This window comes from Micromys minutus (genome assembly GCF_963924665.1).
Source record: "Micromys minutus genome assembly, chromosome: 20".
In the NCBI taxonomy this organism is placed as follows: Eukaryota; Metazoa; Chordata; class Mammalia; order Rodentia; family Muridae; genus Micromys; species Micromys minutus.
The window spans coordinates 29,521,676-29,665,854 of NC_137955.1; positions in this window are offsets into that span (position 1 = coordinate 29,521,676).

The following is a 144,179-nucleotide window of genomic DNA, read 5'->3' on the forward strand; positions in this document are numbered from 1 at the left end:
CTGATTGGGATCATATTACAAAGCAAGCTACAGGTTTTTAAACTTACAAGGGTAAAGAGTAATCATTCTTTTACTAAAAGTTAGAAAAGAAGGCATACAGAGAAAATATATGAACAGAGAGAGTCCGACAGGGAATACATTACATATGGTATGTCCATGGCTGGCATCTGGAGCGTATGGTGTTGTGAAGTAAGTAAGGAGTGGCTTTTGGAGCCTTAGCCCTATTAGCCCTACAGCCTCTCCAGGTATAGCATACATGGTTTCTCTCTTGGGCGGGTTCTCTTGACTCTTGCATCTTTCCATGGCAAGTCTTTGATGCTCTTGGCATCTTTAGCATTAGGGAAGTTAGTTCCCTAGGTCTTCATTGTGTCTTATGATTCACTGTCAATTACTTCATGCATGGCCTTCTCAGGGGCTTCCTATAGAGACTGGCACACACAGCCCAGGCTCGTGAACTTTCTTTTGAACTCTGGATAAACATCTTAATTATAACACAGCTCTTTCATTTTGTATATCTGCAAAAACACCCTAAGGTAGACAACTCCAATGTTTGAAACTTCTCAAACAGTAGTCAGCAAGCTCTTACCAACCCTGGACCACCCACACTCTCTCTGTCTTTGTGTGTGTGTGTGTGTGTGTGTGTGTGTGTGTGTGTGTGTTTGTGTATGCGTGCTTGTGTGTGTGTATGTATGTATGTATGTATGTTTGACTAGTAAATACTTCTTGAATATGACCAATGGGCTTATCTTTAGGCCTGAAAATAGGAGGCACTTCTTGCCTCATAAGTCTGTGTATATTCAATTTTATAGTAAATCCATGTAGATTTGAAAAATAGATATGTTGAAATTATACCAGTAAACATCTTCAAATGGAACAAACCAGAAAGGCCTGGAAGGTTCTGGGACTGGCAGTGCTGTAGCACTTGAAATATAAATAAACATTCATGATCAATATCCAGAAGTCTCATGATTGTTCTTATAGATAGCAGCACTCAAACTTGTTTCACAATTAACTAAGAACATCACAAGCCTGTTGGCTGTATAGGTAGTTGGGGTATGATCGGATTGGAGGTTCCGATTGTACTGTCTCCTTGAACTACCCACCATCTCAGCTGTCTAGTAACTTTTTACACTGAGTCCATTGTCTCCAGAATATTCCCATTATCTTATGTGAGGTGACATAGAGATGTCAAGAAACCTTGTCTAGGCAGGAAGTTTTACATCTTGATAAACTTTATTTAGGATCACCTGAGGAGTTTTAAATGAGCAAAAACCATTTCTAGGCCCACAGATCAAATATGATAATTTCTGGCTAAAGCTCAAATTCTGACACTTAAAAAAAACACCTCTGCAGTTGATTTGGATGCAGATATGCACATGAATATTGGTGCTCTGCTGGAATTTGCAGTAGGACTAGAGGATGCTGGACAGGGAGCAACCAAGTGAATTACCTGTGAGGAAGATGGCATGGAATTTCAGGGATGTGATTGGGGTTGGAAGATGCGCCAAGCAGGAACTGAACAGTTTCAGGGACCTTCTGAAGGTCTCACTTCTTCCTATTTTGATGTTTGTAATTATGCATAGTTCAGCTTTATCTCCCTGTGTGACACTTACATTTCCTATGTCGCAGTTCTTTGTAACTTCAGAGGGGCAGGGCTTGCACAGAGATATGCTTGCTCTGTTGTCCTCAAAGAAAAACTCACACTAAAAGGCCTTGGTTTGGGAATTTCCATTGGGAGGTTGATGCTCAGACTAGCCATGATCTGAACTAGTGTGTGTGTGCTTGTGTGTGTGTGTGTGTCTGTGTGTGTGTGTATGTGTGTGTGTGTGTTTGGGATTTCATATACTATTTAAAATATTAGTAAATAAGTATTCAAATTTTTAGAAAATGATAAACCATACAGAAGAGAATCAGGATGGTATCGACATAAGATGAACAATTTCCATGGGAATTCTATAGTGAAAACCAACTACACTCACCTAAACTTAGAAATCCTCAGTATGTTGGAAGTCATTTCATCCAATGTAAATTACCATATGCTTGAGAAGTGACTATTTTTAAATGATAAATATTTGACAAATAGACTCACTAATAAACACAGCAGTTAGCTATCAGCATATCTTTTATGTGTGTGTGTGTATGAGAAATAACTAGAATGGCTGTATGTGTATATTGGTATGTGTATTTGTATATGTATATAACATATGTATGTATTAGATAAGCTTGATTCTTCAGATGATTGAACTAAGTTTGATTATAAAACAGCAAAACTCACGTGTTTTAAGTATATATACATCATGGCCATATGTTCCTTGGAAACTTGAAGACTATAGAGGTTTGGAGTGTATGGGGCACACTTGTGATATACAATGGAAACTGCTCACAAGCATCTTCATTAAAGAATATCATATGAAAATGAAACTGTAGCTAATAGAGATAATTTTCAGAGTGTTACTTACCAAGCTTTTTATATAAACACACATCTGAGTGCTTATGGAGAAGAATAAATCCATAGCTACTGAGCTCCAAGTGCCAGTGTATATGAGAAATTGTCACTTCCAGATCTAGCATGGTATTTGGCACATGGGATGACATATGTCATCTTCCCTGCAAGCAGTTTCTTATGCATATGGTCCCTCTAGCTAGAGGATTCTATCTACAGTGTATTTTATCAATAGTGAAGACTCCCAGACTGAAAATAATCTTGCATTAAATAAAATCTACTTTTATTTGACCAAGAAGGTGGTGCTTGTTTTACTGCTAAATTGTTTTTCTTAATTTCCATTACAGAAAAGGCTTTTAAGTGATGTTCTAGAGTTGTTCCATGACTATGTTAAATGTTAATTGTAATTAGAGCTTAAAACTAAATAGAACAGATTTTCCTGTAGATACAGGGTATCATATATCTGGTTGGGCTTAGAGAGATCTTTCTTTTTAGAAAACTGGAGCTCATTTATAATTTTGATAGGCCATGCTGATGACTAGTCATACCTTAGAAATGTAACTTTCTAACAGAAGCCTCAGCATAAATGTCTTGATTATATTTGACCATTGCAATAATGTGAAATTATGTTAAGTGACTAATATGTAAATGGAATATGTTAAGTAAAGCAAAGTTCATTCTATTTTAATAGGTTTTTAAATGAAAAGAGTATGGCACATCATTTGTGAGTTCTATTTTGATTGTTTGCTTTTTAAAAAAATGCAAGAAAGTAATTTTAGACACTAAAATAGACCATGATTTCAATGTATTTAAAAATGATTTTTAGAAAAGTACATTTTGCTCAATGTGGCAAATAAATTTCTATAGGCATTAATTAAAAAAACAACACACAGCCAACCTTCAGCTACTATTTTTCAAAATTGCAAGGGACCAAGCAGTTATTTTGAATATTAAATAAATGGAATTTGAAGATGTTCAGAAGTTCTGGAAGTGAGACATAGCATTTTACTTGAAGGAGTTCTTCTCCATACTTTTGAAGAACTCTTCATTCCAACCCTTGCTGGCAGGGTTAAGCAATTTTGCCAGTGCTCAATGGATGTGGAGCCAGAGAGTCTGGATGTTAGTGAATTGCAGTGGAATTATGGTGTCGTACTTTGCATAGGGTACCATATTTGGTGCATAGCTTTTGCAAGTAGAAGCATTTAGTTACATCTCATTGTTCTTGGCAGGGTGACAGGAACTGTCATATGAGCCTGTCTCAGATATTCTGGCTCTCCTCCCTTTGGGCATGTGGTAGAATCACCTCACTCACTTTAAACTTGGACAGGACTGTGTGACTTGCTACGAGTAATGAGATGTTTGGAGCTGATGTGTTTCTCTGACTGGAAGCTTTGAAAACCAGAGTGTCTTGCTAGGTTGTTTTTTCTCTTCATGTGATGGCTGATTCTCCATTGAAATAGTCTTGACCAGCTTGGCTCCCAAAGAGGAGGCAAAGAGAAGGCCAAGGATGACCACTAGATATGACAAAAAAGTTCTGTTGTTGCAACTCATGAAACTTTGGGAAAGGAACCCAAGTATGCATCTATGGCATCTGTGATTCTTAGACAGATTCCTATACTGGTAGGAGCACTACTACATGGGAAACAACAGCCTGAGCTGCAAACCCAGACTGTGCCTGATTTCTCCAGTCCACCCCCCATCTCTCTCTCTCTCTTTCTGTCTCTCTGTCTCTGTCTCTGTCTCTTTCTCTCTCACATAAACACACACACACATAAAAGTTTGTTTATTATTACAGCACATTGTCTATCCTAATTTACCTTATTATTAGAAGCAGTATCAGATTCCCTCTGGCAACAGAAAATACAATCAGTTGGAAGAATTATATAACAGACCATTTGTTAGAGAGCTGTCTCTTTATCTCTAACACACATGCATCCATGAAAACACTGATCAGGTAAACCAAGGTGTGAATTTTTATTTGATTTAGAGCTTATCCCTTGTTCTATATAATTTTATTTTATTGCATGGGGACAGGAACAATCTTCTGTACTTGGAGAGGCAGTAAATATTCTCGGGTTTGTAGGCCATATGGCCTCTTTCACAACTATTTAAGTCTGCCTTTGTAACCCCAAATGAGTCCCAGACAATACGTAAACAAAGGGACATGGCCACATTCCAGCAACACTTTATTTATAAAGTGGTTGTAGGCTGATATGGATTGCTGACTGTAGTTGACCAATTTCTGTTATTAGAGCATGCATTCACAAGACCTAGTAGTATTAACCTCACAGTACTGGCTCCTTTTGCATGTTCTTATACATCCCATACACATATAATCATCAATGGAGATATTATATTTACTATTATAAGAGAGATATGCACAGTTTCCGACTTACTAATATGATTTTTAACTCATTTAAATACTTTTCCTTAATAACGAGACTGAAGCAAACTGAGGCAAGGGGTTTGTCTGAAGGTAACTTGCCAAAGAGGTAGGCTACATCCTTTGTCACCCACACACATACCAAGTCTCCTGTCTATTGTCACACACTGACTTCCAAATGAATCAAACAAGTTCAGATAGATTAGACCAAGAGTTAAGCTGGTTGACAATTTAAAGACTTTATTTAGACTTTATCCTGGACTTCACATAAAAACTTTGCAGAATGATTGTAGAATGATTATGTTAAACTGAATGTATGTGTCTTCACACATAGAGTTTTTAATTTTCAGTTTAGTTTTTTATTTATTTATTTATTTTTGTTAGGGAAAGAAAGGAAGATGCAGAGCCCTGCTATTAACCTAATTTATGATGTTTACTTATTCCTACCTATCTGACTAATTCTCCCTTTGTTCTCTTTATAATTTTCTGTTTCTATCTACTACCTCTTTTCCCCCAAGAGCCACAGACACAAGCTGATTAATACCAGCTCCTTTTAGCTGCTGTGATCAGTGGGAGCAATCTCTGAGAGCGCATTGATACCTAAATCAACATAATCTATCTAAATCACCTTGGTTAATCTGCTGTATTTTTCTTATTTTTTTTTCCTGAGCTGATATGTCCACTGTAACCGTGTATTCAGAAAAAGAAGTACCCAGGACATAAAGATAGGAAAATTCTGTTCTGTAAAAATAATGAGGCTTCACGATTAGCTTTAGACAATCCATCAAAGTTTATTTTTTCCCAGTTTTCCTTCCTTTAAAAAATGTGAATTAGATTATACTAAAGTTTCTACATACAAAACCAATTGGATAGCTATTCTTCTTAATTATTTCTTTCACTATTTTTGATTCTTTGTATCCAACATCGGGACAGAAAGGAGACCACAAATTTGGCAACATTTTTATGTGTTATCTTGCAGTTTTAAACATCATGTGATCTATTTTATTGCAGACCTCATGTTAGGGAAAGAACATTGTGTTACCCCTTTCACGATGACATGCCAAACCCTAATCTCTAGTGTGGCAGGGTTACAAGATTAGGTCTTTTGGAGTGATTGAGTCCTGAGACTGGAGCCCTTAGAAAAATGGTTAAAGTCTTCATAGAAATGCTGATAAGCAGATACTAGCCCCCCAAATCTCTGAATACCCATGAAATAATTCACAGACCTTATGAAGCTCAAAAAGAAGGAAGGCCAGAATGTAGATGCCTCAGTCCCTCTTAGAAGGGAAAACAAAACACTCACAGGAGGAAATACAAGGTCAGATAGAAGAGCAGGGATTAAAGAAAAGATCATTCAGAGACTGCCTCACCTGGGGATCTACCCCATATGCAGCCAACAAACCCAAGCACTATTGCTGATGCCAAGAAGTGCTTACTGGCAGTAACCAGATATGGATGCCTCAGCAGAAGCTCTGCCAGAGTCATATAGATACAGTTGAGGATGCTTGCAACTAACCATTGGACTGAACATGGGGGTCCCAATGAAAGAGCTAGAGAAAGGACTGAAGGAGCTGAAAGGGCCTGCAACCTCATGGGAAGAACAACATTATCAACCAACCAAACCCTTCACCACTCCCATAGACTAAAACACCAACCAATGAGTACACATTGAGAGACCCATGGCTCCAGTTGCATATGTAGCAGAGAATAGCAGTGTCTGGCATCAATGGGAGAAGAGGCCTTTGGTCCAATGAAGGCCTGTTTTCCCAGTGTAGGGGAATGCCAAGGTAGAGAGGGTGATTGGGAGAGGGAGCACCTTCATGGAAGCAAGTGGAGGGTGAGGGGGAATGGGATTGAGGGGAAATGGGATAACATTTGAAATGTAAATACAGAGAGTAACCAATAAAATAATAACAAAAAATAAAATAAATACTCAAAAAAGAAAAGAAATGGTTCCTGTGACCTTCTTCCAATCATGTGAGGGCATAATGAAAATTGGGCAAATGACAATTTGGAGGATGTAACATGCTGACACTTTGACTTCAGATGTCCAGTCTCAGTGCTGGGAAGTTAGGTCCTATCCGGGGTACTTTGTGACAGCATCTTGACACATCCATGAAAGGTAGACTGTTGATAGCAGCCAAACTTGGATTATTTATGTAGTACTTGGATTCTCTATACACAGTCTTAAGACTGAATCTGTGGTCTGAATGACTACCTCCCAAAGATGTCTATGTTTGAATCAGTGTAACTTGTTAATATGCCATTTTACATCTCAAAAGGGATCTTTAGGGGTATAGCTATGGAACGTAGGAGGGAAAGATTCTTCTGAACTGTGCATGTGGACATGTCGTCACCCTCAGGGTCATTGTACATACAAGGCCAAAGAGTTAGAATCCAGAAGACAAAGGAGATGTGACTCTAAAGCCAGAGGTTAGAGTAATATTCAATCAGGACAGCAGTAGAAACCGTGAAGCAAGGGAAGTGGGTAAGAGCCAGAAGTTGGGAAAATCAAGGAACTGATTCTTCCCTGAAACACAAGAAGGGGCCTAACATGAGTCTGTAAATGCCTTCTGTTTAATTTTTCATCTCCAGAACAGTAAAGATACTTTTTTTTTGTGCTTTAAACTGCTAAGTTCGTGGTAGTTTGCTATAGCAGTAATAAGAAACCGAGGTTGCCTCCCAGGGTTCTCAAGGAAGCTTGGTAAGTATAAATTTATAACGAAAACCCACAGAAAAATAGCCCAGCTTTTGATTCAAAACAGCAGCCATCTGCCTTAATGAAACATAAATGTGTATCGGATCATTTACTGTCTCCTCCGTTAGGATAATGATGACTGCTTAGGAACGAGCCTGGTCCTAGCCACCTCTTTATTTCATTAGCGCGGCGGTTTATTTTTGTCTTCTTGTATTTTCTTCTTGCTTTCTCTGAAGTTCAACACTGCAGGGAGATCGGAAGCTGCCCTGTTGCCTGAGCTCCTGTAGCTTGGAGAGAGGGGAGGAGTGGGCATGTGGACTTTCACTTCCAATTAAGCACAGAAAGTGTCCCTACTTTTTCCAGGGCCACTGCTCCTGTTGCCTGAGGTGGGGCCAGGGGCTGATGCGCAGGCAGGGAACCAAAACCCTCCTGATATAGGTTAATTGGAAGTGAGACTGAGGAAAGAAGGAGCCTACCCTTCCTCTTTCCTCTGTGGACTGGGGACTCCGGTTGTTAGAAACAGAACAAAACACCATGCACAGTCTAGCATATTTTCAAACATATGGCCAGGGTCAAGATACAAAGAATTCTGACGATATTATATGCCTGATTTTAATAACGAAACTCGAGTGGTCTCAGAGAGGGAATACAGCACCACCACACTGCCGTTGTCTAGTGAGCCCACAGGTCTTGTGGTTGTAGTGATGTGCCCGTAGCTGGTCTCATTTACCATAAAACCCAGAATGAAGGATTTCTTTTTTTTTTTTTTCTTTCTGAAACACTGACTGCTGCTGAGTTTATAATGGAGACACAAAAGGATGTTCCATTTTGCGCATGGTCTTCCCACCGCCCACTGGTGGTTTCGGTTCCTCACTCAATTCGAGGAAACATTCACTTTGGAATGTCATTATACGCCTTACTGTTCATCAGAAAGTGGTTTATCTAAGTATCATCTCAGGAAGATTAGGAGCGTGAGCTCCTGGCGCTTGGAGGTCTGTTGGTTCTCTACAGTGCAAGGCAGGATCCCACACTCTTCCTCAAACAGCTTCAGACTTTGCAGGGGAGGGAGGAGGGGGGTGGGTCACGGCTTGGAAAGCTGAGACCAAAAAGTAGCAAATGGCTTGAGATGTAGCGAATAATGAGGAGATAAAGAGGAGCAGAAGAAGGCAGGGGGAAGTTACGACTAATGTTCCCAGGTGAGTTGGTATCATACAGAGGTCACTGGAGAACTGAGGACTCTGAATAGAGGAAGCGGCTTGGGGAAGGCGCGAGACCAAGGGATCTTGGTAATAGCAGTTATGAACATGTTGAGTCTCAGACAATGACAGGAATCCCGCGTTATGTTCCTAAACACATGCAGCCGGAACACAGTTTAAGGGCAGCTCACTACAGTGTTTCTCTTTACTTCAGGATTCTAAGGAGAAACACCTTCTGCTTCCAGGTGGGGCTCTGCTTTTCCTCCACGGTGCCAGTCACCAGCTGGTGACGTGTGCTTTGGTGGTAACAGCAGGCTCTTCTCTAACAGGCACAGACTTCTCCTGAAGGCACAGAATCCTGTCACTTCGAGCTTAGCATTTGCTCCAAATAGACCAAAAAAAAAAAAAAAAAAAAAAAAAAGTTTCAGCAATTGGACATTTTGCAGTATTCACAAAACCCATGTTAGAGCTGTTCTCTAACTATGTAGTTGTCCTGTCCTGTCCAAACTTAGTATCTCAAGATCCTCATCCCTCAGCATAATCTGCCAATAAAGTTTAATTTTGAAATGATCACGATTTCGGTCTTGTCTTTAATTTATTTCTCAATTGTTTTGAACTAGGTCCCATGAGAAATAAAATATTCTACTGATTCCCCCACCCGCCTGAAATGTAAAACCGATGATCTCCATTTCATAGTCTCTGTCTCTGTCTCTGTCTCTGTCTCTGTCTCTCTCTCTCTCTCTTACTCTCTCTCTCTCTCTCTCTCTCTCTCTCTCTCTCTCTCTCTCTCTCTCTCTGTGAGGGAAGACAAAGTGGGTGACATCAGATTCTGTTTGGAGGTTTGGCTTCCTAATTATCTTGTAGGACTCAGAAACCTTTTAGAAGAACAATCTAATTTTGGAAGTTAACTTCTTTCCAAGAATAAAAACGTGCCTCGAAGCTGGGCGCTCTTATTATGACAGAGAAGAGTAAATGCGCAGGATGCACATGGGCCAGCAGCCAGGACAACTTCTGTCCTTGTCTTTAATATGCATGCTCATAGAATATGTACAGACCCACCTTCTTCTCAGTTCTGAGCACTGGATTGACTTCCAATCTTCCCAACCAAATACAGTGCTGTGAATAAAAAATAAAATAAACACACACACACACACACACACTCTCTCTCTCACACACACACACACTCACACACACACACATACTCATACATACTCACACACACACACACTCAATCACACACACACACACACACACAAACACACACACACACACACACACACACACACTCACACCCCAAAAAGGAGGACATACTGTTCCCAGGTATGGTAGAGGAGAAGGTTCATTGTAGATATAAGGGAGAGCCTATCTAACAGCAGGGATATCTAGGAGAGTCCAGAATAAACACGATCCTAAGGCTAGGCTGTGTGAGGAGATGGGGAGAGGGGAGAAAGGAGAGCTAGGAGGGAAAATTGTAGATAAAAATAAAGGTAACCCAAACGACTAGATTATACATGCAAGGGCATCTGGGAAAAGGGCAGCCTGGGCCCTGGGCTGGAGAGTTCAGGGTAGGAAGCAGGGTGTGCAAGCCATACTGTATAACAGGAGGGAACTGAGGGTTGCTGGGAGAAACTGGAGACTAGGTCCACTTTGAGACATTAAGTAGGCACCTCAGACATTTGTTCAGGGTTTGAGGGTTAACAGTCTGGGGTTCACTATGGTAAAAATCCTTTTTCTAATGAACCCCTTTGCATTCAATGCATTTTTAGCTATATTATCCCAAAGCCCTCACACTCATATATGATTTTTAGAGTCAAACATTAGTGTTTGCATTCTGTATATAATACCCAAGTAATTATTCCAGAATTTATATACTTTTATTTGGTTCTATGAGCTCTGCTTCCATGTCACCCAAAGCTATCTTGATAAAGCCATCAATTTAGTGTTTATTTATTTATACCTTAACTTGCCAACACCCCTGTAGACGGTTACCTCTCCATCCTCTCTGATGCTCTAAGAATAACTGTGGACTTAAGGGTCTTTATCTTTCCTCTTGTCTTCATATTCCTTACTTTTGAATCCCCAAAGAGCCAGTGGTTCATCTCATAAGCATCTAATATTTTCTTGTATTAATATCACATTCACTGTATTAATAGCCACAGATGGGTCATGTTCTCTAGCGCCAACATAAGCATTTTATTTCCTCAAGTAAGGCATTTGTCTCAAATATAAAATGCTTATTATAGTTTTATTTTTAAAATCCTTTGTAAAAAAAAAACTCAGCATTTTTTGGCATGGTATGTTCTCCTTCATTTTCTGTCACAAACTTGATTTGTTATTTTTCCACCCAGCACGTCATAGGAGAGATGCTGGAGATTGGCAGATATTAACAGCCTTTCAGAAGTACGTTAACATTTTTGATTTCCTCAACTTGATATCCTTTTTTGTCTCTATTTCCATGTTAAAATATATTTTCTATTCCTTAAGATAATTCAAGTGGCAGTCTATCAGTAAGTCATTGTCTTTTCTCCAATAACTAATTCTAGGTTTTGTCCTTTCTACCGTTATTATTCTTCCCATCACTTCCTCCTCTCTCTATCCCACGTTCCTGCCCTTCCCCACTCCTTACTTTTTTCTTCCTCTTTCTTTCCCTCTCTTCTCTTATCCCACCCCTTCTCCTCTAATACACTTGAAGAAAGTATGGGATTCTCATCAAGTATTCAGGTTCAAGTCTTGGAGGGATGTGAAGAAACATCTATCTGGTCTGCACATCTACGGTATCAATGACAAACCAAAGAAATGATTCCACACAAGTCTAGCTTAGTGATCCAGTAGTTTTGTTGGTGTGTGTGTGTGTGTGTGTGTGTGTGTGTGTGTGTGTGTGTAGCTACTCAAAACTGCCTGGATGACTCAGTGGCAGCAGCATTATCATAGAGCTTACCCTATCAAGGACAATGCCTCAAAAAAGTTGCAGACTGTAAGATCTGAAAGGGTTTGCAGCCCCATGGGAAGAACAACATTATCAACCAACCAAAACCCTCTAGAGCTTCCAGGGACTAAAAACACCAACCAATGAGTACACATGCTCTAGGTGCATATTCAGTAGAGTATAGCATTTTCTGATATCATTGGGAAGAGAGAGAGGGCTTTGGTCCAGCGAAGGCTTGTTTCCCCAGTGTAGGGGAATGCCAAGGCACTGAGATAGAGAGGGTGATTGGGAGAAGGAACACCTTCGTGGAAGCAGGGGGAAATGGAAGTGGGGGAAAGAGGATAACATTTGAAATGTAAATGCAGGGAATATGCAAGAAAGAAAAAAGAAAAAAATAGTTATAGACTTTCAGATGACTTGCAGGCGTCTGGAGAGATCGGTTTCTCTCCCTCAGAAGTCTGCAGGGTTTCTCCTACCATTACAGAAGCGAATTAACAGGGAAGAAATTTCTGGTTCATTCTCAGCCTGCTTTCTCCATATCCCACAGACAGAATGGGTGACAGGCTCACGAACAGACTGACTGTAGAGCTCTGGAACACAACCAACGGCGATAACCTTTATGACTTGTGGGCTTCAGGGCCACAAGCTCCGTGTCCAACAACCTGGAAGAAAGTAAGTCACCTTTGCCCTGAGAATTCTCACTCAACATTTGATCAATGGCTTTCCTTTTCGGATGCACACAGAGTGCCTTCATTTTAACTTCCTGAACTACGGACTGTCTACGTTTTCATATACTTTGGCAAATCTTCGAGAGCCTCATACAGGGTTGCTGCTGCTATTGCTGTCCGTTTTCTTGCCCCTGCTTGCTGTGGCTCAGGCCCACTGGTGAACAAAGACACGCTCTTTTATTCTTCTGCATTTTTAATTTAATTTTCTGTGTATTTACATTTCAAATATTATGCCCTGTCCCTGCTTGTCCTGCTCCATTTTCCTCCCCTGCTTCTAAAAGGATGCTCCCCCTCCCACCCACCCACTCCCACCTCGCACCCTGGCCCTACACTGGGGCAAAAAGCCATCACAGGACAAGAGCTTATCCTTCTATTGATGCCAAAAAATGCTATCGTCTACTACATATGTAGCTGGAGCCATGGGTCCCTCCATGTGTGCTTTTTGAGTGGTGGTTTAGTCCCTGGGAGCTCTGGTTGGTTAATATTGTTGTTCTTCCTATGTGGATGCAAACCCGTTCAGCTCCTTCAAGTCCTTTCTCTAACTCCTCCATTGTGGTCCCTGTGCTCAGTCTGATGGTTGGCTGCAAGCATCCTCATCTGTATTTGTCAGGTTCTGGCAGAGCCTCTCAGGAGACAGCTATATCACACTCCTGTCAGCAAGCCCTTCTTGGCATCAGCAATAGTGACTGGGTTTGGTGGCTATATATGGGATATATCTTCAGGTGGGGCAGTCTCTGGATGCAATGTTAAATCACACTCTTTAATTGCTGTGTTTGCCATTGTAGCTGGCTCCATAGTCCTGACATGCTCTGGGCCAGCACTGTGGTCTCTTGTCTTTTTATTGGCACAACTGCTACTTAAAGAGCCCTGGCCTGTGTGAATGCTCTTTATTCTCCATACATTTTTGGTATGTTGTATCTGGAGGCCTAATTGGTTACCCTTAGGGCAGTCCCAATAATGTCTTGTCTGAGCTACCGTTCATGCTTTAAAGTCTTCCAGAAGCCCCATAGCATACCATTTGACTTTATGCTAACATTTTCCTCCTAGATTCTCTAGTTCAATTCAAATCATGCCACATTTGTCTTTTAGTGATTTGGACAGACCTCTTTGTCTGCGTTTCTCTTTCCTCATCTCCTCTTGATTATGTTTGCATTTCATGAACCCTATTCACAGGCTGATCAAAGTCATTCAGAGATGTCGAGTCTTCTACCTAATAAAGATCACTTTGCACTATTGAGCTCAGCAAAGCTACCGAAAGCTCCATACTACCCCTAGGGTCCTTGCTGAGTCAACAGAAACTCAGATACCATGAATATAGTCCCATCTAGCCTGGGAAAATGAGCACCAAACACCACCTCTCATATCCCCTGACATGTCTATCCTTCCTGCATTGTTCACCTGGCAGTAACAGTGCTGTTGATGGATCATCTAAGCTGATTCATTAGGTACGCATTTCCCTCCTATTGCCTTAAGTTAAGCAGACTTTGGCTCAAACAGGAAAGGTGGAGTTGCGTTACTCAGTTTCTCTTCCACAGCACTCAGACTAGTTCCATTTGACCATGTTCAACAGCATGGGAAGGCAGGACATGATAAACCTTTCATCTCTTGATTAATAGTCTTTTTCAGCTCGACTGGTTCAGAAGCAGCCAGCTTTCTGACTCTAATGGTTTCCTATTCTGGGCAATTATCAAGGTCCCTATCTACACATGGAATCTTGGATCTTTTCTTTCCTCTGTGTGAAAGGTCAGGTCTGAGGGCATCTTCTATCACTTCCTTCTTCACTATCTGACTCTTCTCACATGGCCTTAACAAGATGTAATTTGTTCTCTCTTCCCTTCTTGATCCCTGCCTCCCCCGTCAGCCATAAGGAACAGCAAGCCTGCATCTCCATCTCTCTTGTTTATTCGACGTACTTTCTAAACAGAGGCTAACAGGGAGGACTCTCCCTGTACGGTTTTCTCATTATTCCTCCATCTCAGGGCAAGTCTTTTGGGGAAGGTATCTGACCCTCAGGTGTATGACCTAGCACCGAGGACAAAGACTACACACCCAATACCATAGTCTGTCTACAATCCCGCCATACATTCTACTCACAGGGAACGCAGTGCATTTTGTTATCTGTCAGCTGTGTCAGGGGCATCCCCATGTTCATGTTGACATGTAACCTCTTATCAAGTGGGAAATGGCAACAAGGGATTCTCCTCAAAGATGCTCTACATTTAGAGACATGGCCTGGTTTGCATGTGCTCATTTCAGGAGGCACAGGACTGTGATTATAGAAGGGAGACACAACATCTCATACCAAATGGGCAAAGGTAGCCGAATCAGCATTGCTTTCATAGATGCTCCACCGTTATAGAGACTGGATTCGGTCAGGTATTCCTCCCTCCTCTAGAACTCTGTGTCCCAATCTTATAAAAAACAATTCATCAGCGAAGATTCCCAAGGCTCCCAAGTGAAAAGTGTGAGGATTGAATTGCCAGCAAAACAATCTCAGGTGTATTGGTGCAGTTCTGGTGTGAGCTTCATTGGTCCCAGGGTACAGTGACTGAGTAGACATGCCTGGGACTCAAAATAACCAGTTCTTATAGTCCCAGGCTAAGGAAAGGGTGACCTATCAGGCAAGAGATGACTCTTTTTCATATAAGATACTGGCTCTGGTGCCTGGTGGTTGTGGTGTTGGGGCATTGAGGTTTGGAGGGTGGCTAGGCTATCGGGAACTCAGTTTTGGTGCCAACCAAACAAAGGGCATTACAGTGCAGGTAGTCCTATACTGAGTAGGATAATAGGTCTTCTCAGGCCTAAACATGCTGGTCTTTGTCTAAGCTCCACCCCACAGTTAACTGGTAATAGCCAGGTATGCCTGACTCACTGTAATAGGAACTGTTTGCCGTCTCCTCTCTCTTGCTCTCTTGCCTTCTTGCTCCAGCTCCGTCCTGTAGTCTGCTCCCCCTCTTTCCCCATTCCCCTCCCTCCTCTCTCTCCATGTCCTCATGGCAGACCTCTACTTCTGTACACACATTCTCTCTCTTTCTCTGCCTTTCTCTGTCTGTTGAGAATCATGTTATCTCTCATGCAAAGGGTTCTATAGTCAATAAATGGAAATGCTATGTGCAGTGACAGCAGGCAAGCAATGTGTTTTCCATCTTTGATGTATGTAGGAAACACGTGGCTCTTTATTTTGTGCCAATGTTCCTGAAATGGTCCAGGGCAACATTCTGTTAAATACACAGACCATCAAAGCTTAAGGTCTAATCTCAAGTCCAAGAATACTTCCCTGTTCTTGGTGTGATGGAGTTTTAAATATGTATATATATGTATGTATATGTGTGTGTATAATATATGTATGTGTATATAACTTATCTGTGAGTAATATATATATATTTATATATATAAAGTAATATATATATAAAGTTATATATATATATATAAAGTTGTGCTTCTATTGTTGCTTAGGCCAATGATTCTTTTGAAAAAAAAAGAAATTGAAGAGGGAACAAAACTATGATAATAGTCAGCCAATAGTTGTTAGTACCTACAACAGGATGATGTCTGTTCTTCAGAACACACACCATCTCACTTGCTCCATTCTACAGTTCTCCATCTGTAAAACCAAATGGATAATGCTGCTGAGACTTCATTGTACCATAATGAGGAACATGACCAACCACTAAACACCATGTTAGCATTTCGTGTTTCTTTTTATGCATTAAAGCATGCCTCAGAAATGATTTTCATGATTTGGGGTCATTTTCCTTTGACCTGTAGAGCTACTGACAATGAGTCTCAGTCTCTGAACTATATCTGAATAGAACCGTCCGTCCTCCAGCACCCCTTTTCCCTTCTTCGAGCAGCTGATCCACCGGCAAACACTAATGAATTAATAGGGGCTCTTTCCTGACAGTCTGCTCCACGGGAGGCCTGTAAGAATTCATCAGCTCTCTCTGGTCAAGCGCAGAATTCTTGTGTCTCAGTAACTCAGGCAAAAACCCTCTTTTAGCCAGAGGGAGAGAAAGACAGAACACACTTCTGTAGCAACCCCTTTAATCTTCTCCCATGTTTGCTGCTCACTAGATGGTTGTCTGAGAGTGACAATGTGTGGATACTTTAGTTACCGCCAGGTGAGACTCAATCTCATTGCATCAGGACCTCAGGGACTACTTAGCAGTGTTGCTCAAATCCCTTCTTCGTTCACTTCTATCTGTTAAACTGAGGCCGGGAGATTACAGTTAAGCCGGGCCATGCATGCTGCTCTAATGGTGGTCATTAACTGCCTTTTCCAGAAGGTCCCGACTCTCCCTGACAGATATTAAGCCTAAATTGTTCACCTCCCCCACTTCTTGTAGACTGCCCAATATGCTTGCTGTGGTCCATTTTCAGCAGAATGACATTAAGCAGATCTGATGCTAACATTCTGGCGGTGGCCCCGACGAGAAAACTGGCAGATCTGGGGAGGGCCGTGGAGGGAGCAGCAACTACACCGGAAAGCACAGTGCTCTGAGGGCAGCCAGCTATTCTAGTAGCTTGTCAGATACAGGTAGGAATTCCAGTTTAGTGCTCAGTTCCTGCTGGCCTCAAGAAGATTAGCAGGGCAGCAACTGACACCTCAAACTACTTCCTTTAAGTCATGGAAACAGAAAGCAAGCAACAAAAATACAGCAGCCTCACACCTGCCTTAAGGTCATTCTCGTGAATGTCAATCACGCTGAGATCAGTGGGCTTCCAGAGGCAGGCATCACAAGCGACTTACAACTCACTCACGCGCTGCTTTAAAGTTGCCTTCTCCCTTTAAAGTTTTGTGCTAATGGCCACTTGATCTCAGAGCTTCCTTTGCTTCACTCTCCTAGCTAAGCCATCCACCTGGCTAGAGCCAATCTTGATTTTCTGGTTTTGGCAACTAGAAATGCCAAAGCCAGAAGGATTTTTTTTTTTTAAAGAGACTCAAGGATGCTCATTGAGATGCAGAGATGCACAGCCAGGCTTTCAATGGTGTTGCATGTCTCTTTATATGTTTTAGTGTCAGGTATGTGCAAGGGACTGGGCTTTTTGATACTGGGGACCCAAGAAACAGCACTCAGATTCCTGACATCAATCAACTTCCACCGAGGGCCCGGAGATAGCTCAACGGGTAAAGTGCTTCTTGGGCAAGCAAGAAGATCTGGGCCGAGTCCCCAGAATTCTTGTAAAAGCCAGCTGAGGCAATTAGTCTCATGCTTGGAATCCCAAACCTGGAAAGACTACGGCAGGAGGATCTTGGTACTTGCTGCTATACCATGCCAGTCCATCGGAATCAGTGAACTCCAGATTTGGTGAGAGGAAAAAAAAATGTGATGGAAAGTAGTTGAACAATACTTCCACATGCATGGGAACACACACTTGCACAACATACACATGTGCGCGCATACACACACACACACACACACACACACACACACACACACACAGAGTTTACATTGACATTATTGACTTAGTAATTTTAGTAATATTGACACTATCGGGGTTCCATCATTTCTAGAGAGGTTGCAACGTTTTGAGAGTCAGTTTATAACCATTACTTATAGAGATGCTCAGTTCAAATCAACATATCTCCTTGTGAAAAGACTGACAATGAAAAATGGAGACTGCGGGGTTCATTTAACAGGTCCGTGCTCCCTAGTGGCTTAGGAGCACAGACAAGGCGCTGAGGCTTGGGTAAAAGAGTGGGGCTGTCATGGTGGTCCTTTATAACATAGCATGTAACTTGTAGACCTCCAGATCTCTAGAGCTTAAAATATACATATTTATTTTCCTGTGGAAACAGCTACTGCAAAAAAAATATTTCAGCCACTCCAGATATATGAAATAACAATGTTTTGCTTTGCTTTCAAAATAATTTAGGTATGTTTTCATACAATGAAGATGGGACCTTCCACACTGAGAAAGAATTATAATTTGAGAGGAAGCAAATTAATTTTTGCCTAAGGTTTTTATTGCTCCATTCACTCTCGCCCTTTGATTGTAGTGGTATTCAGAAAGAAAAGGCCCTGTGCGCCTGCTCCAAGCCCCTGAAATGATCCTTTCCCTGCACTTCAAAGTAGAGAAATCGTTCCATTCTTCTTTCCCACTTCAAACCACGCTGTCTGGTAGTCCGGCTTTGAACTCCAGGTGAGAATAGAATTAGGCTTCAGGTACTTTGGGGGAGGTTTATAAAATAAGCAATGAACATTTCTCTGTAAAGACTTTTTGTTGCCATTCCAGATGATATGCCTGGTGGGCTATAATAAGCATGCTTTAAAAATGGTCCCTCTTGGATCTCTACTGTCCCACTTTCTGGTTTTGAACAACTGCCCAGGAAACTATTATCTGCAAAGCGGGGTCTGGTCTATGTGAAGAGGGACACAGGACGAGGTTCCCCTCCGTCTTCTCCAAAGGTAGGATTAGAATCGAAGAAGAGAAAAGTAAAGAAACACTCGAGGGCATTTTCTTTTAAAACTTTATAAATTCACCTCAGCACATAGAGGATGCCATTCTCTTTCGTGGTGGAAATACTGGTTTCTGTCCACCTCACCCACTCTGGTCCAGGCAGCATGTGCTGCGATCCTTGACGATCAACTTAGAGGTTGATGTCAAATCGTCACAACCAATTCACCAGAGTATGTGAAGGAGACGCAGGGTGGGAAGAACTTTCACAAGCCTTTTTCAGAGCTTTAGACTTCCTGAACTTGGCTTCTAAGCATCCATGAAAACAGGTTCAAAAGCAAGCCTTTAAATACCGTCCCTCTCATCCTTCGAGAGCATTCTCATAGGTGCTATGCCTCTCTCTCTAATTAGAAGCAGGCCCTTCTCTTACCCTGTACACTGAACACATCATGGCGTTATACTTTCTGGGTGTTTCTATCCTGACCCAAGTCCTCTCAGATCTCATGGTTTAACTGCACAGGGTACTGTGAGGCTGGCAATAGTTTCCCAGCTTCTGCATCTTTATTGTGTGTGTGTGTGTGTGTGTGTGTGTGTGTGTGTGTGTGTGTAAGCTGCAGCATTTCTTCCCTGCTTCATGTCCAGTGACATCATTTTGGGACTTCAAATGGCTGCAAGTAATTGTGCTTTTCTGGAGAGGCGGCTGTTGAATATTCACCACCGTGTGCCTGCATCTCTCAATGCCTCTCCTCTGAGAAGAGCCTCTTGGTTGAGATTTGCCTTTTCTTGAGCACATCATAAACAGAAATGATGACTGTGGTCTTCTAAGACAAACATTTTATGTATCGTCTGCTTTCTTTCTATTGTTTATACCTGAGGGGGCTGCACAGTCTGCGGGAGGAGGTTTACAGGTAGGTGCCTGTCAGTCCAGCTCTAGATGACCTACTGCCCTCTTTTGGCCTCCTTGGGTACCCACGTTCCAGTGCACATACCCAACACACACACATATTGTAAAACATAAAAATGAATGTTAAATTCATAATTCCATGCTATGCTGTGTGAGGCCTTTCTTAACAGCTAGTCACCTCCGTATTAGTTTCACTATTGAATTTCACACATGTCGAAAGCAATTGTGTTACACGTCATATAGACCTGCTTGTGTCTCTTCTCTGTGGTTTTATTTATGTTACGCCTGGTGTTTAAAAATATTTCTCTTTTCTGTGAAAACGTGTCCTTGAAAACTTACCAGTTAGCTCATGGCTTGGTAGGAAGCAAATACTCACCATCCTTCAACACAGGAATGGAAACTTAGAATTGATTTGGTCTGTGAATTTCTCTTATTTCTTTATCACATGGAGAACCGAAGTCCATGTGTATCTTTTCTAATCCCCTATGCATTCATGGACCTGTATGACAATTTAATATCTACCATTTATATAGGGTTCTCTCTTTTACAGTATAGATGACTGCTATTTTTATTGTGTCTGAACTTGGGTGTACTTGGGGATAACACATTGAACAACAACATTTTGTAGTACCTGTTCTCATGTATTTTTATTGCCGTGGTCAGACAAGCTTCTGCTATCAAAATGAACTCATAGCTGAGTTTGGTAGCTATAGATTGTTAAAGTATATTTTTCAAACACAGAAAGTCAGTATCTGCTGAGAGTAGTTCTCAGACTATAATGGATTTTGGGGTATAGTTTGCATATGTAGGTTAAGGAAATTGCTTCTGGAGTTATGATTAAAAGGAGAGGAGAAAAAGAAGATGGGTGACGTTTTCTCTAAGGTCCACTGGCCACAATGCTCTTGGGATCCTCATCTACTGTTGTGGAACATTTGGAAATACGTGTTTGAATATCATTGTTGAGTGAACCCTAGCGATCTCTACCACAGGAACAAAAGATTATAGAATGTAAAGAAGATGCTTTTATGGATTTGCAGAGTGTGAGGAGAGGAAACATTATGGTAAAAAGAGATTCATAATAAATTTGACCTATACATAAAATTAGATATTAAAAGAGAAGAATCCAATCATTTTTTCGCCTAAAATATGATTAAACTATAGCATAATTCTAGAATATTTTACAATTTCTCTATAACTTTCATATTCACATTCTATTTACTCTATTTGATTTTTGAAAAAAATGGAGTATAATGGAAACTCAATTATTTAGTTTAGTTTAGAATTCTCATTAAAATCTCTGCAGGGGCTCCTGGTTACTAATCAAAGACTATTAGAATGGCTTAAAAGATATTAGGGGCTGGAAGTTCAGAAAAAAAATTTAGCCATTTTGTGAAAGTGTAGATTAGTCAGGGAAAGTTCTAGATCTTTTGCATAAGTAGACCAAATGTGCCTTTCACAAGACACAGAGAAAGCCTGCCTGTGTCTTGGTGGAGCCTTGACTTCATTTCCACAGATCAAGTTGTTTAAGATTCATCTGCCTGAACTGGAACATTTTTACAATGGTAGAGAAGGATGCCATGTCATGATTACACTGTGTGTCTCCACTCTGGGAATAATTCCATATGTACTGTTTACCTTGAGACTTTCACCTACCTCATTAAATCATATCTGCATATAAAATAGTAGAGGTGAATTGACTTCTGACTGAGAAGGTGAATTATTAGCATTAGAGCAGACTGCAATGTGTCAGTGTTCTTTCTCTGTCATGTATCTTCTGCTCCCACTAGCTTTTTGATGTTGATAAAAATCAAACTGTGCACCGGTTTAAATTATTATTGAAGATTCACAGGAAAAACTGACTTCCTTAGGATCAAAAGTTGGATTCAGATAAATATATCTTTGAATTGTTGGCTTTATAAAAGTCATATGGCAGAACAGCCTCCCAATGGAGGGAAAAGGGTAGATTCCAATTTTGCCTTAAATGAAGGCTTTCTTTATCCTATACTTTTAGGAAACAGGTTATAAAATTGGTACTGTGCCTGATTTGTGAATCTCATGACAAAATCTGTCTGGTCAGAGAAAGTGCTTTTTCACCATCAACTATGGATCAAGTGTGATACATTTAGCAGAACATTGACCTCCAAGTTTGCATTCTCTCTGAGAAGTTACCAAAAGTTTAGCCATTCCCACCATAAGAAAAACAACAGTTATAAAAGATTAAGGAGACCTTTGTGTCCTGAAAGGTTACCGGTGTCATGGGAGTCTATGAAGAACAATTGTATTAGTCCCATCTGAGAGCAGAAAAATAATATTTCAAGTGTTACATAACCCAGTTATTTTAAACATTCAACATGTTTTTTTTTTAATCACCAGGCCATGAGACCATTAGACATAATGAACAGAATGTCTTTGAGTAGAGAAGGCATCTTAGAGAAATCCTCAAATGCTAGTGTCCACCAGAGTCACCAGGAAGTCTTGTTAAAGCAGATGGCTGGACATTGCCCTAGTTTTCCTGATTTGGCAGATATACCCCAGGTCCTCAGAATTTGCATTTCTAACAGGTTTCCAGATGATGCAGACACCTTGGTCCAGGACTGCATTCCAAGAAGCACAGTCTTGGAGCACAGGACTGAGATTCACATGGAAGAGAACTGTACCCAGGCCTTTGACATTTGCCCTCAGAGAACATCCTAAAGGTAACTAGTATTTATTACAGAGGTATTTCGTATGCTGCTGAGTGATTACATAAATGAATCTAATTCATTTTTACCATTGGTTATAGTAATTGTATGAGTTTTCTATTATTTTATATTCTCACTGAATATAAAAGCTATAGAGGGATCCATTATGGGGAAGAAAACACTCAGAAGAATTTACTAGGTTTGCTGGCTTTGTATCCTGACTTTTATTTTTAGGGCAACTGATTGAAAATAATTCCACTTAAAAATAGAGAAGAGCTCACTTGGATATTTATAACTTGACAGGTTAAAACTAGCACAACATTTGAATGGGAAATTGTAAGTCTTAAAATCTACACGAGCAATTTCTCAAAACCCAATTCACAAGAAATTTCATTTAAGAAACCTGCCATTCTGGACAGAAACCTTAAACAACACCGAGCTCTTCCTAGAAGGGTTAAATGCTAAATGATCTGAAAAACAAAAACAAAAATTTAACTTAGTAAGAGGAAAGCCACGTTTTCCTGATTTTAACCTGCAAAATCTTCAATGTCTTCTGGCATCAACTGGAAGCAGATGGAGGAGAGATAAGAAACCATCTTGGCCAGACTTTGTCTGCTACATTTAACGCCTTCTCACATGCTCTTGTTTGCAGGGCCCAAGTCTAGGCATCCAAAGGAAAGAGGGTCTACCCATCCTCATTGTAGGCTGGGGATTCAGCTATATATAAAGAGTGGGCACTTGTACTTATGGGTTCTGATCTACTAATCACATAAAACTTTATGGAACTTATGGAGTGCCTTTGGGGCATTGTTTTAAAGATGGGAAGGTGAGTCCTGGATGCTTTAGAAAGAGGTATTAGAAAGGCCTGGTGACTATAATAATGGGGTCTTCATTCATATTCTGTTGATGTGAAGAGACACCATGGCCAAGGCAATTTATAAAGGAAAACATTTAGTTGGGGGCTTGTTCACAGTGTCAGAGGGTTCATCTGTGATCTTCCTGGTAGAAACCATGATGGCAGGCAGATAGGCATGGTGCTGAAGGGGCTGCTGAGAACTCACGACTAATCCTCATGTGGCAGGCAGAGTTGGGGGTGGGTGAGACTGGATGTTGAGGGTTTCAGAACACCAGTGACCCACCTCCTCCCACAGTGCCTTACCTCCTAATACTAAACAGTCCACCATGTGGGAAATTACGTTCACATATATGAGCCCACGGAATCCTTCTCATTCATACCACAACGGATGGAACACCCCAGAAAAGCTAATCTAGAGAGAAAAGAAGGAAAGGTATTTAGATCCTCTGCTATTGATGGGAAATTTATAAGCCTCATCAGAGTCTACAAATAACCCTGTGATGTGGATACAGCATACAACTTGATACCGGAGGGCAGTGAGGCTCTCTGTAAGGACAGAGGAAGTAATATGACAGATCTGACAGGGAAGGGTTTCAGACCACTGGACTGATGAACAATTGCCAACCCAGCATCTCAGGAAAAAGTGGGCGTGACCAAGAGTAAGTTAGGAGTCAGAACGTTCAGGGATGAGATCCTGAAATATGAGGGACTTTAGAGATAGATTTTTTTTTTCACTTAAACCTGGCAAAGGACTCACTCCACTATTTCTACTGTTTTGTGGATTTCTTGGAAACTCTCCTTCTGTCATCCCTCTGCCTCCGCCTTATGTTTTGTATCAACACACCGGGATCCTTAATTATTCCCAAGGCTAAAACCGAAATGATTTCTCCATCTGCTTCTGCTTGGAGCTAAGCCTCCAAGAAGCCAGCAAGAGCTGTGACTCTCTTCTCCCCTGTCACAGTTTTCTTTGGACGTGGCTGCTTTCAGACAGGCTTTTAAAGATGTTCTCTGCCTTCTCACAAAGTCTCATTCTTAGTTCATGTTGCAGAGTGCTAATCCTAGGTAGCATGGCTAGATTTTGGGGCAAGCCGAACAGGGTTATAAAACAGGTGAGCGCTTCCTAATTCGCTGTTTCCTTCTCTTGTCCTTTTCTGCCTTTGACCCGCTTAAACATAAGTGTGTGTTTCTTGGTTCTTATTATTTCACTCATTATGTGTAACTGTGCCCTGTGGAACAAAACTCACTGACATGTTTTGTGGGGGAACATCTCCCTTAAAATACTAACCTCCCTACTCAAGACGGCTTTTTATGGAGAGCAGTTTCATAATACTGATCTTAAAATTGGATGCTACCATCTTGTGTAGCATGGATGGTTGCCTAAGCACGTCAGTAATTTCTGTAACTAGCTGGATACTCAGCTACATATGGAGGAAGTTTCAGCAGTTTGTTCTGGGGGAGGGCACTAAAGGATGAGATTTCAACACTTACTGGCAAGGTACACATGCTTCTCAATTACCTGTGCTAATGGGAGCCATAGCAAGGGTCATGGAGAGACTGAAGGGGTCTATGGGGAAATTCAAATCCGCCCTTTATGATTCCCGCCATTGAGGGCAAACATTCTTTTACGAGAATGAAATTTTAGATTATTTGTAGATTTCAATCATAAAAACATTCTCACTCTTATTTTCCCTCAATGGCTGAAAGTTTACTGTTTAAAATAAACAGATCAGGAGCTGTTATACTTAGAAAATGAAGATATTTTAATCACATTGTCTATGAATATAATAATGTTCAAACAATGGCCTCTTTTTTCCCCACTGAGTTGGATAAATGTTGATGTTTTGTATACACAGTAAACCAAACACTTTCACTAAAATTGCTAGGGGTTTTATTCGTGAAAGATCTGTGATATTGTCCAGAACTGGACTGAATTAGTCACTGTCTCTCAGACACTTGTGAAAAAATCAGAATCTAGTCAGCAGTTATTTAAAGTAGTAGGTGTTTACCAATAGATGGCCACTTTCTCGGTTCCTGTTAAGAGTTTCCAGTAATTTTTCAAAATACAGATAAAGCCCCTCTATGCTGCTCTTTTTTTCTACTTTTAATACACAAACATGACTTTAATGGTATATCATTTCATTTTTCATCATAATGAAAATTCTCATGGTAGGCTAGTTAACAAAAGAAACTAGCTCACTGAACACTTATTCATAGAGAATATAGTCCAGAGGAGGCTGAGTAGCATGAAACAGAGTCTGGTGGAAAAGTACTTGATAATATCACTTTATGGTAAGTGTGTGTGTGTTGGTGTGTATGTGTGTGTATGTGTGTGTGTATGTATGTATGTGTATGTGTATGTGTATGTGTATATGTGTGTGTATGTGTATGTGTGTATGTGTGTGTGTATGTGTGTGTGCATGTATGTATGTGTATGTGTGGGTGTGTGTATGTGTGTATGTGTATGTGTGTATGTGTGTGTGTGTATGTGTGTGTGTATGTGTGGGTGTGCTTGCTCCTGTGGTGTACACACATGTTAGCACTCACATTTCTAAGTCACTGAAATAATCCTGGGAGGTTGATTCTAATAATCTTATCTATTGTTAATCACTTTCTAACGGATGCATTTTAAACATACAATCAGATTGAATTTTCAAATTCCTAATGCTAATAAAATATGTTTCTGGGACCTGAATTTTGTGTGAGTTTGGGCTAGAGGGCACACTATATTTATACCACTGCAACTGGTTATCGCCAGCACTTTGAGATATGAGCCATGAAAACCTTTTAGATATTAACAATTTAAAATGAGTCCATAGCACTCAAACCAGAAGACAGAGAAGGTGACACCACGTCTGCTCGCTCTGCCGCTCATCTTCAACAAAACTCTAGTGGAACATAGCTACACTAGAGACAGAATTGCTTTTAGTCTCAAGGGTAGAGGTTCAAAGGCTTCCCTTCATGCAATGTGGCAAGAAGGTAGCCTCACACAACTTTAATCCCAAGTCTGAAGGTGCCTAGCACATATTGGTCTCCTCCCTCTGTGAGTTAATCTGTAATTAGGCACCGCCCCCCAAAGCTAATGTCATCTCCCAAGTGTCTCTTCCTATAATTCTAGCAAGATGTCTCATTTGCTGTATCTTCTTTTGTCAGCCACAGCAATAATTGTTTTCTTTTCCAGGCTAGGATGGAAAGCTGAAGAAGAGAAAATGAGTCTAGCTCCGATTCCTTTGGGTAGAACCACCACTCTCTAGTGCTTTGGATCAGTTTTAGTTAAGATTTCTTGAACGATACGATGATACCTTTGTTTCCTTTTAGATTTGTTTAAACCCAATGGATAGCATAATTTATCCTGTCTTATCATTTGGATTTGAAGCATCTTCCAAAGGCCCTTTGCCAAAGGCTCAGTCACCAGTGTGTGGGACTGTTAGGTAAAGGTGAAACATTTAGGAGATGAAGTCGGAGAAAGGAATGAGGAGGCCATGGGAGGATGCTCTTGAGGGAAGGATGCTGCTTCACCTCTCTGTCTCTCCCTTCTGGCTACCTTTCATCAAATAAGTGCTTTGCTTTACTACAACATCTGCCATGATGACTACCTTGCCACAGATCCAAGTCTGTGAATGGAAGTGTCTGAAAGAATGAGGAAATGCACTCAGATATTATGTCACATAGACAGGAAGTAGACACACTGGAGAATTTTTTTTCCTTATAGAAACACTTAAAAATAACAAAAGCTATTTAGAATTGCAACTCTGGGCAAAGGAATGTTCTGGACAGCTGCTTTATAAACACATCTTTGGTATTTCATTTTTACATAAATGTTATGTAACTGAGGTCAACTGTCTATTACCAGAAAATGACTGCTTGGTACTTGGGCTGTGATTGTAAGCACACAGTGGGTTTCAAAGATTTATATCCCAAACCCTTATTAAGGCTTTCTTTAAAAAGTAACTACATGGCTAAGTACTATTTTTGATGTATTGGGTTAAGCAGAATACTATGTCAATTTTGCCCATTTCTATTTTAATTTAATAAAATGTGGCCTCTAGAAAATGTAAAATTAAGTATGTAATTTATGGCTTTCCTTGTAGTTCTGGGGCTAGCAAAGATAGTAATGGACACCCGGGAACATAGCTACACAATTCATGAATCTTTGGAAAGATTTGTTGAAGGGCAGGTAAATCTGGATGAAGCAGAGAAGGTGTCAGGAAGAGGTTCACCTCAGGGATATCTCAAAGAAAAAAGACCTACTCAAGAGGAATAGAATGTGTGTTCTGAGTAGGAAAATGATCTATACAGAACCAAGGTTTGATGTAGGCATGCTGTATGAATTGGAAGATTATAGTTTACATGATTGATATGAGTATAATTTTTGAAGAACTTATCTGAGAGTGTTTTTAGTATTATAGTAATATATTAACATTATAGAGTTTCTTCTGTAGTGTAGAAAGAATCAGTAATATCAAAGTGGATGAAAAATGTGTCTAAGCCAACTTTAGGAATTTTAGAGTCAAGGGAGGAAAGAAAATCAAATCAGGCTTATAGACTAACTATACGAATTGTTTTGTGTGCCCATTTACTTGACACCTGTCACATAATAAGGTCCTTCTCCAGTAGGAGCTAGGGAAGAAGGGTGCTAGCATTTTTCTTGCCTCCCACTATGCCTAGGTAAGAACTTGGAAAGCAGTAACATAAGAAGAACATGGACAAAACCCTAAAACCCTAAGCATGTATTCCAAAAGGACTGCTTTAGATGCTATAAACTGAGATGTTTAAAGTGTGTTTCAGAGTTCACTGTGGTGGGCCAGAGCTGAATTATATCACATGGAAGAAAGAGGCTGCGTTTTCTATGAACATCTGAGTATAATTTAAGGTTGCAGCATAGCTTCCTTGACATTATTTTACCTCTACTAGGCAAAAATGAAAGGCACTACATATAGATAGATATAGATTGCATATTGTTATATACTTAAAAGTAAATGTTCTATTTGAAGACATCAATTAACTAAATTCACAATAGAGACAATGTTCATTAGGACTGAAAACCTGAACGAAAAAGTAAGTGTATAGGTTGAGGATTCCATCATCATCTTAAGTACATTTTCATCTTTTCAGATGTTGTATTTTTTGATACTCAGTTTTTGCAAAGATGCTGCCTTAAGTGTGCTGTGGTAGGGGAAGAAGATGGGAACCATAGATGGTTATTTCTTTACTCCTGCGTTGACTCACAGTTTTCGTTTCTGTTTGCTCCAAAGAGGAGAATGTTGTCAGCAAACAGTACTGCTAAGGTGTCAAGGGAAGGGTGGGGGCAATGGCAGCATCTTTCCACTTCCCACTTTGATGACCTCCACTGGCTCATAGGGAGAGTGATGGAGTGTCTTCGGCTCCCTCTAGCTGAGGGCTGCTTTCTATTGGCCTTTTCCTTTGATGTAAAGATCAATCCCAGTATCCATCCATTAATTTATTTTAACTTCAGTTAATCCAAATTGGCTTTTCAATGAAAAGAGCCCTGACTGACTTTCCGGATGCTCAGGACAGTGAAAACAAAACAAAAAACAAAAGGAACACATTTGCTAGAATCTAGGGAACACACACTCACATACAGAGGTAGGCACCTGTGTTCTTAGGAGGTTGCTATTATTATTATTATTTTTAAAGAGTTGACTCAAGTGTTGAAATTGCTGAGAATAAATGACAGTTGAATCATCATCCCCGAATGAGGTGTGGATGTCACTTTCTTTAAAGCCTGCGGCCCATCACAGAAGAGGAGCAGAGAGATCTAAGATCATGAAGACGCAGAGGAGCGATATAAAAATCTGCCTTCTGAGTATGGTATGGCCAACATCAACACAACACAGAAGACGTGGCTTCACCCTCTCAGAGAGGGGTACACCTAGACCTTAAATCATTCAGAACTCAAGAGCTAAGAAGATAGCCTTGTGGCAATTTTTGGTAGTTAAAAATCATTATTTTTAATCTTTACAAACCAAAAAAAAAAAATCTTTGACAATTTCCATGTTACATTTTTTTTTACACATACTGTATGATCTTTGTAAATAGTAAGATTTTAATGCATACTATCAAATCTTTAAAAAATCAAGTACTGACAAAAATATATTCATATATATTTACACTAAAATGGTTTTAATAATAGTGCATGTTGCTCTGTTTCATTTTTTAAAATAAAGTTGTAAGAAAAAAAATCTATGTAACTCCACCCCCAAAACAAAAGAAGATGTGGCTTCTTTCACCACACTCACGCATACAGGCATGCACATATGCACACATGTGCAATTGGGGTATTGGGGTAGAAGGGATACTAGCTAGTCACAAGGGAGTCATGAAGAGTAGAAAAAGGTTGAGAGCGGTAAGGGGGGAATGTGAGTTCAGTATGTTCTATACATTATAGAGTTCAGTATATTCTATACATTATAGAATTGTAATAATCATTGCCATCTTTTAAGCAGTTTTATTTGTACACCATCTCCAGTTTTCAATATGTTAGTGACTGCTCCAGTTTGACCATGTTGTCCACAGGCTTACATGTTTGATTGTTAACTGTCACTGATGCCTTGGGAAGTTGTAGAACATTTTAAAAGTAGCACTTAGCTGGTGGAAGCGTGGAAGTGTTGCTATTGGTGGAGGAAGGTGATGCTTGACCTTTATACTTATGTCCTGGATCTAGCCTGAGCTTTCTGCTTCCTTATCAGCTGATGTGTGAAGAGTTCCAGCTGTGAGTTCCCATTCCTCTGAACCACACCACACCTTTGCTGCTTTATAACGCATCGTTTTAAATGGAGAGCCAAACAAATTCCCCTTCCCTCTTTAAATTTCTTATCAGGATATTTGGTCACAGAGACAAGAAGAGTAACGATGCAGCAGTTGAGGTTCAAGTTACTAAGTAAATGTGAACACAACATAAATACAATCTTAGCTTCCTTATTAACTTTACATCCAAGGGCTGCCAATGAGCCTTACTGACAATCAGCTTCATGGTGCATCTTCCTCTCCTCAATGGAGCTTAATTCTGTACAAAAATATCTTAGCATCTGTGTTTCATGCCACACCGTCTCTTCTACTTGGTCCCCCTGTGTGCAGAAAATGAGGATAGGTATTCAGTGACTTGAATTGAGCTTAGAGTTTGTTAAACAGCAGAGGGTTTGCCTAATGTGTGTAATGAGATGGGTCCAGTCCCAGCACTAGGAACAGAGATCTTTATGGATGATATAACTGTGGATTGTAAAGAGAAATTTCAGATGTGGTCCACTAGTTCAACAGCAAAACATGTCAGAAAACATGCCACTAGTTGGAGGTATAAAAAAAAAAAAATCCAAGCTTAAAAATTTTGTTTTTAAGCTACAAAGGCCAAATACTGTAAACACTTGAAAACATTGATTTTCAGAATGCAATATTCTGGGGAAAAAAAATCACAGTTATTTTTATTGGTGTTATCTTTTACTTAATCATCTAAAAGAATGCACTACCAATATTTGCATGACTACCAAACTGCAGACTGGGGAAGATGCCAGAAGTAAGCAAACAGAGGAGAGTGGGAAACATGACCTTTCTGTTCGTTGTTTGTGTTCCTGCTCACACTGTGTGCGTATCCTGAGGGTCCAGGCCTCACTTTCTAGCCATTCCCTCTGATGGGGATCATCCATCTGTGGGTGCTGTATTACAGAAATCATCCTTTTTAACATTAATATCTAGACACCTAGAAAACTCACAGTAGTACACAATTGGTGACAGGTACTTGTTGTTATTTAGAAAGATCCCCACTGTTCCACAGCTATATTGTCAAAGAATCTGGGCTCCCAAATTACACACATTGTTCCCGGCAAAATTCCACATTCTGTGATTTTGTTTTTAATTTTTTATTCATGTGGTGTTTGAATGAGGATGGCCACCCTAGAGTAGGATGTCTGAACGCTTGGTCTCCAGTTTAGTGGCTCTTTGGGGAGGATTAGAAATTGTGACTTTTATTGGAGTTAAGTACATCACTGGGGGGTGGGCTTTGAGATTTCAAAAGCCTCCCACTATTCTGAGTTAATCTTCTCTTCCTTCTTGTGGATCAGTCCTGAGCTCTCAGCTGCTCCTGCCAAGGTTCCTTTGCTCAGCCTTCATGAACTCTAACCCCCACGGAACTATAATCCCAATTAAATGCTTTCTTTTATAAGTTTCCTTGGTCATGGTGTTTGCCACAGCAGTAGCAAAGTAACTAAGACACTTTCTTCTTTTTTTGTTGTTGTTGTTTTTTGTTTTGTTTTTTAACAGTATATAAAATAACCAGTTTCACTCTGGCATTTCACACAGGTGTATTTTTACACCTAGTTTATATTCACTAAGTCCACTGATCTTTTCCCTCACATTGTTGGTCTCCTTCTTCCCAAATACTCTCCATTTCCCTCTGTCTGTAATCCACACATCAGAACAGATCTTACCCCCTTTCCATCATCCTTTATTCTGCTTTTTGAAGTGCTTGTGCATCCTTGATATTTGAGATGGTACTGGAAAAGTATTAACTACAGTGACTTTTATGATCAGAATGTGTTAATATCTCCAGGAATTTATTAAATCAAGCAAACACACATCTAATAGTTATTTAATTATGCACCCAGAAGAGCCGAGTATTGAGGCAAGGTTGGTCTGAAAATTGTGTGTTCTAGTTAGTTTTTATTGTCAACTTGATACAAATTAGAGTTATCTGGGAAGAAGAATCTCAGCTGAGGAAATGCCTTCATCAGATGGCCTATAGGAAAGTCTGTAGGGTATCTTGTTGACGGATGATTAATGTGAGATAGCCCAGTTCACTGTGGCAGTACCTCTCATGAGCTGGTGGTCCTGGGTAATATAAAAAAGCAGGCTGAACAAGCCATTGGAAGCAAACCAGCAAACCAGTAAGCAATGTTCCTCCAGGGATCCTGCCTCCAAGGTCCTGCTTTGAGCTCTTGCCTTATCTTCCCTCAATTGACTGTGACAGGTAAGTCAAATAATCCATTTCCTCCCCAAGTTGCTTTTGGTATTGTTCTTAGAACAACAATTGAAAACAAACTAAGACATCATGTCAATAAAAATACTAAATGCTCAAAACTAGATTTTCATTATTATTATTATTATTTTAACTGAAGTATCTGGAAGTAAATAAAAGAAAATTAAATTTACTTTAAAAATGGATCAACGGAAATATTAGCTATTTTACCCATTTTATATTTGCATTTTAAAAGGTAAATACTTCTCATAAGACTAATAGATGACTGATAAGGTATTAATACATACATATAATTAAATTGCCATGAGTTGTTGAAGTTTTGCCACAAAATAATCAAAGGTAGATGGGGTTATGAAGAAATGGAACAAGTCAGATAGTTATGGTCCTTAGTTATACTGGTTTGATGAAAAATTGTTTTCTAAATGTTATTTATTAAATATTCTCTGTATTTACATTTTAGATGTTATTTTTCCCCCTAATCCCCATACCCCCTCCCCCTTCCATTGTCTCTATGAAGGTGCTCCCTCTCCCAACCACCGTCTCCCACCTCAGTGCCTTGGCATTTTCCTATACTGGGAAAATGAGCGTTCGCTGGACCAAAGGCCTCTTCCCCCAATGATGCCAGAGAATGCTATCCTCTGCTGCATATGCACCTGGGGCTATGGGTCTCTCCATGTGTGCTCATTGGTTGGTGTTTTAGTTCATGGGAGCTGGGGTGGGTTTGGTTGGTTGATCATTTTGTTCTTCCCATGGGGTCACAGACCCTTTCAGCTCCTTCAGTCCTTTCTCTAGCTCCTTCTTTGTGGTCCTTGTGTTCAGTCTGATGGTCAGCTGCAAGCATCCTCCTCTGTCTCAGTATGTCTCTGGCAGAGCCTCTGAGGAGGCATCCATATCAGATTCCTGCTAGTAAGCACTGCTTGGCATCAGTAATAGTGCATGGGTTTAGTGGCTGTGTATAGGATGTATCCCTAGGTGAGGCAGTCTCTGGATGATCTTTTCTCCAATCCCTGTTCCTCTATTTGTTCCTGTATTTCCTCCCATGAGTGTTGGTGAAAACTTTGGATGTCCAGAGGGAAGGTGAAGGAAAAGGTTCTAATCACTTGTCAATCATTTCATCACCATAGTACAGACCCTCGGGGAGAGTAGTGTAGTGTGAGGGCCCTGAGGACTGAGCTTCTCTCACTCATCTACCAGGAAGAACACACTGGTTTTACATTCGTACCTAGACAGATCTAAGCTATGTTCCATGAACTGGAAGATTCAGAAAGAGAAATGATTCAACAACTGAACCCTAAAGGAGAGAAGAATTCACTGAAACTCTATTTTCTTTTTTTTTCTTTTTTTTAAACTTTATTTTAAAAAACAGAGATAAAAGAACAAATTTTAAGCATTTTTGCATAAATGTATATGGATATATTTTTGTCAGTGCTTGGCTTTTTTTTTTTTTTTTTTTTTTTTTTAAGGTTTGATACTCTGCATTAAGGTCTTACTAGTTACAATGAGCAAAAAGTTGAAACTCTATTTTCATGGAATTATTTCGGTATGGATGTAGATACTGAGTGTTAGACTGGTTCCTAAAGTGTCTTCCCTTCAGCACTGAGAACAGAATGATGACACAGTCACGTATTTAGATTTTAAACTAATGGAAGCATATGATTTTAATTCTGATAATAGAACATTTTTTTTATTATGAAAACCTGAAAGTGACCAAAAAACTGTTAAGCTTGGAAAGTACCCTTGACTTATTTCCAAGATCCCAAATAAGGTGCATGGAAAAGTTTTTTGTATTTTTTTTTTTTTTACAAAACTAGAAACTACACTTGTATTTAGTGTTATTAACAATTGATATTCAGTTATTCATTTAGTAAACATAAACATGGTGCCTGGTGTGGAAAAGGCATTCTGTCCGTTTTTCTCTCAAAACCTTCAAAGTATAGTGGATTTAAATAAATAAATAAGTTAAAAATTTGGAGTGTCCTAATGTATTCTTTTTTACCATTGTGCCCCCAGAGCATACAGGGGCATACAGTAATCCAGCCTAACAGAATCGATGCTGTAAACCAGGGACACCCAAATGTTATGGGTGGACCCTGCAATAAGGATTCAAGCAAGTATTTGAAGAGTGGCTTGTGAAAGACGAATGGGAGATTAAGCATGAAGAGAGTTGGGGAAGCATCGGACACAACTGCAATTCACTTGGAGCGAGGATGGGAGTGGATTTATGACTTTGGGATTAGACTATGTGAATACAGATGATCCGGATACTCATAAGTGACAGTGAGCCTTCATCCCACCAGAAGCACGTGAGACTTGGTTCTATGGAGTATGGGGTCTAAGTGGACTCTCGAGAAAGAGTCAGAGTACAGTTGTGACTTTTGGGAGCATGGGCCGGGGTAGCAAATTGAGGTTTGGAGAAGGGCAGAAAAATTTTCAGCAGGTTAAGAGGCAATAGATCAATGAACTGATATGTTAAATTTCCAGGGGCAAAAGGGTTGTTTTGAATGAAACGATGAGGTGACTGATTATATTCTGCATTCAGGGACAGAGGACTGAATATAACCCTGTAGATTTTATGGGGTAAATTTCCATCCCTCCTATCCTCTGGAAAAATTTCTTATACAGGAGAGGCCCCTTCATGCATCCTTAAGCACAGCTACATAAAATAAATTGGATTAAATGAAATCTATTTTACCATTCAACCTCATATTTGTTGGTGTTAAAAAATGAATTTGACAAGACCCTTTCAACTAAGCACTGATGATTCACAAATCTTCAAGCAGTAACCTCAGGACCTCTGGTAAATTTCTCACCATTCTTTAGCGCCTGTCAAAATCCAGGCTAATGTCAAAAGCTTTCTAGGGTTTGAGAAGGTAGCAGACTCCTTCAGTGCTGTGTGATGAACACTTCACAGATGCCATGCTATCTGACAAACTAATTGTATAGACCTATTCAAGATTAGCAATTTTTTTTCAGGTAAGGTTGCAAATGCTTGTCTCTTTGACATAGCAGATGATACACATATTCCTAATATCTCATATTGATCATGTTTTTGATAAACAATGAGTGATTTGAAATGACTTTCCCATACTCATTCTATGAATATTTCTTCTTGCACCATGTTCACACAATGTAATGGGAGTGCTGTAGTTAACAGTCTACTTCCGTGTTCTTTATCTGTTCACCCAAGATCCACAATTATAAGTTAGTTGGGCTTTGTCTTGAACTATCTCATTTTATTTGTAATAACTATAGTAGTTTTGGAAATTAATTGCATTTTAGTTACAAAATTTATACATGTAAAAGGGGCCTATCTTTAAAAAAAAATCTGGATGCTTTTGACAAATTCAGTAGACATGGGCTGAAGAGATAGATCATTGGTTAAGAGCACGGACTACTCTTCCAGAGGACCTGAGTTCAGTTCCCAGCACTCACGTGGCAGCTCACAACTGTCTGTAACACCAAGATTTGACAACCTTTCACGATATACATGTAGGAATAGCACCAATGTACAGAAAATAAATTATTAGACACAAACTGTCCAAATAAGTACAAACCAACTAGTTTCACCCAATGCTCATCCATGTTATGTGCTGACGAGCAACTGTAAGCTACTGAATTGCAGAGTATCTCTCATTCTGGTTCAATGTTTAGGTCATGAAACAGTGCTTTATGTGGAATATGTTGACCTTGGACTTACAATGTACCTGAGCCTGGCCCTGAATACCCTCTGATCTTTTTCAGTATTGCTGGAATTGTCACTATGCATGCTATTCCCAGGCTATCTTTTGGTTTTGAGATGTAGTCAGCATAAGAAATATGTTTGTTGAACTGATTGGTCATTTATGGAGATCTATTCTTCTGAGAAAAAGAAAAAACAAACAAACAAACAAACAAAACCCCCGAAACCTCCTTGGTTCCGTCAGGTCGGCCCCCTGGATTATGAGCTTGTATGGATTTTGTTTCATAGGTTTGATAGGATATTCCAGGGTAGATCCATGGATGTGCACTGTTCAGAGCCCTTTTTGTGACTATGTGAGGTTGTGTAACCAGCTTCTATTCAACAGAGTAAGGCAAGAGCTATAGATCAGTGTTTCCATATTTAGATCTGTCTTTCTGTCATATATCTATCATCATCTATTTTTCTGTCACCTACCTACACATCTATCTATTATCTGCGCACCTACCTACCTATTACCTATCTATCCATCCATTTATCCGTCTCATCTATTACGTTTCTGCATACATATGAAGCCTTGCTTTGTTTGATTCACAGAGAGATTTTTTTTTTTTTTTCTGATAACCTTGGAAGGAGGTTGTATGATACAAATTGCTGATGGACAGCATCACATGACAGGGAAATATGGATGGCCTTTGAAATGTGAGGGCCTCAGCAAAATAGCTGCAAGGAACTGAGTTCTGTCAACAAACATACAAAGTTGGAAGAGAAACTCAGGCTAAGTGACACCTTGATTGCAGCCTTCAGAGACCCTGAGCAGTAGAACTAGGGAAGCTGTGCCCAGACACTTGAACCAAAGAAACGACGAGATAATAAATATGTGTTATTTAAAGCCACTAGGTCCCTGGTAATTTGCTGCACAGCAATAGAAAACAAATGGATCCTGGCTCTTCTCTTTCGGTGTTATTTTTGACTTTCTCTTTCTACAGATGAATGGCGGAAAGGTATATGTGTGGATTTACAAGTTTCATCAAAAGTAACTTTGTTTACAATCTCAATAGTCTCTGCATTGCCCATAAATATGTTTATTTGTATCTTCTTTTTCTCCATTTCCTGGCAGGTCTCTCTCCACGTTCATTACCATTTATGTCAACATATTTTCTTCTGTATGATTTTTGAGGAATTAAAAAATCTGGAAGCCGGATGTGGTCGAGTATATGGATCTCTGAGTTCAAGGCCAGCCTGATCTACATAGTAAATTCCAGGACAGACACAGAGAGACCACGACTTTAAAAAATCCGGAAAATTTATAGGAGAAATGAAAATGCATGTTCTTACTGGACTTCTTAGATTATGGGAGAGAAATGTAAATATTTAGAAACTAGAGGTTGTCACTGTCATAAACAGCTACAGACTTTTGTCCTCTTTGAAATAAATCTGTTCTCCTGTTCACTGTGCTCTCTTTCCCACTCATGTTTTTTCTTTCATTTCCCAACTTTCCTTAGTTTACTTATACTCCAGTTTATCAACCAGACTTGGTTAACAGAGACACCCAGTGTCTAATAATAATATACAGGTCCTTTTCCTACTGGAGTACAATCTACAAAGTAACAATTCTGCTTTAATGTCTGATTTGAATGTGTGTTTGGCAGCTCTTCAGGGTGTCTTAGAACCTTTGGAAATGGAGAAAGCAACAAGACTAGTTTCTACATTCTGTTGATGTATTGAGTGATCAATGAGGGGTCTTTCCATAGAGTGAGGCTTCTTCAGGTAGAGTACCATTGGGACCACACTGCTTCCCAACTATAACACCTAAGCTCCGGTCGTCATCTTAGACTTTGATTGTTGTTCTGGAAAAAGCCCACTTAATTGGTTTTAACTGGCTTCTGAAAGAAACAGGCTTGCCTGTGAAAAGATGTTGTCAACATGGCTACCTTCATTACTAGTGTGAGTGTGAAAGAGTCACTCTGTGTCTCGTACTGGTGCTCCTGACAGCCAAATAATACTCTTATGTCATTGTCATGCCAACCAAAGTTAAATGATTTTTACTTAATGATGAGAAATAATTCGCAGCTCTACCCATCTGGAGGGGGAGTGAAAATAGCTCACTTACGTTCAGTCATCAAATTCTGCACTTGCCAATCATGAAGGCAACTTTCTTACACAGCACAGCGACAATTAGGAGAACACACGGATTTCTACCCGGAGAACCCAGAAAAATTATCTCTTGGGCTGAACAAAGCCTGTGAATACAGACTTTTAACACAAAAATTTGGAGGGAGACTCCTTTGTCTGTGTGAGAAAATACCAAGTATGTATCGCAGCGAGATACACACTAATCAAGTAATTAACCTGGAAATAGTGTGATAGTGTGATTTGATTTTGGAAGACAATTTTTATCACCCCATGCATCATAGACAGACATTTGTTTTACAAGATTAAAAATAATATGTGTTAACTCTTTAATGGTTTGAAGAGTGCGTGTCATCTAAGTGTCTGACAGATTGCTGCGTAACTGGAGCTGAGGAACTGGCATGCAGAAATAGACTGTCACTCAAGCAGGTGTCATCTTTGCAAAAGCCCGGAACATGTCTTTTTTATTATTGAAGAACATTGTCATGTTGGCAGATTCAGGGACAGAGTCTGAATTAAAAAATAAAAAATAAAAATCATGGGAGTAGAAGTAGTCATTCCCCGACTCTACCTGATGCACTTCCTCCCCAGACTGAAGGCTTGCAGATTATTTCTGGTCATTAGACCCAATTAAAAATTAGGAACAGAATATTGATCTCCACCCACCACCAACGGCATGCATGTAAGATGGCTCACGGGCGTTAAGCTTCTTAATCATTTACAGCTTGTAGAGGGTATATTTCTTTCAAACTACTGTTTTGAAGGAAAAGCACATAGCTAGGTTCCCCTAGAGGAGAAAACAAATTACCCTTTCCTTTTTTCTTACATCTTATTCTCCCTCAGTGCACCTGGCCAGTCTTCGCCTGCCAACGCTCTCAAGCACCCGGATAGAAAGGAAGTTCACGTGGCCCCCCACAAAAGGGGGACCCTCATGCCTGACCTAATAGAGTGTGCTTTAGAGTGGAACAGTCCACATTCTCAACATCTGTCTTTCAGGGTCCAGTAGTCTGCATATATTCTTTTTATTTTTGCATCATAAAGCAGATAAATATTTTCCCATATTTACCCATAATATCATCCACAGATTGCTTTTTATCAGTGTGTCTGGTTTTGTGAATACTACTCTGGTACTGTACTGTGGCTTCATAAAGCATTTATACTGGATATCTATCGGGTAACATATGTGGAGCAGAAATAACATGCCTTAACGGCACATGTGGTTTTTTCTTTTAATTTTATTTATTTTTTTATTTCCAAGATGTTCAGTGATTTGAAAAAGAAGATATTACAAGAGAGCAACGTGATGGGCGATGTTACGTGTGTTCAAAAGAATGAAGCGAATATGCGAATTATTTTTTTCGGCATGAAAGTCCCCCTGATTGATTCATGAAAGTTATTTAGAACTGTTGATTCACATCCACCAAGATAAGTAGAATATCTGGTGCTTTAAAATATTTCTTTTTCTATTCTTTCCCTCTTGACCAGAGAACTGAACAATGCAGAAACCGAGGCGATCCGGCTACTAACCAGGCCTCCGGAGGCTAAGCTTGAGACTGTTCATTTATAGCACAGTCCTTTGCAAGTTAAGCAGGGAGGCTCACCAAGTTAGGAGTCTATTTTTATTTGAATAATTTCACGACGTCGCCACAGCTAATTTCTGCAATGTCCCTAAGACTGTAAGCAGAAACTTTATACTCTCTTGTCTCTTGTGATCAAAAACTTGCACATCAGACTTGCAAATCACCTTCTCACCGCATCAGCGGAGCTGCCAGATAAGAAAGTCTTATAAGAAAGGGAACAACCAGGGTGCATTCATTAGTGTCATTGTGCTCTAATTGAAGAAGTGACTTCTTTTGTATCTGGAGATGGAAAGTCGGTGAGCTGGTGGCTGGGCTTTTTTGACGGCACTTCTGGCCGAGTCGTGAGCTAGTACACACACGTTTAAGAATGGCTATGAAGACGGAAGATGCTATAAAACGTAGAATCTCCTCTTTGTAATCATAATGCGCTGGTAATGCAATTGATTGCCTTTTGCTTCGGGAATTGCCTGGACGTTCCCTTCAAAGGAGCATTTTCTGATTACTCAGTGCACTGTTTTGCATGTGGTGTCCTTAGTTCTGAAGACATGGTAACCTATTAATATTCGTTATATGGATCCTAAATGCACATGTCAAACCCATACTAGTTGCTGCAGGAACAGCTGTACTGGCACCGGGCTTGTTCCATTGGAGGCAATTATAGCCCTGACCTCTCCAGGGCGGAAGGAGGTGCTAATTCTAGAGCCTCATCAGCCTCTAAATGAGCAACCTTTGCCTCAAGCCAGGAAGGCATTTTGGAAAGAGTGAAGGGATCCCAAAGATATATTTACAGAACTGTAGACTCTGTTGTGTTCTGTCATTTCAAACTTGAAAGTTAGGGCATTTTACTATATAATTTTGTGTTTTTACACTTCAGAGTTTCAATTTTTCTATCTGAAGATTAGGATAAATCATTCTTTCTTGGCTTTGAGAGGACAGAATGGGATTTGTTGTATATGTATATGTATATGTATATGTATATGTATATGTATATGTATATGTATATGTATATGTGTATGTGTATGTGTATGTGTATGTGTATATGATGTATATGTATATGTATATGTACATGTATACGTATATGTATATGTATATATATAGTGCATGGGGAACTACATAGCATGCAATAGAAGTACTGGTTATTCTTTTTATAAGAAATTATCACTTTCTATCTGCTGCTGCTTTAGTGATAAAGGCTATCGCACTAGCTTCTAGACTCCCCATCCCTATATGTGGGGAAATTAAAGTGGAATGTGTCAAGGATGCTACGCAATGAAAAATGAGAAAAATATAGTGGAAGGGAGGATTGGCAAGATGATTACATGGTGTCTGCCAACTATGAACCTCTATGACCCTTTGATTTCATTTACAATTACATTTAATTGTAAAGCATTTTTTTGGGAGGGAGTGCTGATGACCTTGCCAAATATGCACACCAAAGAGCGTATGTCAAAATGATGTTTGAAATATTGTATACATGTGGTAAAAATGCTTTATTCATGTACTATTTAGAGATGAACTCTGACAGGTGAGTCATTCAAGGTCATACTTGGCTAACATACTCGAGTCTCTTAAAAGTTGTTACCTATTCAAGGAGACCCAACGACCTTAGGAAATAAGCCTGTCAGTTACAAAGGCAAAAATGAAAACTCTAATGTCTCATTTTGTCATGTTGTCGCTCATAATATATAGATTCATTAAATGTCTTTGAAAGCACAAATGAATATTCATTTTTAAACTATAAAAAAAGCTGAAGGCAATAACCGTTGGTTTAATATAATATGTTCTGTGCTTGGATGTGTTTCAGTATTCCGAAGGAAAACCACTAGCATCCTCCCTCTGCACATCGATATTTTCTTCCCCATCATTGGCATGACAGAGTACCTGCTGACCTGCCAATGTAAGCCTACTCACTGGGCAGAACAATGAAAGCAGGCGAGAACCAGTCTCTAGGAGAACTGCATTTCCTGCTATCCAGTTTGGTGTGTGTGCGTCATAGGGGCTCTCTGAAAAACTGCCCAAGGGCTCAAGGGATCCAAGTCAAAGAGATTCACAAAATGGATGCAATATAAATCTAGCTGTGCAGGATTGATGTTAAGGCTCCTTAAACGCTTGCTAAGTCCATTCACGAGCAGGGATGGTACAGTTATCTCCTTTTTAGTAGCCTGCCGTTTTATTACTCTTTAAAGAAATCATTAAAGATATTTGAAGTTGTCAGAACCAGAGGGCTGGTGTTTGGAGGGATTCCAGGAAAGAAATGCCCAGCTATGAAATGCTCCCAAGATGATTTAGGAATAACAAAAGTCTAACCAGTAAGATAGGCTAATGGGGAGTGAGTGTTTCAGGGGAGGGGCGTCTTTTAACTTTAACTCACTGGCTCATCCATTTCTTCATTCTCATATACATTTATAGGGCCTCATATGAGTCAGGTACAATTCTTTGGTGCTTAGATTTCAAAGGGGAAGGCGACAGCGACATACTGGCTTGCATTTGTAAGACTTACAATCAACCTCCATCCTGTGGATAAAGATAGTTCTGCAGATAGCTCTCCAGTATCTATCTTCCCATGCTGCACTTTGGTCAGATTAATGGCGTTAAATATTATATATTATAAAATGCATCTGTTTGGGAAAGAGATGCATCTGCTCGAAAGAACATCCTCAGCATCAAAAGCACACCCTGACATGGAGAGGAACTGCTTGACAAGTCATCCAGACCAATCCAGAGACATTAAGATGCTCATCAAACCCCAATCATGGCCTTGGATATGGGATGGGGAGACTTAAGATCACTGTTTATATGCTTATTGACTGATTAAGAGAAAAATGATTTTATTTTGCAATTCTGGAGAGTGGCTTTGTATATTGTCAGGATAGTACAGGCTCTAGTTTTTTGTTAAGGTATTGATGTTGGTGCTTCTAGGTTCCAGAATTGCACTTGGACAAACCCAGTGGATAAATGGTATCCTTTAAGCTTGTAGATAAGGAGTATATATCTTCACTTTCAATTCTTATATCAAAAGCTAAATTCCATCATTGGGCACCTCTGCAAACTCGAAAATGCCAGCACATATCAAATGCACACACCCATCTGGGAGAGTCTTAATTAGAAATGGTGGGAGAGGCCTGTAGACAAGAAAAACAAAGATGCAAGGAGGTGCTTGTGAGGTTCTTTCTGTCCTGTTCTCTTGTTGAGAGTAAATAGGTTAAATGCTGCTAAAAGATTGCAGTAGCATTTTGTTATTCTAGATTCTTTTGTACAGCACAGTTTCTGACGAATCACCAAATGAATTGCAAAGGGAGGCTTCTGGCCCATTTCACTGGCCATAAGAGGATGAATTCTATCACTCTTGTTCAAGAGTGCTTCTCTTCACGAGTTAAGATAGCCAAGCTTCCCCTTAAGAACTCAGTCTCCAGCTCACACAGCCCAGGGAAGGAGTACATTCTAATTATTTTCTCCATTTCTCTTTTCTCCCCCGCACCTCTTCACAAGGCAAACTTGCCTCTTTGGTGAGAGCTCTTTTCCCACAGTTTGACAATTCGTCACCCATCTCTGATCATCTCGCTCCCTTTTGCTTTTAAGCCCATTGTTCAGACATTTATCTTCACAGTGGTGAACGGAGAGCACATCTTTAAGTATGGCATCGATATGTCCCGACCTAGATGCAAGCCTCTTAAGCCAGTTTTCCTCAATCCTGTTACTACACATTAACTCTGGACAGGATTATCTACCAGCCTGCCTGTCAAGATGTTCAAGGGAAAGGGGAAAAAAAAGAAAGAGCAAAGAGCCTTTCTACTTGTCAGTCTGCTGTGAGGCCAGTGGGATGGAAATTTGTTCTGACCTTACTTTATTCATGTGCCTATGAGCTACAGTTACTGCTGTATTCTGTACAGCTGCAGAAAATTAAAAGGGACCAGAAACACATGCATCCCGCTCCTAATGTCCTTGGAGTTTCAGAAAAGTAGACAGAAATGTAATCTTTATTTATCTGCATATGTAATTTATAGCATATTTTAATCAATAGTTCAAGTTAAGATGAAACAGCATTGAGCTTTAATAAGTTGTGATTTAGATTGGATTGGTTTGGAGCTAATGAAATAATTAGCACCATTTCAATGTGATTAATTTATGGCTGTATATTAAGTGTTCAATTAGATTAAAAAATTTGAGCGCTCCAAATGCTTGCTGAAGAAGGCAATGACTCAGCAGGGGCAAAGTTTAATTGAAACTTTGAGTCTTCCAAGTCATTGGAACAAGCTTGCTGAAATGGCCCCACCTCCTCAAGCTGAGCCTGGGTGGGGATGGCTTCAGAAGGGCACCCTAGGAGCAAACTTAGGTAGACAGGATGGAGACTTCATGAGGTGAGAAACAGCTTTTAAGGATGCAGTTCATCAGCACCCCACAGACAGATATAAAAGAAAAGATGTTCAGGAGCTTTTGAGTTACAGGTAGTGGGACTTAAATACCATTGCCACCTCTGAAGCCCTTCTAGTTTGTCCTATGCAATTGAAAAAAAAAAAAAAAAAACTTCTCTGGCAGTCTTTGGCTGCTCCTTGCTCCCTCAATACAGCCAAAGATGGTTGAGTTTTATTTTAGATGACTCACTATGACAATTCTGATTCAGTTTTGTAATTTGTTTTGAAAGTAGTCTGTGTGATTTTAAGCTTCTTCAATTCTATCTTAAAAGTATACTCTATGTCACACTTTAGATTATAATTTCCCTGAGAAAAAGAACATATCTTTTCATTGAACTATGTAAAGTACCTGCAAAACCCTACAAGAAGTCTGAAGGTTTTCATCCCTTACAAGCTAATTAGCTAGGCTGACAGATTCATGGATGTTGGCAGAAGGCGAGAAACTCCTGGGTCGGAGACAAAGAACTTTGTTCTTCACAGCAATGGTTGTACCCAGTTCTATAGATCACCCAACACCTGTTTCTTAGCCCCCAGTCACCACAGGGCTATGTAAGTAGCCCGGGTTACAGCTGCATGTCTGGTGGGTTGCTTTACGTGAGAGGAAACCTGAGCCAGGGAAGCTGAAGTATCTATAGTAGGTAGAAAGGCTGACACCTGCTTTTTGTTCCACTGGGAGAAATTATTTTTTCTCTTAAGACTCACTGTTATACAAACATGTTACATGAAATTAACTGGTACAAAGGCAGTTGGTACTTCTGCCGACAAAACTTCCGGAAACATAAGAGACCCATGGAGAATTGACAACCGCCTTCACCTAATAGCGTCTTGGGCAGGAAATGGACAGTCTCTTACAAAGAAGCCAAGAGGGAGAGTAACTTGATACCTTCAAAAACGAATTTTATCTGTGTTTCATGAGGTTTCTTATTAGGTAAAATAGGAATCAATAAGGAGAAAGCAAATAAAATCAAATTTGAATCACTTATATATTTATTTTCCATTACAAAGTACTTTATCACCATGATAAAATATTTAATAGTAGGGATATTACAGTAATTTTCAACCCCCCCTAGCCCCATACCACCTACCTATGGCTAACTACTATCAGCACTTAGTTACATGAAAAGATTTCTGCTGTGGAGACACAGTTCAGTTGGTAGACTGCTCATTTATTAGCATCCCGGGGTCCTCAGGTTAATCACTAGTAGCATGTAAACCAACCTTGGTGGCACATGTGGAGTCATAGTACTTGGGAGGCAGAGTCAGAAGATTCAAGTTTAAGGTCAATATGATGAGTTCCAGGCCAGTCTGGCCTACAGGAAAGTTCAGGCCAGTGAGACAAATAGCTTAGTGGGCAAAGGTTTCTGGCACCAAGCCTGATAACCTGAGTTCGATCCTTGAGACCCATATAGTTGAAGCAGAGAACTGACTCCTTCCTGTAAGTAGTCCTCTGGCTTCTACATTCATGCCATACCATGCCATATGTGTGTGTGTGTGTGTGTGTGTGTGTGTGTATGTATATATATATATATATATATATATATATAATTAAATATATATTTATATACATAAATAAAAATATGATTAAGATGAAATAGGACTAACAGCAATATCTAATGAGGCTGTGTTTTCAGAAAAGAGCTCTGTTACTGATAGACCAAAAACAGACAAATAGCTCATTACAGCCCCTTCCAATATATACTTTCCATCACTCTGGGAATAATCACGCTGTAGACCCTTAATTCAGCCAATTATTCAATGCTATTATTGCTCGCTTGAAGCATAGCCATCAGCAGGCAACAGTTCTATTCATGGCACCCCAACATCTGGGCCCCAGAAGTCCACACTGGAGGGCTCGGCGTCTTTTATTAACATTCTTATGTTGGGATAGAATCAACTTACCAAATGCTGAGAGGAATGAGAGCACTCCCCCAGTTTGTCCAGTCCTGCAGATGGAATATGACATTTCCACTTTTGCTAATGCTCCAGGTTTGACAAAGATTGGTGGCTAGTGTCATGAATCAGAGAGCATTATCATATTCTTTGCCCTGAAAGGAGATTGTATATTGATTCTTTTTATATGGCACTTTTCCCAGGAAGGAGAATGGAAGATTTTGAGTATAAGCCGTAGCTGCTCTTGAGGGGTAGGAATGCCAGATAAGCAAAATAGAAAGGGGTTTTGTTAAATACCAGTCTTCCAAAATTAGTTCAAGCTATGGAGTTTTCTGGCAAAATTAACATGCAAGTTAACTGAACATTATCATATGTAAAAAGAAGGCCCACTTTCTCTTCACAAATAGGATATTTCCTCACAGTGCTGAATTGTGCAGTGCTAAGTGTACGGGGATGGGTTTGGCAGAGAACTGTAGCTGGGTGCAGGGAAAGTGCTGATTGTGTTTGACACTGTCTGACACTTGGCAAACACCCAATACACATTTGTTGAATATGTTTTACTGAGGGGCTGGGGCAGGAGATGAGTTCTACCACTCTTGGTACTCCCTTTCTTCCCTCTAATAAATGAAGAGCAAGAAGTTGGAAATACCTTGCTGGTGCCTTAATAGATCATTAGATTGTACCATTGTGTCTCATCTGTGAAACAGAATATATCTGGTGGAAACTAGGACAAAATCACGCCATAATGGGGCCTTTGGAATCCTAGAGGCTTATGCACAAGGTTTTTCTCATGAGACTATTTTCAATTTGATCTTGAAAACACTGCTTTGGTGCATTGGCTACTTTGCTTAAAACTTACGAGATTATGCTTCCCAGTGAGTGCACACTTGAACTGAGTAGCAGCTGCTCCTGGAATCTCTGTGGGGGGAGAGCTGAATGCAACTACTTCTCGTACCCTGTCCTGAGCACCACAGAATGAGCCACTTGAATCTTATAATTGGTTTAGTCATTAATCTGCAATGATCTTTTCTTTGTTTACACACACACACACACACACACACACACACAGAGAGAGAGAGAGAGAGAGAGAGAGAGAGAGAGAGAGAGAGAGAGAGAGAGAGAACACACAGAGAGAGACACAGAGAGAGAGATACATGCACACACAGGTGCACACACAGGTACACAGATACATACACACTGATACATACATACATACAAACACACACTGCTACACACAGATACACACACAGACACACAGAGAAAGTTGGTGATATATAGAGACACACAGATACATACATACAGAGATACCTACCCACAGATATACACACACAGACACACAGACATGCATACATAGATATATACACACAGAGACACAGAGATACATATAGAATCACATACACATAGACAAACAGACATGCAAACACATACAGGATCATACATAGAATCACAGATACATATACAGATAAACTATATATATGTGCACAGAAACACATATACACAGAGACACATACACACACATTTAAAGTTTAAAATTTGATTCTTTGAGGTCCCCTGTTTTTTCATGTTAGGATACTGTACACAAATCTATACTCATTCACTTTGATACCTCAATGATTGATTTTAACATGGATAACATTAGTATTGATGATGACATTGGTGTTAACAGTGACATTGTTGTAATGTCAACATGTAGGGCCCAGCATAATGGTGGTGAGCTCTATTTCTGTCTATTTTTCTTCAGAATAGAACCATATTATGTGTGTGTGTGTGTGTGTGTGTGTGTGTGTGTGTGTGTGTGTGTGTGTATGTGTGTGTGTATGTGTGTGTGGTTGGCAATTTAAGTAATTACCTCAAAGTAGGCTGTGACAGCACAGGATTTAAACAATGTGCAAGAAAAGTATTTTCTTTTAAAGATCCAATGTCTGTCCATACCTCGTTTGTAGAAAGTTTCTTGGCTCATCAATATCCCCAGATTTGTGTGAAGCCTTGATCATGTTGACTGTGGAGCTAAAACATTTTGGGTTTTGGCTTTTACAATCGTTATGAGTGATTCCTGTTAACTTATTAAATTCTTTAAATAGGGACAGAATATCCCTATTCAGAATATGTGTGCATGTGTGTGTGTATGTGTGTGCACAAACACACTTGCGAACAACCGTGCCCGGGTATGTGTTTCTATAACCCAGCTTATAGAAAACTTTCACCATTCTAGATGTTTACCTTTCAGTAGTGTGACCCAGGCCTGTGGTGAGCCAAACGCTACTGGTATATCACGATGCTCTGATATTTCCTTAGCTGTTTTCAGTCACAGGAGGCAGAAGAATTGATCTGCCCGCACAGAGCTCAACGAAATGTCCTCTTTGCTTCTGGCCTGTTCTAACTTGAGCTATTCTTGCAGAGCTATGACTAACCTCTCCTGTCTTCTGGACTGACAGCCAGCTTCATCCATCCTGCTGTGGTTCACATTCCTGTAGACATGGCCCACTATATCAGTGCCAGAGCCTGGCGTGCCTTGTCACGTGTGTGGCCTGGATCATATAATTCCTTGATATCCACCGAACACCTATAACATAGTAGGTCTTGTGGTACGGCGTGTATGACGGCTCCAGTATGAACATGGGAGGTTGACAGATTCAAATATAGTTTTATTTTTCTGGCTTTCATTCCATAGCTGGGGTGGGAATATTGACCCATTTTTCCTTTTCTCTGTGAGGAGCATTTGACTCTAGCCTATATTATGTCCCATGCATACCAACTAACAACCCCAAAATAATACCATTTTGTGCTAGGAAGGAGAAATATTAATTTGTTTTGAAGTCATATGAAATAATGTTTGCACTTTGGGACTGGTACAGATTTCTTGGTGCATAGTGTTTCTTGTGAGAACATTCAGCAAATGTGTCTCAGGTTCTTCAAATATAGAACTTAAAAACTCAAACGACTGCATTTGGCTCAATAGCCACAGACAGTAATGACACCTCTAAGTAGCTAATGCACACAAGTAATATCCTCATAGCTTTGATATAACTTTATTTACAGATTAAAATTGAATTGCAGCTGATTTATTGATATAATATGGAGAAAGTGATTATCAAGCATCCATCACTGATGGAGGAAAAAAAACCAATCAAATTATACTCTAAGGTTTGCTTTAACCCAACCTAACTCATCACCCTATAAAACTCAAAGTACTGGAGTCATCCTCTCTCAGTAAAGTCAATGAGCCACAACTCCCACTAAGCTCATATCTGCTCTGTTCAAGGCATACAGTAGTTAGAGCAATTTGTTCAACTGCCAGGTTTTATAAAAGGAAATGGCGAAGGGCTAGGGATTTAACATAGGTATTTCTTCGATGGTAATATTACTCTTTAATGTTCGCTGCAAATCCTAAGAGACTTTTGCTATAGTATTTATAAAATCTTTTCAACCTGTGTGCATAGCTTATCCAGACAGATGCAGTGAGTACCAAATGATGGTGGAGCCTTGGATGGTGACAAAGAGATTGGAAAAAGGGACCTGTCCCTTTGGAGGGTGTACTTGTCGGCTTCATGCAAATAGAATGTGATGGCTGGGGTTTAAATGGGAAGCACTTAGTTCATAGTTTTGGAGATTCCAGACTCACCCTTTGGGCACCTGCTGAGGCTAACACATCAGGATAGAAGTACAAGGCTGACCAAGAGTATTTAAGTTGTGAGCCAGGAGGCAGAGACAGAAAGACTAGGGTCCTGCAGTCCCATCCAGGAAGGAGTTAAGGATTGTCCATATCTCTCAGTGTTTTTAGTAGATGAAACCTCTAATATGTACATCTTTGGACGATATACTCATAGTAAAACCACGGAAGAGAATAAAGTGTGATGACTCCATGGGACAGATTAAAATAGATTTATTTACTTAGATAACTCGAACTCTTGAGAATCAGAAACATTTAGGAAGGAGCAGGATCTAGTGGAATAGAATCAGACTTTTCACTCTTTAAGGGACTCATCAAGGAACCCAGGAAGTTGTAACCTAATTATGAGCCGCTTGTTAAGAATATCCTTCCATCCTTTTCACTATGAACTAGCAAGAGAAACCAGGTGTGGTGAAGGACACTTTTAGTGCTAGCACTTCAGAACAGAGCCAGAAGAATATCTATGAGTTTGATGCTAGCTTGGTCTACATAGCAAATGCCCAGACTACATAAAGACCCTGTCTATACAACAATAATAATGACCTAATGTCATTGGATATCTGCACTCACACTCATCCGGAGATACTCTAAGTAGAAAGTTCTATATTTACGTACTTGCCTGCTGTGCATACACTTGAGAAGTAGTTTGTCAAAGCTTTCCTTCCTTAAAATATAATAGGAGCTTTTAAAAATACAATCTTCACATCTATTTCCATTTATGCTGCTGGCTATTTCATTTGTCTACAATGGAAAATATTGCTGTTGTCAGTAATTACCATTTTAATTATTTAATTATACCTAGGCCCCGAGGAGCTTCTCAGAAATGCCATAGCATTTAAAATCCAAGTCCTTGTAAATGTGTGTTGAAGCTTATTATTATTTTTTTACCCACACTGTTACTTCTACCTATGGTCTTGTTCTTTATTAATGGTTAAGACATTCATCTACATTTTAGAACATAGAACTCTTTTTGAATTGTCCGTAACATTATGTCCTCCGAAGCCAGTAGACAGTGCTCACTGACTTCAAAGAATCTCTCCTGTGCACTTAACTACTGCAGGAATGAAGAAAGATGAAAGAAATACTTCCTCTAATTATCTACATAGGTATGCATTCTTTTTAGTGTCCTATTTGATGCTGCTAATCTCACATGATAAAGATTTTTCTTTAAAAATGTATTTTATGCTCATATTTTCCTGCTCAGCCTCTGCCTTGATAAACTCCTTCACTTTCCATATTATTGAAGTATGTATTTATTCAAGAAAAATACTTGTAATGGTATGTTTTAGGAACCATCATTGTGAATCTCTGAAATGGAACTGGGAGCAGTCCAGGAACAATACACTGGGGTCTCTCCTTTATAGCAGCGAACTGTCCATCTTGCAGGCTACAGAGGGCTCAATAGAAAAGATGCTGAGGAACTCACCACAGAGATTTTGCTTCCTTTTTAAAAATATATATTTACTTTTATTCTTTAATCTTTTTTGAAGTCCAGACTTCATCCTCCTCCCCATATGCCCCCCCACTCCCCATCTCATACCTCCTCCCTATGCCCCAACCCCATCCAACCAGACCTTCTCACTTCCTGGAGCCTCAAGTCTCTCGAGGGTTAGGTGCATCTTCACTGACAGAGTACAGACCTGGCAGTCCTCTGCCGTATATATTTTGGGCGCCTCATATTAGGTTCTGTATGCTGCCTTGTTGGTGACTGAGAGGCTAGGGGTTCAGGTCAATTGAGACTTTTGGTCTTCCTATGGGGTTCTCTCCTCCTTAGCTTCTTCCAGATTTTCCCTAATTCAACCCCAGGGGTCCCCAGCTCTTGTACATTGGTTGGGTACTAGTGAGGCTTTGCTTCTTAAAAAAATGGTTCTGTATTAGATCAACATTCCTTTGATACCCAACATAGGCCTATGTGTGTAGCCCCTACTCATAAGCAGCAGTTGTTGGACTCTGTTAACTGTATCTTTTCATGTTTTTATTAAAGTATAGTAGCATCATTTCTTCCTCCCTTTTCTTCCTCCTGTTTCTCCCATGTCCACCAACCTCACAGATAATTCTTTATGTACACATGCTTTCTTGCTTAAACACAATCACCACCGTCTCATAAGAGCCATTTGCACTACAACCTGTGTGCCCCATGTGTTTTCTTGTTCTCTCTCATCTTTCTTATCACAAGTCTTTACTTCTGTTCTTTCTCTTGGAAAATATGTCCTCTTTTTGTCTTTAGAATCCCAACATCTACTGTTTAATCCTGCCTCTCCAGCCTGCCTCCATTCACAAGAAACTCCACAAGGACCCACAGTTCCCTATAAATTATCATAATTCTCACTGTGGCATCATGATTGATACTTAGACCATTCAAAGCAAATGCACAAAGAATTTGACTGTGAGAGTTTAAATAGCACAAGAATGTTGCTGCACATACATTTCATCCTATTAATTTGTGTTGAAATGGTACCCAGTCTTGGTTTTACTTTGATATATATAATTTTACTGAGATACCTACCTTTCATGGCTTGCAGAATGTATCACTCAGTAATCATATGAAGGCTGACATCATTTTGTTTAACTAGAATATAATGGTAGTTGGCTATTCTGAGAGAAAGATTGGGGTCTAGCTTTGTCATTATCTGTGCATGCTTGCTAGAATTTTAACTTTGGTGCAATGCTTTCAAAAATTACCAAGCCTTAGGGTACCTAGGGAGCATTAAGCACAGGCCATTGATGGGATAAACCATGCATGCTTTCTAAGCATGCACACCAAATATTTTCATGAGAAAGCAGTTGCTTTATATTCAGTGATTGAGTTTTGAGCACCAGTATGCCAACCATCTCATGAGAAACTGATTTCATAGTCTATGCCATTCAGACTAATGTTTTACTTAGCCCCAAGAATAATTCATGCATTGGTATAAGTTCTAGTAATATAAAGATGAATATGTCATAGTTCTTGTCTTTGAGGAACTCATAGCTTGTGGATAAGCTATATGCATCCATAGAGCAGATAGAGTGCAGTGAGTTAAGAATCAGTCAATTAAAAACTGAATGAATGTTCGCATCGGGTTATGAAGAACAGATTAAAATCTATCTGTAGCAAATATATGAGGATGGAGTTATCTATAAGAGGCAAGCATGATCTAAAGGTGGGGGGGTGAGGAGAACACTGAGAATGAGATTTTAGACTCATTATTCCAGGGCTTATAGAAACAGTCAGAGTTGGAAATATAGATTTGAGGAAACTTTTGGGTACTTTACCCCACAGGGACATTTTATTGAAAGAAAAAAACATAGTAAAAATGAGAGGAATCCCGGTGATAATAAACAGTTTAAAGAAGTAGTGGTGACCTAATCCAACCTTTCTTTATAGGGTAGAACACGATCAGATATTTAAAGCTTCACAGTATTATAATGCTAGTAATGGGTCACACTACAGAGACTGGCAAGCCAAATAGATTTTCAAGTATTTCTAACTATAGGAAGGAGATTGTGTAATCTAAAAAGAGAAGCTTAAACAGACACTGTAGTCAAAGGAGGAACTTAAAAGAAAAAAAGAAGTCCATGGGAATTCATCCAAGTACAGGTTCTGAAAACATTGGGCTTCCAGATAACTGAAATTTTGTGGTAGCTATCATCATCATCATCATTGTTGTTGTTAGTATTACTATTGCTAGCATTCTGTCTAAACTGTGCCCCATAGTTACTTGGCAATAGCCAGGTATAACTGACTCACAATAAAAGGGGCTGCTTGCCTCCTCCTCCTCTTCCTTCTCTCTCTCTCTCTCTCTCTCTCTCTCTCTCTCTCTCTCTCTCTCTCTCTCTCTCTCTGCCTTTCTCTGTCTCTACTACCCTCTTGACTCTCCTCCCCATACACTGAATAAACTCTATACTATACTTTTGTGTGGCTGGTCCCTCGGGAAAGGGATGCATGGGCCCACCAAGGCACCCCCTTCCCTTATACCTGATTTCACCTTCATATAACATATCCTACCTCTCTTTATCTTTTTATAAACATATCAATTATTACTTTTATTTACAATTTTAGGGTGTGTATGTGTGGGGGGGTCTCCTGTGAATGCTAAAGGATAACTTCGCCCAGTCAGTTCCCTCTGTCCCCTGTTGGTTGCAGGAAAAGAATTTACTCAATTTATGAGGCTTGTTTCTTTACTCACTGAGCCCTCTTACTGGCCCAATTGTTATTTATTTTAAAGATGTCCTAAATCAATTCTAAAAATGTAAATGGTTTGTGAAAGCTGCTGTCCCATGCAGATGTGTTGAGAATTGAATCAGCTTTGTTGTCTCTGTGCTTTGTTAGAGATATGCCATAATTAGGTAGAACTTAATAAGTACACTGCGACTTGACCTTTATCCATTTCAGTAAGCACGGGGTGAAAAATTGGCACCCTACTTTAATTTTCAGACAAATTCTGGAAAAGACTCTCCGCTGATACTTAGAGGAGAAAGTGCTGATAATTCAGAGTCAAAATAGAATTTCCCAGAATGGTTTTGCCAAATCGCTCTTTGGAGTCTGATGGCTTCCAGAAATGCTGCAGCCCTTAGATTTGGGGCAGCCACATCCCACAGAGAGCATGTAATTAGGTGATTCCTCGGTGAATCAGCAACAGGTGCTGCCCAGGTGATCATTGTGGTGAGAAGCTTCTGACCCTGTCCTGTTCAATACTTTTACTAGCTATTTGGAGGAAGTCCTAGGGAATAAGCCAAAGGAATGGATCACTAAGGAAGCAGATATTGATTGACTAGAAGGCAACCCTCCTTCATAATTGTGTCTATCCCAAACTTTGGGCCTGTCGATGCCAGAGAATGCTTCACCACTGGAGGCTTGGAGTGCTAGAAAGTTCTGCATGCTTTTGAATCACTTTCTGTCTGTAGGGAGACATTAGATTAGGTGACTACAGCTAATCCAACTCTCAAACCTTCCATTATAAAGACACTCTGTATGTCTTTATTGCCTGACATCGTTCTTGCAAGAACAGTGGAATATAAAATGTACATTAGAACGAGGCTCCCTTTGGCCCTCTCTCTGTAACTGAGTATATACCTCCTTTACCTGTGCTGTAGTCTTTCATCTTCTGAGCCTATCTCTGAAGTCATTATAAATCACAGAGCACTCTTGAAGAATTGTGGGGGAGCCTATGGCATATTTAGCGCTTCTTTTTATATATTATCCGTAGCAGATTACATCTCAATAGTTCAACTTTTCTTGTCTCTGAAGAAAAAAGTCCCATTTTTTTAAGCTCCAGAAAGCAGGCAAATGCTAAGTAAATCATACATGCAGAGGGATGATCACTGAGTGTCCTAGAAACGTTTCTTTTTAAGGTCAGGGGCACACACTTATTTTGTTCTAACTTCTGTTCAGCATCTGTGTTTAGGGCATGGCAGCTATGACATAGATCACACAACCTACATGCTCCTGTGTTGTCAGACTTGAAACTCTCTGCATTGGGGCTACTAATTTTCTTTACCCTACACCAATTAGTTAAACCAAGTGGAGACCTAAATATATGCTTGCTGCTTTTGAAAAAAAAAATCAAACCTCTATTTCTTGACAATCCCCAATGCTCCTCTACCATTTATTCCACAAACATATGACACTGGTTTTCTGAACAGAAACTTTATTCCTTGACTCAGCAAATCATAATCTATTTTTCTCATTTGGCTTATACATTCAGAGAACCTTATTAAGCTAAGTAACCATAGAGATACTGTGACGGTTTAGCATGGCTAAACGGAGCTTCTTTTTTGGCTTGTTGTCTCTTATTGTCTCTTTTATGCCATGATTTTCCTGTAGAGGAGAATCAATGAAGGGCCAAATCAATGTTACAGGAATTCCCATGGCTGGGTTCGATTTCGTTCTTACTCATTTTACATCCGCGTGCTATAGTCAGTGCAAATAAAATGGACCTGCTGTTCTAATAAATATCCAACTAATCTACCCATTATTTCTGAAAACTAATATGAAGGAATTTTTGTGTGTGTTGTAGATGTGAGAAAACCCAGGGCCAAGTATCTTTCCTGAAAGGTAGGACATAAATGTTAGGATATATAGAAGTCTGATGTCTTCCAGTGACTTGTAGTAACTTTCAAGTTCACTTTCTCTAGAACCACTTGGATTTCACAAAAGCAAACATGGGGCCCTGGCTGGTCACTTTTTGCCAACCTGACATAAGTTGGAGGCATCTGGGGAAAAGGACCCTCAATTAAGCAAAATGTCTTCATCAGATTGTCCTAAAGATAAGTCTTTGGGGTCACTTTTGATTAATGATTGATACACGAGGCTCTAGCCCAACTTGGGCAGTGCTACCATTGGACAGATGGTTCTGGGTGGTATAAGAAGCAGGCTAAACAAGCCATCAGGAGCAATCCAGTGAACCTTTCTCTGTGATGTCTACATTAATTCCTGCCTCCGGGTGCCTATCTGGATTTTCTACTTTGAGTTCTCTTCAGCAGTAAGGTGAAATAAATCCTATTTTCCCCAAGTTGCGTTGGTCAATGTTTAGTCACAGTAACAATTAAACTTGTTAGAGTGGGGCCCTTATAAGAATTTACATTTATTAATACTTCAGAAAGATCCTTATTAAGTGATATTCTACCTACGCCAGGAATCTAATCTTTACCTATAAACTGAAATGATTTCATAAAAAAAGGTTTTTAAAAAACTGTTCTGAGGAAGTGCTCGACATCTTTAGCCATCAGGGAAATGCAAATCAAAACAACCCTGAGATTCCACCTCACACCAGTCAGATTGGCCAAGATCCAAAACTCGATGACAACAGATGCTGGCGAGGTTGCGGAGAAAGAGGAACCCTTCTCCACTGTTGGTGGGGTTGCAAACTAATACAACCACTCTGGAAATCAGTCTGGCGATACCTCAGAAAATTGGACATAATACTACCTGAAGACCCAGCTATTCCACTTCTGGGCATATACCCCAGAGACACCTTAGTACACAACAAAGATATATGCACCACAATGTTCATAGCAGCTCTATTTATAATAGCCAGAAGCTGGAAAGAACCCAGATGTCCTTCAGAAGATGAATGGATACAAAAATTGTGGTACATTTACACAATGGAATACTACTCAGCCACCAGAAACAATGACTTGACCAAATTCTTAAGAAAATGGCTGCATCTAGAGAATATCATTCTGAGTGAGATAACCCAGTCACAAAAGAACAGACATAATATGCAGTCACTGATAATGGGATGCTAACCCCAGAGGCTCGCACTGCCCCAGAAACAACTCACAGACTGTATGAAGTCCAAGAAATAAACAAAACAAAACAAAAAATCTCTATACAACAAGAAAACTTTGACTATTTCCATGTTACATTTTGTTTTACATGTACTTTATGCTCATTGTAACTATTAAGTTTTCAATGCATACTATCAAACCTTTAAAAAATCAAGTACTGACTAAAAATATATATTCATACAGTTTTATGTAAAAATTATTTTAAAATCTGAAAAAAAGTACTGACAAAATGTATTGTATAATTTTATGCAAAAATGCTTAAAATCTGTACATTTATCTTTGTTTTGTAAAATAAAGTTGTTAAAAAAAAACCCACAGGGGGTAAAAAACTGTACAATGTCTTTTCTTTGGCTTGCCCATACTCTAAAACAAAACTGGAATTTTTAAAAAAAAATACTTTATCTCATCAGTGTTTTCTAAAACTTAAATGATACTTTCTGCTTTAATATTGCAAAACTGGAAAGAAAAGTTGTTATTCTTGAAGAACGTAATGGATTTTGTTTGCTTATTTGAAGTATGGTCAAAAGAGTGAATATATTTTCTGTGTAAAAATTGGTTAAGTTTATGTCTAGGACAGTATTCTGGAATGAGGGACTTTCACAGTCATACTATCACTTAGATTAAAATTACACTAGAGAGTTGTGATCGGTGATGCATGTCTTTGATCCCAGCACTCAGGAGGTAGAGACAGATTGTTCTTCGAGTTCAAGGCCAGCCTGGCCTACAGGGCTCCATGGTCAGAGCCTCTCTCATTTTTTCTTAACATTATGCTGTTAAAAGTTACTTCAATACTGAGAGAGAAATTTAGTTTGAGTTATATTTGATAATTTACATTAGCAGACCAACTGTAGCAGACAGACAGAGGGAGCAGACAGATTGTAAAAATCAGAGGAACAGTGATTTGCTGTACATTTTGTCTCCTAGAAATGTCAGAAGCTACACTCAGGAAGTCATACCAATATGGGTGCCTAATCATGGTCTGGAAATGGGCCATACCAATAGACACGTTAACATGGAAGTGGGAAAGCTCATGTGATCTCAACCATAGACAAAGGACTACAGGCAACTAAGGAATGAATGCTGAGATTTATATTTTTGAAGGCCATAGGTAGATGCACACATTGAAATTGAGACATGAATGCATATTTCCAGTTGTTCTTAGATTGAAAACTTGTAAAATTCAAAGCATTAGAAGATGCAGTTAACATTTTTTTCTTTTCAGTAAGGGTGGTTCAGTGTCAAACTTTCTGCAGTCACCTGACCTAATGACAGAGTGAGAAAAATCTAAAATTAGGATAATGATGTGGCTTCATAAGCTAGCCAAAGCGAAGAGCCTCGTGGGCACCAGCCTGGTATTCCTGGTATTCCTGCCACTAAAAGGTAAGGGAGTTCTTACAGGGACCAATGCATTTCTGCATACAGTATTTCTTTCCCAGTTTTGCAGTAGATCATCTCCCAATTTATGCCCCTCTCAAATGGCTTCAGGAGTTGCTCTGCCTTGATTCTGTGTTTTGTTTTTCTTTCTTTTTTCCATTAGGCAGTCACAAAGGAGAGGGAAAGACCAAGTAGGTCATGAGTTCCAATAGTGTTGCTACTGGTAGTTAATTGAACCTGACAGAACAGAATTGAGAATGTAGACATTTGAAGGCAGATGCATCAGCTGTAGAAAGGTGAGAAATGTGGAAAGCTCCTTACACAGATCTAGCAGCGATGTCTCAGATTCCGTGATAGCTATGGTTTCAGCAATCCAGGTTACTCAGAATGGGCAGAAAAAGAGCACATTAGGGTTAAAAAGGGCTAGTTCCAGAAGCTAGTCAGATGGCTGACTGAAGTTCTTAAATCTGAATTTTTAATTGCTAAATACTTAATTACATCCTTAATTAATTCATATCCTGTAAACCTTTTTCTACTAGGCCACATGCTCAGAGCTGGAGTAAGCTGGAAAATTGGGAACCCCTTTATTAACATTGAAGACACTAAATATATTAACAGTTTTGGCATATCAGGACACATCATTTTGGTTTTGATAGCAAGCTAGCAATTCGAAGAATAACATATTTCATATCCTGAAATGATCTTAGCATACTCAAGAAATAAAAAAAAAAACAGGTGATCAGTATATGTGGAGCACATTAAGATTCAAAAAGCATTTCAGAACTTTAAAGTGGGTCTGTATCATCATTTTCTAGTCAATTAGCAAGGTGCAATATATTATAAAAAGAATTTGATTTTCTTGGCTTTTATTGACTTCTCTTCTGGTTTAAAAAAATCCCGAAAATTGAAAGCGATGATTTTAATATAAATTTTGAAAAAAAAATACCACAGAGGAGGTTGAAGGTATCGCCCAGCTGTTAAAAATATATACAGACCTTGTGGAGGACCTGTGCTTGATTCTTAGTACTCAAATAAGTCATTTTTTAAAAAAATTTAAATGAACTAGGATGGAAATTAAGAAATTTAGTAGCTTAAATTTATCACACAATAAAACACGAATGCTATATAAACCTTTATATTAATTATAGTGGTACACTTTGAGTTCACTTCAGTCTGCTGTCTTAGTGTAGCACGATGTAGTAGTTGTCAGCCCGGTTGACACAGTTCTGCTTTGGAATAAGCTTTCCTGCAGCGGTTGGTTGGAATTGGTGCTTGTCTCTATCCTCTGGTGCTTATTAACATCCTCTGAAGACAGTGCCTCAGTGCATGCTGGGAAGAAAGAAGCACAAAGCCAGAGAAAAGGGACTATCAGGAAGCAGAGATAAAGCCAAACTTAATCCTTACTGGAGACGGAAAGCGGAACTTAATAGTCAGGAACCATTATGATCTTAGGGGCTCTGACGGGAGGTATTTGATGGCAAAATCCATCCCATTTAAGGCTGAGTGTTCCCAGGTCTCTCACCCGCTACCCAATGGCTGTGTGTCTCTGCCTTTGTTTCCATCTGCTGAGGAGGAGGTTGCGAAGATGATGGCTGAACTGGACATCGATCCGTGCGTAGAGCTGAATGCCATTTTATCTCTGCCTTTTCCCGCCTTTAGACCTTTAGCACATTTTATTTTGTTCTTTTTAAAAAACGAATGAATGAATAAATGTGAATGAAAACCTCACCACTAGGTTGAAAGCTAACAACTGAAGTGGCACTTATACCTGCTGAAGAAGGGGAAATCAGTTTTCTCTGATACAGTGAAAATGGATATATAAACTACTCCAGGACAGGTCTCATGTTCCTCCCTCCCTCCCTAGCTCCCTCCCTCCCTAGCTCCCTCCCCCCTTTCTCTTGTTCTTTTTTTACTACCCCCACTCCCTCCTTTATTTTCTTTTCTTTCCTCCCTCCCCCTCTCTCTTTGTGTGTGTTATACCCATTTGCATTTTGTCTTTGAGTGTGTCTTAGTTAGGGTTTCATTGCTGTGAAGAGACACCATGACCACAGCAACTCTTATAAAGACATTTAATTGGGACTGTCTTACAGGTTCAGAGGTTCAGTCCTTTATCATCAAGGCATGGCAGTGTGCAGGCAGGCATGGTGCAGGAAGGCATGGTGCAGGAGGAGCTGAGAGTTCTACATCTTCATCTGAAGGCCGCTAGGGAGAACTGGTTTCCAGGCATCTAGAATGAAGCTCTAAAAACCCAACCCACAGTGACACACTTTCTCCAACAAGGCCACACCATCTCCAACAAAGCTGCACTTACTAAAAGTGCCACTCCCTGGACCAAGCATATTCAAACCACCACAGGGTGTTTCACATCCATGATTTCTGTGAGCTCCTGGACATAATGGGAACAGGATCTTTGATGGGGTCTTGTTGTTCTGGAGTGATCTGGGAGGTCACTATTTGTTAGCACCATGCTGGTTTCTACATGGAAAGTTCTACAGAGTATCTTAGTCCACAGCTATTTAAAAGTTCTTTTGTTATAACTAATTTGATCTTCTTTTCTCCAATATAATTCACTAATATATAGGTTGTCAGATTAAATACATGGTTCCATTCACACTTGAATGTCAAATAAACAATGAATTCTATTTTAGTATGACTGAAATATTGTACAGAATGTATTTAAATTAAAATTAGGACTTCTTCAGAAAATAACAAGGTGATATGTTTTCTGGATTTTCAGATTTCAAAATATCTCCCAAGTACCTTTTTTTTTCAGTTGCTTTTTTGACATGAAGGGCAGTTTTACTAGCATAAAAGTAATTAGGGAAATATTGGTTTTGAAATGGAAGGTATTATATGCGTAATTACTTTCTGACATTCGTATTTGCAAAAGACAAGGCTTAGGCCAATGTTTTAATTATTTTCTTTCTAGGGTGCTTCTTGGATTATTGATTTATTCTTGAAATTTAAGAACTTTTTGTAGAATAATTATTTTTGCTTTTATTGTAAATGCTAATTTTTCCTACATAAAACGTTAGGTTTCTAATTTTAGGGTGGTGGTGGTCAGAACTGTTTTTATCTATAGCTTTGTCTGTCAGTTCCGAACTATTTAGTTTTGAAATCTATCTCAAGGACTATCCCATTTCAGCTTGTTTCCTTGTCGTCCATTTATCTCCTCTCCGCTCGTCCATTTAGTGTTTTCCTCAATTTTTGATTGTTATTAACTGTATTGATTTAGCTTTTCACAGTTCTTTTGAATCTGTGTTTATTATCTCCATGGTTTTGTGTGTTTGTTTTATTATTATATGTTTCTGAACACTTAGAAAAACAGCACAAGTTCTTTCTATGTGTCCCTGGCTGCCCTGGAACTTACTATGTAGACCAGGGTAATGTCCTTGACCCTTCAGAGATCTTCCTGTCATCATAGTTCAGGAATTGAAGACACATAGCACCTTCTCTCCTGATCACATTTTTGTTTGTTTAATGTAAGTTATTTGTTGTTTGAAATAGGCTGCCTTTTTCAATATTGGCAAGTAAGTCTTCTGGGGGAAGAGAAGCTTTTACATTCTTTTATTTTCACCATTAAAATGTTTTCTTATTTTGCAGATGCTTTTCTGTCTGGTTACTCTGATTCGTAAAGGAAGCATTGCAAAGTGTGATGATATTACATGAACTTAACTGATAGGGTTTTTTATTTTGTTTTGTTTTGCTAAACACCTTGTGTGTGAGATATGCTTGAGATACTGTAGCCCCTAAAAGCAATCTTGATTTAAATTCGACTGACCTATATATTAGAGGCACATGGGAATCCCAAACTGAGCTGCCTGCTCACATGGTACCTGAAGAATAAATATACTTTTTGCATTCTTCATCGATGCTTATTTCTATCATAAATCAACAGCCAAGGAAAACTCCAAAGACTGGGTAGAAAATTAAAAATTATACGTCCTTCCTCAGATCCTGGGTACACAAGAGAACATTCTTATTTTAAAACTGTATCTTCTATAATATTCCATCTTGGCCATATTCTTTTTCATCGAGCCTTACTGAGTTAAATCCACCTATTATATGTCTATTGTATCTTTACCTGTGGATTTTTCAATAAGGGCAAACTAGATAAAATACTTTCATTGCCATTATTCTCCTTTCCTTCGTGGCTTGAATTCTACCGGGTTTCATAAAATCTCCCCTTGGCTTTAGAAGTTAAACTAATAGACTTTCTGAGCTGGAAAGGGTCTCTGACCCTCTTAGAGTTTCCTCCAATGAATCTGTGGCTTCCTATTCAACACACCGATCTTTGTCTCTCTAGAAGTCACTGCATTATTTATTTGCCTATTTGAGCCCTGTTCTCCAAAACCCTCATGGCATCAAGTAAATAACGGAAACAAGAATGCTCGCATGTGAAATTGAAAATGGGTTAGAGAGAGGTGAGCAGGTGGACTATGTAGCTCCTTTTGTATGTTCCCCCTCCCCCTCCCTTGCTTCCTGCCCTTTCAGTCCCCACTGTTTACCCAGGGAACCTCTGTTACCCTGCATGTTCCCTGTTTCTGGCTGTAAGTGAATGACTTACCTCAACCCTGGTGTTAAGATTCTTTCAGATTTTTTTCTTTAACCTTAAAGATACGTGGTCCCTTGCCAATTAGCAGTTCTGCTAGACATGGCGTGATGTTAACATTCCTTGTTTTTAACCAAGTGGTCTTAGGTTGAGTTTCTAAAGGACTGCATTCTATCCATAGCCTTCTGGGGATTTACTTCTTGAAAAGTGTGTAATGATTTATTACGATATGTTCATTGATCTATTTATGGAACTATCTTGGACTGGAAAGTAGGTTACACAGCAAAAAATAGAAGTGGCCATTCAGTGGAAAGAAACAAAGCAAGTTTAAAAAAATTTTCTATAAAAACTTAATAATTTTAAATTGCATACCTAGTCATCTGACCATAACTCTTTATAGGTAGACAGACAATCGCCCAGCCTAAATTCTAATATATAACTTTAGGAGAAATGTAATGGGAAAATTCCCCTGAATGTACAACTGGTGCTTCCCTGGAAGTTCTCATGATGGAGGTTTTGTTTATTGCAGCTCGTTTACTATTTTTCTTTTATCTTTGTGAATTTAAGGCATGCAGTGTGAGAGAGCAGAGGCCTGTGTTCAGCAGCACCACCATTCTGGTTTTCTGGTCTTCACCTGTAAAGCAGAGAAGTTGTAGTTTGGAGACTTATCCAGACTCATTCTTAATAGCAGATGACTAATGAATACACTATTTGGATTCCTGACATTGAATGTCCCCCTTTTTCCCAGTGCACAAATGCACCCTCAAACGTCTAATAGTTTTTAGAGGCATAGAAATTCCAGTTACAAAACAAGAACTCTTTAAAATAATTTGACCTATGTCTTTGAACATACAATCTCTAATTTATTATAACAAAAGAATAAGCAACTTTCAGCAAAAGTGTACCCATTTTGATCACACACATGCTATGAAACAAGATGAAGAAAGACAAAGGGAATTTAAAGTACACTGCCATGGTTAAATTCAGACCAGATGAACTTTTTCTTGGTTTGTTGTTAATAAAACTATAGCAATCTATCAAGAATTGGCAAATTTTATTAATTGGTTATTTCTAAGATGTCAGCCCTTCTAGAAATATATGCCTCTAGATGAGGCCAGAGCCATACTTTGGATATAAATTTGGACTAGTGTTATGGTGACAACCATGGGAGCATCATATACTTGTAGTATTTTTCTATAAAAGTGGGGGCCAGAGGATCAAGAGTTTTAATCCAGCCTGGGCTATATAGGTTAAGACCAGCATAGAATAGAACAAGACTCCGACTCACACGATAATAAAACCTAATGAAGTAAAACAAAATTATATTCTGAATGGCTTGAGTCTCTTAGATCCATGTTTTGGATGTAGGGATGAAACATCATGTTGTAGTGTGAAATTAATATTTTCCTCACCAAACACACAATTGACACAAATGGAATGGTTTCTAGATTATTATTATTCATTCTTTAATGAGAGCTCATATATTTCAAAGGGTAGACTTAGCCCCCCCCCCCCCCCCCCCGTTGGCCAGAATCCTATTTTGTTGGGTCATCTGTTGTTTATCCCATGTTTGTAGAAACACATGGTGATCTAGAGAGCAGATTATTTATTTGTTTTAAGTACTTCAGAAGTTTCTCGGAACATGACTAAAGAGAGATGAAAGTACAGCTTTAGCAATTCAAAGAAAATAATATCAGGCTCTGGGGCAGAAAGAACTGTCTAGCTTCTTCTTCGCCAGCTGTGACATTTCCTGTGGGAAGTCACAAGCTGATGGGATTCTACTCTAGTCATTAAGGAATACTTCTTATCAGAATATTGTTTCTAATCCAGGATGCTATACTGGAAAAGGTCCTAACTTTAAATAGAACAACATCATGAAATGAATCTTCTCCGTCCACAAAAGGCTATTGCCGGACACAAATCCTGTGATGCTAGAACAAAAATCTTTAACTTCCTTAATAGTTTGATGGTTGTCATTTGATGGGTGTACAACACCTAAGGGAACAGTTAAACATTTGGCAGGTAAGCTTCTAGTACGTTTTGTAGATTTTAAACCTCTACGTTTTGACTTATGTCATTTCTTGTATTAAATTTGATTAGTATGTTTGTTAGAAAAGATTGTGCTGATTTGAATTATGTGACCTATGTTTAAAATTACTAGAATATTATATCTCAAGTATAAGTATGTCTGTTCTTTCTTTTCAGGAAATATGCAGAAGTGATGAGATACCGAAAAGCCTCAAGTTAGTAAATATAAAGGTGAGAATTCAAGTGTTTGTTTCTAGTGCTGATTCTCAGTAAGGTGTGAGAGGTTTGTTTTGCTTGTTGTAAATGACCATAAGAAGGAGCCTTGAAAATGTATGTTGTTGATATCAACCAACCAGACCCCTCAGAGCTCCCAGGGAATAATCTACCAACCAAAGAGTACACAGGAAGGACCCATGGCTCCAGCCCTATATGTAGCGGAGGATGGCATTGTCTGGCATCAAAAGGAGAGGGATTTGTTTTCCCAGTGTAGGGGCATGCCAGGGTGTTGAGGTTGGGAGTGGGTGGGTGTTAGGAGGAGCATCATTATGGAAGCAGAGGAAAGGAGAATGGGAGAGGGGGGCAGCCATGAAAGGGGATAACATTTGAAATGTAAATGCATAAACCATCCAATAAAAAAAGAAACAGAAAGAAAAAAATGTAAGTTGTTAATTAGTAAGCCTCAGATTAATGGGAGCTGTGTTATAACAGAGTCTGATTCTTGGCTCAGGAATAAAATATTAATGTCTCTCATACATATATGTTTTTGCAAGAATCCCCCTTAAGTCACTGAAATTTACCCATTTTGTCCAGTTTTCTCTGTATATGTCAGCTCAATCACCCTTTTAATAGTTATTTTATTTTAATGCCTTTCAAACCCTTGGAGAAGACAATGTTTATTTTCTCCAAGTTAGCTGAATTGTCACTGTATTTTACTGGTTATATTCAATGTTCATTTGCTTGCAATGTGTAAAAAGAGAAGGAGACAGAAATCTTTTTTTTTTTCTCTTATAACTTTATTTTTTAAAAAGAGAGGTACATGTACAAATTTTTAAAGGCATTTGGCATAACACTATATAAATATATTTTTGTCAGTACTTGATTCTTTTAGAGCTTTGATAGCATGCATTGAAATCCCACTAGTTGCCATAAGCATAAAGTACATGTAGGACAGAATATAACATGGAAACAGTCAGTTTGACAGAAATCATTTTAATCTATTTATATTTATTTTTAAAAATTAATATAATAGTTTAAATTAAATATTTTGATCACAATCTCAAAAGGGTAGCATTCCCTAACTGATTGAAGAGTTTGATAAGGACATTATAAAAATCTCCATATGTGTTAAATGATCGATATTTTAAGCCCAGGTGTTAGGCTGACCTGTTTTAATGGAGAACTCAGAAGTTTAAAATCACAGCTCGGCATAGTAAGCTACCCTCACAGCTGTGAAAGATCTCATTACCGTCACAGCAATTGTATATTGAAAGTAATGAAACTCCATCTACCTTAGAAGAGAAAAATTCATTTTTGAATAATTACAGAAAACAAACAAAAAGAAAGCAAATAGAGCTGGACTGGTGGGGGAAAAATCAGAAAGGAGAAAATCACAGTGAGAGTGAGTAACGCCCAGTAGCCTTCCTGCAGACCAACCAGGTGAATCTTCAGTCAGAAGAGAGTCTACAACAGGCCTGGCCGAGGTGTCAAGATAAGTCAGTTAGCATGTGTATCTAAGCAACTTCTCCCTCCTGGGAGTTCAGAGCCTTGTACTCAAGGCTTTGCCAAGCCCTTGGGGCTGCTTTCTCTAAAGCTGTGGTTCTTCCCAGTCTGCTATAGTGAAGTTTAGGGCTGGGAGCTTCAAAGGTACTGGCAGAGTAGGAGGTAACCAGCAAATACTTGGAGCATCCACAAAAGAAACATACATAACACACACACATTCACACAGACACACAGACACACAGACACACACACACACACGCACACGCACACACACACACACACACACACACACACACACACACACACACGAGCCTACCACACTGAAATTGAACTGTTGCTGAGTTTCAAATCATTGCTCACAAAGGTATTGAATGTCAGCACCTGCTAGCTCACTTTCCCTCATTTCTGTTTGCAGACACACACTCTTTCTACAGAACAGGCAGGCTGCCTTTATTTGAGAGCAGCATGGTCTATTTAGAGGGCATGGTGAGGTATTTACATAAATTCAGAGAAAATCCAGACCAGTCGCTTAAGTTAATCAACCAGAACTTTAGTCATAGGTGCACTGACATCAGGACCATTGGGCTTTTAGGGAGAACAAAGAGCTTTAAAACCTGAACGATGATAAAAATTTGTAGCAAATGATCACAGGGGAAATAGTGATAGCCCTGAGCATTTAAAGACTTTCCAAGACACAGCTTCTAAGGGGAGTGGGGTGGGAGATTGAGCAAACAGAGGATGGGAAACATGGAGGAAATGTATGATCCATTGTAAAGAAAAGCATTAAACAAATAATGTAAGTGCCAAAATACAAGATTTAGTGGACAGGATGAATAACGGAATTTATATGGCAAAAAATGAAAAACACGTATTGGAAAATGAAGTTGGCAAAATCTCCTAGAATGAATAAGAAAACTGAGAGGTGAAAAATACAAAAGCAGGTTTAACAAAGGCTATTGCCATTCTAGTAGAAGAAAGGACTAGCTAGGCCTGGTGACACATGACTATAATTCTCACACTTGGGAAACTGAAGCACTGGGCAGCAAGGTGAGGTCAAGATCAGTCTGAAATACATAAGGAGATGTCTCAACAAGATAAGCTTCTTGAGATGGTACGCTTGGCTCAGGGAGCAGAACTATTAGGAGGTGTGGTCTTGTTGGAGAAAGTGTGTAATTGTGAGCGTGGGCTTTTAGACCCTCATCCTAGCTCCATGGACGCCTTCTCTTTTAGGACTCTCAGCTCCTCCCTCATCTTGCCTGCCTGGACAGTGCCATGTTTCTGCCTTGATGATAATGGAGTGAACTGAATCTGTAAGTCAGCCCAATTAAATGTTGATCTTTGTAAGAGTTGCCTTGGTCATGGTGTCTCTTCACAGCAGTAACACTCTAAGACACCTCCTTTTTAATCAGCCCCAAAAGAAACAGAGGTAAAGGTGAAGAGGAAGAAATGAACATAGCAACCAACTCAGGTCTCACCACACATGGTGGAGGTGAAATAAGCACTGAGAAGACATGGCAAGAAAAAATTCTGAGGAAGGAGGGGGGGGGGGACTCCTTTAGGCTTCAGGAGACATCTAACTAATAGTTAATAATAGGAAAGAGAACAATAATACTAGCAACCCTAGATAAGAGATAGCAATTAAGTAACGACTTAAAATGGAGGCACAAATGGCAGCTAATTTGTAATTCCTGATGGCACTTCAAGCTATCTCTCACATATTATCCTCAAATTTATGTTTTGGGCGAGTATAAGCCCAGAACATTACACAAAGGACCTAAATGAAAAAGTTACCTGCTGGTACTCAGAATGAAAGGAAAATAAGAATGGGTCAGCACCTCAGACAGAGAGATGGTCAACTGTGATGGGGAAGCATGTCAAGCAAGAGTTAGGAAACGTGAGGACTGTGGAACAGCTCCTTTTGAATGTTATTGCTGATAAAGCAAACTTAAGAATCTATGTACTTTATATGACTCCATACAATAATTACCAGTAGACCTAGAAAACAGACAGACAAACAAGCAAACAAACACTTAAACCAAACCTTACTTGTGGTAACTCTTGAATGCTTCCACAGACAGGTGACGTTGTCTTCTTCCTATTTATCTGTTCTGACTTGCTTGAAATTCATCTGACACTGTAGGTGTGCCATTTCCCATTGATAACAGTGACAAAACTCTTAGTTAAGCGAAATCTCTTGTATCTTTACCATCAGGTTAAACACAACCTAGGAACCAACTGTCACATTTTCCTTTCTTTTTACAGTTTTCGGTCTTTTTCTGATCCAATCATGGGGGATCAAGGTGAACAGTAAGAAGACTTTGCTAGTGATTGAAAATGGATGGTGGTAAAGATGACTGGAGATGAATGCAATTACTTTAGGATAGAACGATTTAGGAACAAAATAGATTGCACCGGGAATCCAGCTCTTACACCACTGAAGATGATTCAGGGCCAGCTTTCTAATTAGCACCTAGACCTATATGCTTAAAGACCCCCAGTGTTTGTGATTTAGTCCTATGTGGTTGTAGTCCTTTAGTTCGTCATGATTTTACTCTTGAACTTGTCTCATGAGTGAGGTCCAATGGGAAAATAGAGCATTCATACAGAACTCTGAGTCTCTGAGACCTGATAATTCAATTGCTGCTGCACTCTGTGTTAGTGGGAGATGGTTGCATCCATATTCCTGTCTTTAAAAGGAACTGAAGTATTGACATAGTGGAGGTAAGGTTTAAGAATGTGCCTTGTGGGGTTTCAGAGTAGAATAACACTGATCATCTTCCCAGGCTTGCAAGACCACGGCGTGTTCTGTACTCTTAACCTTGTATCAACATTGGCATTATAGCCCATCGGGCTACACCTATGGGCTGGAGACATAGGTCAAAGGACTTCCTGGCTCTTACAAAGAACTACAAGTTTTTATTTTCACCGTGCCCTGTGAATTATATAGCTAGCCCCAGAAGGCAACCTCATGGAACACAAAGGCCATGAGATTCATGTGCTCTCTCACTGTTTTTTTTATTGGGGCCACATTTCTGACTTCCTAATTCCAAGAGATGGTGGAATGTCAGGAATTTTTGTTGATGTGGGAATTAGTAGTCCTAGCTTATTCCTAATGTTGGGTTCTTCCAGAGTTTATCACAGCCTCATTCTCAACATTGTCTTCTCTCACAATAGTGACTGAGCTGCTAGATTTGTCTCTCACTGCTTTTTTGCTGGTCTCAATTTCAAGGCACCCCCAATTACCCTCCCTAGTTCCACTCCTTTCTAAAATTTTTCTTCCATTAATCAATGTATTTATTCACTTTACATCCTGATGGCAGCCTCCCCCTTTTCCCAAGCACCCCTCATACAGTCCTTACCCCATCATTCCTCTCCTTCTCCCTTGAGAAGGGGAAGGGCCCCTCTTGCTACCACTCACCCTGGTACATCAACTTACTTCACATTCTGTTCTTCGAAGGCTGGAAAAAGCAGCCCAGTTAGGGAATCAGGATCCACAGGCAGGCAACAGAGTTAGGAACCCCAGCTCCTGTTGTTGGGAGACTCGAATGAAGACCAAACTGTATATCTGCTACATATTTTGTGGGTGGCTTTGGTCCAGCTCATGTATTTTCCTTGGATGGTGGTTCAGGACCCAGGTTAGTTGCCTCTGTTGGTCTTCCTGTGGATAACACCACTTGTTTGACATCTGTATTTCTAGAGATTTTATCTTCTGTGCAGGTGGATCCTATTTGTACCTTCCTGTCTCCCAGTTTCATGATTTCTCTCTGTGTGTTTATAATCCTTCTTTGTTCCTAATCCCAGGGTAAAATCTAATCTTTTTTCTTCAAACAGGTAACATTAGATGAAATTGTACATTTTTAAACCTAATAACTCTCCTTTTCCAAACTACTTTTCATTTTGGAAATGGCACTCTAAACATGTCAGAGTTTATTTCTTGAGATTACATTGAGGACTTTACCTTAATAAAAATACAGATTTTGTAAAATCTGCACTGTGGTTTTAATGGTTGCCTTATTCCAGCTGAAAATTTTAAAATATCATTTGAAATAAACTCTGAGTCCTCACCTTTTTATAAGGCCCCATACTGGGGATAGCAATTTACACAGGAGACTCTCATCTGAAAAATTTTCAGGAGAGGTGCTCCTGTTTATTTGAAATATAAAGAAGAAATGTATGTGTTTGCTACATAAACTACACTGTAAATTAAGTTGCATGATCCTGCAGTCATCTTATGATGCTGTAACCCTCAGTGTGATGGTGTATGGGCATGTGGCTTTCATATGGTGATTCAGTGTGGTGAGAAAGGGAGAGTGGTGGAATTCCACTGAGCAATTAGAGGCTTTGTAAGAAAGAAGGAAAGAGCCAGGCAAGATAAGGCCACAGAGTCCGGGAAGATCTTTCTCACCACAAAACCAAGTCTTGGCATCTTGACCTTAGACATTCCATCCCCCAGAGATATGGGCCATATATCCTGTCCTTTAGGCTCCCTATTCTGTAGCACACACTAAGCCAATCTACAAACAGTTTTAAAACGGTTCATTTACTTTTTAAATATTTATATGATTGGTAACCCAGCTCACATAGCCATCAGATAACCTGAGTGCTTCCCCTCCATATGGTTAAAAGAGCCAACAAGAAGAGTTGCTGTACAAGCAAAGTGGGAAGAAGCCAGTTAGAAATTTTCACCAGGTCGCTGTGACTTCCACTCCAGTGTACAGAGAACTTCAGTGCTCACAGAAGGGGGTCTGGATTTCCTGTGCTTTGGTACATTCTTGTTGAGAACTTGGATAATACTATAAATAAACTCGGGATGAAGGCATAAAGGAAGAAATAGAACACGCAATTGAACATGTCTTCCCATGTCAGGCATGTTATCAAATGCTTTACATATTCTATTTCCTCTCCACAATCTCTCTGAAGTGAAAACTATCACCCCATTAACATGAAGGCAACCAAGGCTTAAAATACTGAGGTTCCGTGACTGACAGGCTAGGACAGATGGAGCCCAGCTTCAAGTCTGGGCTTCCCTTGAATGCTGGATGCTCTACTGTGACACTCAGAACTCTTCTTTAGTTATAGTTGATTTGTTTTTCTGAAAAACTCGGTGGACTAACACTGGACTCTAATTTTAATGAGACAGTAGGCTGCCTGACCTATAGGTGCCATTCCTTGCCTCTTAGGAGTTATCTTAATTTAAAGACCTGCCAGTCTACAAAGGGTCAGTAATCTTCTTCCTGTTGAATTATCATGCCTCATACACTTGGTTTTATGGCTCCAGATTAGAACTGAAGTTCTCCCTTGTTATTCATTGCCTTGATTCAGTAAGAAAAGAGTTGGTTAATGGTTTTGTGTTTTTTTTATCTTTTTTTCCTGGGAAGATCCCCAGTGGTTACATTCTGGCATGCAAAAAAAAAAAAAAACATTGGATTTATTTATCAATGTATAACCAGCTGTGTGGGAGACTTCCCCTTCTGCTTTGTCCAAGTTAGTTAATTTTGGATTGGTGGAAATAATGAGAAAGGAGAGGCACATTTTGGGTCTGTGGTTCTTCAAAGAAAAGAGTCGGTCTAAGATGTACTTTCTTAAATCTGACATTTCTAACCTGAAATTCTAAACTCATAATTTGGAAGACTATAGATAAAAGTTAAGCCAAAACCAAGGTGAATGAGAAAATTGCAAACCAAGGCAACTGCTGGGACCCCTTTTCTTCTGGGTAGTGTTCTGTGGCTCTCTTAAATGGATAAACCCTGTAGTCTCTGGGGTCCATTCAGAAACAGCAAAAGGGGAAAAATAAGAGCTGAACTTACCAGCGGGGTCTGAACACAGAGTAAATTTCTGTATCTTTTTTAAAAACAAAAGAACTTTTGTTTGAAAAAACTTTTTGCTTCTATTCAACTTCTTTTCTGATCTTTAAAATTTTTCCTTGAAATGTTTACCTAATTTTCCTTAGAATTTTTTTAAAGCTCAGAATATGCAAGAAAATTTTAATTTCATGCATCAGATACATCGAAAGCAAGGACATAATGATTATAACGCAACTGATTGCTATTTAGACAGTACGAGGCCACAATAATGTGCCCATCATTTAACTTAGGAAAGTTTAACTGGGGAAAGAGATGGGAAGATTTCAGCCTTCTGCTTTCTTGTTGATGTTTACAATGGCTTCTCTAGCTGTTTGCCATGGTTGCTGTAATGAAATCCCATGGTCTGCTCAGCTTAAAGGAATGAAATGTAGTCTATCATAGTTCTAAGGAGTAGTTCAGGCCTAAGGGGTCTGGATCTATTTTTTTAAAGTCTCATTCTTTGTGTTGTAAATAGTCATCCTCTCTGGGTCCTTTTCTCTGTCTGCTTTAATGTGTCCTCAGAAGAATATTAGTTGTATAACTATAGAACCCACTCTAGCAGCCTAACTCTACCTTCTTGGTCTCTTAAAGGCCTTTGTCTCCAGATTCAGCAAAATTTGGAGATAATCTGGGTTAGGGGTTCAACATTTAAATGAAGAGGAACATCCACACTTCTTTGCCTACACCTTTCTGAGGCCAGTGATTGGCCCATTCCTCAGCTCCTGATTCTTTCTTAAGTATTTCCTTTTGCTGCCTTCAGCACGACTCTAAATAAGAGGAACATCCGATTCCTGCTCATGCAAACAAATGGGCTTCCACTGTAGTACAAAATGCATTTCATGAGATGTAGTACTATCTACTATTTTTTTTCTCATTTATTTCTCCATCTCTGTGTGGTATCCCCTCTATGTGGATGCATGCTTGTTTGTGTGTGTGTGTGTGTGTGTGTGTGTGTGTGTGTGTGTTTGTGTGTGTGTGTGTGTGTGTTTGTGTGTGTGTGTGTGTGTTTGTGTGTATGTGTGTGTGTGTGTGTTTGTGTGTATGTGTGTGTGTGTGTATGTGTTACACAGGCTAGAACTGATTTCAGTGGGTTTTTTTTCTTACTGCTGTCCAGTTTATTTATTGAGGCAAGGTTTCTCAGTTGAATCCAGGGCTTACTGATTCATCTAGCCTGGGTACCCAGCTTGTTCTAGGGATCTCCTGTCTTTGGCTATCCAGCTGTTGAAATTATAGGCAAGCTATTAAGCTGACTCTGCGTTTTCATGCTTTCTGGGGCTCCAAATTCTAGTCTTCCTGCTTGTCCAGTAAATGTTTTAACTCATCTCCCTAGCCCTTGCTTTACATGTTTTATATCATGTAGGGAGTAATTACAGTTGTTCGCACACACTCCTGGTTTACATTGTCAATTCAGGTTCATCTTATAATTTTTAACACAACCTAGAATGAATGTGAGAGTCACCAACAATGTCTACAATCAAAGAATAAACCACGGTGTCCATTATATCTGTGCAAGCAAGTTGTCCTACACACTGTGGGCAGCATTTCTCTGAAAGCCACATGTAATCGATGCAAAATTAAATTCTAAATGCCCATCAAAAGCGGAGCGAGCTTTCTAGTTGATGTAATTCTCTCGATATCAGAGGAAATGGGCATCAAATTTGGTATTCAGAAAGTATAACTTAGTGCTTTTAGCAGCAGGCAAAGTAATTAGCTGAGCAATTAAGAGGCCATAAATTATAACTTTAACTCAGATCACCATCCTCTCTAACACCTTGCAAAAGTCCATTATCCATGACTTCCTCTTTTCCCTCTAACCTCCTTTATTTTTGCATCTATAAAATAAATCAAAAACCACATTTCTCCACAAAGTTACCAGTAAACTAAGTAAGGGCAGGCTTAGGAACAGTGGGGAACTTTAAGATTATTTGATTAAATCTGCTTTTAGGCACATTGATTTCACATGATAAAAATGTCACTTTGGCTTTCAAATAATTTTTTCAAGATTTATTTATTTATTTATTTATTTGATGTATATGAGTACTCCATCTCCATCTACACTTGCATACCAGAAGAGGGTATCAGAACTCATGGCTGTGAAGCACCATGTGGGATTTGAACTCAAGACCTCTGGAAGAGCAGCCAGTGAGCTTAACCACTGTGGCATCTCTCCAGCCCCCAGTTTTCAAAGTTTTAAGTATACTATTTCTGTTGACATTGTTTTATATAGTTCTGTGTTGAAATCATTACACAAGGCTTTCCATGTGTCACACATACAGGTTATACCCAGGAATGGCACACTAGTTAATGTAGGTTGCAGAGAAAAAATAAATTTATTGGCTGCACCTTAAGTTCCAAGGTCAGCTGTGAAGATGTTAAAGTAAGGTACTATGCTATTATTAATCCCATTGGTACTTGCAGATCTTGATTGAGGACTCTGTCAGCAGGCCTCCTCTCTGTAGACCCATTTCAGATTCAAGCCAAGCTTTAAGATTATTTCCCTTTCTAAACCAGTCTCTTAAAAGTACTGGCTTGTGTTTTTTAAAAATTCTATCATGTTGTCTCTTTCTTCCCCACACCTAGTTACTACCCAAACCATCTGTCTATCCTTTATCCATTTTTATAGTTTTGTATTTGTTATCCCAAAGGGATATTATTCCTTCAATATTTACTGCTGAGACACATTTATTCATCTTATCTTTTGGGGAAAATCACATATCTGTTCCTTATATATATATCACTTTCAACTGTGCTTTTCCCTTAGGACTTTGATGGTGCCCAAGTTCATAATACTTGAGTGATAGCACATTTTAAAGTGGTGACACCCAGGTGGCAAATAAAAGTGGTTCCTGATGGGGAGCCAGGATGCAGAAGGCTGTATTGTCTCAGAATGTCATGTGCTAAAGCCAGAACTAGTCTGACTCTTGCTATATTGCTAAGAAATACTTTAGTCAGGACCTTCACATCAGGAAGCAAGACTGCTGAAGCAAGGAGAGACAGATTGAGACTACATAGAAAAACAATATCAAGTGGAAATTTATAGTCATGGAGGTTGAAAAGGAGTAAATGGGTTGAAAAAAATCACTAAGAAGGGTATATTGAATGGAAAGAAAGTCTATTTTGAACAAATAGGAGTCCTGTTGAAGTCAGGTAGAATGACCTAATGTCTGGCTTCAACTGATGTCATTAAGAATTTTATAAATGATGGAAATCAGATAATAAAGGATGAAGATTCCCTTTAGTTACTTAATAAGGACTCTTGGTTAAATTGTGTTTTGTAGACCCAGCAAGTGTGGAGACCAAAGCCAAGACTTCATAGGGAAACTACTCAAAGGAGCTTGACTGAAGTTACATCAGGGAAGACAGCTCATCAGAATAGGAACACTGGATTGAGCAAGAGTGAGGAAAATGTGTTTATCTTTTATGCTTTCAAACAACTCTCCATGTGAGTTTGCAGTGGATCTGTGTCTAGGATCTGTGAAAAACTTGCCCTAAAGATGCTTTTCCAAGTCTCTGAAATTTCATGGACTTTCATCTATGTCCTGGTACTCCAAGTCATTGCTTTGCAGATGCTTTGCCCAGATTACACACTGTGAGCATCCAGAGAACTTGTAAAGCCGTATATGAGAGCTGGAAGCACTTGGATGGCTGAGGCTGGAGGGCCTGGTCTACATAGAGCATCTCCAGTCTAGCTCTACACAGCAAGACCCCACACAAACTTTAAAGATAAACTGAAAACCATGATTCGTTGATATCTCCAGCCAGTTCCAACTCATTGTTGGAATCTTCAGTCTGAACTTCAAGTGCTAGAAATTTTCTATTTCTTAAGATTAGGTCTTTTATTGCCCAAGCTAAGGTCAAGCCTACTATGTGCCTGAAATGTACCCTGCTATGTACCCCGAACTCCTATTCTTCCTCCTAAGGGCTGAAATGACAAGCCTCTGTCACCACATCTGGTTTAGTGTTTGTGACTTTCAAACCTTCTTAGTTAAGCTGAGGAACAGCCAAGGTGGATACATGGATTTAACTGCATATTATGAAGCTGTAGACAGATTATGATGCCCTTTCCCTCTTCTTGAAACAAAAACAGTTTCTATCTTCACATTCGGCAAATCTTAATATTTTCTGCACTTCACTACAAAAATTAAATTCTCATTTTTTTTTTCTTGCAAAAAAAATGTTGCCCCTGCTTTGGCCCTCCTTCTAGAGAGCTTCTTCTTGTGCATTATTTATCTACACACCTTATATCAACAAAAGTCTGACTTAATACTGATAAGGGGAAAAATAAGTATTTCCTAGTCCTTGCATAACTTCTTTAAATAAACAAGTTGCTGGAATTCGATAGCTATATCCACAGCATCCATGATTCATAGCACCTTTTATCTGAAAGGATTTTTATAAGTAAGAACCACCCAGGGGCATGAGTGAGGCCCAGAGTAACGGTGTGTGCAATCTACCATTGTTTGGGAGCAAGACAGAAACTTTGTCTAGACAATTTGTATTGTGGAAAATTCCTTGTTCTACTTCACAGAAACTGTTTAAGCCTGGCTCTGAGAATTTGGTCCTGAACTTATCAAAGCAGTCCTAAAAGTTCTCCTGTCTCTGTCTGTGTTTAACACCATGAATGAATCACCTTCATGGGGAATTCCAGAGCTTTTCACAGATCCTTTCTGTGCCCCCTTTCACTGTAAAGGTGTTGAAATAAATTATTATTAATAAATTATGTCTCAATATTAACTTTCTTCTCCTAAAACTTCTAGCAGCCCAAAACAAACCAATAAACAAACAACAGTAATAAAATTATTCCTCTACCTATTTACTTTGCCTAGAGTCTGAAGCAACCATTGTTCATCCTATGGATTTCAGAAGTGTTTTGAGACAAGTCATATAAGGACCTCTAACCTTGCAGTTCCTCGGATGATATATGTGTACATCATTGTGCAGGATTTGAAATCAATGTAAAGTAAAACATACAAGATGTAGCATAGATTAGCTACATGAGTGAAGTCATCTCGAATGCTTAAAATAACATCAAAGACACGATTAATATGAGAGGGTTATAAGCTTCTCGTAGAATGCAGTTGCCCTGGCCTTTCTTTTTCCTTTAGAATTTCGTACACTCTCCGTTTTCCTTTTGCTTGTGCTTCGAAGGCAGAAGCTGTCATGTCAGCATTACTTAGATTATAAACAAGAGCCATAGTCTGAGGTCAGGCACTTTGCGCGGGCCTTTTAGAAGTGACTTGTCACTCAGAGATTAGCCAGAGCTGAGACATTTCCCTGATTCAGGTCACTCTGGGAATTAGGCTGTAGCTCACGGTAACCGAGGCCTCGGAGGTCACTTGTTAGACCCGATACCTTTTTAAAAATCAATACTAAAGACCGCAGCTTTGGAAGGACCATTGCTTGCCTGAAACCATTAGATGATATGTGAGTGTTTGCTTTCAGGACATCCTTCACTCTGACACAGCTCTGCAGTGAGAAGGGCAATGACGAAGTGGTTAATCATTTGCTCCTCGCCTCGTGCGTGTCTGAACGTGTCATTACTCATCAGCGTCAGAGGGTGCGGTTTGCCTTTTGGACTGGTGGGCTACAAGAAACGAAAATATAAATGGTGAATAATGATTAACAGAAGGTATGTGGAGAAATATCGGTGCTGTCGGCTCCTTGTTTTTTTGCTTAACTTTTCCGGGATTCATTGCCTCAGAAGAGCATTTGAATGACTTCATGTCGACGGTGTGACAGGCAGCTCAATCCTTCAGAAATATTCCTAAGATACTTTGAAGCTATTCTAATGCTCACTATGCATGTAATGTTCAGTAGAAGCTCTCCATCAGTCTCGGAGCGTATGCCCGTGCTCAGATGTGGAAGGGCACATCTAATCAGCTGAGGAATATTTTATGTGTGAGCATTCCAGGGTTGCAGATAAGTTTCTCCTGGTTTATTTCCACACAGCTAAAATTGTGTTTAAATTTACCTCAGTTACACTTTAGGAGATAGGACTCATTCATTCTGAAAGGGAGAATCCTCCATCTACCTTTTGGCATCAGACCCGAGTTTCCAGGGCCAAATTTCACCCTCCCAAGGTATCAGTGGGAAGAACTTTTCTATCATTGTTCCTTCTGGAAAATTCAGAAACATGGTATTTTTCTCCTCCTACCAACATGACACGTGTCTTGCCTTCTTCCCCATGGATAACTTCTTCACCTACTATGTGCTATTCTGCCTTGGTTAATTATTCAAGTGTATCTCTACGGTCTGCATATCCCAATCAGTGGGGTAATACATGGAACTTTCCACATCACTCAGGTCCCATCTTTGTTAACGAACTGACACCCGTTGTCCACTGTCTATGAGTCATGGGTTTGCTTTTTGAATCTCCATTCTTGTTCATATTCCTTTATGTTTCAAGTCATCAGCTTTTTCCTGGGTTCTTAGTCGATAGAGCCATACTATTTCATGGAAAATCCTCAAGGGATATCTGTCACACGTTTTTGTGAGTAGAGACATTAGATGTAAAACACTAGCTTGTGTTTCGTGACTTGTAATGGTATTTCAGATGTTTGACCTATGATGAATCCTTCAAAACCCTGTCTGGAAAGTAGGAGACACCACATGTTGAGTGACTGGGTCTTGGGTTAAACTTTAATTGTCCATTCAACCTCACATCTTACCAGACCATGACCATCTGCTGCTCAAACAGAAGATTGTCATGGTGTTTACTAGGACATTCAAGTTCCTTCTCAGTTACTATTAAAAATAATTTGTGTTGTATATAATTTTACTCTTCTCTTTGCAAGCGAGGAAATAAAATTAGCCTGCTAACATTAAGTGATATCTTTGTTGTCCTGGAGTAACATAGTGGAGCTTCTTTTTTAATTATTTTTCTCAAGCTCAGATTTAGAGGGGCTGGAGGGATGGCTCAGAGTTTCTGATACTGTACGGCTCTTACAGAGGTGATACTTACTACCCACATTCATCTCAGCTGGGAATAACACCCGCAAGTCTAGCTCTTAGATGTCTTACAACACTGGCGTCCAGGGACACATGAACTGGTGTGCATATATTCACATATAGACATATATATAATTTAACATGTAAGATAAATCTTTTAAAAAATCACTTTTGGGTATCTGAATACTGTATTTTGTGTATTTAAACATTAACTCTTCTTAGTCCAGCATTTAATGTTGGGAGCCAACTGGGTGTAATTTTCCTTCTATTTTTATTTTAATTGTTTCTTTTATCTTTGAGATTATAACACAATTACAATACTAAACATAAAACCATCAGGAAGATGTACTAACCTGTAAACTGATTCTCTTTTTTAAAAAATCCATTACTTTTTTGGGTCAAACTTCGGGCTGAAATGCATTTAAAATTCTGTTTTGTGTTTTCTTCTCCTGTCAAAAATAAAAAAAATTCAGAATGAACACGTGATTATATTGTTCTGTACTTCTTCAGGAATTAATTGGAACATTACACATCGATTTAATATATTTTATTTAAAGTTATATTTATTTTGAGGTAGACAAATAGGAGTGTGGAATATGTTAAATATTATCTGTTTGATATTATAAATTACTGCTATAAGAAACTGTGAAATTATCAATCAATAGCCAGACTGAAAATGGGTTTAATTTGGTATCAATGAGAGCTTCTTCTTTGACTTTCCCAGCCTCATATTTTGACCCCTTTTTGCAATATCCAGACTGACTTAAACTTTGTCTTTTTCAATTCATTCAAGCCCCACCAAGCATGTATTTTTTGAGCTCCAACAGGAAGAAAAATAAGAGAAAAAGACCTTTCATGATGTGGAATCAACAGGCTTCAGACAGAATCCTCCAGTTCTCTCTAACTAGTGTGACATGTAGCAATTGCATAAGTACTATTGCTTATTTTATATTCCATTGGTAGATTTATTTTTAATTCTTTAACAGCTGTAAACCTAAACATTTGCAGGGCTTTCTATTTGCATATGCTTGAATAAAATAACAATAAAAACTATTTAACATTGAGAAAAGGTATTCTCTTCAGAAAGGAGACAGAAAACCAACTAAATCAGCCCCAAGCCTCATCTCAGGATCAATTTCTCATCTACTATCTTAAGAAACAAAGCAAAGCCACAGAGAAGGCCAGATCATTGTCATCAGGAATTCTGAGCTCCCAGATCAGCTGCATAGGATCTTATTGGACCAAGAGTGAGCCAGAGGCACAGGCCCCAAGAGGTCATACCAGGAGTTCTCTGAGCAAGAAAGCTTGGTGCTCTCTAGAAAAGGGTCTCTTCCAGCACACAGTGAGGGCAGAGTCTCTACCATCAGGACTCAGGATCTGCCCACAGGAGGCTGAACTCCCAGATTAGCTGCACAGGTGCATTTCCACCTGGACCAAGGGTTAGCCTGAGGCATAGGCCCCTGGCTGTCCTGCAAAAGAACATGGAGAGTGCTTACAGGGAGCTTGTGCTCTTTGAAAAAGGGTCCTTCTTGGCCTAGAAAAAGAGCCAGGTCTCTGCAAGTAGGACTCAGGACTTGTGGGCAGAGGGCTAACCTCACAGCCTTGCAAGAGCTCTCACACCTGAGCCCAGGAAGACAGAACTGAGTCACTGCCATCAGAACTCACTGCTTGCCCACAAAGAGCCAAACACCCAGAAACAATATCCCTCCTGAGCCCATGAGCCTTCAGACCCACATGAGAGACAAGCATCAATTAGAAACAAAAAGATCACCTACAATCACTGACAACAAGATGGCAAGAGGAGAGCAAAAGAACCAAAGCAACGGAAACCAAGACAACCTGGCAACATCAGAACCTAGTTCTCCCACCACAGCAGGTAGTGGATTGTCCAACACTCCAGAAAAACAAGATTTAGACTTGAAATCATACTTCATTGTGATGATGGAGATCTTTGAGAAGCTCATGAATAACTCCCTTAAACAATTATAGGAGAACCAGAAGAAATCACTCAAAGAACTACAGGAAAACACAAATAGGTGAAAGAATTGAAAATGGAAATATATACAATAAAGAAATCACAAAAAGAAACAACCCTGGAGATAGAAAACCTAAGAAATAAATCAGGAGTCATAAGTAGAAGCATCAGCAACAGACTACAAGAGATGAAAGAGAGAGAATCTCAGGAGCCAAAGATGATATAGAAAACATAGACAAAACAGAGAAGATACAAAAACCAGAAAGTTCTTAAAAAAAGGAGATCCAGGACACAATGAGAAGACCAAACCTAAAGATAATAGGTGTAGAAGAGGGCAAAGAATATCAACTATAAGAAACAATAAATATCTTAAACAAAATTATAGAAGAAAACTTCCCTACCCTTAAGAATGAGATGATAATGAACATAGAGAAAGCCTATAGAACTCCAAATAGATGGGACCGGAAAAAGAATTCTTCCTGACATATAATTGTCAAAGCACCAAATGTTCAAAACAAAGAATACTAAAACCAGTAAGGGGAAAAGGACATGTAACATGTAAAGGCAGACCAATCAGAATTGCACCATACTTCTCAACAGAGACTATGAAAGCTAGAAGATTCTGGACAGACGACATACAGACCTTAGGGAACACAAATGCCAGTCCAGATTACTATATCCAGTAAAACTCTCAATTACTATAGATGGAGCAGCCAAGATATTCCAGGACAAAACCAAATTTATACAATATTTGACAACAAATCCAGCCCTACAAAGGATAATAGATGGAAAATCCAAAAGAAGGTGGGAAACTACATCCTAGGAAAAGCAAAAAAAAAAAAAAGTTATTCAAGAAAACCAAAAGAAAAAAGACACACAAACATAATCCTACCTCTAACAACAAAATAATGGGAAACAATAATCACTGTTCCTTAATATCTGTTAACATAAATAAACCCAATTCCCCAATAAAGAGACATATATTATCAGATTGGATACGTAAACAGAATCCACCATTTTGCTGCATACAGGAAGCTCATCTCATAGACAAAGATAGACACTTCCTCAGAGTAAAAGGCTGGGAAAAAACCTTCCAAGCAAATGGTCCCAAAGAAACAAACTGGAGAAGCCATTTTAGTATTGAGTAAAGTAGATTTTCAACCAAAAGTTATCAAAAAGGTGAAGAAGCACACTTTTAACTCATCACCTAAAAAATCTATCAAGATGAACTCTCAATCCTGAACATCTATGCTCCAAATACAAGGGCACCCATATTCATAAAAGAAACTCTACTAAAGTTCAAAGCATATACTGCACCACACACAATAATAGTGGGAAACTCCAACACCCACTATCACCAATGGAAGCACCTAAAGAAATGTTCAACATCTCTAGTCATCAGGAAAATGCATGTCAAAACAAACCTGAGATTCCACTTCATACCAGTCAGAATGACTAAGATCAAAAAGTTCAGATGACAGCGGATGCTGGTGAGGATGGAGAGAAAAAGAAACACTTCTCCACTGTTGGTGAGGTTATAAGCTGGTACAACCACTCTGGAAATCAGTCTGGGTGTTCCTCAGAAAATTGGACATAGAACCACCTGAAGACCCAGCTATTCCACTTCTGGGCATATATCCCAAAGATGCTCCAACATGTAATAAAGACACATGCTCCACCATGTTCATAGCAGCCTTATTTATAGTAGCCAGAAGCTGGAAAGAACTCAGATGTCCTTCAATAGAGGAATGGATACAGAAAATGTGGTACATTTACACAATGGAGTACTACTCAACTTTTAGAAACAATGACTTTACAACATTCCTAGGCAAATAAATGGAACTAGAGAATATCATCCTGAGTGAGGTAACCCAGTCACAAAAGAACACACGTGGTATGCATTCACTGATAATTGGATACTATCCTCAGAAAGCTCTGAGTACCCAAGAAACAACTCACAGACCTAATGAAGCTCAAAAAGAAGGAAGGCCAAAATTCAGAAGCCTTAGGGGGGAAAAAAGAAAAAGAAAAAGAAAAAAAACCATGCATTCATCATATATTATTTTGTAAAAAAATTGAGAGCTATAATATTGTATAAAATAAATAACTTTAAAAAAGGAAAAAATGAAACAAGACAAAATAAACTAATCAAACAAAAGCAAGCAAACACCCTAAAAAAACAGGGGTGGTGGTGGGATAGGGGGTTTTGGAAGGGGAAAATAGTAAGGATGATAACATTTAAAATGTAAATAAATTAAATAATCAAAAAATTTTAAAAAATGCAAGCACACAAACAAAACTCTTACCCCAGATTGGAAATCATTAGAAAATTGGTCCCAAATACTAATGTTCCATCCATTTCTCTTTCTTTGTTTCTTTCTCACTCTAATTTGTCTTTCTCTTCATCTTCAGAAGAACTGACTATGTTTAAGAACATCTTTTTACTGGTTTTACAGTTCTTATCAATAGACCCCTTTCTGTGTGGTTTTTTTCCTCACTCCACTGACGTCATAGGGCACCCTCCTTCAAATCTCCTGCTGCTGACTTCTCAAGCTGCTGTGTGGCTTTCCCCTCACCTTCTATTTCCCTCTATGTGGCCACTGAGGGCTGACCTTTCTATGAAACTCCATCCTTTGTTCCCCAAATCTCTGTCCATCCTTCTTCGGGTTATCCCTTCCACATCCGTAGTTAAACAACCAGCTGTATAATAGGGCTGCTGACGCTGGTATTTTTATCTTAGGTTTTGCTTAGCTCCAATTTTGTGCGTCCATATTGTGCTTAGTTAGAAAGTTTCATTTTAGATGTTTTAAATATGCCTGAAACTCAACATGTCTAAAACTGTACCCATGGCCTTCTGTCCCAACGTGTTGCTTCTAAGTTTCCTATTGCAATAAGAATACCTGTGCCTACTCATCACTGTCACTCAGCCCAGTCCTGGGCTGTGCTCTAGCTACAGTACCCTGCTTGCTAGTCTTTGAAAAAAAAAGATTAGCCATTATTATGTGACTTCTGAAATTGTTCTTCCAGATGCCTGGAATGTCTTCTCTTTGTGGAACCTAACAGCCACATGGCCATCTTAATTAGAGCGCCATGGCTACTCTGATGTTTCCTCATAGAAGTTAATGGGGTAGGTCATCAGACTCTCCCTTGAGATTTACTTGCCATGCCCTCCTTCCTGTCCCTGCTGGCTGTGTGATTCTTCGCTGCTGTACTGGGCTCAGGAAATTCTAGAGTATGGAAGGTTAACTGACGAGGGCAGTCTCTCCATCTGCAGGGCTCTGTGGAATCATCATCCATGGTGGAATAAGACATTTTTGATGCAGCTCTTTCAGGGTCCAAGAAGCTTCTGTAAAGTTACAGCTTATCCATGCTCCATTTAGAAGGTCCAATGAATTCATGGGTTCAGCAGGTTGAACATAGGTTGATAGATGATTTTAGTCTATCATTGGTTCCCTATCTGCAATGAGTAGGCACTTACTTGTGTATCCTGAGGAAGAGCATCTCTCCCCAATTTTCAATAGAGTATAATCAATATATACAAATGTACCATGTAGAACATGATTGATTTAATGCAGGAAACCTCAATAGAGTATGTCAACACACATAGCTGAACGATATAGAACATTATTGACTCAATGCAGGATTGAGTTCTACTCTGAAAACTTGGTATCAGAGGAAGTCAGATTAAAAGGTATGGTAACTACAAGAATTTTCAGTGAGTTTGCAGTTTTGTTGGAATAATAAAATTTACACTGGTTGTTGTTTGGAGCTTCCTGCCATCCTCCACTGCAGTGATTTATTCTTGATGCAACAATGCATATAGAGATATTTCTTCTTTCTTTATCTCTCATTTCAAATATAGCTTCCTCGCAGAAACTTACCTACATCTCTCATAAAGAGTAACCCAATCATCTGTTATTCTCAGACACACTGTTGCTTTGCTCTTCAGTTGTTGTAAGTATTGGTTATACTATGGTTTATCTATGTAGTCTGAAAACTACAGTCCAAACTCCTCAGAAGAAGTTATTTTATCTGTATTGATTGTCACTGTTGAAAATGCTGTCTACACTCCAGCAATGCGGCTTCTGCTTATTAGTTTCCAAATTCAGTCACTTCTCTGTATTCCCATAGCATTGCCCTGGTCTCAGCTACCCGCATCTCCAACTTGCAATAGCTCTCTAACTGCATTCATTTAGTTACCCGCCAGTGCACATATTTTCCACTCCGCAACTAGAGTAGTGCTTTTACGGACGCAAATCTGATAATGGTTCCTTATTCCTTAAAAAACATTCAAGCATTTCCCATTGTTCTAAAAAGATAATGACCAGAATCTTTGAGGTGAGCTATAAAACCACGCATGATCTTCCTCATCTCTTCCAGCCTTGTCCCTTGTTTCTCCCGGCTAACTACTTGATATTCTAAAAGTTTTTCAAACACACCATTTCCTTCTCACCTTGAATCCTCCACATGTTCCTGCTGTTGGTGTAGTACTTCAGGGGTACTCGCTCCTTGCTCTAGAATTCATAAGGTTCATTTCCTCACACTTTACAAAGTTTAGTTTAATACTCAGATACCTAGCTGTGTGTTAGTGTGAATGACAGTGTACTTGGTCGTCTGAGACTATATATCGGTACACACTCTCTTACTTCCCAAGTAAGAAGCCACGTTGGCTTTTAATTCTAACGCCCTTACGATTTGTCAACACATGCATTTATCTAGTTATTGAATTTTTTTCTAAATCCCTAAATAGTGAGCTTCATGTTGTCTGGATTTGTGGCCCTGGTAAATGTATGGCATCATACACCAAGCACTTTACATGCTATTACGTGCATTAACATTTATTTTGACTTGAAGAATTTATATAATATTTGTATATCATTCCCAATGACAACAACTTTCTTCCTAACATCTGAGGTATCCACTTTTATACTCCTAACTGTAGCTTTGTATTCTGAAACATTTTCTGCAATGATTTGATTTTTATCTCTGTGTGTCTCCCTAGTTATATCTAATAGGAATCTTGCTCATACTTTTGTTTACAAAATCCTCTGATGAAATTGCAATGTTGGTCAAATATAAGCCTGACTGAATGGGTTCAGTGGCTTTTGCCATAAGCATTTAGGTTAATCTGTTGGCATGAAGAGGACACATTTCTTTCTATTTGGCAAGAAACGAAATCATTTCAGCCATGGAAACTGGCAGTTTTCAGAATAGAATCCTAGTGACTGGTGAAAGCCAATGCAGGCTTCCAAAGCCTTTCTCAGGCCAGTGGCACACTTTACACACTGAGAATCTGGCTAGATGTGTGTCAAGAGAAACCAACATGTTGCTGTTGCTATAAGCCATGATTGATTCACCTCAATAGTGGTTTGAATTCTGCTCTGTGAAACGTTGACATTAGTGGAGATCCGGGTGGGAGGTAGGACAACAACCAGGATTTTCAATAAGCTTTCAGCCTTGTCACAGCAGTAAAATCCACATACATTTTGATTGGGTCTTCCTGCCAACATCCAGCCAAGTGATTTATTCTTGACTTGTACCATAAAGTGATTCCCTGTCCCAAATCCCCCATCTGGCAGAGCTCCATCTTTCTTAGGTCACACAATTTTCAACCCTTGGATTTCATTCTCACTGTTTTGTTGTTGCTGAGTATATAGGCTAGCTGGCCCTCAAGGTGCCTCTCCATCCTTCCAATTCATTTTCTTTGCAAACCTGTCATTTCTGTTTCTGAACCATCTTCATCTTCTGACTCAATGAAGGTATAGAAATTACTTTGTGAAGCTAAGCCAGGGGATGTCATTTAGGAATATAAGAAAAAAAAAGTGAATTCGGAGACCATGTAAAAAAATAGAAGTCCTTGGATTGTGACAACATTAATTTATTTTAACGTGTTTGTATCTTTCTAATGAAAAATAATTTACTGATTCATGTTTAAGTTGGACATTCCTAATGGTGGAAAGAATTTTTTATAAGAATGCTGAAATCTGTTGTTCAATTTGATTGCTGCCATTTTTTTTTCATGAGGAGACCCTAGAATTTCTCAAGATTTGAAAATTAATGGGTATGTCCATTGTTTCTGCATCTAGCTCTTAAATAACTGGTATTCATAATCACTAAAAGGAATGTGTGGATGTAATACAACACTATAGGATTGAGTTTAAGAATTTTTTTTAAAGAACTTTTGTCTTCACATATGTCAATTTAGTTTTACCCCAAGAAATTACTAAATTCTGATTAATAATGATATTGTAGGGAAAGTAGATTTCAGCATACCTTCCTTTAAATGCAACAAAGCATTCTTTCTGGATGGAAAGATCACCCCATCTAGGAACCGAAAAGAGTAGACTGTATAAATTATAAGCATCTCAGGAAATAATTCATTGCTGTTTCCATTTTAGTTACCACAAAGCTAATTAAGCCAATGTTTCACAGTTAGGAGATCTTTAATAGACCCAGAATGAGACGAACTGTATGGGCTCTTGCACTGAGGTAAATTCTGAAAAATCAAGGCTACTGTTACCTCCAACACAGAACTTTCTTAAGATTTCCTGGCTCAGAATATACTTGCAGTGATAAATTTAGACTTTGAATAACTGTTTAGCATAGGAGAGACCCTGCTGAAAATTAGGTCACTTTATGCATCCTAACTTTAAGAAAATCAATATAGTATTTCTGCACATTTCCTCTATGTGAAAATGTAGCTCATCTCCTAAAAGAGACATCAAAGAACTAAAAAAATGATTTCCTTTGTCCCCTGCATGCTCCCAGGAATTAAGGATTCTATCTCCTTTCCTTTAGCATTTGATAACATCTCCCTAAGTAACTTCTATGAATATACATGATAAGAACCAGTTAAAACAGAGTATTAAATTGATAAACCCCACCAAACTGTCCTGCTCACCACCTGCCTTGAAATTATAGCTGTTAATACGATTATTCCAATCCGGAGGCAAGAAGAAGAGAATATAGTCACAAAGCCTGCAATTCTCTGCCATTGCAATAGAGATTAATGCTACTCATGGAACAGGAGACCTGAAGCTTCAGTTTTGTCCTATCAGACCCTTGATGTAGGGGCCATCTACATATACTTACACGGGATAACACAGGAAGCATCTCTGCAGGTTTTTCTATGGCTATATCATGGTTTTATTTCCCCAAAGCTTCTCAAGATATAGTTTTCCCTTAGCTCTTTATACAGTTTTGAACCGTGAATGCCTATGCTACCAATTTTAGTCCCACACTTTTGGACGTTTTAGAGTGCTTTCATTCTTTCTTTAATATATAGCACCACCTTGATTCAAGCTTTAACAGGGACGTGCTTCCTGATTGTCACCTGCAGTGGGTGTGTTCATGTTAATCTATTACTGGAAATGAGGCTGTGACACTGTTTCCTGCCATTTGTCTCCATGCTTTCATAATGCATCTCCCCACAGTCTTCCCTTTTTCCCTTATATTTTCTCCATCTCTTAGCAATAAAACTTATTTCAAAACATAGTTTAGGTAAGTGTGGTCACTTCTTTACCCCCTTGAAACTAGTTCTGGATGATGAAATATAACTGGGCCCAGAAGCTGAAACTTGCCGATTATGTGTGAAGCAGTTGAATCAGTCCAAGCACTACATAAAGAAATAGACCAGGATATTATTGGGAAGAAATGCCCTTAATACATATGCCCATTAAATGCCGAAGATAGGCACATATGATCGTGAAGGCTCTAATGTGTGTAAAGAGAAAGCAGGATGCTGGACAGAGCTCTGTCCCTTACTTTTCTCTTGATCTTCTTTCCTCTAGATTTTTGTTATGTCCTAAAGGGGGACTCTTGTTTGCCATAGCCACAATAATTTTCCCATCATCATCATCATTTCAAAACTTTATTGTTGTTGTTTTTTAGTTTGCTTACTAATAATGCTTTAACTATTAGTTAATATCCTTCACTACAGAAAGAGAAGCAAGTATTGTTATGTATGAAGTCACCTTACTTTTTATTTCCCCCCACCCCTGGTTTTCTTCTCCTCCTTTTCCCTCATCACATTCATGCCATTGTGACTGACAAGGCAGGTTTAGTTTTAATTTAAAATTAAAGGCTGGCCATGAATCTCTGCTAGCTAGCAGTTCCTCAGAGATAAAAAGGGATCTGTGACTTACTGATTCCTCTAGTGTTTGCATTGCTAGACTCTTGGTCTGTGCCTTTCCCCATAGCACCTTGGGAACATTTGCATTGCTTTGAGGCTCAATCTCCTTTCATCCTTCACACATACTCTTGCAACCTTTGCCTATCCTCCTCAGCATCTACTCAGTGCTCTGTGTAACTTGATTTGGTGCACTGCTTTGAAGCTCTAGTCACTTACTAACTTAGTTATGCAAACAAGCATGTGTTCCCAACTCCTTACCTTCCTTAGTGAAAAACAGGGCCCATGAAGGGTTGAATGCAATATCACCCCAGCACTTAGGAGGCAGAACCAGGAGGATTAGAACTTCAAGGTCTTCCTCAGCTACAAAGTGACTTGAAGGCCAGATTGGGCTACAGGAAACCCACATGAAAACAGAATTAAAATGATAAAGAAAAAAAGAAAGAAATAAAAGCAATGACTAAGCTGTGCTCATGGAGATCTGTGAGGTTCAGTTGGGTCTGTACATGGATGTAGCACAACCTAGAAACAGCTCTGCATTGCATGTATATGTGGTGCATATTACCACTATCATTATTAAAAGTATCTCTCTGTTCAATAAATCTGAATTAGGTATGTCTTTACTGGGTTCTTACACCATGAACATATTAGTATTTTTCAAGTTGCTGTTTTCAGGAGAACCAGGTCATTTGGGGTTTACTGGGTTTTTTTACTATCAGGGTGCAACTGTGCAAGCTGACAAACTCTCCGAGTCTTGCTCTGTACACAAGTGAACTAGGGATAATTTACAGTCTACTTCCCAGTATTATTATAAAAGGAGCTAATATACATAAAACTCCCAAGCCTGTACTGGAATTACTGTAAAGCTCTATAGAAGTATCTGCTGTGCTAATTACATTTTTACATATTGTCACTAAGGCAACAGTGGCTTCCCCGAGGCAGGGGTTGTGACACTGATGTTTTTCAAAATTTCCAGCACTTAATGCTAGGTAGTTAGTTAGATGTTAGCAGGATCAGAGGACACCAGGGCTAGACCCCTCTCTTAATTATCATTTACACGACTAAGACCTGGATCAACAAGACTCTAATTACTGGACAGAGGTACTAGAGCTGAGTCAAGTCTTCTGCGCTGAGAGGAACCGTGACATCCTGAGCTGTCCAGAAGGCTGCTAACAGATAACTACCTAAGCCTTGTTCTTAGAGCTGTCCCCCGCATGGGAATACTATACAACAGGGAGCTTACTTATAACAAACAAAGTAGTTGTCCCCTCAAATAAGAGTTGGCCTTAACAGGGTAATCCATCACCAGAATAAAAAACATGCCTTAAAAAAAAAAAAAAAAAAAAAAAAAAAAAAAAAAAGCTGTCTGTCCCAGACACGTAGAAATAATTTGTGTGTTTAAAAAAATGTATGGACACAATAGACTCTCTGGTCTCTCTCACACCATGAATGTATTCCACAGTGGTTTCCTGGCCACTGCCTCTTTCTCAGTCTTTGAGGATACCGGGTTTGCTCTGTAATATACTCTGCGTATACTCTACACACTGTCTCATCTAAATTCTTTCGACGGAGATCACAGAAACTGGTCAGGTAGGTAGTGTGGGGTGTGTCAGAGAGAGAGAGAGAGGGGAGTGGGGAAGGGGAAGGGGAAGGGGAAGGGGAAGGAGGAGGAGGAGGAGGAGGAGGAAGGGGAAGGAGGAGGAGGAGGAGGAGGAGGAGGGAGGAAGGGAGGTAGGGAGGTAGGGAGGGAGGGAGGGAGGGAGGGAGGTAGGGAGGGAGGGAGGGAGGGAGGGAAGGAGGAAGGTAGAGATTCCAGTGGTACTTGCTGCAGACATCACCACTGCAGCTGATGTGCAACAAATCTTTCCAGAATGACAGATGAAAGTTTTCCATCTTGTTCCATTAAAGAATGAATTTAAAAGTCAAAGCTGCTGATGTATTTTAGCTTAACCACTCCAAAATAAACTGCCCAGAAAGAATGAGAACACTGGCCTTCAGTGGTCTTTACCGTTCTTCTGATAGGATTTCTTTATTCCTATCAGGCTTGATAAGGAACACGATAAACATAGGAAATGCTAAACTGCTGACATGTGAAGTGCCCCATTATAAATTCTAATGTTTCTGCTATTTTCATTCCCATGGTTCCTGGCTGCAGTGTGTAGGTTTATTTAAGGGGAACTTAGGCCGTGGACATTTTTATTCTGAGTTACAAATTGCAGCGAGCCTCTGCTTTTTATGTTGTCCATACACTCTCCAGTAATTGGTGAAACATTTGCTGTGCTTTCTTCAATTTGCTTGTTGTTCGTTTGCATGTGTGTAAGTATGGCATTAGGTATTGTGATGTATGCTCATATCTGTGCAGGTGTGAGAGCAGAGTGCTGAGTAAAACATGGATGTCCTCTACTCTTCTCTTTATCCATCCAGAGTAGGACCCAGAGCAAGGCTGGCAACCATCAAGTCCCAGCGGTCCTTTGATCTCCACCCTTCAGATTATTAAGGTTGTAGGTATGCCCACAAGTCACCTTGATCTCAGATGTGCTTGTTGGGATTTGAACTCAGGTCTGTATGCCTGTGCAGTAAGTGCTCTTAGCCACTAAGCCCAAGTGTCCTGCCCCAGTTTCTTTTCTTGGTGTGTGATTAGGTAACAGTGGGTTCTTTTCCAGGCCACATACCTAATACTCACCATTGGTCTCCTGTAAACAATCTCATCAGTCGGTTGAAGGATTTTTATCAAGTAGTGTATCACAATCACCTGTATAATTTTGAAAGGCCAATCTGGAGTGGATGGGATGGAAATTTAGAAGTGCTGAGAGCCATTCAGAGGATCAATAGCTCAGAGAGACAAAAGTTCAGGCCAAGAACCCAAACAGAAACAGTTGTGTGGCTGGAGAGATAAAGAGGTGTTGGGAGGATGCTATAATCATCCCACTGAACCTCTGTATTGACTAGTGGTGATAGAAGTGTTCACAGAGTCCCCATATATTTAGTTTAGATTATTGGATACAGAGTAGAGCTTCTGACTAGTGAAGGAAGAAGAGAAGAAATCTATTTGGTTTAGAATCATAATTACCTGTTTCCAGGGGTGAGATGTCTGTGTGTGGCAGGATGGATGTGGCGGGCAGGCTGTGGTGACAGAGCTCTGGAACCCAGGAGAGAGGTCATGACGCTAAATGTAGATTTAGGAGTCATCATCGCACAAGGAGTCATGTACACCATTCCTCTCGGTGACATGAGAGGCAACACATTTACAGACAGAATAAGCAGAAAATGAGCTGTAATTCACCACAATGGCACACTGGTCTGCCTCTTAGAAGATGAGTCAGAGAAGGAGAGGAGATTCTTGGGAGACTTTGAGAAACTTCAAATGGGAAGCTCATGTTTAAGATCATGAGGGAAAAATGTCCTTTCTTGGGGACCTTGAAAAGCAGATTTGATGTTTTATATTTATATGGCTGATTCAGCAGAGTATGCCTCAAGTAAAGATGTGGATATATTCTTAATGGCTAATGGCCTCCACTAACACTTTTTAATCCTTAGAAGCTATATATGAGATTGTCCTGTGCAGTACTTATGTTTTAATGTTAAACACACTTAAGATAAATAGCTAGCGTGTGAGATTGCATGTTTTTGCATGTGGGTGAACTTGTGAGTGGGATTGTGTGTGTGTGTGTGTGTGTGTGTGTGTGTGTGTGTGTGTGTGTGTTTGAAGTAACTATAGATCACTTGCAGAATAGACTATAGGAAAATCAGACCCAGTTTTCAGGAGAGGGGGATTTCCAAGAAAGGGTCAGCTATAGAGAAATATAGCCAACTTTCTATATAGATCAAATTCTAAAAAAGGCACTAGTTTACAAACTGAAGAATTTAAAAATATTTAAGACTAGTCTGAAGTAATATTATGGTTGTTAAATCTGTTAGTGATGAAATTTTGTATTTTACACACTTTAAACTTTACTTTTGAGATGTTAGATTTTCCTATATCTTATAAAAATATGTGTTGATTAAAGGAAAACACATTATTATGAATAGATTAAAAACTACTGCTACTAGCTGACGTACTTGTTTTCTCCTTAACATACTTAGAGTCAATAAAAAAAACAAAATTTAGGAGAAAATGAAATAATATTTGAAATAATGACTAGAAATCATTGTGTTATTTTTTATATAAACTCAAACTGTATTAAATTAAAAATAATAATAATGTGAGATGTAAGATATGATAGTTAAGAAAATTTTATAAGCGGTCATAAAAAATTAGGATATGGGGACTTTTTAAACATGTAGGTATGGCATAGGCAAGATTTTGTCTTTAATTTCTTAGGGAATTTCAGCTGGGCCTGAGAGTTAAACTGACATTAAACATATTAGCCGAATAAAAGTAGACAAATTTATCTAGTGTAAGTTTTATGTAACATGGGATATTGGAGCCATCATAAGGACATGACGGCTCCACAAAGTGACAAAATCTAAATGCTTTTGGCTGGGCTGAACAAAGAGTGTGGAAAAAGTAAACTCTGTGGAAGGGACAACATCAGCTAAGGGCAAATTCAACAAGATCTGTTTGCTCAGAATTTCTCAGGTCCCTATCTCCATTTTCCCTTCCTGAATGACACTCTCCTCTGGGTAGACTTAACCTCTTGCTCTCAAGTAAAAAGAAAAAGAAAAAGAAAAAAAAGAATCAGAGTCAGGGTTCTCCTTTTGTGCCTGTGCTGTGGTCTTGTTCTCTCCCTATGCATGCAATTGCTGCTTCCCTCCCTCCCTCCCTCCCCCTCCCTCCCTTCCTCCCTCCCTCCCTCCCCCCTCCTTTCCTCCCTCCCTCCCTCCCCCTCCCTCCCTCCCTCCCTCCCTCCCTCCTTTCCCTCCCTTTCTCTTTCTGTCTCAATCCCTGCATGCGAGTGCATGCTCATAAATAGATTCTGATATAAAATATTCTGTCATCTTTTAGTATCATAAGGTAACATGAACCATTTAGCCACTAAAAAGCAATGGGGTACACGTGTACTCCCAGTGACAGGCTTGATCCCTGTCTGACCACCCATGAATTCAGAGGGCTCCTCTGGGTCCCTAGAAATCACTATCCTTGAGGGAAGAGACGCTGCAGTCTTAACCACTAGGCTTCTTTTTATGTCTTCAGTGTGAATTTAGTAAAGTCCACCACAGTGTTAAACCCCTTTCTATTGTTCTGAAGAGACACCATGGCAATACAATTTATAAAAGAGAGCATTTAATTGGGGTCTTGCTTACAGTTTCAGAGAGTGAGTCCACAACCATTATGGCAGGCAGGCATGGTGCTGGAGCAGTAGCTGAACATTTATAAATGTTGTAATAACAATGGGCCTTTGAAAACAGTAAACCTATTAAGTAACATACATTCTCCAAAATACCTTCTAATGTTCCCCAAACAGTTTCACTAACTGGGGGCCAAGTATGCTAATGCATCAGTCTATGGGGATCATTCTTAGTCAGATTGCCATGGCTGTATGAACAGAATCCCTGTGTGAAATTGATCCCATGGTGACATGTGATCACGTTCCCATGGGAGACAGCAGCACAGGTCAGATATAGAAGGTTTACATCCTTACCTCACAAAACTCAGATCATTTTGACCATTTTGGTATTTATGAGTGGTGAGTGGGTTTGCTTCTAAATGTTTAATCTCATTTTCAGCAGTCATTAAGATGGAGAAAGGTATGTTTTGCTTTAAACATGAGCTTTTACATCATTTAAAAATTATCATAGCATGTTTGGGAGGATTTTTATTAGATCTACAGAAGAAATAGGTAGGAAAGAGCATCACATTTATACTGAGATTTCCTCAGTTTATTCTATTTTTTAACTTTACCTTGTTGCGGAAACCTTTCCAACCCAAATGAGTTTATGCAAAGAAAACTCAACTCAGTTAATATGAATACAAGCTGAGAGCCTAGATCTGGCAGATCTACCACTACACTGCTCTATTCCCCAACTATGAGATCCCTTATAACTTGTGGTTTCTCCAGGCCAAGTGCCTCAGCTCCATCTCCATTCCCCTGCCCAATCACCAGCTCTAGTCTTTACTTTACAAGTTAAAATGGGGAGAAGGTTCTGATGAGTATGTGGTTCACTCCTCCACCTTGGCAGCCCATCTTGGGGAAGCAGAATTAGCATCAAAACACAAACAGCACCAGGGCAACCACAACATTACCTCATGCCTTTTAGTAAGAAAAGCCTTCTTTCAGAATTAGTTTTCTCTTACAGCAAATCATAAACTTGGCCCACTTTAGAGGACTCTGTTAATATCATAGATATATCAGCTAGCTGTTTAGTAAGTTGCTTGTCAGTAAAAAAAAATGCTTAAAAGTGTGCTTATTTTAATTCGAATTAAACTAACAGCTTCTCCAACCAGAAATCTACTTCTGCGAGATGTTTATTCTTGCAGGGTATATAGCATTCTTTTACCATTTATGAAGTCAGTTTTGTTTGTTTTCTTGAGAAAATCAGAACATCGTACTTTGTGTGTCTCTGAAATTGTTTCTAGAGTCACAAAACAGCAGGAGTACATGACTACTTCATGGAAGAATTCTTCATCCCTCGTGTCATAGCTGCTTAATTTAGACAAAGTAAGTCTCTGCCACCGTGGTGCTTTAGCGAAGATAAATCACACTTTGTTATGTTGTTTTGCCTCCGTGTAGTTAGAATTATACATTCTTACAGTTGGGGAAGGTTTACAAATGAGTTAGTTTTAAAGTTGAATTTATTGAAAAAACTTAACTGAGATTAATGGAGGAAAAATCGTGGTGTTTATCTATATTTTTATTGTTATTTCTCGTGTAAAATGTTTAATTTTCAGAAAATTTGGATAATTTGAGAGAAATTGTCCTCTACCCAAAGTGAGGCATAAAGACTGCAAACAACTTAATTATTCACTAAAGCCATACATGTTGATTAAAAACAAAATGAATATTTTCTAGAAAGAAGTCTTGAGCTTTATTAGATGAATTTTAGAAAGGTTTCTCTGATTTCATTATTCTAAAATATAGGAATAGAATTTCCCTTGGACATGATGGGAGTCACAGACTTCACTTGGATCATACTTTGATGAATGGTCCCTGTTCACACTGTTTTAGGAAGTGTGATGGTTTCAAAAATCCTTGCACTGGATTGACCATTGAATTAGAATTTCCAATAGCATACACAGTAATGGATAAATTAATTATACTTAGGAATATGTGGGAAGTTGATTAGTGTTCCTCAAATTTCTCAAGTATTTAAATATTTGTTAGGATTTCAGCCTTGCCATGAACTTATTTGTATAGTGTTTTCAATGATTGATTACATTGAAAATATGTTTTTTTTTCATAAAATATAATCTGATTATGTTTTCCTGTCTCTCTTCTCCCAGTCCTTTTTCAGGTACACTGGTGCCTGGGTCTCCCCTCTTTATGTCTTTCATTAAAAAACAAACAGGCATCTAAGCGACAATATTGAAGTAAAATGTGAGATAACAAGACACAGCAAAGACAAATCAGATTAGGACAAAACAAACAGAAGAAAAAGAACCCAAGAAAAGGCACAAGGAACAGATACAGACAGAGACACACTGCTCTTACATAAAAACACAAAACCTGTAGGGTGAAAAGAAAAGAAGAATTATGATATAAAAAAATGAGGAACAGAACCCACACAGTTTGTTTCCTGTTGGCCATCTATCTCGGGGCATTTGGCCAGTCTTAAGAGAACCTTATCTCCCCAGTGAGACGTCCTTGTGGAAACATAATTTTTATCTGCAACTGCTTATCAATCGGAGGTAACTCACATGTTAAGGATGAAGGCATGTGTTCACTTTTTCTTGCAGCTCTTGGAGAACTCCATTCAGTATAGACCCATGCAGTTCCTGCCCATACCTCCTTGGTCTCTGTGAGGTATGTTCCCCAGTGCTGCTGCGTTTGGAAGGCCTTGTTCCTTGGTTGCCATCCATTGCCTCTGTACTTTTTCTGTCCTTTCTTTTGGGGGTTCCTCGAGCTCTGCAGGAAGGGATTTGATGGAGACATCCTGTTTAGGGCTGAGTGTTCTGAGGTCTCTGTATATTGCCTGGCTGTGGACCATTTAATACAGGAGGAAGCTTCTCTGGTGATGGCTGAGCACAGCAAAGAACTCTGAGTACAGTGGAGGGTCATCAAGAGACATTCTTTTGCTGTGTTCCTCTTGTAGAACAGTAGTATTAGGTTTCCCCTAGGTCCCTGTGCTGTCTCATCTCAGGTTCTTAGTCACCCAAGCACTGTTGGGTATGGAGGAGGCCTCATTAAAACTTGGTACTGGTTCATTAAACCCATACATTTTGCATCATCTCTGCACCTACATGTCTTACAGACAGGACACCATTGCAAATGGAAGGGTTTGTAGCTGGGTTGGTGTCTGTGCTTCTCCTTCGGCAGTGTGCAAGAGTACCTTCTGGTACCGGGAACACTAGTCATTAGGGATGAAGTCTCTAGGTTAGCAATGGCTTGACTTCTCAGTCTTAAATAAATTACATAGATGCTGTCCTCAGCCATGAGGTCTTGCCATTAGTTTGTGGATTGCATCACCCTAGGTTGTTTGGGGGCTTCCCATGAGATTTCTATGACCAACAACTCCATTATGTCTAACCCATTCCTTTTGTTGATGTGAGATGTCTCCTTTTGTACCCGCCTTTTCTATTCTAATTTTTACAAATTTGGCATTTCTTTCTCTGCCTTTTAATTAATTTGAAAAAGAGGTTTTTATTTTTCCCAAATAACATAACTCTTCTCAAAGAACCAACTCTTTGTTTCACTGACCCAGTACTCTTAATTTTCAAGTTTATTGATTTTAGCCCTGAATTTGTTATATTTTACCATCTTTTCTCTGTTGTTGTTCTAGACCTTTTAGGTCTGCTGGTAAACTTCTAATATCAGATCCTATAATTTTTTTTGATGTTTATCACCTTGCCTCTTAGAAAAACCTTCATTCGTCTTCATATGTTTGGGTATTCTGTGTTTTCATTTTCATTGAATTCTAAAAATTTATTTCTTTTTTATTTTTTCTTAATCTCTGTCTTGACCCACCTGTCACTCACTTTTTACATGTATGGAAGCTTTCTGTTGTCGCCATGCAGTCTTGATCTGTTAGTTAGGGTAAGATAGGATTTAGGTTGTTATTTTAATTTTATTGTATCTGTTGAGACTGATTTGCATCTGGATATGTGGTCAATGTTGAAGAAAGTTACATGAGGTATTTTATTAAGTGTTTGGGTGAAGGGTTCTCTAAATACCTTTTAGAATCATTTTGGTTTATAATATGAATTAATCCCTGTATTTCTCTGTTTGTGTCTTTATGACCTGACTGTTGGCAAAAATGAGTTATCAAAGTCACCCAGTATCAGTGTAGGTTGGCAAATGTATGGTTTAAGCTATAGCAATCTTTCTTTTATGAGCCTGAGTGCTCTATTGTTCGGTGCATGGATGTTAAGAATTGCAATGCCTTCTTGTTGGGTTTTTCCTTTGGTGAGTAGTGTCCTACATCTCCTGGTTAGTTTTGGTTTAAAGTGTGTCACAGTAGATCTGATTTCAGGTTCTTAATGAGTTTTACTTCTGACTCTGGAATATGAATTCACTTTATTTTATGCCATAAAGACAGAGTTTTATTGGGTTGAGATGAAGAGGCTGAGTTTATATATAGTCAGAAATTTGCTGAGGAAAGCATAAATAATGGGTGAAAAATAGATTGGCTCGTTCAAAGTTACATCTCACGGAAGATAGAACAAGGAAAACTAAATAAGAAGTAACAGATTGTCCCCCGCGACAACCAGGCTGCTTTTTACTAAGAATTAAAGGATTCTAAGGCTTAAGGATTAACACAGAAACTTCACAGTCTGTTAAGTGTTTTTGGAATGTTTGGCTGGTTCTCTTTCCTGTTTCTCAGAAGGTTGAGCAACTGTTTTTCTATGTGGTGACTTGGAGATTTGTCATGGCCCACTCATTTGTTATTTTATCTTATGGGTTGGGGCTCAGTCCAGGAGCTTACTTCAAAGCAATAATGAAAACATTTCCTTTGGTGCTTTTTTTGTGGGGTGGGGTGGGGAGGAGAGTCTTGCTACAGTAGACTTAACTGCTGTAGAATTTGTTGTGCTGGCCTAGAACTTCAGAACATGTTCCTGCCTCTGCCTGTTTTGTGCTGGCGTTACAGTTTTGTGGCACTGTGCCCATGTGACGTCATAATGTTTGTTTAGTAGTTGATAGATTGGTTGGGCCTGATTCCCAGAGTCCTAGTGGGTTATTGTCATTCAAGTATATACACTGTATAAAATAAGAGGTTTCCATTATGATGTTGTCATGTGTCACATGGGTATAATGTACTTCACTCACGGTCATCAAGTTGGCTGTGCTTTTCTGTTCTCTGTCTTCTCATGTAGTATTGCTCAGGCTTTCATGTCATGTGTGTTTAAATTACATTCTCATTATGAGAGAACATATAGGATATCTGTCTTTCTGGGTCTTGCTTATTTCACTAAACACGGTAATCCCCGATTCCATCTAGTTTCCTGAAAAAGAGGTTTCATTTTTCTTTATGGCTGAATAAAAATCATTTGTGTATATATGTAGCATAAAAATCTGTTCATCCCCTTGTTGGACATTTAGACTGATTCTCTAATTTGGCTGTTGTGAGCAGTGTGGGAGTAAACATGGGCATGCAGGAATCTCTGTTGTGTGCTGACTTAGAACTCCTGGAGGAGTTTCATCAAAGCATGGGCAACATGCTTGCTTGTGTACTTTCTTTAATTTTCTATGTATTATTTATTCTTTTGAACATACATTTCAAAGGAGGAGGTATGTGTTCCAGATGCTTGGGCTCTTGTTACAGAAACACAGGGATGTCATCAAAGATTTACCTGCAGGGCTCAGGTTATAAATTCAGCATTTGATGCCCAGGAGGCTGCCAAGGTTAAATCTGCCCTTCTGTGGCAAAAGGATGTGAAATGTTCTGAAAAGAGAGATGATACCAACTGATGGTAGCACTCGCTTTTGCCAATCTAGTTTGTCTGGAACTGACTGCAGTAAGCAGTCTTAGGTAATTTAGTTGGCTTTTTTAGTCTAAGTTTGGACTAAATATCAAGTTAAATGCATCTATAAAAATACATGAAAAAAATCAATGTGAATATGGAATTAAATTGGTTGTATATAAGGAAGTTATGAGGAAGGAGTAATTTTGTGGAGTCAAGAAAGTATATTTTAGGTGAAATGTATAAATACTGAGGTGGCATTGCCACATTATGCTATAAATAGCCATAGCAAAATCAGAATAATGAAGTTATCCATTTACCCCTTAAAAGTAATCCTCCCTTTCAGTCATGGTTATGAGAATTGGACTCTCTCTTAGCCCAGAGACATTATTACATAAGAAAGAGGAAAAGATTAGGGGAAAAAGCTTCTCAGTAGAGGCCTCTCCAAGCTGAATTTTAAGTGCTGCTTCTGATGTAAGTCTCCTGTTTTTCATTACAGAGGAGTATTAAGGAATCACCCTGAGCATAATAGCTGCTCACACAGCCCCGTTCACTGGGTATTCTTAGTGGTCTGCATTTGTCAGAGCCTTGTGTCTGGTAGTGGAGTAGAAATGACGCAGATGGTGGAGAAACAAATTCAGTGGAAGTTGCTGCCATGAGCAATATGGTTTAATCTTGGACACAATGCTGTCATTGTGTTGGAAGCATTCATTCATCTGCAGATGCATTCATTTGCAAATTACCCATCGTTCATATCCCCCTTTCAAGCTAAGAATATGTCATTTCAGGAAGGTCAGCACATTCATGACCCAGTAGATTCTTGAAAAGCCTCCCTTACTCTCTTTTTGCCTCCCCCTTTTCATTTCCTCTTCAAGGTTGTAAGTGCTACAGCCTCATGCAGATTCTGAAGGTATTTCCCCAACTAAACACGCCTGTAAATCTTACTGCAAATGCTTCATCGCACATCTGTTTGAGGATGAATTGAAATTAGTGAAGTTAACCACTCATTGATGGAGAAATCTCATGAGGTAGAAAGTCTTAAGTTGGTTAAGTTTGATTTGCTGAAACAAATGTGTAATGAACAGAAATAAAGCATATTTAAAACGACAACTATTTCATTGGTGGTTGGAGATAGCTTACCTATTGTTGGAGTATGTAGATGCACATTATATAGAAAACATTGAATGCTTTTTATTAAAAACAAAGAAATGAACAAGCAGAAAAAAACCACCCAAGGGACAATCATGCTAAAATTCTTTAATAGTCAGGAATCATAAATTTGTGCTTAGTGTTTTACCACGGTCTCAGAGTTTTAAATTGGCCAAGATGGGTACGCTTCCTGTTGTGTGCCAATGTAAAGGCCTGAAACTTAGAGTTGGCAGAACATACAACCAACGCAGGGCTAACAAAAGCTTCTGGAGAGCGAGGGCAGGTTTTCCAGGAAGTTTATTCTTGATAATAACATCTCTAAGATGAAATTCAGGATGTCATGTCTCCACCCTAGTCCCCTAGCCTATCATAATTTCAGACCCACTAAAAATTCTTTATATGTAGATTTTTAGTGCAGGACTTACTTGATTTTAATGTCCTACATTTTGAATATTATTCAAGATCTACGCTTTCAGATCTTTTTATACTAGATAGCCTGCTTCTGATGCATGTATCATCAGTAATATTGATGCGTTGTAGGGTTTTCGTTATGCATTAGCGACCTTATTGTTTGAAAAAGTATATGACAAGGGAAGAGAGAAAAGGCTTTATAGAAGTTAACTTTGTTGTCTACTTAATAGGATTTGAACTCAGGTAAGAAACACACACTGCAGGGAGTCTATGAGGACCCCTGCAGGTTTTCAAAGAGGTTCAACTGAGGCAGAAAGACCCAACCTGAATGTGGGTACAGTCACATTGGAAAGGGCTCTCACTCCCTACTACATAAAAAAATGTGAGCTAAACCCCAGCACCCATCTCTGTTTGATTCCAGATTGTTCTTACTCTTCTTGTCTCCTCTAATCTGAGATTGATTCTTACTTTCTTCTTATTTTTCATAACACTTAGAGGTGTTTCATAGAATGAACCCCACTTCTTTGAGAAAGAGGTTTCCCATAATTAGCCTGGGCCTGCAGGATTTGTGAAGGATGTAAAGAGCCTGGTCAACATGTATTTTTTTAAGTTTCATGCTTACAGCTTCTATCAATATGGACTTACCACTCGTAATATTAGCATCTACTGATTGGTTAATTTTTTTTCAGGTTTCCTCACTGAAAAGTATCTCAATTTGAAAGGAGATGTTCAATTCTCTGTCTGTCCGTCCCTCCCTCCCACCCTTCTTCTCCTCCTCCTCCACCCTCTCAAAAAATGACCCAGGCCCAATAATTCATATTGCAAATACTTCAAGTTAGTTCATTTTGTTATGTATTAGTTAAGCAATCAAGTAAAGATAATGGTTTCATCATGGGCTCTAATCCAATATGACTGGTGTCTTTCCAAGAGGAAGAAATGCTTAAGGGCATTAAAGACACAGGGATGCAGGGGAGAGCACAGTGTGCTCAAGGAGGCAGCAGTGGGAGTGACATGGGAACATACTGAGAGCGAGCAGTTGTCCCAGAACATTAGAAGGGGCAAAGAAGGTGCTTTCTGTCACCACAACAAAACAAAACAAAACAAAAACAAAACAAAACAAAACAAAACAAAACAGGTAGCCAATGAAATCACACAAACTCTGGACAACCATTCTTTAACTCAGGTCTGCCTTGAAAATTATCAAATAACTCTGTTGACAGTCAGGAATAAATATCTTATTTGCGATCAGGCAACGAACTGCATTCTAATAACCACTTAAAAACTGTATTTCAAGGAATTGGCTGTGGCTCAGGGGGAGAGCACTTGGCAAACATATAAAAAACTCTAGATTCAAATATTAGAACAAGCCCACCTCGTCTCAAAAAAATGTCAATTACAGTTCCAATTTTAGTGCTTTCCCTCTAGAAGGAAAGGCAAAAGTAGGAGGGCACCTCGAGATGGTTTGGTATAAAGCTATCCAATACATTCAGTGTTGTTTGAGAAAGTTCGTATATTTTAATTTTCATGGGACTCATCTCTCATTCCTTTCTTTCATTTCTCTCCCTTGACTTTTTGCTTGCTAGCTTTCTTATTTTATTTTATTAAAAACACACACTTATTTTAAGTATACATTGAGATTAAGTCTGGCTGTATGAAAAAAAAATATGAAGAACCTTCTTTTTGCTACCCTGTTTGTAGCAATAAGACTGTTATCTTAAATTCTTGAGCATTTCATTAAATTTCCTTTAAAATTTAATTATGTGAAATCAGTGCATGAGAGCTTTTACAATCATCATGGCTTAGAAGACGATCCCTTAAGAGTTGCACATTCAGAGGAGCTGGGAGGCTGTATTACCAAAATATGCCTAACACAGACCCATTATTTTTATACATGTGGCATTTATTGGAAAAATTCCAAAGCTTATTAATATGTATGATCTACATTGTTCATTTATCTTAGCAGGCAACAAGTTTTTTTTTTTTTTTTTTTTTTTTTTTTTTTTTTTTTTTTTTTTTTTTTGTCATACACAACATTGGCCATTAATTACTTTTAAAAAATGTATGTTACTGAAGATTTCCTTCAAACACACAGACAGAAGCTCAGTCTCTGATGCCTTCAACATTTATACATTTTTAAAAAAGAGCCAAACACACAAACATACAGAGACTATATCTATGTTATATATCTTACATATACATATTACAAATATATACGTTAAATATACCCTACATATTTTCACACACCCACACACACATGTGCAACAAATATAAATTTTCCTACATAAAGTGTGTGCGTTTAAACATTTCACGTGTCATTACATGACTGTTCCTGCATTTATACATTTTCTAGCCATGTTTTGAGCACCTTCATCATTATCATTGATCAGCTTAGTCCCTAAGTCTCGTTAGTGAGTTTGTGTTAGGCACAGGGAAGCTTGAGGGAGTCAGGCAGATAGACTGTGTCACTAAGATTTCTTAGAGAAGTAATCATGTTTCCCTTCTTTTTGTTTGGCATTAGATTTTCAGGAGATTTACTAATGCCAAACAATAAGAAGGGGAAAAGGTTTTATTTTAAATACTTCAGTCATGAACCTAGTAATGGGAAAGGAAAGAAATTTTCTCACCCAATGTGAGTTCGGATCCAATATTACTAGGTATATCATATCAGTACCTGATTACTGATTATTAAATACAGTTTTATTTATCAGCAATGTGACTCACACTTAAAGATTGAACTTATCAGAGAAGGAGTGTGAAAATAAACAGTCTAATGCAAATGATGGACTGAGAGCACATCTGAGAACCTGCCCTTCTTCCTTCCTTCCTTCCTTCCTTCCTTCCTTCCTTCCTTCCTTCCTCCTTCTGTCCTTTCTTCCCTCCCTCCCTCCTTACCTCTTCCTTACTTCCTTCCTCTCTCCCTCCCTCCCTCCCTCTTTCTCTCTTTCTTTCTTTCTTCCTTCCTTCCTTCCTCCTTCCTTCCTTCCTTCCTTCCTTCTTCCTTCCTTCCTTCCTTCCTTTCTTCCTCCTTCCTTCCTTCCTTCCTCCTTCTGTCCTTCCTTCCCTCCCTCCCTCCTTACCTCTTCCTTACTTCCTCCCTCCCTCCCTTCCTCCCTCTTTCTCTCTCTTTTTCTCTCTCTCTCTTTCTTTCTTTCTTTCTTTCTTTCTTCCTTCCTTCCTTCCTTCCTTCCTTCCTCCCTCCCTCCCTCCCTCCCTCCCTCCCTCCCTCCCTCCCTCCCTCTCTCTCTTTCTTTCTTTCTTTCTTTCTTTCTTTCTTGCCTTTAACCATGATAATTGCTGAGAGAATGTTCAGAAAGCTTATCCAGGGAGATGTTGGTAACATGCTTGCTAGAGAGGATACCTGGGTTCTTAAGAAAATAATTAGATGTATTATTGGGTTCAAGAAATCATCTGGTAAAAGTTAACCTCCCCAAGCCCATGCATAATGAGAGGAGTCAAGCTTTATGATGTGACTTATTTAAAATCAGATTTTATCTCTTGTAGCTTAATCTTTTCGTCTTCCACAAGCTTTATATTCATGGTAGCTACTTTTGTCTCAGTGTGAACCTGCATTTGACTTGACAGTTTACATGGAGGAATCATCAATTTTGCTCACAGTTTTAAAGGTGTCAGTTCACGGCATTAGGGAGTGTGTAGAAGATCACAGTATTCATATTATGATGGCAAGAAAGCAAAGAGAGAGTAAAGAAGATCTCTGGTAAGACACACTCATGTGATTTCCTGTAACTAGACACCACTTCCTGTCTTTCATTACCAACCAATAATGCCAACATACTATAAATACATAAACTAATCATCCAATAGGTTAGAGACCCCATGATCTAGTCATCTCTTAGCACACCCTCTCCGGCACACACAGAGGTATGCTTCACGAATTTCTCAGGCATTGCTTAGCCTGATCCTAGAAAATCAAAGCTGACTACCAAAGTCTACCCTTGTCAAGCTGTAAAACTAGATGAAATTAGGACATGTGATTTATGTTACAGTGTTTATAATGTGGATTACTCTAGAGATGCTAGCTGTTACTCTTTTTACTAATCACATTCTTTTTATGATTCTAACAGAAAGGAAGAATTATGTCCTTGCTTCACTATCTTTGCTGGGACTCTTTCTTCTGCAGAGAATTTCCAACATCAACTCCTGGGCATATCATTCTTACCATTGTCAACAAATCTGTTTTACACTACACAAATACTGCAGAGAAAGCCTACTTCTCCAAACTGCAAACACTGCTTATATTTCTTTGGCATCTGCACACTATTTTATATATTTCTTTATGTATTTATTTATGGAATCTTCTGAATATTTTTATCACTTTAATCTTATTCTGCCTTGATGTAATTGATATTCTCTGCCTTAAATTAGAGAGATGACAAAAGAATTTTTTTTCAGATGTTATAATAATATTAAATCAAACTAAATACGATAGATTTAGTATATCAGTTATAGATATTGTATCACATTTCTCAAGATATTTTGTTTATTTGGGAAAAGGCTCACCATGTAACTCTGGCTGCCCTAGAGGGTTTTACCATGCTGCCTCAACTTCTGACTGCTGGGATTGTAAGCATACAATATCACAACCAGTTTTTTGAATTGTATGTATACATATAATATATACAAATATATACTTAGTTATATATGCAACAGATATATGACAGATATGAGACATATAGATTATGATATGATATATATTTGAATTATACTTCTACCACACTGGGATAATTCTTTTCATATATTTCTATAGATTTCCCCAGTGATTTGTATACTGATATAGATATGAACATTTGTTTTCTAGTTGTTTTTCTTAGTATCTTCCTTATTTTCATTCCAATTAAAATAAATAATAGATTGGGTAGGCCATTTGTAAAGTAATGTAAGTAAAATTTCTAGCTTATAAAGTTACTTTGAATTCAAATTTTATTTTATTAATGTATAGCAGGCATACAAATTAGATATAGATATAAATATAGATATAAATTGAGACTGTGGGGACTCAGATAAAGGTGATGTTTGTTTTCATTGTGTAAAACCACATGAATTCACATGGTCCTTCAGGCAATATTTTGAGTTTATGAAGTGCACTTTTAATTTTGATCTTTCCCAGGCTAGTGATATGTGCTTAAATACTTTCCCAGTGCTGGGCAGAGTCAGCTCAGGATGGTAAACCGCTACAGTATTTCTGAATGATGAAGCTGGCTAAATGGGTTAGGTATATCAAGTGCATCTTCAGTGTGTTTCCAACTCATGTTGGGTTTATCAGGACATAACTGTATTGGAGGTTGAATAACGTTGTATACTTATTTGGTGGGAAGAATGATCATTTAAAGTAGGAAAATAAAGTCTGCTTAGAATGTACAGTGGCTGGAAGAGGAGAAGGAAGAAGTGGAAAGCCAATGTGAGAGCAGATGACAGCATCCTGGGGGGTGGTCTGGTTTGTTCTGTAGGCCACTGTGAAATTGTTGAAAAGTCTACGAAGGACCAAAACTGAGTCAGTGGAGATAACCACCAAGATAAGATGAACCTTAGTAAAAGCATCTAACCTCTGACTCTTCTGTAAATATGCAAACAAAACTCTACAGGGAAAGAGAGTGTTTGCTTATCCCCTGGCATGCCGTTTCATAGGCAGGAGGTTTCTTTTTATGTGAGGATATTTCAGTCTCTCTCATCCGGGCATTCCTGCCTGGTGAGTGACCCTGGGCAACAGCTCGGCAAACCAATTTCAATACCCAGGAAAAAGATTGCTTCTCAGGGTCCAGTGGCATTTATTTCAATTAGCATCTTTCTTAATTAGAAAGAAATACGGAGGTACAGGAGGCACGCTTTTAATTTTCACCCCTTACTTAGCTTTCAGCTTATTTGTTACATAAGATGACACATATGAAAATTCAGTGTAAGAAAGTGTAGGTGCTAGGTCAGAGAGATAGTGTGGGATAATTTTGTTCACTTCCAAGTTTGTTTAAGACTTAATATTTTTCTTTGTAGAAACTGTATAACATTTTAGAAGCTATTTTTGTGGACTCTTTATATTCAAGGCTGTTGTGGGCAACATTCTAGTAGGACCAATGGTACACATGGAAATTAGGTTCCTGATTCAATTTCCAATAGAAACATCATGCCCTAAATAGAGCAAAGTAACAAAGCAAGGAATGAGTCACCAGAGAGAGTGACCCAGCGGACCGTGTGTCGTCAGGTGACATGTTAACTTACATATGAGGATGCTTTTAATATACAATCAGAGAGTATTACTTCAACCAAAGTGAAGACTCAGATTTGTCTCCGCTATCCCACTCTCTAATCCTTTTGGAAATCAATCATTTAATTTTAATTACACAACTCATCTGATAGAAAAGCAAAGGCAAATCAGTGCTTCCTAAACTTAGGGATAATTTGTAACTGAAAAGCAAAATATCTGTATAAAAATGAAAAAAAAGGCATCTGGAAAGGGATTAAAAAAATACAAAGAAGCTACCTCTATATAATAAGGTACTCAGCAGAGTTGGTAGGTAACACAGAGAAAATCTCTACCACAAGAATTCCTGGCATTAAACGCAGACAAACTGAGATAGGAATCTCTAATCTAGGGCTTTACCATCATCTTCTTTTAATTAAAAGGGAGAAACACTTTTATTTAATTCTAATAGAAACTGTGAAGTGCTTTCATCAAGTTCTACACACAGACCTAAGACTCAGGTAGGATCAATGGATTCTGAGGTTTCCTCTTTTTAGGTTAATAAAAATAACTTCCATTTATTTGAGTGGTTTACTTCCTAAATGCCTCCCATAAATTATCTAACATATTCTGTATGAAGACATGTGGTTAATCCCATCACAATCATCTTACTAGGTAGGAAATTTGTAGCTAAACACACTGAGGTGTTCTCCACGTTATAGGCAATTAAATGTGAGCATTTGAATTCTAATTATTGGACCTTCAACATCAGAACTATTTTCTACAACATTTTAATGACTATCATGTGAAAGCTCAGTGTGTTCTGTGGGTATGATATTTTAAATTCTCCCTTAAACCAGCCCTGGCAGTGGGCTTTGGGTGCCTGTTCATGAGTAGCTTATTAATTGGGACCTTTTAGTACTAACCTCTGAAGTTCTGGGGCATAACATCACCTCGGTACAAACTGACTGAAGAAAAGTTCAGTTTGCTCAATCTCTAACTGCGATGTGCTCTTTCAGGTCCCCAATTTGATAAATGTAACTGTGCTTAGAAGTGGGGAAAAAAGGACTGTAAATGGGAGGAATTAGTTTTTGCAACTGATTCCCTGGAATCACCCTTTAAAGCATCCTTTTCCTTTTTTCTTCACAAAGTAGCAGCTTTGTGAGGGTTATAGCCGGTTTTATTTAGTACAATCTTTGGGTATGCAGCCATTTAGCATTCAAATGACACTTGCTTCTTCAGAAGATTATTAGATAAATAATCTTCTTCTGGCTGAGATCTCCAAGGAGGTTTCAAGTAGGAAGAGCTGCCTTCTACTCTCCCATTCCCTTCCCAACCTTTCAGAAGGTTGAGTCATTTCATAAGTATGAGTCATCTCTCTGTAGCTCACCTCCTGCCGTGAATAGCAACGAGTACCAGGGGCTGCTTCATGGCTTTGTCCTGTCAATTTCTAAGTCAGGCAATGGGATGCGGCAGCCTCCTTGGACTATTTATACACATCCAAGGCTTCTACACCTTTAAGCCCTTTGGGACCTTCAAGAGAAACTTCACATTTCTATGTCACTTTCTGCTCAGGTTCAAGGCCATCAGCATTACAACTAATTTGCATTTTAGACGTTTATGTGAGCAGATGTCATGCATTTGGAATGTACTCTATGACAACATAAAGCATGTCTTGTCTACTCTGTACAGTTAGTGGGGATTCCAGCTCATTTCTCATTATGCCCCTTTATCTTTCTGGAGATTTACAAAGTAAATAAAGTCATCATTGTTTTAGGTCCAAGTCATAAAACATAAAAGATATTCTTTTACCAAAAGGAAACTCTCTCTCTCTCTCTCTCTCTCTCTCTCTCTCTCTCTCTCTCTCTCTCTCTCTTTCTCGCTTTTTAATGTAACAAGATTATTAAGTGACCTGGGCTATAAATATTTTTTCTAGGTCAGTATTTCCCTTTACCTTTCTGTTGTCAAGCAACAGCCTAAGTGTGAAATGATGTGAATTTTATGGTGAGGGACACTGACAGTACAGTATGGAAGGAAAACCGACTCCATGTTTTCTAATTGACAAATCTTTAAGATCGTTGAGCTATTTATGGCACTTTAAGAAGAAGAATACTGTTATTTTTATCCCTTTACATATATGACTATTTAATATGAGAAAATACACAGCGGCAACATGTCTGTTATCTAAGTTGAGAAAAACAGGCAAAGAAATGAAGTGATGACCAGCGGCCTCTTCAAGAGGGGCTCTGTCTCTCTGTGGCAGTCTCCTTTGGATTAATCTCAGTGGTGAGTCAAATTCATTTTAATACTAGCTCTGTCAAGGTTTCAGTGGACAAGTTTCTGGAGTGACTTTTAGGGATAAACTTAGCATATTAAATTCTGCATAGAGGGAGTCACTTCACAGCAAAGCTCTAACTAACATGGATTCCTTTTCCTGGTGACACATGCAAATTAGGAGAGATTGCATTTGCTTTTGAGCCACACTCCAGCTTAATTGTTCCTATTTCTGTAACAGGTTGTGTCATAGCATTTTAGGAAAGATAGCCTATAGCAACTGAGTTTTGTTTGTTTGACGTTGGGTAAATACCTTTACTTTTTTTCTAATTTCCATTTGGATTTAAAAATATCAACACTAAGTCCACTTTTTATCTTCTACCTCTCCGTGTCTCTGATGAAACTCAAGCTGTTGTCTCTGAAGCTGAGAGATGCCGCTCTGCTCATCTTTCCCTCTTGTTTGAGCACAGGTGAGACTATTTGGACAATTATCCACCATTGCTCCCTCTATGGCATTTTGTGATTTTGACGGACAAAGAGCCTTGTCCAGGTTGTCAGATCCTTACTACAAAAGCTTTTGTTGAAAACAATGTCCTAACCGTTTTCCGACAGTAGGAGGGTACCTTTTAAGACTATAGCTACTGTAATAGGCAGGAAGATTAATGTCAGACAGATGAAATAAAAATTGATAAATGTTCAATTTTAGTCTTTATTTTGCTCCTGGAACCCAATCCTCAGATACATTATTTAAGTTACTTGGGATTTGATTTTTTATTCTTATTAAGTGAAACTAACAATCTCCTTGCTTTTGAGTATGATAAATGCCATTTGATTTATTGATTTCCAGTGAAAAATGGCAATGCTATTTACAAGTTGGATGAATAGATTTAGGCTTTGCACCTACTCCTTCCCACTCATGCATAGTTAGATAAAGGTTACTGTCTTTCTTTAGAGTGTAGCTAGTTTCGTTGAGTTCACCATTTAAGGTTTAGGAGCTTCACCATATCATGTGTTGGTGTCAGCTCCAATTCGTCATTTAAGTCCAGGTGGAGTTCCAAGAATTCAGTCCCAACCCCAGCTCACCAAGTGAGGTCAGAAGAGTCAGCTGAGAATCTAACCTAAGTTAAAAATGCAACATAAGACAAAAGAACATAGGTAGTTGAGCAGGAAGAGTCTTGGTGGTTGATAGGAAAGGGCTTGAAAAGGAGGCAACAGGGATTGGATGGGATCAAAACATATATCCACGCATTAAATTATCAAACAATAAAAAATAAAATTAAAAACAAATAGCAGCTAGCATTTATTAAACATTCTTCTAAATAAAACCTTATAGGACCTCTTGAGAGGTCCATGAAAGCACTGGCTTTGTTATTGTTTGCAGACGTCTATAACAGAATTAAGGAACAGTCAGTTGTTAAATTATAGATACCTGGTAAATTTCAGAGCTGAGATCCTTTCCCAAGATGTTGAAATACTGAGATCTCACTCCCTACACATACAGTGTATTTTCCCCCTAGGAGAATTTATTTATGACTGTACAATCTCATAAGCTGATTATACAATGAAACCTGTCAGTCAGAGCCATCCAGATTGGGGCTTACACTATAACTCTTTGCTTAGAGAAGTGGTACTGCTGACTCTTGTACTTTGTTGACTGGTAATTTCACATTGAAATTCAGTGATGTGCGGATGAGCTCCTTCAAGGGTACTCTGTGTGACACGGATGTGTGGGAGAGAGAAGAATGATGCAGAGATAAACATGTGAAAAAGTTTGAAGAATGTGTTAATGACCCTGCATCTTGGACCTGTTGGGAGCATGGTCCCTCAACCAGTCCAAGGAAAGTCTGTGTCAAGCCCTAAGAGAAAAATTTAAAGATTGTTTCTTAACCTCCTGAAAAGATGCCACTGTTGCGCTCAGATAATTATAGGACAGTGTTTTAACAGAGGCAATGCTTTTCTGAATCATGGGTGACATTCAGCTATATGAAGGTTATCTTGGGCACACAGAAGAGACCACAGATGCCGCCAAACACCCAAGAAGGAAAGACCTAAGCCTAGCAGGACTGTCCTCTGAAATGTCCTACCAGCGGATGACTGAAACAGAGGCAGATACTTTCACCCAAAGCGGACTCTCCTGCCTGCCGAATCACGTGGTTCACTACGCCAGTGGTATCTCTGCTTAAACAGTGAAAGGAGAACAGGCTCTTTCCTTGAGCACATATGTTTCAGCAGTAGGAAGCACAAGGAGCCCCAGCACCCCAGCAGCAGCAGTCATGGTGAAATTCCCCACAAGGTGTCTTCTTCTTTATGTGAGAGTATCTGAAGAAGTCAGAACATTATTTCATCAGTCATTTATGACTTCTCAAAGCATGAAGGAATTGGGTTAAAAAGGAAGTCAGAATTTTTATCCCTCTTTCTTTACCTTGTATAGGTCCCTCCTACAATCTCTCGGTCTTGTCTATTTTCCTTCTTTCTTCCTTCTAATTCTTGTCTGTTCAAATAAGATAGTGTTGCATGTCCTGTGTGATGGTCAAGCTGTGTGCAAGTCTATAGGCCCAAGTGTCATGATGAAATCCCTGGGGCAAGGCTGAGAGCTTTGGGAACGTGAAGAGGTATTATGTAAGGCACTTAAAGGGCATTGTAAAGCCCTATACCTGTAAGGAAAAGATGACGGGGCACCAATGAAAGGAAAAGTCACTGAAAGGAAGAGTCACAGGGCACCAATGTTGTGAGAGGATAACGATCCGAGTCACGGCACCAATGTTAAGGGAAGGATGAAGAGAGTGGGGGGCATATGGCCCATGGAGGTGCGGCGAGGCCTGAGGTCAAGGGAGATGCCTCTGGGGGGGCCCATGTTGCGAATCCCTTCCCTGAGGGACCAGCCACACAACAGTATAGTACGGAATAGAGTTTATTCAGGTCATGGGAGAGTTAAGAGGGTGGTAGAGACAGAGAGAGAGAGAAAGAGAGAAGTAGAGGAGTAGAGGCCGGCCATCAGCACATGGGACAGAAGGGAGAAGGGAAAGGGGAGAGCAAGGCTGCAAGAGCACAAGGGCAGGAGAGGCCAAGAGAGAGAGGAGGGGTCAAGCAGCTCCTTTTATAGTGTCAGGTCACTGGGGCGGAGCATACCTGGCCACTGCTGGGTAATTGAGGGGTGGGGTATACCTGGCTGTTGCTAGGTAACTGAGAGGTGGGGTTTACAGAATCCCAACATTATACCCATCCTCATTTTGTTTGCTCCCTGGTTATCAAATGAATGTTTTTTTTTCTCTGCCATGCAGGCTCAGAATATCAGGCCAATTCATCATGTATGGAACTTATTAAACTCCAAATGAATGATAGTCAAACCTTTCTCTATATGAAATGATTATCTCAGGTATTTATTATAGTAACAAAGTCTAGCAGACCGTAATCTCATATAATAGACATCTGTACATTTATTTAAAATAATGATGATGGAAACTTGGGCAATCAAAGGCCTAACCATATGGATCAGCCAAACTGGCTCAAACCAAGACAGTGGCGCTTTCTTGTGCATCCCCAAATTTGGGATGCATGAGATCTCAGAAATTTGTGCAATTTAATTTTAAGGAGAAGCAAATAAAGGAGTCCGGACATTTCTGTAGAAGCCTCTCATCTTTAATAGAGAAGAGATTGCCACCTAGAGCACATGTCCTGCTGACTAATCACGGAGATTATAGTCAGCCCTGCAAAGAGTGGACTTGTCATTAGGACACAAACAATACACAACAGGAAACAGATGCATTGCCAATCTTTCCTCTCCTTTTCAGTGAAACTGGGAGACTAGAGGGAGGCCTTATAGAAGTTTTTTTTTTTTTTTTTTTTTTTTTGAAAGCAAATTTCCTATATATTATATTTCTAACTATGTTTTGAGTAATTTTCTTTATGGACTATTTAGCTAGAACCAAAAGCTGCCATAGTGGCAGAAAGGAGAAGAATAAAAGCAAAATTTTTAGCAGCCCAAATCCAAAGCAAACACGGAGAGGCTCGGGGTTACAGACAGTGGTATGAATGTTAATGAACACAGAGCTGTACAGTGGGAATCTGCTAAATGCTTTGCAGGGGAAATTGCGAGGACATTTCCCTAACAGTTTGTTCCTGTTGGTTATAATTTTAAAATCGGCACCGTGGGATGGCTCAGCTCCATCCCAGATTCATATTGGGCAGATGCATTACGATTCCCACTGAAGTTCTCTGGAAGAGCTGAGACTAATTTAGCCCAGTTGTTTTACACAGTATTGTCAAGAGCAGCAAGTGAATACTCAAAGCGTGTGTGACAAGCTTTTGCCATACAGAAACTAACCACCCTTCAGAGGTACACAAATGCATGAGCAAAGGTAAGATACCATACACAACGAAGTCACAACTAGTTAGTTAAATTAGACGTTTGGCCTTCACCTTGAACCTGCATCATCTTTTGGTGTTGCTTTATAATGAAATAGAAAGCCTTCTCATTTTAACTAAGTGCATGTCTGGCTTAAAGCTGTCATTACCTTTGGTGCATACTGAGGAGACAGACTGGTACTCTTGGCAGGACTGACATTACAAATCATGAGAGTGACCCGTGTCAGTCAAGCCATCCCAAAACTAAGCATATGCTTGGCTCTTAATGATTTCAGCTGCAGAAGGGATTTTCCTTTTTCTTCAAACTGCTTAACATTAACCTTGTTTTTGTTACAGCAGAAGTCTGATGCTTATTGAATACTTATTGCTGATTTCTTAAATAAAGACATATAAGATGTCTCTTGAAAGCAACATGGGGCCTCTCTTGTTTGAGAATCACGATCAAATTACACAGATCAACATGACACTAATAAATGACCATGCCCACAACCACACACAAATATGCAAAGATCAAGACAAACAACCACCCAAGTTGAATAAATATACAATTTTTAGTCACATTTTCTACACAAAGAAGGGTACTTGTGAATTGCTGAATGTTTTGTGGTTATTTGTGGAAGATCCCAGAATCCATCCACACAACACATACAGGCTCACTTTAAAAAAAACGGGGGGGGGGGGAGGGGCTATAAAAAACAAGGAGCGTTCTTGCTGGATATTGTAGAATCCACTTTGCTTCTTAATTATCATTTCCAAGATGCCGTATCTTTATCACCTTGGTCTAGGCAACATCATGAACTCTCATGGGTGGATGTTTATGGTCCTTTATTTGGTGTTTTAACTCTTAACTTCTGGTAATTATCTGGTGAGCACAAAGGCCAGGCTTCTCTTGGTCCCACAGAAATATAACCAATATAACAAAGAAGAAGAGAAAGCAAAAAATAAAAAGAAATATCTGCATATTTACAGATCCCGAGGAGTGACAAACTATTGTCGTTTCTAGATATGGGGCCCGCAGAACTGGCACCATGTTAGATGAATAGTAAACATGAAGCGAATCTTCTCTGCCTTCTACAGTTTTATATTTATATGAGTGACAGAGAGTCTCAGGAAGAGACAAGAAGGATTTAGTTTATTTATTAGAAAGTTGACACACGTGGACACTGGTGGTGAAGAAGGCTTGCTGATAGAAAGCAGCAAAAATGAAGCAGGAGGAAGAAATGATGTAGAGACACTGTCTCAGGACTTGGGGTGAGTTTCTATTCCACTCTCTGATCCCTATTTTTATACTTGAGACAGAAAACAGAAGATGATTCTCAGAATCTCAACTTGAGGTAAAGAGAGCTCCATTTGTTATTTCACAACTAAGTACCACCATATTCTTTCGGATGCTTATTCATCAGTCTTCCCAATAAACCTTGAACATCTTGGCATTAAAGTCCTCCCATTTTTTCCTTTTTATACTCTTTGTCTAAATTTGCATTATTTATTCATAAAAGAACGATTTACTTATAGAATGTCATTAATTAAGGCTTCATAAGTAGTTGGGGAGAAAATAACTTCTGAGTACTACAGTGAATATAGAATATGTCAGAATTTACTAAAGAAATTGTAGGTTACTGGGATTTGGCTCAGGATTACCTGAAACGTCATGATTATCACTGACCTACTTACACCTTGTGCCACATATACTGTCACTTAATTATGTAGCATCTTTATGTCTACTTTTAGTAATGATATATATATATATATCATATATATGCGTGTGTGTGTGTGTGTGTGTGTACACACACACATACACACATTAATGAAACCAATTTTAGTGGTAGGAAACAAAGAACTTTATGGAAGAAATCACCTTAGGAAATGGTGGGAGTTTTAAAATTAGTGAATAAGACATAAGTGTGGTGAGCAGAGATAGGAAGGAAAATTTTGGAGAAAAAAATAGGACAGAGGACAGACCCTTCAGGGACACAGCAGAGGTGGGCACATAAGGGGGCATGGCAGGAGATTTCCAAGAACTGATCGGAAATTTAGAAGGAGAATAGAAAAAGTGAGCTTTAAAAAAGAAAGGACTTGGTAGGCAATGCCTCAGTCTGTGAGAGGTCAAGTTATTTAAGGATAAAAGGAGCTTTGAATTTGCCCCTTTGAAGCTTGTTCTGTGCACTATTAGTGTGGTGATAGTGGTAGAAAACTCAGGGCAAAGCTGAGGGCTAAGTTGAAGGGAAGGGGAGGGAGTGGGGATGTTGAGTAGCTGCCTTAAGGGAGGCTGTCTCCACTCTGAGTTTATCAGTGCAGGGAAGAGTTGCAGGGGTCGGGAGCCAGAGGAGAAACAGATTGGAGAAGTTTCCTGTTCTCTCAGCATAGAAAAAATGTTCTATCATTTTGTTTATACATAAAAGTCGAGAAGAAGGAGCCTGTGAAGTTGGTGCAGGTACAGAAGAAAGAACATAATAGTGAATATAATCTTAAAGAATGGTGGAGGGGAGGAGTCATGGGTACCATGGAAAAGAAGAGAAAGAATGCAGTCTTGCCATCCATTGCTGCAAGGTTTGAAATTCTGGGGAGCCTGAAGAAGAGAAAACATGAAGCAGAGACTGAGAAGACGTCACAAAGCTGGCCTGCTATTCCCTGTGTGGAACTGGGGCAGATGTATAGTTTTATATATGTTTTCATAATGTAGAAATAAGTAAATGTAGTCCATCTGCATAACGTGACTTCGTTCTGACACCAGCCTTGCTGGGGTGCCTTCTTCAGAATTAACAGATGAGAGTTGTTTCCTTTAATTCACTGTATTTCATATGCACAACATGGCATTTGCGATTGATGCTCCTTTTGTGTTAGGATAACTGTCTACATATTACCATTCTTGCTTCCAGATATTTATCCTGGTAAAAAATAAAAAAGACTTGCAGATTCATTGCTATTTTCCATATGTATGCGGAATTTCAGTGTATATTTGTGGGAATAAAACAGACAAGGTTATGTGTTCCTTTAGCTACATTCCTTTGATCATATGTTGAATAATGAGTGAACTTACATAATTTTCAAGAACAATCAGGTAAATCAAATGAAGACAAAAACAAGGAGTACTGAATAGCTGCTAGATAAAGCTGAATAGAAAGTGAAAGACTTGGTTTTCATATGCCAAAAGGGGTAAAACTCCAACCCCTAGGAATTTCTTTTCTTTTAACCGTTTCTTTCACCTTTTAATTCCCTTTCTATTTTTTTTCCTCTTTATATGACAAGATTCTCTGTCTGGTTGTCAAAATGCCTAATGAAAGAGAAATTCAATTCCCATACAACTCTGGTCATCCCTGCTCTCAGTGTCTAGTGCAGATATGCCCAGGAATTATATCAAGATAAAAAAGGATTTGTCCATTCTCTGTAAAGTGAATGATTTTCCTGAATAAGTTCAGTCCATGTGATGGCTATGGAGCCCACAGAAGCAACTGTAATAACCCTGGAGATGGGAAGAGATCTTCATTCCCTGGGACGTATCTTTTTCTCTCAAAACGGAAAATAAAACATTCGCTTGTATATGTCTCACACTAGCATATGTCACCTTCATATATACTTCAGTTAAAATAGAAAAATCTTCTATGGCTTATCTATTTTCTGTCAATAAACCTAACTCTCTTTACATATGAATTCAAAACTAAGGGGTCAAAGATGACTCTGTGGGCAAAATCACTTGCTGTGTAAGCCCTGGTACCTGGAGTTTCATCTTAAAAAGCCGTGAAAGGTGAGAGGAGAGAAGTGTCCCAACTCTGCAAAGTTGACCTCTGACCTCCAGAAGGCCAATATGGCACACATTTTGTCTACACACACACCACACACCCTCACGATCCCAAATACTAATTAAAAGGATTTACAAGTAATCATCTTATTTTCTGAATCCTGTTGGTTTGCATTTTGATAATGAACTTGGTATTTCCTGAGAGCTGTATTTTATCTTAGGAAAAGTAGAGTGATTTCTATGTGACCCTGATCAAACTCTCTTACAAGCTAAGGTTCTGTGTGTACCAACAACTGAGATCAGGGGGAAGAAGAGCTGTATGCCCCTGAATTTACATTGCTATGGTGTTGTTTATAGGATGTTGTGTTTAGGTTTTCCTCTGAAGGATCTCAAGGCCTTGAAATTTCTTAGGAGAAAGGGAGCATGCTAAGTGTATTATCTTAATATTATATCCCAGATGCCAGGGCTTCACTGATGAAGTTTCCTTTGGGGTGTGCACGCATCTCTGTCATTTCACTGTATAGAATATTGGAGGGCTAATAGAGTAAGTCTTTGTGCCACCACTATGGGGCAAGCATGGATGACTAAGAGAGTAGTGTGTCCAGTCACTGGGTGCGAAACCATTTTCTTATATGTAGGGTTTCTCCAGAAAGTGGAACTGGCTGATCAACGGGGGAATCCGGCTTATTCCTTCATTTTTAAAATTGTCTGAAACACCCTTGTCTGGAGAAACACTTTGACACTGTGCCTTTTCATGTGGAAGCTACAAGAAGACTCTCCAAGAGGCACATCAAAGGCCTTTCATGTCTCTAAGAGTCTGTTCATTTGCTAAGTTCATTCGCACAAAATTTCTTGGCCTGCTCGCATAAGTAACATGTCTGGGTTGCTCAAAAGTATGACATTTTATTCTTTTCCCTTATGGAAAGTTCATGAAAGCAAAATTCTAGCCTTACATTTTGAAAGAGCAGCGTTTTGTCTTACAAATGTGATTGCCAAATATAATAAATATAATTTGAATTCAGAAAGTATTTTATTTCATTGCCTCTTTAAATATTTCAGTTAGACAAAGTTGAATATCATGGCACTTCTACATAGTGTATTTCTGGGGTATAATATTCTCAAATAATATTTAAATTTTTTTCTTTATATTTAAATATGATTCTATGAGTTAGTTTTCTAACTCTTTTGGAATCACTCAAAGGTATGCATATGTGTATGTATATATGTATTTATAGAATATGGAGATAGTGTATTTCCACTTTGAGCCTACTTGAGCCTACTTATACAAAGTTTCAGATACACAGTTACTGTCATTTTACTAAGTACCAAATTAGTATCAGAAATTAATAAGTAAATTGCTTTCTTTCATGCAACATTCTCTGCAGCAAAGCACATATCCCTTCTGTCTGTTGATTAGAAACCTACTAAGTTCAGAGATGGTGAGCAACTAACATGCAGCCAGTGTGTGTTACCATTGATGTCTATCTCCGATCTCCCACCTCAATACTTCTTCCCCACCAACCCAAGAATGCTTGGCATGTGACACAGAGAATAAAACCACACAATAGCACAGCTCATTGCAACAGAGACAGAAAACCATTTTACATAGTCAAGGAATAGAAAGTGTTAGGTCCCAATAACACACAGAAAGTTCTGTGCCTTCCCAAGAGCATCCTTTCTATGGATACTGTTGTCAATAACATAAGTCAACGGGATAAAAGCCAGTCTCAGACAGAAACTCACAACCAGACTGTCTGACGTCTTCCCAACAAACACTTGCTGCTGCATAACACAAAATCTCAGCTCTGCTGGAGATACTTGACTCTGAGACACATGTTGGCGGTATATGCAGACACCACTTACAAAGTGACTCTTGAGGGAAAAAAATTTCCTTGTGGGTATTGGACTGTCATACATATAGTGTCAAGAATGTTCAGTTTCAAAGTAGAAATTCATTTTTCTATATATTTTTGGGGGGTAGTTACTAAAATTTTAGAAAAATAGGCTCCTTAGTTTCTGGAAACACAGGGAAAATTAATATTTAATATCATTTCATTAGCTAACCTTAAAGAAATTCTCTTGGAAATGTAGTTTAGGAGTCAGAGTTTCATTGGAGAAATGGCTTACTCTTTCAGTCAGAGCTAAAGTTTCCACATTTTCATGAATAAATGATGCAGTGTTTATAAGCAAAAACTAGATTCAGATGGCCTATGGGTGAGCCCTGGGTAGATTGTGTTTCCTTGGGCAAGATCCTTAGCTACTCTGTTCCTCAATTTCTTTACCTTTCTAGAGAAATGATATCATTGCCATCTCATTATGTTATAATGAATATCTACAAAGTATATAGAAAATTGATTAGCTTATAAAATGTTTGGAAAATATAAAAAAAAGCAACCACGTTGTTGTTCTTAAGTAGTATTTACTGAGGGTTGCATAGAGCAAGACAGAACAGAACCTTACAGAAGAGAGGTGTGCCATGGTTGACTTTCCTTTATTTTTTTTGACACAGTTTCTTATTCCAGTGCTTTCACTGATGAAACTCCTCTGCTTTAGTGTCACTGTCAGGAAGTCCCACCTTTAATCAGAAATAAAGCAATACCCTAGGACTGCATAGAAGGAACTCACTTGTGGAAATAGTGTATCTCATTAAAGCCTGGTTCTATTTGCACAGTAACAATACAAATCCAACCAAATTCGGGCTAACTTTTAATTAAGAAAGCAGCATGGTGTATTTTAAAATACCCCATAGCTGGCTATCTGACGATATTACTATGTGGGAGAAATGCACAGGCCAAATGGATCAGGTGGTTTTCAGGAGCGGTTCTCATCGCTAGACAGAAGACAAAGTGTAGTTAGCCTCCACTCTGATTGTAGGCACCTCTATGTGAATCTACCTTTGAGAACTAGGTATAGTTCAAAGCATAGTATAGAGCATAAAAGAAAGATCTCACCCTCAATGATATGCACCCTTCCACTGTTCCTTCCTGCTGTCTTTTTCTCTTTCTGTTGCTGACATGTGGCAGAGCCAATATTCTGAATGAAGTTAACATAGAAGATCGCAGCATTAAACAATGGGTATGTCCTGCAGTTTAAAAAAGTTCCAACGTTTGATTGTTGTGATCATCAGTGAATGAAAATAAAACCCTTCAAATTGATATTACTTTTCTTGTGTGATACAGACTTTTTTATATTCCTGTGAAAACTTAGAAATATGGTTAGTGTCTACAGGGTAATTATTTTAATATGCTTATCATAAAGTCTCTGATCATATTTAAAATTATAGTGGAGTCATTATCATGTATTTCTTGTATTAGAACCAGCACAGTGTTCCTTGATTTCTACCTCAGTGGCTGTACCTCTTGCTATGAGAAAATTCTCCAAAAAAGGCAGCTTATTGGAGTAAGCAATTATTTTAGCTTATGGTTTATGGTACACTTCAACATATCAGGCAAGTCAAGACAATAGGACCTTGAAGCGGCTGGTAACTTCAGATCCACAATTAAGACACAGAGCCATGTAAGCATGCTGGTGCTCAGATGGCTTTTTCCCCATCCTGTAAAGACCAGGATCTCAGCCCTGGGAATGAGTATCACCAACAACAGGAAGATCTTGTCACCTCAGTGGGCATAATTAAAACAGCCCCCACTGGCATTCCAATAGGCTTGGTTCCCAGATGAACCTCTTAAATCGGCAACTAACAGGAACCATCACAAAACTCTATTTCAAAGATCATTTTAATTTTTAAAATGATTAGATGTTGGTTTATTTAATTGTATCATTGTTTTAGAAGACTTTTCTTTGTATCTACCACTATATTAGCAGGTGTGTTTGCAGAAATCGTGTACAGAACAATAAAAATGTCCCTTGTTTCCATTATAGAAGAATGCACATTGAGTATATTAATCTTTCAGACAGTAATTCCTGAGAAGAAAGGGCAGTCTGTAGGCTTTTGCTGCTTTGACTGAGACAACAAACCTTTTAAGGAAATCAGAGACCCAGAGGAAATCAGAGGAAGCACATGCCAACTGAATATTCTGGAAAGCAGAACCTATCCCAGTGGTGTCTTGAGTTATATGCAGAAATCAAAATAAAAAAACCATACATACAAACAAAAGCAAAACAAAACCAGAAAAACATACTAAAGAAACTCCAGTTTCAGAGAAGACACAAAGTTCACGTAGCTGACCACTGTGTGCCTCGGTCGGTGTACAGATGTGCACAGTAGATGGACACACATAGCATACGGTCTCAACGCATCCCACTGTTTTTTGAGAACATCTTAGCAGTAAAACCACATATACAGTCTGTGTTCACTATGAGCTCAGTTGTATTGCACGGAGAGTTGAAACTTGTGCCCCTACTGATATGATCTGCAGATACGACACAAGCTCCTGTTCCTGAGAAGATGTCTTTTAAACAGAGACAAGGAATGCTGGGAGAGAACAAGATGAACTAGCTAAATGGGTATTTGAAACCTGGGCAGGCATAAATAAGAGAATTGCATAGTGTCAAGAGAGAATCCATAAGGAGCGGTTTCTATGGAACCAACTTTACTGGCAAATGGAGGCTGCAAAACTTGCCAATGGCTGTGGTGTGTATGCAGCACACAGTTGTATTCCAGCTCCCGTTCTCTCAAAAATACTGGGCTCTAGTGTTTGTTTATTAGACATGTAATAAAGGATTTCTGCTGATTGCTACACAGCTAAATACATATCTGGACAATGCTTACTTTTAAGCAAAAAAATTTAATCCATTAAAGCATTCTCATAATTACAATTGTATTAATTTAGACCTCAAATCAATTACTGCTTGACTTATCCATATGTATGTAAATGCATATAAAATATATGAATGCATATATCTGCATGAATTATATATTTATAATGGTTATTAATTTTATATAGTCACAATCCAGATTGTGCAAAAACATACTGTGCTTATTTATTTAAAATCATATCCAACTCATGGGTTTTCAGATCTGCTTGATTGTAGAAGCTTGTTCCAGACATTTTAAGGCACAGAATCACATCCAATTAACTTTCTAGTGTCAGGCCTCCAGTTCAGGGTCTTATACATACTAGGTAAGTGCTTTAATAAAGAATCACATCTTTAGCCACATCTAGTTTTATTTATTTATTTTTATTAGATACTCTGTATTTACATTTGAGATGTTATCCCTTTACCCCGCCCTGTTCCCATCCCCCCTCCCCTTCCATTTGCCTTCACAAAGGTACACTCTCTCTAGATCACCCTCTCCATCCCATTGCCTTGTCATTCCCCTACATTGGAAAAACATGCCCTCCCTGGAAAAAAAGCCTTGTTTCACATTGCTGCCAGACACTGCTATCTTCAGCTACATACTCAACTGGATCAATAGGTTTCTCAAAGTGTGCACAAAGGTTGGTGTTTTACTCCATGGGAGTTTTAGGGGGTTTGGCTGGTTGATAATGTTGTTCTTCCCATGACATTGCTACCCCTTTTAGCTCCTTAGGTTCTTTCTTTAGCAAACTCATTGGGATCCCAAAGTTCAGAACAATGGTTAGCTGTAAGCATGCTCAGATGTATCTTTATGACTCTAGCCTAGTCCCAGAACGGGGCATCTCTGTCTAGTTCCTGCCCGTAAGTATTTTTGTGATCAGTTATAGTACTTGAATTTGGTGACTGCATATGTGGTGGATCCCAAGTTGAGGCAGCTTCTGAGTGATCTTTTCTTCAATATTTGTTCCGCTATTTGACCTTGCATTTCCTCCCATGAGAGTTTTGTTCTCTTTTCTAAGAAGGACTGAGACATCCCCATTTTGGCCTTCCTTCTTTTTGATCTTCATAATGCCTGTGAATTGTTTTTTGGGTATTGCATATTCGGAGCTTTCTAGAGCTAGTATTTGCTTATCAGTGAGTGCATACCATGTGTATTCTTTGTCACTGAGTTACCTCACTCAGGAAGATAGTCTCTAGTTCCATCCATTTGCCTATGAATTTCATAAAGTCATTGTTTCTAATAGCTGAGTAGTAGTCCATTATGTAAATGTACCACACATTCTGTATCCATTCATATGTTGATGGACATCCATGTTTTATCCAGCTTCTGGCTATTATAAATAAACTTGGTGGAGAATGTGTCCTTATTTTATGTTGGAGCATCTTTGTGGTATATGCTCAGGAGTGGAATAGCTGCATTTTCAGGTAGTACTATGTTCAATTATCTGAGGAACCACCAAATTAATTTCCAGAGTGGTTGTAACAGCTTACAACCCCAACAACAGTGGAGGAGTGTTCCTCTTTCTCCACATCCTCACCAGCATCTGCCGTCACCTGAGTTTTTGATATTAGCCATTCTAATTGGTGTGAGGTAGAATCTCAGGGTTGTTTGATTTGTATTTCCCCAATGACTAGTGATGTCGAGCATTTCTTTAGGTGCTTCTCAGCCATTTGATATTCCTCAGCATAAAAATCTTTGTTTAGCTCTGTACCCCACTTTTTAATAGGATTATTTGATTATCTATAGTCTAGCATCTTGAGTTCTTTGTATATATTGGATACTAGCCCTCTATCAGATGTGGAATTGGTAAAGATCCTTTCCCAATCTGTTGGCTGCCATTTTTCTTCTTAACAGTGTCCTTAGACTTACAGAAGCTTTGATCTTAGAGCATAAGCCATTGATGTTCTGTTCAGAAATATTTCCCCTGTGCCTAAGTGCTCTAAGCTCTACCATACTTTCTCTTTTAATAGTTTCAGTGTACCTGGTTTTATGTGGAGGTCTTTGATCCACTTGGACTTGAGTTTTGTACAAGGAGATAAGAAAGGATGGATTTGCCTTCTGCATGCTGACTGCCAGTTGAGCCAACACCATTTGTTGAAAAGGCTGTCCTGTTTTTCATTGAATGTTTTTAGCTCCTTTTTCAAAGATCAAGTGACCATAGGTGTGTGGGTTCATTTCTGGGTCCTCAGTTCTGTTCAGTTGATCTAGTTGCCTCTCTCTGTACCAAAACCATGCAGTTTTTAGTCACAATTACTTTGTAATATAACTTGAGATCAGGATTTTTATTCTTGAGAAGAGATTTCACTATTCTAGGTTTTTTTTTTTTGTTGTTATTTCAGATGAATTTGCAAATTGCTCTTTCCAACTCTATGAAGGATTAAGTTGGAATTTTGATAGGGATTGCATTAATCTATAGATTTCTTTGGGCAAGATGGCCATTTTTACAATGTTGATCTGACCAATCCATGAGCATGGGAGATCTTTCCATCTTCTGAGAACTTCTTCAATTTCCTTCTTTAGAGTCTTGAAGTTCTTGTCATACAGGTCCTTCACTTTCTAGGTAATGATCACCCCAAGGTATTAGTCTTTGTGACTATTATGAGTTCCCTAAATTTCTTTCTCTGCCTGTTTATCCATTGATGAAGGCAGTTGATTTGTTTGAGTTAATTTTATAATCGCCACTTTGCTGAAGTTGTTTATTAGTTGTAAAAGTTCTCTGGTGAAATTTTTAGGGTCAGTTAAGTATACTATCATATCATCTGTAAATAGTGAGATTTTTGACTTCTTCCTTTCCAATGTGAATCCCTTTATTTCTTTTTGATGTCTAATTGCTCTAGCCAGGACTTCCAGTAAGATATTGAATAAGTAGGGGTGCATTGGGCAGCATTGTCTAGTCTCTGATTTTAATGGGATTGCTTCAACTTTCTCTTCATTTAGTCCGATGTTGACTACTGGTTTGCTGTATATTGATTTTACTATGTTTAGGTATGGGCCTTGGATTCCTGATCTTTCCAATGAAGGGGTGTTGAATTTATTGAATGCTTTCTCAGTATCTGGTGAGAGGATCATGTGGTTTTTTTTCTTTGAGTTTGTTTATATGGTGGATTATGTTGATAGATTTCTGTATGGTGAAGTATCCCTGTATCCCTGGGATAAAGCCTACTTTGTCATGGTGGATGATCATTTTATGTGTTCTTGGATTCAGTTTGTAAGAATTTTACTGAATATTTTTGCATCGATTTTCATGAGAGAAATTGGTCTGAAGTTCTCTTTCTTTGTAGCGTCTTTGTGTGGTTTAGATGTGAGTGTAATTGTGACTTTGAAGAATGAGTTGAGTAATGTTCCTTCTGTTTCTATTTTGTGAAATAGTTTCAAGAGTATAAGTATTAGGTTTTTTTTTTTATGAAATTCTGATAGAATTCTCCAAAAACCCATCTGGTCCTGGGCTTTTTTTGGTTGAGAGGCTTTTGAGGACTGCTTCTATATTATTATGTTTTATGGGACTGTTTGGATGGTTTATCTGATCCTCATTTAACTTTGGTCTCTGGTATCTGTCTAGAGATTTATCCATTTCCTCCAGATTTTCCAGTTTTGTTGAGTATAGGCTTTTGTAGTAGAATCTGATGATTTCTTGAATTTCTTCAGTTTCTCTTGTTATGTCTCCCCCTCCATTTCTGATTTTGTTAATTTAGATACTCTCTTTTTGCCCTCTAGTTAGTCTGGGTAAGGGTTTATCTATCTTGTTTATTTTTTCAAAAACCCTGCTCTTGGTTTTGTTAATTCTTTGTGTAGTTCTTTTAGTCTCTATTTCATTGATTTCTGCTCTGAGTTAGATTATTTCTAGTTGTCTACTCCTCTTGTCTTTATATGCTTTTTTTTCTTCTAGACCTTTAAGGTGTGCTATCAAGCTCTCTCTAGTTTCTTTTTTTGAGGCACTCAGAGCTGTGAGTTTTCCTCTCCGTACTGCTTTCATTGCATCCCAGAAGTTTGGGTATGTAGTGGTGTCATTTTCATTTAAATATAAAACAAACAAACAAACAAAAAAAAAAACCCCTAATTTCTTTCTTTATTTCTTCCTTGGCCATGTCATCATTGAGCAGAGTATTGTTTAGCTTCCATGTGTATGTGGGCTTTCTGTTGTTTTTATTGTAATTAAAGACAAGCCTTAGTCCATGGTAATTTGATAGAATGCATTAGAGTATATCAATATTTTTATTCCATCTCTTGAGGCCTGTTTTGTGATTGACTGTGTGGTCAGTTTTGGAGAAGGTACAATGACATGCTGAGGAGAAATTTTTTCTTTTGTTTTTCGATGAAATACCCTGTAGATGTTTGTTAATTCTAGTTGGTTCATAACCTCTGCTAGTTTCACTGTGTCTCTGTTAAGTTTCTGTCTCCATGATCTGTCCATTGATGAGAGTTGGGTGTTGAAGTTTCCAACTATTATTGTATGTGGTATAATATATGCTTTGAACTTTAGTAGAATTTCTTTTATAAATGTGGGTGTCCTTGTATTTGAAGCATAGATTTTCAAGATTGAGAGTTCATCTTGATAGATTTTTCCTGTGATGAGTAAAAAATATCCTTCCTTATCTTTTTTGATAACTTTTAGTTAAAAATCTATTTTATTTGATATTAGAATAGCTAAAACAGCTTCTTTCCTGGGTCCATTTGCTTGGAAGTTTTTTCCAGCCCTTTTCACTGAGGTAGTGTCTGTCTTTGTCTCTGAGATAAGTTTCTTGTATGTAGCAAAATTATAGAGCCTATTTACGTATTCAGTCTGATAGTCTATGTCTTTTTTGGAGGAAGATTGAGTCCATTGATGTTAAGAGAAATTATGAAATAGTGATTTTTGTTTCCATTTATTTTTATTGTTAGAGGTAGACTTATGTTTGTGAACTTTTCTTCTTTTGGTTTCCTTGTGTAATTATTTTTTTGCTTTTCTTTGGGTGTAATTTTTTCCCCTTGTTTTGGATTTTTCCATCTATTATCCTTTTTAGGACTAGATTTGTGGACAGATATTGTGTAAATTTGGTTTTGTCCTGAAATATTTTGGTTTCTTCATTGATAGTGATTGAGAGTTTTGCTGGATATAGTAACCTGGGCTGGCATTTGTGTTATTTGGGGGGTCTGTCCAGGATCTTCTAGCTTTCATAGTCTTTGTTGAGAAGCCTGGTGTATTTCTGATTTGTCTGCCTTTATATGTTACTTTTTCTTTTTCCCTTACAGCTTTTTGGATTCTTTCTTTGTTTCAAATATTCAGTGTTTTGACTATTATGTGTTGGGAAGAGTTACTTTTGTGGTCCAATTTATTTGGAGTTCTTTGGACTTCCTGTATTTTAATGGTCATCTCATTCTTAAGTTTTCTTCTATAATTTTGTTGAAGATATTTACCTTGCCTTTTAGTTGATATTCTTTTCTCTCTTCTACACCTATAATCCTTAGGTTTGGTCTTCTCATTGTGTCCTGGATCTCCTGGACATTTTGGGTTAGGAGCTTTTTGGGTTTTGCATCTTCTCTAACTCTTTTGTTTATGTTTTCTATGTTGTCTTTGGCCCCTGAGATCCTCTCTTCCATCTCTTGTAGTCTGTTGGTAATGCTTGCATCTGTGACTCCTGATTTCTTTTTTTGCTTTTCTATCTCCAGGGTTGTCACTTTTTGTGTTTTCTTTATTGTTTTCATTTCTGTTTTCAATTCCTTTATCTGCTTTGTTGTGTTTTCCTGTAGTTCTTTGAGTGATTTTTTTTTTCTGGTTGTCCTGTAATTGTTTAAGAGAGTTATTTATGTGCTTCTCAAAGATCTCCATCATTATCATGAATTATGATTTCAAGTCTAAGTCTTGTTTTCCTGATGTGTTTGGCAATCCTCTACTTGCTGTGGTAGGAGAGCTGGATTCTGATTTTACCATGTTTTCTTGGTTTTTATTGCTTAGGTCCTTTTGCTTTCCTCTTGCCGTCTTGTTATCTGTGATTATAGGTGATCTTGTTGTATCTGACTGGAGTGTGTCTCCCCTGTGGATCTGAGAGCCTGTAGGCTCGGGAGAGAAAATGCTTCTGGGTGCTTGTTTCCTGGCGGGAAGGTAGTGAGTTCTGATTGTAGTGATTTTGTTCTGTTTCTGGCTCAGGTGGGAGAGCTCTTGCAAGACTTCTCTGGGGGCTCAGCCATGTACACGCAGGTCCTGAGTCTTGATGTTTCTCACCCTGCCTTTTTGCTGGGCCAGAAAAGACTGGATCCCAGAGTATACCACACTAGCTGTCCTCCAGGCACTCCAGGGTATCCTTCCTGGGATAGCTGGTGAGGGTATGTGGCAAGCTTAGTGCTTACTGTGGGCTAGTGTGGAGCACGCTTGCAAGGCTTCTCTGGGGGTTCAGCCTTGTGCAAGCAGGTTCTGAGTCTTGATGGCAGTCCACGTCTAGTTTTAGATGTCACCATTTTAGGTTGTGTAACTTGGTTTACAATTTACACCTACTCTCACACTCCTTCTAATTTCCTTTGGTGGCACTTATCTTTTGAAGACTTCTCTTAATTTTTGGTAGAATTGGGGTGGGACTTATGCCTCTGGTTTCTGATGGCCAATGGTCTCTACTGGCCTCTGTTGAGATTAAACTCTTACCTACAGCTCAGTGTGACTGCTGCCTCACAGTTGCTACTGTCTGAAGTTCAGTGCATCTATGTTGGCTGCCAGTTGTCAGCGTGTAAGATTTTTGTCTTTCTCTTCTCTAAGAGTGGGGATTGTTGTGGTTTATCAACCTTCTTCACTTACTTCAAGATCTTCGTAATTTCTCAGCCCACATAGGAGAGGAAAGGGTACTCTCTGATATGTGTTTATGGAACATCACCTTGATACATATGTCTAGCATTGGATAGTCTTAATGGATTCTAATGTCTTAACAGGGCTTGCTATTTCTTGATCAAATTAGAAAAAAAAATAAGCAGGGGGTTCTCTGTTCTGGTGTCTCTCTGGATTTCTATTGCCTTATTTTTTTCTCCCACCAAGTATTTACCCAGGACCAAGGATTTGCAGAGAACTTTTTGGTACCTAAGCCCCTAAACATCTTTCATGCTTGGTCTATTAGGCTGTAAAAGGAAATTGTCTTTATTCATCTACATTTTGGATCAGGACATTGTATTAATGTTGTTATTTCTATGGGCTGTGTACTTGGTATTTAAAACTTGTGTCTGGTTGATAAAACATTAGGCACTGCAAAGACAATGGTTTCATTGAGTTGTTGGGGCCTGTTGGCATCCTACCCATCTTAAGACGTGGGCAAACGACAGAATTGTGACAGGATTCATCTTGACCTGAACCTGTTCTTTTATTTTCTCCATAAATGACTTCAAAAATTCCCTATATCACTGTGGTTTTAGTGAATAACGCTTCCCAGTTACACAGGCAGGAAAATACAGACGAAATTGACGCATTATTTAATTAACGAAGGGTAAGCTCAGCTAACTTCAGTCCCAATATTTAAATATATCTTATCTGTACAACAGCATTCTGCAGACAGTGCTTGCACAAAATCAATGACTAATAATTGTGAGTTGCCAACCTAAAGCTTTGTTGAGTAATATTACAGGAGAAAACGCTAAAAAATGGCCCAGTTCAATTTTTTTGAACATCGTTTTAAAGAATAATTCTTTTTTTTTTTTTGTGGATCCTGATGTATCTCTTTTATCCTTAGAGTATAGCTTTGATTTTCTGAGGAGTGTGAAAACATGTCTCTTATCTTAATATTTCTGCAGATATGGTAATGAGTTTTTCATCAGCAGTCCACGACAAATTGCCTTGAGAAGTTCAATCGATGTTATCTTTTTGAGAAGATAAATGGAGAAAACTCAGCCAGGAGAAAATGAAGGCCACCTCTTCAAGTGTCCCCATCACTCAAGCTTAGTGCAGGTCATTATGGATGGTGGTTTGTGTACTGCTGGTCAGACCTTGTAGAGAGATGAGGACTGTTGCTCCTTTCAAACAGAAGAAGCAAAATTTCTTGGCATGAGGAACCTCAGGATCTTTATTGCCTATAATGTTAAGGCTAGCTGCTCTTAAGAATTTTGGTTTGAGGTTTCTGGTTCTGAAAGTGACTGTCTATTGTAGAAACTTAAGATTTGAAGGTTCTGATTTGGGGTTTGAGAATTCTGGTTCTGAAAATAATTGCATGATTGCTGTAGAGCATTTAAGAGATTTCCAAAATGGAAATCACACCTCTCAGTCCATCACCTAAGAGAAATTACTGTTTTTCACATCTGGAGATGTCTCAAGTGAGAATTGCTGGCAACAAATTAGACTGTGGGTGAGCCTCTGGAGCATTCTCTTGATTTATGATTGAAGTAAGAAGGCCTAAGCCACCCTGAATGATTCTGAGTTGTCTAGGATAGCAGGATAAGCCTGGTATGAGGAGCAAGCCAGTAAGCAACAGTTTTCCATGACGTTTACCAGGTTGTGCCCCTTTACCACTGTAGGGTTGGGTACTCGGCAGAAAATAGTGCAGTATTAAAGCTGTCATCTTGATGACCACACATGTCTTTCACACATCCTCAGGAGCTCTGCATGGAGAAGGCTTAGTAAGTGGGTTTTAGAAATCATGAGGTGGACTGATAACACCAGGGCAGAACTAAGCCATCCTTTAAATGAATCCATGTCATGGATGTTGGTTTCTGTCTGGCTCATTTCCATTTTGCTGTGGTTGTCTTAATATGATAAAAAATCATCTGTCTTTTCATTTCTCTTACTTGTTTTAAATATATTTACAGTTTCTTTGAGCCTTCTTTAGGAAAGATAGTTGTGAAGGAAAATAATAGAAATGGAGATACCTAGGACTAAAAAGACATACCTGACTTAGAATATATATACACATACACACATTTATATTCACCCCAACTATACCCTTTTGTTTGACTATGAGTTCACGAACCTAGTGTTGTCTCTGAACCAAGCAGATTGTGTAGGCACTGGGGTTTCACAAAGAGATATATAGAATGGTAATTTCATTCACACTGGGTGGGAACTTCAGCCTTCAATATTAGTGTTCTACATATGGTAGGTATACAACACTGAATATGAATCTGTACTGCTAGTCTCTTGACCTGTTTCTAATATTTGGTAGAAAGGGGAACAAAGGAGCATCGTCATTGTCATCATCATCATTGTCCTCCTCCTCCTCATCATCCAAACACTCAAGGAGGATGGGATAAGATAAAAGCAGTAGATTCATTTCCTACTCTATCAGAACCTTAAAGTAAATGACATATGAGGCAACACAACGGAGAAAGAAAAGGGAGGACCAGTGATATTTTTTCTCCTAAGAGAGTGTCTTAGTTCATTTCCCTTTGTTGTGATGAAGTACCCGGACCAAAAGAACTTAGGAGAGAAGGACTATTTGCCTCCCAGCTTCAGGTTACAGTGCAGCATTGTAAGGAAGTCTGTCAAGGTGCTATGAAATTGAAACAGCTGGTCACCTCTACAGGAAAGAGCAGAGAATATCAATTAATATCTGCAGCCTAGTTTGCTGCTCACTTTCTCTGATGTTACACAACCCTAGATGCCTTGCCTTTCGAACACTGTTACCAGTAGTTGGTAGGTTTTAACACCCAGTTAAAGTAATCAAGACACCCCCTACCCAGATTCATCCAAAGGCCCACCTGTCATGGACAATCTTTTATTGAGATTATCTTTCCAGGTGATTCTAGACTGTGTAAAGATGACAATAAAAGCTGACCATCACAGAGGTCCTGATTATCTGAATGAAAGGGATGTTTGAAGATTAATGTTACTAACATCCAATATTCTCCTTGATGATGCTGTGCATAAAATTTCTCATCAACCATACGAGACGATGAAGTATGCTAAAAAACTGGAAACCATCTGGTTAAAACTAGTTTGTGGTCATGTTTTTTGTTTTTGTTTTTCTGCCTTGTGTACACACACACACACACACACACACACACACACACACACACAAACACACACACCTACCAGCATACATTTGAGTACCTGAGCTTTAATCCCAGCTCTTGCATCTCCTCCATGAGACAACAGGCTTGGCTTTGCTGATACAAAGCCCTCTTCTGTAAAGCAGATGTTGTTTAGGATTGTTAGGCTGTAGGATATTAATTTATGTAAAGTGCATAAGATAACGTTCTGTAGAGACTTATGAGTAGCAAGCAATACTTCCTCTGTCTCAGACATAAGAATAATTTCACCTGTTTTTACAGCTTCTATTTTATGAAGAAGTAAACCTTATAATGTGTCACATCTGTGCCCTTTTATTGGCTGCTGGAAAGTGTTGTGTCAGATGAAATGCAGCTAATTTGTAAACAAAATAAATATCCTGTCCTCCTTCAGTCTTACATTCTTCACCTCCTTGTATAATCAATTAATTAATCTTATTCCGGTGCTGTATTTACATCATTGTAATTCATTTAAATCACATTTTGCAAACACAGAAGCTCTAAAAGTAACCCTAAAACAAATGTGTGAGCTCCACTTAAGTAGGCAAACGTGTCTAGTAAGCCTAATTGTTTTCTGACATGGATTTCACTTTATCCAAATGTATAACATTGTTGCAAATTGATTTTTAGCTTGTCTTTAAACTTTATGTCAGAAGTTCCCATGTCCATCTGCCCTTTTATAGATCACCAAAGGTGTGTCCAAATTTACTTTCTATCATACATGCTTTTGTGAAGGAGGTTGTTTTAATGATAAATCCTGTCTGGATAAGGTCAGCCTTTTAAAGTTAACTCCTCAAGATACTCCATTGAATGTTCGGGGAATTTTCCTGTAACCATTGAGTACAATGTATGTGGAGAAGTTTTTATGATTGTTCACTCTTGAGACTAATAGATTAGGCATATGTTCAGTTCACTCATCTCCATTGGGGAGTTTGTATGTAAGATGACCGTCCCAATCTTAGCAGCCATTTTAAAGCAAGGGGAGAGAATCCATACCATTAGTATTTAATATGAATAGTTGGTTACCAAAATGAAGTATGAGCTAGAGAATCAATAGGGATAAAACAGTAACACTAAGAGCCTTTGTAACCTAAGCAATGTTGTTAGAACAATGTTTGGGGAGGATGCAAGGACCTTATAATATTCTTACTATCTTTTGTACCTTTCAGGCTTCTAAAGGCTAGAGTAGGATACATGTAGGCTGGCAAGGATTTCTGAGAAGTGTAGTTTTCAGATATCGTCCATTCCAATCCAAGGGAGACTACAGACTGTTCTTTTCGGGATGTTCCTCTGTCTGCAACCCATCCTTTCAGCATGCCATTTTTTTTCCACATTTCTTTTATGTGATGCTACGCATTCTAACTTTTAAAGCAGTTTGAACTTTGTACACATATTTATAATCCAAAGTCAACAGGCAGCAATATCAGAAATGCTTATGTGAGCCACTCAAAGAAATCTAACTAGAGTTATTTTAGGATATTTTATTGGCATTTACATAGAGTTGTTAATCTTAAATATTTCGACCCAGGGGAAAAATTATTAATAATTTGGTCTGTTATTTTAGCTGTTGGAACCCCACATTATCTTATAGAGATGAAAAACATTAATTATGTCTCAACATTTTCTCAGCTTTATTAAATCTTAAACTTTTAGTTTGCAGATATTAATAAACACATATTCTTAAAAAAAACTATTTAACAGCGATTTTAATGTATGTAAAAATCTGTGGTTGGCTGATCAACTTTTGTTCTGACTGCTAGAACATTAAGAAAAATGGCAAAGTGCCATAGTGACCAAGGCGTTCCAGGAGCAGATAACAAAAGTTCTCTGGGTTGCACAAGTGTAACTTAGGTGGTGAGTCAACAGAATCTGAATAGAATGCTCTCATTTTTCTGCAGCCCTTTGTCCTCAGTAGGGTTTCTTGTCATTTTGGCAATGCTTGACAGGATTCAGTTGAGCCCTGACATGTACTGTTTCTCCTGTAAGTGTTTCTGACACCAGTGGTATAGTCCTGGAGGCTTTTGACAAGTTTGTCAACCTAATGAATGGGCAACTCAGCCTTAAAACCACAGTAAAGGTCTTGTAATTTGTTCAAGGGAGGAGGGCGGGGTTCTGGGTAACCAGATAATGGTTTATGAGTTGTTCTGCTTGTCTACTTGCTGATGATACTTCAACAGACAAAAATACAGTTTTAAAAATAAAAATCCAGGTTTAGCAGCATTATTGTGCATATGCTTTATTACTAAGTACAGTTTTGAAAAGCTGCTCTCTTATTTCTTCTCAACTGCTCCTCTCTCTCTCTCTCTCTCTCTCTCTCTCTCTCTCTCTCTCTCTCTCTCTCTCTCTCTCTCTCTCTCTTCCTCTCTCTCTGTGTGTTTCTTGTGAGCTATAGTTACAAGGTTCAACCATTAAGTTTCTGGGACTCTTTGGACCACTCTGAAAGATTTATATTCCTGTGGGGAATGTGTTCCTGTATATGGAACAGCAATTATTAAGTAAGTTTGAGGAAGTGAGGATTAACCAGAGTATTCACAATTGCCAAGGAGTTTTTGCTTCAGGGGTAGTGGTTTATATAAAAATTTGTGTCACATTGAAAATACTCATAATTAAGAATACTCAAATTTGAGTTTGCTAAAAATATTATTTGCATATCTACAAACTATTTAACAAAATACAATTATATTTTACCATTATTGTTCTACCTCAAGAATTTATTATTTTTATTTGCAGGCTAGATTTAGTCAGGCATCTGAATTAGGCTAGATTTTAATATTTATGTCCATTTTTTTTGAGATTCAGAAAAATCTAGTATTCCTACTTTGCACACAGATTAGCATATTTCCAAGCTCAGGTGAACTTACAATGTTTACATTCTTGTTCTTATTTCCAACCGTTGTTGCAGGCTGAGGCTTATGGGTACCTTAAAGCTTATTGCATCCAGTGAATTTTAGTTTTCTTCCTAGTAGTGGTCCATGGGTGATCAGTGAACAGAGAAAGTAAGGTCGTGGAGAGGAAGGAATGATATAGTGTCATTGAATATTTTCATCTCCATGCATCTTCTCAGATGAAGACGTCCCAATCTAACATTATACATCTATTGTTCTTGATCTGGATTGATCCTGTAGCTAATCAGCCCCCTGGATATCAGATGAAAAGATTCTGCTTTAAAGAAATTAAGTGATGTTCACTGAAGACCACAAATTTCTTTCACAACCAAATTCTAACACAAATCTCCTAGTTTCTCCTGTAATAACAGTTCGGCAGGAGTCTCTATTGGGATTTCCAATAGCAAATATATAGAGCAAAATTCTCATGCTTCGGAAGATTGTAATATGTAATGAACAAATAACTGAAGATTAGATGCATATATAAAATAAAAGTTGTAACAAATGAAGACTGCTCAGATCTTATTAAATGACTTAGGAGTGGGTTGGCATCCTTATTCTCCCTAAAGATTTTGCTTTATGTATCAAGAAATGTTCTAGAAGGATTCTAAGAATTTCCTGCACATATACTTCCTTGTCTGTTTTCATACTGCCACAAGAATAGTAGAATCTAAGGAAACATTTTAATTGGTACACATCTTCTGTGGGTAGTCAGGCACCATGAGTCTTTGTCACTGTGGTCCTCTTGTTTTCATTGGAACAATTTTAACCACAGGGTATTGTTCTGCAATGTTAGGCTCACACCTTGTCTGGTTGGATTTAATTCCTGTAAAGAAAAAAAAAAAAAAACAATTCCAAGAATATTTAATAAATTCACATGCTACATGCCCTTGAGGTCTGTGATGTTATCCATAATTGGGGACATCTCTGTAACTTTGGTGAGTTTGTCTCTGCATCTTTGGTGAGCTCTTCTCCACATCTTTGGTGAGTTCATCTCTGCATCTTTGGTGAGCTCTTCTTCACATCTTTGGTGAGTTCATCTCCTCATCTTTGATGAATGCCTCTTTTTGGAATATTGTCTCATGTTTGTAAATACTACTCTAGGCTTTGTCCCAAGGATTCAGGAAGCAGCATCTACAGCTTGGAGGAATGGGGAGAAAGAAGCTAGTGGGTTTTGGGTTGTTTTGTTCTTATTGGTTTGACATAGGATTTACCTGCCAAGAATTCTTATCTTCATATTACATTTTTACTAAACCGAAAAGACACAATGTATTTTTAGTTTGTGTTACACAAACTTTATTAGATGTGATCTGCTGGTGTGTATGTGAGAGAGAAAAGGCAAGGGGGGAGTGATTCAAAATCTTGCCAGTCCTCACCACAAGTCCCGAGTATTATGTGTGAGTGAGATTTCACTCAGTTTATATTGTGAGTCATGGCTTAAAAACCTATTAATATTCTTAAACAAAACATCTATCTTGGGCAACAGAGAAAGCTCAGCAGTTAAGAGTACTGACAATGTGCAGAGGATAGAGATTCAGTTCCCATCATTCACATGGCTACATTTGTAACTCCAGCTCCAGCTCCAGCTCCAGGGAATCTGACATCCTTTTTTTTTTCTTTTTGTTTTATAATGCATATATACATATACTTATATATATGTGTATTTTTCTTTCTTTTTTAATTGAACAACTTTATTTTAAGAAACAAATATAATCGTACAGTTTTTAAAAACATTTTTGCATAACAGTATATGAGTACATTTTTATCAATACTTGATTTTTAAAAAGGTTTGATAGTATGCTTAAAAAATCTTATTAGTTACAATGAGCATAAATACAAGTAAAAAAAGATGTAAACTGAAAATAGTCAAAGATTTCTTGGTGTGTAAAGATTAAGCATAATGATTTTTCTTATTTTTTATTTTGGCCTTTGTGTTTCTTGAACTTCATATAGTCTGTAAGTTGTTTCTGGGGTGTTCAGAGCTTTCTGGGGTTAGTATCCAATTATCAGTGACTGCATATTATGTCTAGTCTTTTGTGACTGGGTTATCTCACTCAGCATGATATTCTCTAGATGCATCCATTTTCTTAAGAATTTCATAAATGCATTGTTTCTGATAGCTGAATAGTACTCATTGTGTAAATATACCACAATTTTTGTATCCATTCATCTACTGAAGGACATCTGGGTTCTTTCCAGATTCTGGCTATTATAAATAGAGCTGCTATGAACATTGTGGTGCATGTGTCTTTGTGGTATGTTGGAGATTTTCTGGGGTATATGCCCAGATGTGGAATAACTGGGTCTTCAGGTAGTACTACGACCAATTATCTGAGAAATAATCAAACTGATTTCCAGAGTGGTTGTACCAGTTTACAAACTGACCAACAGTAGAGAAGTGTTCCTCTTTCTCCGCATCCTTGCCAGCATCTACTGTCATCTGAGTTTTTGATCTTAGCTGTTCTGACTGGTGTGAGGTGGAATCTCAGGGTTGTTTTGATTTGCATTTCCCTGATGGCTAAAGATGTCAAGCACTTCCTTAGATGCTTTTCTGCCATTCCTTATTCCTCAATTGAGAACTTTTTTTTAGCTTTGTACCCCAATTTTTAATAGGGTTGTTTGATTCTCTGGTGTCTAACTTCTTGAGTTCTTTGTATACCTTGGATATTAGGCCTCTATCAGATGTGGACTTGGTAAAGATCTTTTCCCAATCTGTTGGCTGCCATTTTGTTTTCTTGACCACGTACTTAGCCTTACAGAAACCTTGAAATCTCATTAAGTCCCATTTGTTGATATTTGACCTTAGAGCATGAGCCATTGGTGTTCTGTTCAGGAAATTTTCTCCTGTGCCTATGTATTCTAAGGTTTTCCCTACTTTCTTTTCTAATAGTTTCAGTGTACCTGGTTTAATGTGAAGATCTTTGATCCACTTGCACTTGAGCTTTTTCAAGGAGATATGAATGGGTCTATTTTCATTCTTCTGCATGCTGAGTGCCAGTTGGACAAACACCATTTGTTGAAGAGGCTGCCCTTTTTCTATCGAATGTTATAGCTCCTTTGTCAAAAATCAACCTCTAGAAGTCCAAAAGCAAGTGTCCATATATGACAGGGCTCATTTCTGGATCTTTTATTTTATTCCATTTCTCCATGTGTCTATCTCTGTACTAGTAACATGCAGTTTTTTGCACAATTGCCTTGTAATATAACTTGAGGTCAGGGATAGTGACTCCTGCAAATGTTTTCTTGTTGTTTAGGAAGGATTTCACCATTCTAGGTTTTTTGTTATTCCAGATGAAATTGCACATTGCTCTTTCTTACTCTATTAAGAATTGAGTTGGAATTTTGATGGGGATTGCATTGAATCTGTAGATGGCTTTTGGTAAGATGGCCATTTTTCAAATGTTGATCCTTCTAATCCATGAGCATGGGAGATCTTTCCATTTTCTGAGATCTTCCTCAATTTCCTTCTTTAGAAGTTGAGGTTGAAAGTTCTTGTCATACAGGTCCTTCACTTGCTTAGTTAGAATTACACCAAGGTATTTTATATTGTTTGTGATTATTATGAAGGGTATCTTTTCCCGAATTTCTTTTTCCACATGTTTGTTATTTGAGTAGAGAAAGCCTATTGATTTGTTTGAGTTAATTTTATATTCAGCCTCTTTGCTGAACTTGTTTCTCAGTTGTAGAAGTTATCTGGTAGAATTTTGGGGGTCACTTAACTGCACTATCATGTCATCTGCAAACAGTGATATTTTTACTTCTTTATTTCCAATTTGTATACCTTTGATTTCCTCTTGCTGTGTAATTTCTCTGGCCAGCACTTCCAGTACTATTTAGAACAGGTGGGGGGGAGAGTGAGCAGCCTTGTCAAGTCCCTGATTTTAGTGGAATTCCTTCAAGATTCCCAATGGTAATTTTGGTGTTTGTGGTTGGTTTGCTGTATATTGCTTTTATTATGTTTAGGTATGGACCTTGGATTCCTGTTCTTTTGAAGTCTTTTAACATGAAGTGTTGTTGAAATTTGTCAAGTGCTTTCTCAACATCTAGAGACGTGACCATGTGGTTTTTTCTTTGAGTTTGTTTATATGGTGTATTACATTGATGGATTTCCGTATATTAAACCATCCCTGTATCCCAGCAATGAAGCCTACTTGATCATGATGAATAATCATTTTGATGTGTTCTTGGGTTCAGTTTGCAATGATTTTGTTGAGTATTTTTGCATCAATGTTCATAAGTAAGATTGGTCTGAAGTTCTCTTTCCTTGTAGGGTCTTTGTGTGGTTTAGGAAGGAGGGCTATTGTGGCCTCATGAACGAGTTAGGTAGTGTTCCATCTGACTCTATTTTGTGGAATAGTTTGGAGAGTATTGGTATTAGGTTGTAAATAAATGTCTGATAAAATTCTGCACTGAACCCATCTGGACCTGGGCTTTTTTTGGTTAGGAGGCTTTCGATTACTGCTTCTATTTCTTTATGTGTTTTGGTATTATTTAGATCATTTACCTGGTCCTAGTTTAGCTTCAGTATCTGGCATCTGTCTAGGAATTCATTCATTTCCTTCTGATTTTCGAGCTTTTTGAGTATAGGTTTTTGTAGTAGGATCTGATGATTTCTTGAATTTCTCAGTTTCAGTTGTTATGTTTCCACTTTCCTTTCTAATTTTGTTAATTTGGATATTCTCTTGTTGCCCTCTCGTTAGTCTGGCTAAGGGTTTATCAATCTTGTTGATTTTCTCAAAGAACCAGCTCTTGGTTTTGTTGATTCTTGGAATGGTTCTTTTTGTTTCTATTTGGTCTATATCTGCCCTAATTTTGATTATTTATTGCCATCTACTCTTTTTGCGTGTATCTGCTTCCTTTTGTTCTAGGGCTTTTAGCTGTGCTGTCAAGTTGCTGATGTATGCTCTCTCCAGTTTCTTATTGGAAGCACTCAGAGCTATGAGTTTTCCTCTCAGTACTGCTTTCATTGTATCCCATAGGTTTGGGTATGTTATATTTTCATTTTCATTTAATTCTAAAAAATTTTTAATTTCTTTCTTTATTTTTTTTTGGCCCTGCTATTGTTTAATAGAGCATTGTTTAATTTTCATGTGTATATGGGCTTTATGTTGTTTTTGTTGTTATTAAAGACAAGCTTTAGACCATGGTGATCTGAGAAGATGTATGGGAGTATTTCAATCTTCTTTTATCTATTGAGGTTTGTTTTGTGACCAATTATGTGGTCAATTTTGGAGAAGGTGCCATGAAGAAGGTGTATTCTTTTGTTTTAGGATGATATTTTCTGTAGATGTCTATTAATTCCAATTGTTTAATAACCTCTGCTAGTTTCTCTGTATCCTTGTTCAATTTCTGTTTCCTTGAAGTGTCCATTGATAAGAGTGGAGTGTTGATGTCTCCCACTATTATTGTGTGAGGTGCAATGTATTTTTTTGAGTTTTAGTAGGGTTTGTTTTATGAATATGTGTGCTCTTGTATTTGGAGCATATATGTTATGGATTGAGAGTTCCTCCTAACAAATTTACCCTATAATGAGTAAAAAGTGTCCTTCCTTATCTTTTTTGATGACTTTTGGTTCAAAATCTACTTTACTGAATATTAGAATGGCCATTCCAGCTTGCTTCTTGGGGCCATTTTCTTGGAAGGTTTTTTTTCCCAACCTTTTACTCTGAGATAGTGTCTGTCTTTGTCTCTCAGATGAGTTTCCTCTATGCAACAAATGCTGGATCCTGTTTATGTATCCAATCTGATAGCCTATATATTTTTTTGGGGGGGAATTGATTCCATTTATGTTAACAGATATTAAGGAATAGTGGTTGCTGTTTCCTGCTATTTGTGCTTTTAGAGGTAGAATTGTGCCTGTGTGTCTTTCTTCTTTTGGTTTTTTTTTGCTTAGGTATTTTCTTATTTTTACTATGGTGTAGTTTCCCTCCTTGTATTGGGTTTTCCACCTATAAATCATTGTAGTGCTGGGTTTATGGTCACACATTGTGTAAATTTAGTTTTGTCCTGGAATATCTTGGTCTCTCCATCTATGGTGATTGTGAGTTTTGCTGGGTATAGCAGCTTGGGCTGACACTTGTGTTCTCTTATGTCTGTCTCTTGTGTTCTGCATGATGTCTGTCCAGGATCTTCTAGCTTTTGTATTCTCTGTTGAGAAGTTGGGTGTGATTTTGATTGGTCTGCCTTTATATGTTACATGACCTTTTTCCTTTACTGCTTTTAGTATTCTCTCTTTACTTTGGGCACTTTGCGTTTTGACTATTATATGTTTGGTGGTATTTCTTTTCTAGTCCACTCTATTTAGAGTCTGTAGGCTTCTTTTATGCTCATTGTCATCTTATTCTTAAGTTTAGGAAAGTTTTTTTTTTTTTCTATGATTATGTTGAAGATATTTACTGTGCCTCTTAGTTGATATTCCTTGTCTTCTTCTATTCCTATTATCCTTAGGTTTGGTTTTCTCATTGTGTCCTGGATCTCATGGATATTTTGGGTTAGGAGCTTTTTGGCTTTTGCATCTTCTTTGACTGTTTTGTCTATGTTTTCCATGTTGTCTTTGGCCCCTGAGATTCTCTCTTTCATCTCTTGTCGTCTGTTGGAGATGCTTGCATCTGTGAACACTGATTTCTTAAGTTTTCTACTTTCAAGTTTGTATTTTTTAGTGTTTTCTTTATTGTTTCCATTTTCATTTTAAATTCCTTCTTCAATCCCTTCATCTCTTTGATTCTGTTTTCCTCTAGTTCTTTGATATCTTTCAGTGTTTTTCTTTTTTCCTCTTTAATAGCTTCTATTTCTTTATGCTTTTCCTCCTGTTCTTGTTTAAGAATCTCTATCATCATCTTGAGGTATGATTTCGGGTCCAAGTCTTCTTTTTCTGTAATGTTTGGCATTCCGCTGTTTGCTGTGATGGAAGAGCTTGCTTCTGGGTTTGCCAGATTGTCTTGATTTCCATTGGGTAAGTTCTTTCACTTTCCTCTTGCCATCTTGTTGTCTGTGATTATATGTGGTCATGTCAGTGATTTGTTCCTGTGCTCCCGTGTATCTTGCCTGTGTCTCTGGATCTCCACTGTTTCTGGTTGCAGATGGCCTGAGCATTTGGTCCGCACACATGGGCCCTCCGGGTGGAAACCAAATCCCTATGATAGAATTCCTGCTCCCCTGAACCAATCAGGGCTTGGGTTGAGTAGCTTCCTGTATGCTCGGCTCAGACCTCTTTGTGCGCAGGCCACTAGCAGTGCAGTCTCACCAGGTCTGTGTTCTTGGATCTCCACTGTTTCAGGTGGCCCTGACACCCTTTTCTGCCTCTGTGAGGACCGTGCACACCCATGATACATAGATACTCATGCCAACAAAGTATCACACACATAAAATCAGCATGATATAAAACAGAAGAAAACAATGATGACAACGACAACAACAGCAACAACAACCACAACAACAGAACAACCCTACCTTTAAAGCTTAACTAGGAAGGAATGAGAAGGTAGAACCTTTCCCTATAGTATTATTTGTTGCTTATGCACCATAACTGAATCCACTCTGTTATTGTGAACCAATGATACTTCTTAACTCCCTCCTCTTCCTTCACCACCAGTCTCTTCAACCTCAGGAATACACTCAAGTTCAATATATCCTCTGGGGTCAGAGTGATCAGTTACTAATGTATATATTGTTACCACCTTCCTTAAGAAAGCTCAGTAGCAGTTCATTAAGCCTGGAGAAAAGAGAAAGTTATTCCTTTCTGTGTGTTCCTTACCCTGTGCCAGCGAATCAATAACCAGCCACATCCTTTCTGTTTATGGTTTTGCCTTTATAGAGACACAGATGTCCTTAGGAGTCAACTCTGTTGCAGCGTTCTCACTAAACAGTGATGCTTTTACAAATATCAAGTAATTTCTCTGGCATTCTTTTTTTAATGTCTTTATTTCTATGAAACAATAATACAATTTGTTACTTACTGTAATAAAACCATTAATGTGGTTCCTGTGACATTTACTAAATCAACAAATAGTTGTTTGACACTTCCTGTTTGCCAACCATAAATTTAGGTTACAGTCTTTCTTGTC